Source organism: Bos javanicus, chromosome 6 (genome assembly GCF_032452875.1).
Source record: "Bos javanicus breed banteng chromosome 6, ARS-OSU_banteng_1.0, whole genome shotgun sequence".
Lineage (NCBI taxonomy): Eukaryota > Metazoa > Chordata > Mammalia > Artiodactyla > Bovidae > Bos > Bos javanicus.
In genome coordinates this window covers 86,528,746-86,672,924 of record NC_083873.1, presented here as the reverse complement: position 1 = coordinate 86,672,924, position 144,179 = coordinate 86,528,746, and the positions used below count along the sequence as shown (strand labels likewise).

Below are 144,179 nucleotides of genomic sequence, written 5' to 3'. Positions count from 1 at the left end.
GCCTTGAAAGGACTCTTCCTGTCACTTCTGTAATACCACTGTTTACTAGTTTTTCCCCTTGCTTTCTGGCCTCTCCTGCTCAGTCTTTTTTTGCAGCTCTTCCTCTGTCTGTCACTTGAAGGCCAATGTTCTTCAGGATTCCAAAGTTTTCTTTCTTTTCTCTACACATATTGTCTGGGTTATCTCAGTTACTTCTACATTCTATTGCTTGTCAAACTATTTCCCCTTCACTTTACCCTCCAGCCTACTAGGAGCCACACTGTATCAATAATGTAATCTTAATCTAACCCCAATCCTCTGCTCTTGTAGATCATTCAATTTCTGCTCCCATGATGTATTTCTGGAGACATACTTCCACTTCCAATGAAGTACTTCCTCTTGCCAAAATTTAAATTTCTGTGCCCATCAAAACCCTCTCCCCACCTCCACCATGCCTACCTCATATCCTAGTATACAGGACAGAAGAGAAAGAAATAGAAACCCTCCAGAACCCTCCATTTTATCCTTCCCTCCACTTCACCCTCCAACTGCTCAGCTCTGCCAAAGTCTCTCTCAGCTTTACAACTTCATGCACATTGTTTTTTCTATCTGGCATATTCCCTTACTTGCTAGTAAACTTATACCTTTCCTTCAAGCCTCATCCTGCATATCCCTTCCAGAGAGACCTCTGCCCTCTAGATTACATTAGGTTCCCCTGCTATGTGTGCAGGGGCTCTGTACCTTCTCTTTCTTATTCCTTTCTATGTATTATCCTAACTACTCATCCCATTTCCTTTGTTCCTCACTAGACCATAAACTCCATAAAGGCGAAAGCTACAATCATCTTGTTCACTGTATATACAGCTTTAGCACACTGCTCAGGATTTATCAGCAACTTCAGTAAGTAATTATACAAGGAAAGGAGGGTAGTCAGAGAGAATCACACAGCATCTAAGCAGAACCAGGGCAATCAATAAGCAACAGAGCAAATCAGCAAAAGGCAGTAGACACAAAGATCACAGAATCCAGCCACTATTAAGAAAAAGCTAAGTAGAAACTCCCCGTTGTTTTTTTTTTTTTTTCTAATCCTGTACACATCTTTTCTGCTAAATAGCCAGGACTCCTTACCCTAGTGAAAGAAAGTGAAGTCGCTCAATCGTGTCCGACTCTTTGCAACCCCATGGACTGTAGTCCATCAGGCTCCTCTGTCCATGGGATTTTCCAGGCAAGACTACTGGAGTGGGGTGCTATTTCCTTCTCCAGGGGATCTTCCCAACCCAGGGATCGAACCCTGTCTCCTGCATTGCAGGCAGACACTTTACCGTCTGAGCCACAAGGAAAGCCCCCTTACCCTAGTACTACCTGTATAATAGGCACAGTGCAATCCATTTGTTGACTTGGCTGACCTGGGACCTCTGAAATCTTGGCAGACCTCTGCATGGCCATCTGGCCTTTAGAATCCCCCCTGAAACTCGCTTCTGCTCTTCTGTGATCAAATGCCCTGTCCATTGATCTTTTCCACGATGTAGGGTTTTACTTGCTGTTTGCTGGCTCTTGCATCTCACTGGAGAGTAGTACAGAATGGCTTCACACAGCAGTAAGGAAGAGATTCAAGCTGGATAGTTCACAAAATCTCACTGTGAAGCTTAGAACTGCTTCTTAACATGGTTAGGTTTATAATGCTCTCCCAAAAAGATTATATACAGTGTGCTCATATTATACGATGTGTGAAACTGACACATACGATTTTACTGATCAACAATTTGAAACAAGTCCAACTGTATAGATTAAAAAAAAATTCAATTGCTTACCTTTTAGCCTGTTCATTGAAAACCGATAAAGAGTATAGCTAAAACAAAAGTCAACAGAGGCAATCTAGAAATGTAGAACTTGGCTTTGGGGGGAACTTCACTGAAGACTGTATAGGAGAAGAAAGAAACTTTTCTTATCCTGGGAGAATGACAATTGTCACATGAGCTGGACATAAACACAAGATATCCAGCTTCTTATAACTCCCGAAAAAGGGCTAAATAAATAACAAAAAACACAGAATAAAGAGCTTCATTAACTTCACTGTGTGTGGTTAATATTCCCTATTAACATGCGGAGATTTGTCAGAAGACACTCAGAGCTCCCTCTGACCATATATCCTTATATGTACACTAAGGGCTGAGACTCATACAGCTAATAACTTCACTAACAAATGAGCATCATCTATAAAAGCACTGCAGCCTTAAATGTTTTAAAGTGGTACATACAGTTGAATGTGAATTCTCCTTGAAAGCACTTTTTTCTATATCACAACAACATGAGCCCTATTTTTTAAGGTGATGTCCAAAATAGACACTGCTTAATGTTTGGAAAAAGATCTTATATGTGCTACTCCACAGCAGAGGCTCTTTACAATACATATGAGTACATTGCCAGTCTATTTTTCCTGGGGTCTTTCCCTCTGAGCATCAATATGTAAGCCACAGGAATTTTGATGCCAGCAGGAGGAGACACCACGATAGTTTGACTGCTTCCCAAACAGCAAAGGATAAAGCTCCTTTACAGCAGAGTCCTGCTTTTTACTATTTGCCTCACTCCTGGCTTTTCTTGCAATGCCATATTTTTCTTCCAATTAGAAATTCATAAGGGAAATCTGTATACCAAGAGATATACTGAGGAATACATTTTAGATCTTTTCCCCACAGAGGACAGAGTTACCAGGCCTCTGAGATTTTTTTTTTAAATTCTAGCTGACATTTTGGTGCCAACAACAACTGCTGGTTAAATCATCTAATCAGCCAGGGTGAGGCCTTTTGTTCCCCTGCTTTTGTGACTTCATTTTTTTTTTTTTTGAACATTTAAAGTTGCCAACAATTCCAAATGGTGTCTCATTATTTCTTTCCAATTTGTTTCCATGGGAAGATAAAAACTGTTGTATCTAGAACAAATTATACGAGGATGCATAAATGACCCACCATAAAGTCCTTACAGATATCCTCCTACAATAGTTTGAAAAGGAATTTTTTATACCAAGTCACAAAAGGGAAAAATGCATCTCCACCCTCCTTATTACCTATATTCATTATCAACAACAATAGCAATAATTTATTGAGTACCCACCAGTATCACATGAGGAACTCTGGGAGTTTAATTTAGTAAAGCGAGACCTATGCAGTTTATCAATTCAGAACAAGGTCAGACATTTGCTTACAGAAACAAAAAGGGTTTTCTCTTCCTAACCATTTTTTATTTAAATTTTTTTTTAAAGTAAAGACAAAAAATAGGTTAAAATGCAAAGCTGTTTTTTTTTTTTTTTCATATATAACTTTCTGACTTACAATAGGTCCAGCATCAGTGCTCAGGTTTATAGCCAGGAGAGGTTATGAAACAGGTGCAGGTATCTGTAAAAAGAAAAATAACAATTACTTTATAAATCTTAAATGATATAAATTTTTCTTTGAGAGTATGATACCTCATGACACCTAAATCCATATAAGAATCTCTTCTTCATTTCTTCTATTTTTGCCCCCCTTTCAGGTTCTGTTTTTGGCATTCTATTTTTAGATTTCTACACTCATTGCTGAGGTAATATGATGTGCAAATTTCCATTAACTGGCAAATACTGAAAAAATCAAAGATTTATTCCTAGAAAATATATAGAAAATTTACCACAATAAATCTCTATAAGAACTTCTATAAGGTTATCTATTCCTAATCTCTTACTAAGATTTAAAACACATAAATACAAATATTTATTTTTAAATGCTTGTCAAAATGAAAAAGTCTCTATAAGAAGATGTACAAAAATAGAATCGTATTAAGGTACAGAAGAGTAGAAATCTATTGGAATTAATTAACCATAGGATTTGATTCTCTTAAAAAATTGTTTCATACTTAAAATGAATTTTAACATAGAATTTGTGACCAGATTTTCCTTACTTAGCAGACTGCCAGTTCCTGTTTACATACATGATCTCCTATCTTGTCCCTTAATGGAAATCTTTATATTGCTTCACTGTGTAGTTCTACATAAGGTCTACATATGGTTCTCAAAGATTTAATAGTTATTGTACAAATGCAATAAAATTTTTTCGTGTTATTTTAGATGTTATAATAGGTGTTCTCACACTTGGCAAAGTCTTTGCGTAATGCGTGCAGTTTTGGAAAGCAGGTGCAAAACTAATGTTATGAGCCATAGACATGCAGTATTTCCCAAAGCTCATAGCTCTTTACTTTCTGTCCCTGCAAAAGAAATTAAATTCCCACAGAGTAAAGAAAATATGAACCCAGACTGACTGTGAAAGGACCATGACCCATTGCTGATTACTTGAGATTTGGGGACATAACCAATACATGTACTCTCAGCTCATCCTCAGGGTTAGTGCATCGTTGTTTAAAGTATATCCACAATGAACAGCCTTCCTTGTGTACAAGTGTCTAGCATTATATCCTCCACTGTCTCTGGCTATAATCACTACAGTCACTGTTTTGTCTTAGTAGAGCTTCCTAGGTGGTGCTAGTGATAAAGAACCTGACTGCCAACGCAGGAGACAACAGATGTGGGTTCAGTTCCTGGGTTGGGAGGATCCCCAGGAGAAGGAAATGGCAACCCACTCCAGTATTCTTGCCTGGAGAATCCCATGGACAGAGGAGCCTGGTGGGTATAGTCCATAGCGTCGTGGAGTAGAACATGACCGAAATGACTTAACACACCCAGAGTCACTTGAAATAACCAATCTCTGAGTAACCTCTACAAATCATTTGAGACTTGGGAAAAAAGAACCTCTCTGAAGAGGTTCCCATTCTATCTTTAGCCTTAGTATTTTTCCCAGAAAAGAATAAACCATGTCTTTTTCAATAGCATCTGTGTGTATTTGACTGAATGATACCCCAAGGAGCAGTGATACAACACAGGAGTTACGAGAATGAAGACAGTCACTAAAATCCCTTAAGCCACAAATTAAAGTTGCTCAGTCATGTCCGACTCTTTGTGAGTCCATGGACTATCCAGTCCATGGAATTCTCCAGGCCAGAATACTGGAGTGGGTAGCCTTTCCCTTCTCCAGGGGATCTTCCCAATCCAGGGATCGAACCCAGGTCTCCCATATTGTAGGAGGATTCTTTTACCAGCTGAGCCACCAAGGGAAGCCCAAGAATACTGGAATGAGTAGCCTATCCCTTCTCCAGTGGATCTTCCCAACCCAGGAATTGAACCGGGGTCTCCTACATTGAAGGCAGATGCAACCTGCAAGGTATTCTCCTTAATCTTGATGGCCTGTCCAGATAGCCTGTCCAGATGGCCTGTTAGTGACTGAACAACAACTACAATGATTAGAATTAGAAAGTAATAATGAAATTTTAAGTGGTAGTAAGACAAAGGTCCGTGCAGTCAAAGCAATGGTTTTTCCAGTAGTTATGTATGGATGTGAGAGTTGTACTATAGAGAAAGCTGAGCACCGAAGAACTGATGCTTTTGAACTGCAGTGTTGGAGAAGATTCTTGAGAGTCCCTTGGACCCCAAGGAGATCAAAACAGTCAATCCTAAAGGAAATCAGTCTTGGATATTCATTGGAAGGACTGATGCTGAAGCTGAAACTCCAATACTCTGGCCACCTGATGTGAAGAACCGACTCATTGGAAAAGACCCTGATGCTGGGAAAGATTGAAGGCAGGAGAAGGGGACAATAGAGGATGAGATGTTTGGATGACATCACTGACTTGATGGACATGAGTTTGAGTAAGCTCTGGGAGTTGGTGATGGACAGGGAAGCCTGGCGTGCTGCAGTCCATGGGGTTGCAGAGTTGGACATGACTGAGTGACCGAACTGAAGACAAAATGTGGAAGAGTGGGAAAGAAAGGAGCTTCTTTTTTCAAAGTAGCTCAGTGTCCTATCAACTAAGAAATGGATATATCCAGTTGTGGTATATTCTCAAATGTAATCTTTATAGTAGTTAAAACAATTATATCTAATGTAGCAACATGGGGAAAAACATCTGAAAAATTTAAGCTTGAATGAGGAAATCAAGTTGGAATGTATTATGTACTGAATAATACTATACATTGAATTTTTAAACCCATAATATAACATTATGTATTGATATGGACACATACATGTAAATGAAATGCATAAAACTTTGATGGGAAGCAGAAAAAATTACCTTGGGAATAGTTACTTCTGGGCAACTTAGGGAGTTGTGGGCTAGGGAGTAAGTAGAAGACTTTATACCTGCTTTGCTGCTTTTATTTCAAAATGTCTGAAACAAAGATGGCAAAATGTAAATATTTGTTAAGTGTTAAGAGATAGTTACATGGTACCTGTTATATTCATTTCTATAAATTCCCAAATATTTGAAAGTTTTTTATTTCAATGTAGTTTTCTGAATGTTTGAAATAGTTTATCATTTTAACTGCACCACTGAGGTGGGAAAAGTTGTGAGAAATAGACAATTACACATTGTGAGGTAGGGAAAGTATTGATAGACAATGTATACTCTTTTCTGAGGAAAGAGAAATAAGGCCATGGGAGAGATTGACTGGCCATTGGTAAATGCAAGGAACATGGAGCAGTTTGGTGGCTATTCTGAGCAGACAGTTTGGGGAGGGAGAAGATGTCAAAGTCATGGTTAGATAGAACATGGGAGGAGAGAGGGGGCTGAGAGGATATAGTGTCCTATTGCAGGGGGAACCATATGTAAATGAAATGTTTGAAACCTGAACGATAACTGAATGCAGATGCTGGGCTGGAGCCAAGACTCAGACACATCCCAGTTAGGGAGAATAAGAAGACATCTACCACCCTTATTCCCTCCTTCAGACACAGACTTTATTGGAATAAACTCAATTACCTGAGACTGTGATCCTCCTGGGCAAATAGTTAAATCCTGACCCCAGTTACGTTTCACACATAGACAGCTGTGTCTGTTTAATTGAGGGAAATTCAAGTAAAATCCGGAGAAGGCAATGGAACCCCACTCCAGTACTCTTGCCTGGAAAATCCCATGGACGGAGGAGCCTAGAAAGCTGCAGTCCATGGGGTCGCAAAGAGTCGGACACAACTGAGCAACTTCACTTTCACTTTTCACTTTCATGCATTGGAGAAGGAAATGGCAACCCACTCCAGTGTTCTTGCCTGGAGAATCCCAGGGACGGGGAAGCCTGGTGGGCTGCTGTCTATGGGGTCGCACAGAGTCGGACATGACTGAAGCGACTTGGCAGCAGCAGCAGAAGCAGCAAGTAAAATCAGAAACAACAAGAGACAACAGAATATTTACCAAAGGGAGCTAAGTGCCTGGTGCAGTAAATTCAGCCAAGGACCCGAGTGGAGGGCAGAGAATTTAGCAGCTCACAGCAGAACCTAAGAGCACCCAGGTGTTCTAGCAACATGTTGGAGCCCTGTTCATATGAATTAACATCTGGCTCACAACTGAGAAACTTTAGGGCACAAGCCTCTGCACCATTCCCCAAACTGAAGAAAAAAATCAGTTTTTCACCCTGCAAAACAAAATTGGTGAAGCTATTAGCAAGGATCCCAAACGAGAAGGTATTGGCGGCCACAAAGTCCCAACTTACCAGGCTCAAAGGCAGCTGCAACATCAGAGTTCCAACCAGATTAGTTCCAGGTGGAAGTTCTGGCTGCAGCAGAAGCAATGCCATTCAAGACAGGGGACAGCACTGTTTATCTAACTCACCATGCTTTAAGGCTAACCAAGCCTATTCTAGAACCCTTTGTCTTCACCGTTGCAAATGATGCTCCATTGGCTGCAGCCTCTGAGATGAGAACCATACCAAGGCAGTGATGGCAGCGTTGTGACAGGCTGGCACCAATGAGGCAGCAGCACCAAGCCTTTCGCTGGGATCTGCAGCTCGACTGCAGTAGCAACGGCAGAGTCCCAGTTTTGGCAGCAGTGGTTTTCAGTTTAGGAAGGCTCAGAAGTGAGCCCTAGCTGGGCTCAGCATGGATAAAGGAAAAGCATCTTGTGAGGGAGTTTCCACAAGTGCATGGAGGAGGGGAACTCCACACTAACTGTGATGGGTAGATGAGGTGTAGAGGAATTGAGACATGAATGCTTCTGTGCTCCCAGGGTGGGAAAAGCTGAGATGTTCAAGTCACCATCACTTGCTACTGTGAAAGACAGCACGTTTATGAAAGACTCTGTGCTTCAAAGGACATGTGCATTCGCTCAATTGTATCCAACTCTTGGCGACCCTATGGACTGTAGCCTGTCAGGCTCCTCTGTTCATGGGATTTCCCAGGCCAGAATACTGGAATGGGCTGCCATTCCCTTCTTCAGGGGACTTTCCCGACCCAGGGATCGAACCTTGGTCTCCTGCATTGCAGGCAGATTTTACCATCTGAGCTACAAGGGAAGTTTGTGCTTCAGAGGAAGAAAATCATGATAAAATAAAACACACGTCTGAATTAGATCATTCTTCCCAATGTTTTTGTATACTTCTAAGATAGGGAGTCTTATAAGAGAAATTTTTTTTGGTTAAAAGGGGGAATGGGAAGGGAAGAGGAAAAGAAAGTAGAAACTGCAAATGACCAAATATATCCACTCATGATACATCATGATGGCAATTGCTTCAATTGCAAACAATGAGAAACACGTGAGACTTGAGCCTGTTTTAAATGAAACTTCATGTAATAACTAGAATTTTAGCCTGAAGCCTGATGGTCTAAGGGGAGAGGTGACAGCACCCCTGAAGCAGGGATGACAGTGGATATAAATCCAGGTGAGATGAGGAGAAGCTGAGCCATAACAGTGACGTCAGAGCTGGCCCCAAATCTAAAAAGCCCCCGAAATCGCTCCCAGACACTTAAAAGCCCATAATACAAGCAGTCCTCAATTTACAAAGTATGTGAATATGTGAATAAAGAAAAATAATGAAAGTGGGAAAGGCAGGAACAGCAGAAACAGTGGAGATAATTCTGATGCAGTAATGTCCGGAAATAAGGTGGAAAGGGAAGCTAGTCATCCGCTCACATGTCCTCTGTGGAGAAGCATCTTAGCTGATCGGTTAGTTGAAAGTGCAGGTGCCTTTACTCACCCAGCACTTTGTCCGTATCAGGAATCATGCTGGCTTCAATGAGAGATGCCCCTTTGGCTTCCACAGTCCCATCAGTTGCTGTCTGAGAGGGCGGCGAAGAGAGACTGCATACTGACCCCAGTGGGCCTGGCCCGGCCTCCTGAAGAGGGCAGGTGGCACACATGTGGGCTGTCTCTGCCTTCCTGAGCCCTGCCCAGGTATAAACACACAAGTGTTACAGCAAAGATCACAAGGGGACCAGGAGAGACGCACGCATGCTGCACTCCTGCTGCCAAGGTAACAGCTAGCTTCGATTCCTGGCAACAGGATCCTTCCGGACCTGCTGTCAGAGAAGCTGAGGGATCAGCCAGACTTCTCCCACTAGGAGGTCACTGCCCTCCAGAGAGCAGATCAATATATCAATCCCACCAGAGAAGACTGTCAGCATCACTCAGCTGTGGGGACAGCCATAGCCCTTGAACTTCATGTCTTCCGATAAAGGCAGTATCCACATAGCAGCAGGCTGTCTCCAGGCAGCCTGGAGATGACTTGTGGGCAGCCTGGCTTCTGTGGAAAAATGGTCCCTCATCAAATGTCAGTACTTACTTTTAGTGAAATTCAAATCCTGTCATCATGGGACCGGAGGGTTTGATGATACCTGGACACCATCCTGCCTACAGACTTTTTAAAGGAATCCGTTCAGTTCAGTTCAGTCGCTCAGTCGTGTCTGACTCTGCGATCCCATGATCGCAGCACGCCAGGCCTCCCTGTCCATCACCAACTCCAGGAGTTCACCCAGACTCACATCCATCGAGTCAGTGATGCCATCCAGCCATCTCATCCTCTGTCGTCCCCTTCTCCTCCTGCCCCCAATCCCTCCCAGCATCAGAGTCTTTTCCAATGAGTCAACTGTTCACATGAGGTGGCCAAAGTACTGGAGTTTCAGCTTTAGCATCATTCCTTCCAAAGAAATCCCAGGGCTGAGCTCCTTCAGAATGGACTGGTTGGATCTCCTTGCAGTCCAAGGGACTCTCAAGAGTCTTCTCCAACACCACAGTTCAAAAGCATCAATTCTTCGGCGCTCAGCCTTCTTCACAGTCCAACTCTCACGTACACACATGACCACAGGAAAAACCATAGCCTTGACTAGACGAACCTTTTTGGCAAAGTAATGTCTCTGCTTTTGAATATGCTATCCAGGTTGGTCATAACTTTCCTTCCAAGGAGTAAGCATCTTTTAATTTCATGGCTGCAATCACCATCTGCAGTGATTTTGGAGCCCAAAAAAATAAAGTCTGACACTGTTTCCCCATTTATTTCCCATAAAGTGGTGGGACTGGATGCCATGATCTTCATTTTCTGAATGTTGAGCTTTAAGCCAACTTTTTCACTCTCATCTTTCACTTTCATCCAGAGGCTCTTTAGTTCCTCTTCACTTTCTGCCATAAGGGTGGTGTCATCTGCATATCTGAGGTTATTGATATTTCTCCCGGCAATCTTGATTTCAGCTTGTGTTTCTTCCAGTCCAGCGTTTCTCATGATGTACTCTACATATAAGTTAAATAAGCAGAGTGACAATATACAGCCTTGACGAACTTCTTTTCCTGTTTGGAACCAGTCTGTTGTTCCATGTCCAGTTCTAACTGTTGCTTCCTGACCTGCATATAGGTTTCTCAAGAGGCAGGTCAGGTGGTCTGGTATTCCCATCTCTTTCAGAATTTCCCACAGTTTATTGTGATCCACACAGTCAAAGGCTTTGTCATAGTCAAGAAAGCAGAAATAGATGTTTTTCTGGAACTCTCTTGCTTTTTCCATGATCCAGCGGATGTTGGCAATTTGATCTCTGGTTCCTCTGCCTTTTCTAAAACCAGCTTGAACATCAGGAAGTTCACAGTTCACATATTGCTGAAGCCTGGCTTGGAGAATTTTGAGCATTACTTTACTAGCATGTGAGATGAGTGCAATTGTGTGGTAGTTTGAGCATTCTTTGGCATTGCCTTTCTTTGGGATTGGAATGAAAACTGACCTTTTCCAGTCCTGTGGCCACTGCTGAGTTTCCAAATTTGCTGGCATATTGAGTGCAGCACTTTCACAGCATCATCTTTCAGGATTTGGAATAGCTCAACTGGAATTCCATCGCCTCCACTAGCTTTGTTCGTAGTGATGCTTTCTAAGGCCCACTTGACTTCACATTCCAGGATGTCTGGCTCTAGGTCAGTGATCACACCATCATGATTATCTGGGTCGTGAAGATCTTTTTGTACAGTTCTTCTGTGTATTCTTGCCACCTCTTCTTAATATCTTCTGCTTCTGTTAGGTCCATACCATTTCTGTCCTTTATCAAGCCCATCTTTGCATGAAATGTCCCCTTGGTATCTCTAATTTCTTGAAGAGATCTCTAGTCTTTCCCATTCTGTTGTTTTCCTCTATTTCTTTGCATTGATCGCTGAGGAAGGCTTTCTTATCTCTCCTTGCTATTCTTTGGAACTCTGCATTCAGATGCTTATATCTTTCCTTTTCTCCTTTGCTTTTTGCTTCTCTTCTTTTCACAGCTATTTGTAAGGCCTCCCCAAATAGCCATTTTACTTTTTTGCATTTCTTTTCCATGGGGATGGTCTTGATCCCCGTCTCCTGTATAATGTCACGAACCTCAGTCCATAGTTCATCAGGCACTGTATCTATCAGATCTAGGCCCTTAAATCTATTTCTCACTTCCACTGTATAATCATAAGGGATTTGATTTAGGTCAGCATGCCTGAAATTCAAAGTACAAAAGGACATATCTCTTCTACAGCCCTAGGTGTCCTAACATATTGCATATGTACTTGGGTTTCCCCTGCCTTGACCAATTCATAGGTTTGGAACAGGAATGCCTAGCAATTACAAGACCCCAAAAGCCCCCTTCTCTCCCCAGGAAGTGTCTCTAAATACCAGATTTCTCAACAGTGAACAACTGACACCACCTTCCTGCAGTCCTGGCTCCCTGAGATGACTGCCAAGGCCACTGAGAGCTTCAGCTCTGCCATAGAAACACCTGAAAGCTGATGAAGAACAAAAATTACGTCACAATTCCACCAAAGTAGGGGATGTGCCTATGGGCTAAGTTGCTTCAGTCGTGTCTGACTCTTTGCGATCCTATGGACTGTAGCCTGCCAGGCTTCTCTGTCCATGGGATTTTCCAGGCAAGAATACTACAGTGGGTTGTCATGCCCTCCTCCAAGGGCAGGAGGAGCAGGGAAGAAGGTTGGGAAGTTGCCCTTCCCAACTCAGGGATCAAACCCGCATCTCCTGCAGCTCCTGCACTGCAGGCAGATTCTTTACCGCTGAGCCACCAGGGAAGCCCAGAATAGGGGATAGTTCTCCACAACTTCGTTCATAAATTATTACATAGATCTCAAAACAGCAACACTTTGTTCTTCCAATGTTCCACAGGCCCTCCCTAGCACTCAGACAAGGATGTGTGGGGCCTGGACAGAGTATGAGATGAAGAAAGCATCCTCAATGTGTCCCCAAAGTATCCATCCCCACCAACCCCCAGCCACCTCCAGCCCTTATTTCTTTAGGATGAATTATTGCTGAGCAGGCTGCTTAGACCTTTTTGTAGATAGATTTCTAGAAATCTTGCAAATTTAAGGAAGACACAGGCCTGGGAGACACAGGCCTCCCAGAATGACCAAACCTGGGATAAGTACAGTTAAGGTGACTTGATTTATGACCATGTACATTATTTTCTTAAGGAATATGACTTCTTCACAAAGGAAGACAAAACTCTCATTAAATAAGAGAAAAGGGCTTCAACTAAGCAAGAACAAAGATTCTGCCTAGGTCCATATTTACACACCCAAGAGAGAAGACAAGGATGTGTTTAGGAAAACTGGAGTAAGAAATTTCACAGCTTGAAACATTCCTCCTTTGACTGGCCTTTTTAAGAATCAAGGCTGTTCTACTGCAGGTACATAGAATCAAGGAGATATCTGACATCTGTCTCTCTTAACCATCGCTTCCTCAACTATGAATATCAAGGGATTTTAACTTATGAGACTCTGATAAGAGGTATAGATCTTCTCACCAGAAAAACAAACACAAACACTTCCATACAAAATTCTGCACATAATTTTAGGAGGTAAGTTTCACAAATCTTAAGATTTAGGTTAAGAATCCCTGAACTAGATGATTTCTGAGATTTCTTCCAACTCCAAAATGAGTTTAGGGAAGATCTGGTTAAACATGTCAGACTAAACAATCTTGTTTTGCTCTGCTCCCTCCTAAAAACTTACAAGAAAATGATACCAACCAGAAAAATAATTAAAAATGAGTAAAGGAAGATCTTCTGGAGTAGGAAATGGCAATCCATTCTAGTATTCTTGCCTGGGAAATCCCATGGACAGAGGAGCCTGGCGGCTACAGTCCATAAGGTCACAAAGAGTAGGACATGAATGAGTTTGCATACATATATAAGTTAACAAAATAAACAAAAGTAGAAAGTATATGGACCATTCAACACTGGAACCACTGAAATTGAAGGCACTAGTACCGATGAAGGGATGGAAGTCAATCAAGGTTTACTCTCTTATATAGGCTCTACCAAAGCCAAGTAACTCATTTTGTATTCTTTTTCTTAAAGCGGAACCTCTAAATTACATAAGATTTATGCTCCAAAAATAATGAATCTGTCCTTCAGTGTGGCTGAAATGAAGTCTTCATAAAAACAGTTGGATCCCAAGAGGCTCTTCCTCAGCCAGGGAATCACTGTGTCTGTGGTACACCAGAAACTAACAAAACATTGCAAATCAACTATACTTCAGTAAAAAAAAAAAAAAAAATCTGGAGCACAGTGGACATTCAATAGTGTCTGATAAGTAAATTAAGAATGAATGAATTAATTAATTCATTAATGCCAACTGTACATTTAACAAGGATTTCATGCATTTTGAGGACCCATAATGTGTTGGCTAACTTCCAGAACCCATTCAAGGAAACACAGTACTATTATATTCAAATCATTCTTCATGCTATCTTTTCTGCATAGAATGCATCCTTTTTTTCTTAGAGCTTCTAAAATCTTGCTTTTCCTTATCAAGGTTTTTCTAAGCAATGAGACAAAAAGAGGCCCATTCTATCTAAACAAGCATTTTCCTGAAACTCACGCTTGATTAACATAAATATTTACATTTGCACTGATTTTTCTCAATAATGCATAAGCATTCAGTATACTTGCAAGATAATTATTTTGTTAATGTACAGAAAAAACTTAATTATCTATTTTTATTGGAAATAGGAGAAAAAACAGGGTAAGTGTCATCCGTACAAAATCTTGCTTTCAAATTCTTGGGCATCATTAAGTATAATACATAACAAACCCATTTGCTACAATGCTTATTATTTCATATTTATTTTTTCCCTTTTATAGTCTATAACCAAACCTTGTCAACCAAAATACTGATCTTCTTTAACTGAGGAAAAGTATAGAAACAAATGCAAGCAAAATAGTTACAGTTTGTTCATTAGCATGCATAATGAAGAACTGAGTATCTTATTTCGGTCTATCTTTGTCTACCTAATGTTGAGAGTGATGGGTAGAAAAAGACAGAAACCAAAATTAGAAGTATATACTCTAAGAACTTCAGGATCATTTTTTGCTAACCAACTTCCTGCAGAACCTTCGCAAATATCCTGATATATTTTGTTCACATTTATAAAACATTTCACAAACATAAATGATTGCTAATGCTAAATGACAAATACATTCCCATATGCCACAGAAGAATCAAGTATATTACAGAAAACAAAAACAAATCTGAACATTAAAGTGCCAAGGTTTAAAAATTCTTTTATTCATTCAATCAGTGTTTTTCAAGCATCTGCTTCATTTTCCAGAAACCATTCTAGGCACTGAGAACACAGTGGCAAGCAAAACAAGTCTCTGCTCTGGTGGCGTTTACAGTCTAGTGTAGGAAGACAGACTACAAACAAATACATACTTTGTCATAATTTATACAATAAACACAGAGTGAAGGGAATAGTGGAGCAGAGAGGCAGGTGGTTAGGGTAGTCAGCTAAGGCATGTTTATTTAATAAGGTGACATTTGAGAAGAAACTTGAGGAAGTGCTGGAATGAGCCATGAGAAGATCTAGGGGAAAGAGCTCCAGGTAGGGCAACCATCAGGGTAAGGTCCCTGGAACAAGTGTGCTTGGCATATTGAAGGCACAGCAGAGGCCAGTCTTCTGTGAAATAAGCAAGGAGGAGAGCAGTAAGATGTGAAGATCATGAAATACCTTATAAAGAATATTAGGGATTTCCCTGATGACCCAGTGGTTAAGACTCTGTGCTTCCCCTGCAGGAGGTACAAGTTCAATCCCTTGTTGGGGAACTTAGTTCAATCCCTTGTTGGGGAACTAAGATCCCATATGCTGCATGGTGCAGCAAAAAAGTTAAATAAAATATTTTTTAAAAACAGAAGAATAGGAAGGTCTTTTGTCTTGCCTCTGATTGAAATGAAAGACAAAAGATGGGATTCAGTTTCCTTTACCCTACTGATGAGGTCAGCCCTTCATTTCCATCTGGGATGGAATGGAAGGAAGGAAAGGAATATATTAACAGGAATCACAGTACCAAGGAGGGAAGAGATTAGTCCCAATGAACAAGAGACTGATCTGAAATCCACTTAAGATCATAACATGTGGCTCTTGCCATTTTTATCTGAAACATTCTTAATAGCATACTGACACTCATGATTTCCTTTCGTCTAAATGCAGTAACCTATTTTCCTCAGGTGAGATAGAATGCTAGTCTAAATGTAGCTTAGCTATGGTGTCAATAATAGCACAAAAGTGAAAAGCGCCTCTGAACTGGAGATCCCCAATTTCTACTTCTGAATTAAGCCTCGTTCCACTTCCTCTAGGTCCAGGTTAATCCTCATCCTGTGGTGAGCAAACTCAAAGGAGAGGCGTCGACCGTCCGCCAAAGCTAGACCTCAGAACAAACGGCCAAGCACTAGCCCAGCAAATGTGCCAGCATGCAGTAACCTCGTATTTCTGCTTGCGGTATTTTTAGCAGTCATGCTGAGCAACTCATTTTCCCACATTGAGGCTACTAGAATAATTTTCCAACAGAACTTGCACAGAATATTGCCAGCTAATTTGTTTAAGCCTCACAAGCTTTCTTTCTATCCCTTCCTTCTTCCTCCCTCCCTTTCTTTTTCTTAGTAATCATAGTTACATTCTGGGTGTGACTCGTCTCCTTTAGAGGTAAAGTCTCTCCCTGCTTTAGTAACAGAACTTTTCTGTGTTTAATTTTAATGGTAAATTAGGTTCAAAGAAAAGAACATCTGTTCTGAACAATATTAGGATTGGCCTGTGAAGTTCAAGTCCTCCTGGTGAACACTTTCTAGTGAAATATTTTTGTAATTATTGCTACAAAAAGATGAAAAATAATTTTGTTCTTCAAAACAGATGCCAGTCAGAGAGCTCTATGGGAATTCCTGCCTATTCTTCTCTTTACAGCTACCTTCACCTGGTCCTTTTCTTCCTGCACCCACTGGTATATGAAGACGCTCATTTATTGTTCACTGCTATGGAGAAGAAGATATATAACAGAAATTCAAATCATGAGGATGTCACAAGAAAATGTAAATCTCACCTAGATCTTTGGATAATTCCTATTCTATACTGACATCTAACTGGAGGCAAGCAAAGCTATTTAGCACCTTTCCTGGATTGTCTTAGGAAGTGTCATCCATCAAGTATTTATTAGACATTACTATGTGCCAGGTATTGCTCTAGGTGCTAGAGATCGAGTGCTAAAGATAGGTAAATGAAAGGAAGGTTGAAGGTCCCTTCTACTGTTTCCAGTGGAAGGAAACGTGCAGGAGCTGGGGACTGTGATAACAGGATGAAGGAAGGGAATGAAAAGGACTAGGAGTGGAGTGGGGCAGGTGCAATTTAAAATAGGTGGTCAGGGAAGATATCCCTGAGAAGATTCATTTGAACAAATACATGAAAGATTCAAACATAAAAGGTATCCTTTCAGGAAGCAATTTTACTTCATGTCATTTCCTTTCTAAAAACATACTCTCTGTGGTGGTTTTAAGGAAGCATATTTTATAGCCTTTTTGATCACTTTATACAGATTTAAATATGTTAGCTCAAAGATGACCATCCCTATCATTAGTATCTAATATTATTCTGGAGGAGACAATAGCTAATGAAATTGGCCAACAGAAGAAATTAGGTATCAAAATATAAAGCAGGAGGTAAACATTATAATTTGTAGATCATCTAACAATTATTTCAGCTTAAAGGAGGAACAAAAATTAACTAAAACTAAAAGAGAAATCAGCAATTTGAATGGTTACAAAATTAATATATAAGTATTAATTGCCTCCATAAGTATTAATACAAACAACAATCAGTTTTAAAATATAAAGGAAGATTAAATTCTATTTACAATAATAACAGAATATTGCAAAATACTTAAGAACAAACTTGACAAGAAGTGTGCAAGAACTTTGAAGAAAATTTTGAAACACTACTAAGGAATACAAAAAATAACCTTGAATACATGAAACTGAATATCAAGTTCATAATTAGGAAGACTCAACATCATGAAGACAGCAATTCTTCCTAATTTAAATCTATAATTTAATATGATTCCAATAAAAATACCATCAGAATTTTTGTTGGAAAAATAGTGAGGTGTATTTAAAAAGTGCATATGGAAAAGAAAAAAGCTAAAAGCCTGGGAAACTCTAAGAAATTTAAAAGTAATAATAAGAGGTGAACAAGCCTACCAAAATTATATTTATTTTGAAACTTTACCAATTAAAATAGTGTGGTGCCACTGAGTGAGTGACAGACAGATGAATAAAACAGACTAGAAGGTCTAGAAACAGACGTAAGTATCTGAGGGCGTTTAGTGTGAAGGTGGCGTATAACACCAGCGGGAGATGTATTGTCAAGGAAATGGTTTTAGAACAAGTGGGATAGCTATCTATTAAAAATTAGGTCATATCATTTATACCACTATAAATGTTCATAAAAGTTTTAAACGTTAAAAAACTACAAAGAATAGACTCAGACTAGGGAGGGCCTTACCAATAATAACATACAATCTGGAAATCACTAAAAACTGATAAATTCAAGTATATAAAATTTTTTTAATTTCCACATAGCAAAAATATTATAAGCAAAAAATAATTTTTTATTTCAGCAAGTATAAAAAGGAATATCCACACATTGCTGGTAGGAGTGCATAAATTGGTAGCAGCTCTATTGAGAGAAATTTGGCACCATCAAAATTAAATTCTAAGTATATACATCTTTAATTCAGAAATTTCTTCTAGGAATTTATCTTGAATATTTATTGATACGTCAGAGGAAAGACATATACAAAGATATTTATGCAGCATTATTTAAAATATTAAAATATTGTACCAATTGGAATACATCTATATAATGGAATCATACACAGCTTTCTCAGAGTAAGGTAAATTGTACTTACTAGTATGAAATGATCTCTGGGATCACTATTATCTTCCCTTAGAGCAGGAGCAGAAACAGAGACCCAACACCCCTTGGATTAAGTGTGAGACAGAAGAAGTATGGATGCATGCATCTAGCTTAGCTTTTTCTCTCCCCAAAGAGTTAGCAGTCATGGAGAGGAGACAGAGACAAGTAGAGATGGAGAACAGACCTGGATGCGGTCCAGGACTGGGGAAGCTTTCAAAGGGGGAGTAGGAACTTTGAGGTCTGGATCAGAGAGAAAAAGACTCCAAGATGAGTTATTCTTAATGTGTACCCCACACTGACACTTTGCCTCTGAACGTTAACCATCTAAACAGCCTGAACACTCTTAAGATGTGTGGGACTTGAGGTGGGCAATCTGCACGTCCTATGGATACCGAAGGGAAAGCTCTGCCCCCTGACCAGTGTGGACCTGAGCAGAACCAGTTGGGAATGTCTCTGTCTTTAGGAAACGATGGATGCACCACAACTGTTTCACACGTCATCCCAAGGAATTTGAAAACTCTCAATGCCCAAGCTTTGTCAATCATTCCCATTCATGATGCCTTCTGTGAAAAACACTGAAAAATGGCTCTCCTGTCACAGCTAATTTATGACGAAGTAAATGAGAATAGTGGTCATCCTTTTGAGTCAGTCATGTCAGGACAGGCACATCTAAGAGCCTTCTGGGGTCCTGTAAACATTCTGTATTTTGACAGGAGGTAGTTAAATGCATGTCTACATACTTTTAAATGTTTGCTTAAAAGTTACAAACCACTGTGTATAAATTATACCTCAGTTTTTAAAAACGACCCTGGGATTTCCTTCTATTCAGTCACAACGTACTTGGGCCTGGGTCACCCACATTTCTCTTTCCCCGCCATAAAGGGTCAAACTCACCTGTTCAGCAAAATTCTAGGGCCAAGTAGTACAAATGCTAAGTCAGAAGGAAAACAGAAACACAAACATATTGAGCTGGTGTAGAGATCAAAGAGAAGTAAATAAATGAACTGTGGCTTCATCAAACATTTACACAACAGTACAGGGCAGAACAAAGCAGCCAATAATCAGGATATACGTTGGGATTATATTTGTTTTAGAACAATTTATTTTCAAATTTGTGATTGGCTTTTAAGTCATTTAAGTCTAACATTTTATTAAAAGATTATAATAAAATTTTGGTTAATTGTAGCTTTAATTGTGGCTATAAATTTTAGTGCTTTTACAAATACTTTTTGAAATTAAAAAAATACTCTTTCCTTTTTGAAATATTTTGCATTTGCATTGCCCTGCTGCTAAGTCACTTCAGTCGTGTCCGACTCTGTGCGACCCCATAGACGGCAGCCCACCAGGCTCCTCCGTCCATGGGATTTTCCAGGTAAGAGTACTGGAGTGGGGTGCTATTGCATTGCCCTACAGTCCAGCAATTTACATGTGTCAAAGCAGCTACCAGAATTTTAGCAAGACTAAGAAAAATTTGAAACCGTTTTCACACTGCATTTTCTTTTATCTGCACATATGGGAGACTTCTCTACTTTCAGGAAGGGGTTGTGGAGATTTCCTTTCCTTGGTTCTGAGCCTCTGCTTGTTTCACTAGAAAATAAACACTCCCTAATATCCTATTCCTACCTCCCCCTCTTACTTCTCAACCGAAGCAATTTTTGGCCGAAGGGTAAAGAGCAAAGTTAAGCCATAGGCCGAGGGTGGCCCAAGTCAATGACCTCCAGGGCAAACCCAGCTGAGCTCGCTCCTAACAGAAGCCACGATTTGAGGGCTGTGGGATAAGCAGAGTAACTGTAAAACAAATTGCTACAAGAATAAGGGCTAATGGTAGGAAGAAGCTGCATTAAATTCACCCAACAGCATCATTTTGTCCCAACAGCAATAGTTCCTTCTGTAGAAATCCTATGAATTTTGAGCTCATAACAATATGAGGCCAGGAAACAATCAGATATAAAAGAGAAGAAAGCATTTGATCGTGTTAATAGCAATCATTCCCAACTGTATTCATTTCCCCGCTTCTTGAGAAAAATGACAAAGAAAATATAGAATTTATTCCAGCCCTGCTAAAATACATCTGCTTGGAATTGTTTCTACTATTTATGAATCAAAAACATCTTGACATTTTTCAAACTTTTATTTTCTCACCATTTCTGCGAAGGCCTTACACCTCTGAGTCCCCAGAATGAGACAGGTGTATTATAATGGAAAGAAAATGAACCTGGATCTAGACTATTTGGTTTGAAAGCCATGGCTTTCACTTATTAGGTATAAATGAAAGATAAGATCTAGTTTCACAAGGGCGTCATAAGAAGGGTGTCTGTAGCCTGTAACAACTTACACAAATGTAAGACACAGGAGGGGCAGTATTAAAGTGGAGAGAACACAGGCTTTGGATCAAGAAAGATATTGTTTCAAATCTCAGCAGTATGTCTTTGAAGTTAAGTTCCCTGAACTCAATTGCTCCATCTAGATGCCTGCAAGGATTAAATATTAACTTTTATAAAGTTCTAGTCACTTAACAGACACCAATAAATGACAGCTATTATTTTACAAATTTTTCCCCTTTAGTCGCTTTTCATTTGTTTATTCAACAAAAGTTTACTACTAATAGGCACTGCCCTAGGGTATAATGGTAAGCAAGACAAATACAATTCCTGACTTCGTGGAGTGATTGCCTAGCTGGGAAACAAACAGATAATACAATATAATTTTCCATGTAGGGAAAGTATAGAGTGCGATGGGAACACAGATGAGAGACACTTTGGCCAGACTGCAGAAGCTTCTTCGAGAAAGTGATTTTGAGCTGAAAGTTGAAAGCTAAGTAGGAATTAGCAAATGGAGGAGAGGGAGTAAGGGAAATATTCTAGGCAAAGACATGTGCAAGAGAGATATTTGTCAGAGAAACCTCAAAATATCTACCAGCACATACACTCTGTTCTGGGATTAGAACATAAATACTCTCATATAGATCTTTCTGTCCTTTCCTTGCCCACTGACCTCATGTTTTTCAGCCTTTCATCTGACAAATATCCACGGGCGATAACAGAAGAAAACATAACTTTCATCTTCAGCCAAAATCCTACGATGATCAACCACCATTATCCAGTATAAATTTCTTAAAAAATAAGTATAAATTCCTGGTTATGTGGCCCAATAATTCACAGCATACATTTTTATGACAACTTGGAGAACCACAAGCATAGTATCAAACTAGATGATGATGGATAAGAACCACTTTCTACTCTCCTTAAGCTTAACAGTTCACTCGGGCAAGTAAAATATACAATAAATTAGAGCATCAACAAGTATGTGATTAAATATTACTTGAATGATTGGACAATAAATGAAATAGAAATTTAGACAAGGGTGGATCATGATAAAAATCTTATTAATGCCACTGCAGCTTGGGAGTATTTTCCTCACATCATTCAAATTGGCTTATTATACACACACACATACTTTTGACAGGTTCACTTGGTTACTCAACAAATGTTTAAGGGTCTTCTATTACATGTATATAACAGGTACAGGGACAAAACAAAGGTCCTGTCCATACAGACAGATTTTATATTTTTGTTGGCAAAGGAAGCAACAAACAGAAAACAAATAGATACTTTACATATCTCTCTTACGTCACAGCCAAAATTTTAACTTAGGTTACCTGGATTATAAAGCCCAAGTCCAACATCAGCTACGCCACTTCAGTGCTGAAACTTATTTCCCTAAATGATAGAGGTTGCTGGAGGCCTCTGATACCTGGTCGGTTCTGAAACAGTTTGTCCAGGATTTGCCAAGAGATTCCCATGCTTTTTGCTTCCACTGAGCTAGGTCACAGGCTCTTTCTTGTCCTGCACGTTTCTTTCTTCCATCTGTATTGATGTTCATTGAAATTTTAGTTCTCATCTCAAACATATACTAACACACACTAACAAATAGCAACTAACACACACACTTTTCTCTGCTTTAACATCTTCAATAAATTCTCCATTCATTTTCCTCATTCCCCCAAAACAGTTGCTAATTAGTAGTACTATGTGAAAAGTGCTAGTCGCTCAGTTGTTCATGTCTGACTCATTGTGACCTCATGGACTGTAGCCCACCAGACTCCTCTGTCCATGGAATTTTCCAGGCAAGAATACTGGAGTGGGTAGCCATTTCCTTCTCCAGAGGATCTTCCCAACCCATGGATCAAACCTGGGTCTCTTGCATTACAGGCAGGTTCTTTACTGTCTAAGTCATCAGGGAAGCCCAAGTATGCCAGCTGGGCTATACAGTCCTATATGTTACTGTATTTGGATTTATATATATTAACAATTTGTGAAAGTTGCTTAGTTGTGTCCGACTCTTTGTGACCCCATGGACTGTACAGTACATGGAGTTCTCCAGGCCAGAATACTGGAGTGGGTAGCCTTTTCCTTCTTCAGGGGATCTTCCCAACCCAGGTCTCCCTCACTGCAGGTGGATTCTTTACCAGCTGAGCCACAAGGGAAGCCCGTATATTAACAATAGCTCTATGATTAAGCAGTGAAGTATCTAGATATTCTCTGCATTATCTCATTTTATCTTTTCAATAGCACTGCAAGTTATTTAAAAAATGTTTGTGTTTTACAGACAAGGAATTGAGATTCAGAGAGGCTGAACTACTTGCTCAAGATCTGGATATAGTAAATTTGGGTCTTCCCAGGTGATTTCTACTATACCCTGCTGCCTCCCACCTAAAAATGTAGAAATCACACAAATGTGAAATTTGAAAGGACCCCCTAGGATCCTTTACAAGATCCTTTCCTGTGCAGGTGCCATTTCAAAAGTATCCTTTTCCAGTGATCCAGTCTCTTGTAGAAATATTGGCTTATCACTGTGAATCTCAGTTTTCTCATCTATTAAAGGCAATACTTGTAAGTGTCTCACAAGGTTATTGTGAGGATTAAATGATAAAATATGTAAAAGTCCTTTGCAAACAATAAAGCACTTTATAAATGTTCCCTAAATTTTCCTTACAAGTAAGTTAGACTTATAAAACAAATTTTTTTATCTTTGAATTTAAGTCATTATAAATGAATTCTCCTTAATATATCTCTGACTTCATAATCACAGATTTAAAGAGAGAAACATATCCACAACTTTTCCTAGTAGGCAAATTACTTTATGTTAATGTTACTACTAGACATAAGACTAAGATTACAGTGTAAGTTTTTTTCAAACACTTTTAGAGATGGAGGAAAATATCAACTTTGGAACAGCTATGTGAACGTGAATTTTATCTTGTTAATGTGCAGCTATGTAAAATAATTAATATGGCTGGATTAATATGGAGGGATTTTAAATGAATTTTCTTATATAATTTCATTAGAATTTGTGCACATATTAAAAATATCAATGCAATTAGAATAAACATTTATTGAGCACTTGACACCTGGTAACTCATTTAATAAAATTTCTCAATTATAGGAAAATGATAATTTAACAATGGAAGGAAAGTCAACAGGAAAGTTAGTGTAGCAAGCTAATAAAATAATATTACAGGCAAAGGAAAACTACCTAGAATATATAACCTGACTTTTACCAGAGCCTTTGGTATGTTACTGTATCCAACAATAGAAATGTTTCAGAACACTTCATAGAAACTACAGATAAAATAGGTTAAATTTTATTATCTATAAGATGCCCAAATGCATACTCATTTAAAACTGATCCATGGGTATATTATCTCCCTTTATCCAGGTAAATGGAAAGTTAATTTCTTTAAATACTGTTTCTTTAGCTTTCAAATTCATCAGAGTACATTAATCTTAAAATCTGTCATTTCTCAAATTGTTTCTGTCCTTCTTTGCTTGACTTCATATTGCTTCCCTTTTTTTCCTAAGGATTTTATTCTAAAAGGTCATAAAAATATTTTATTCTAAAAGGCCATATTTGTATGTGTGTGTGCGCGCGTGTGTTTGTATGCACAGTATTTGCATCTTTTTCTAGACTATTATTTCTCTTGTTAATAAATAGAAACCAGATCAGGACCGAAGGTTCATACCTTCCTCGTCTCTTATTAAGGTAGAAAGGTGAAAATATATATTATGTCTTTCACATTGCATAAGCCCACCTTGCTAAATAAAAACACTTACTGTTTTACTTACAGCCAGTGTCCTTCAAATTGCTTGTGGTGATATATTTTTTCATCAATGGTGATGGGAAAATCAAAGAAATTCAGTTTTCTGCCTTCTAAGCTTTCTGCCTTCTTTTATCTCTGAGTGATGCAGGCTCAAGAGTTGCCAAATGAGATGGACAAAGGCAGCCAGATAGGGCTTCCTAGCCAATCTAAAAATAGCAGGTGGTGGTGGACAGATATTATACCATTTCTCTCTTGTTCTTTTATTTTTTTCTAAGAGCCAGGTACCATACACATGACTTGTTCAAAATTAAAATAGTACAGAAAGAATTGTATTCTCTCTTGTCCTAAGATCTAGATGCATGGTCAGTTAGGTAAATTGATGTGAAATTCAATGTAAAGCTACATTCTGCATTTCATACATCATGATTCCCTTACTCAGTTTCCACTTGCACTGAAAGGAAATCTGACCATAAACTTGCGGGAATCAAGAACTGCCTTTGCTTTTTATTTTTCTTTCCTGGAGCTCCTTAAACAATAACTACTAATATTTGTTATATTTTATAGTTTAAGAGGTCCTTTTACAGACTTTTCTGGCTCCTTACAACAAGTCTATTCCTTGGAAAGCTCCTAGCATTACAATTTGAAAAATGAGAAAACTGAGGCTCACAGAGAGGTTGAAGTTTGCCCAAGGTCATCCAGATTAAAAAAGAGAGTATCTTCCAATTTCACATTTGCCTCACACACACACACACACACACGAACATATTCTCTCCCTAAAGGTTCCAACATAAAATGGCATTTAAAGATTAAATTTTTAGTTTTATACATACATGTAAGCACATACAAATATATTCTATAGAGAAAAAGGTTACAATAAATTTGAATTAGAGGTCCTTCACAAATACAAAAGTTCTATAAAATGTGAAAATATAAATTTACTAATCATATCAATTATATAATGATAAATCCAAGAAGTTCATTTTTCAAAATTATTATTCTTTTAGCAAAAGAAATAAAATAGGGAATTGCCATGGATTGTTAAGATTTAGGTTTTGTTTTTCTGAAAGTGGGAACAAAGAAACTCACAGCTTAGCAGGAAATACTAATGTGTAAGTAGTTATCTCTTAGTGGTAAGATTACAAATATTTTTTTCTTCTCATATTTTCTGCACATTTCAAACTTTACAGAGTCAAGAAATTATGGGTTTAACTTTGATGCAAGAAAAAAAAGTTTTACAATATACTTTAAGGGGGAAAAGGCAGGACACAAAGTTAAATATACAGCATGATCTCAACATAGTAAAAAAGAAAAATGTTTCTTTGTAGACATAAAGCTGGAAGGTGATAGTCTGCCAGGATAGTACCTCTGAGTGATAGGATCCAGGGATTGCTTTATTTGACATTTCTGTAAAGTCCAAATTGTTTTCATGGGCATGTTGTACTTTTTTAAAGAAAATAAAAATATTTAGGTTTATTGTCACTGCCAACTGGAAATCAAGTAAAGAAAATCATTTAAAATTATAAATCAATGGAAAACAATATACCCAAATTCTAAATAGTAAAACTTTCAATTTATGCAATGAGCATATCTATCACTAAACATAAGTCAATAAATTTTGCTAATAATCCAATCTTAGTTTAAAAAATTCTGTATGATTACATTTTCTTTTTTTAAACCTGTTTTTTTTTTTTTTTTTAATTTTCTTGCCTTGCACACAGCTTGTAGGATCTTAGTTTCCCAACCAGGGAATGAACCCGTGCCCTTGGCAGTGAAAGTGTGGAGTCCACTGGATTGACAGGGGGCTCCCTGTATTATTACACTTTCATTATGATATTCAAAATTTTGGTTTTTGAAAATGAATGAAAGCCCTCTAAAGATTACAAATATACACAGATGTGGAAACTAGGTCTATGTATGTGCATAGGTGCAACCCATGAGGATGTATAGACATTGAATGGATATGCAAGGATGTGGTAGGATTTCCAGTAGATTATACTTTCTTTATAATTTTCTAGATTTTTAATTTTCTGTATTAAATATTGCTTAAGGACCCATAAATTTAGAATACCTCCCTTTACCTTATTACCTCTCTCCTTTACCTTGTTTGCAATAAAATAGACATTGCAGAACACCAAAGGAATAGAGACCAGTCAAGGATTTCGTTCACTTCCCTGTTGGTCTCTATTGCTATTGTTCAGTTGCTAAGTTGTGTCCAAATTTTTGCGACCACATGGGCTGCATCATGCCAGGCTTCCCTGTCCTTCACCATCTCCTGGTTTTTGCTCAAACTCATGTCCATTGAGTTGGTGATGCCATCCAACCATCTCATCCTCTGTCATCCCCTTCTCCTCCTGCCCGCAATCTTCCCAGCATCAAGGTCTTTTCCAATGAGTCAGCTCTCTGCATCAGGTGGCCAAAGTATTGGAGCTTCAGCATCAGTCCTTCCAATGAATATTCAGGGTTGTTCCTCTGGGATGGACTGGCTTGATCTCCTTGCTGTCCAAGGGACTCTCAAGAGTCTTCTCCAGCACCACAATTCAAAAGCATCAGTTCTTCGGTGCTCAGTCTTCTTTATGGTCGAACTCTCACATCTGTACATGACTACTGGAAAAGCCATAGCTTTGACTGTACAGACATTTGTCAGCAAAGTAATGTCTCTACTTTTTAATATGCTGTCTAGGTTTGTCATAACTTTTCTTCCAAGGAGCAAGCATCTTTTAATTTCATGGCTGCAGTCACTGTCCACATTGATTTGGGAGCCCTAAAATAAAAAATCTGCCATTTTTTCCATTGTTTCCCCATCTATATGCCATGAAGTGATGGAACCAGATACCATGATCCTAGTTTTTTGAATGCTGAGTTTTAAGCCAGCTTTTTCACTCTCCTCTTTCATCTTCATCAAGAGGCTCTTTAGTTCCTCTTTGCTTTCTGCCATTAATTGGTATCATCTGCATATCTGGGGTTGGTGATATTTCTCCTAGCAATCTTGATTCCAGCCCAGCATTTTGCAGGATGTACTCTGCATATAAGTTAAATAAGCAAGGTGACAGCTTGACTGTCATACAGCTTTGACTTACTCCTTTCCCAATTTTGAACCAGTCCATTGTTCTATGTTGAGCTCTAACTGTTGCTTCTTTACAAGCATACAGGTTTCTCAAGAGGCAGGTAAGGTGGTCGTGTATTCCCACCTCTTAAAGAATTTTCCAGTGTGTTGTGATCCATACAAAGGCTTTAGCTTAGTCAGTGAAGCAGAAGTAGATGTTTTTCTGGAATTCCTTTGCTTTCTCTATGATTCATTGGATTTTGGCAATTTGATCTCTGGTTCCTCTGCCTTTTCTAAATCCAGCTTGTACATATGGAAGTTCTCAGTTTACAAACTATTCAAGCCTAGCTTGAAGGATTTTGAGAATTACCTCAATAGCATTTGAAATGAGCGCAACTGTGTATGGACATTCTTTGGCATTGCCCTTCTCTGGAACTAGAATGAAAACTGTCCTTTTACAGTACTGTGGCCATTGCTGAGTTTTCCAAATTTGCTGGCATCTTGAGCGTAGTACTTCAACAGCATCATCCTTTAAGATTTGGAATAGCTCCGCTGTTGATGAAATAGCTTCATCATCTCCACTAACTTTGTTCCTAATGATATCTCCTAAGGCCCACTTGACTTCACACTCCAGGACATCTGGCTCTAGATGAATGATCACACCAACGTGGCTATCTGGGTCGTTAAGACCTTCTTATAATAGTTCTTCTGTGTATCCTTGCCATCTCTTGTTAACCTCTTCTGCTTCTGTTAAGTCCTTGCCATTTCTGTCCTTTATCGTGCCCATCTTTGCAAGAAATGTTCCCTTAGTATCTCCAATTTTCTTCAAGAGATATCTAGTCTTTCTTATTCTATTGTTTTCCTCTATTTTTTGCATCATTCACTTAAGAAGCCTTTCTTATCTCTTCTTGCTAGTCTCTGGAACTCTGCATTGTTAGGTAAATCTTTCATTTTCTCCTTTGCCTTTGGCTTCTCTTTTCTCAGCTATTTAAATTTTATTATAGTTGATTTACAATGTTGTGTTGATTTCTATTGTACAACAAAGTGATTCAGCAATATATATATTACATATATGTACATGATACATATACACACATTCTTTTTCATATTCTTTTCCATTGTGTTTTATTACAGGATATTTCCCTGTGCTATAGAGTAGGACTTTGTTGTTTATCCATTCTATATATAACAGTTTGCCTCTGCTGCTGCTGCTGCTGCTGCTGCTGCTGCTAAGTCACTTGTCGTGTCCAACTCTGTGCGACCCCATAGACGGCAGCCCACCAGGCTCCCCCGTCCCTGGGATTCTCCAGGCAAGAACACTGGAGTGGGTTGCCATTTCCTTCTCCAATGCATGAAAGTGAAAAGTGAAAGTGAAGTCGCTCAGTCGTGTCCGACCCTCAGCAACCCTATGGACTGCAGCCTTCCAGGCTCCTCCATCCATGGGATCTTCCAGGCAAGAGTACTGGAGTGGGGTGCCATTGCCTCTATTAATCCCAAACACCCAATTCCTCCCTCCCCACTTCATCTCCCCCTTGGCAACTACAAGTCTGTTCTGTGAGTTTGTTTCATAGAAAAGTTCGTTTGTGTCATATTTTAGATTCCATATATGTGATATAATATGGTATTTGTCTCTTTCTAATCTACTTCATAAATATAATCTCTAGGTTTATCTATGTTGCTGCAAGTGGCATCATTTCTGCCTTTTTATAGCTGAGTAGCGTGTGTGAGGAGAAGGCAATGGCACCCCACTCCAGTACTCTTGCCTGGAATATCCCATGGACGGAGGACCCTGGTGGGCCGCAGTCCATGGGGTCGCTAAGAGTCGGACACGACTGAGCGACTTCACTTTCACTTTCATGCATTGGAGAAGGAAATGGCAACCCACTCCAGTGTTTTTGCCTGGAGAATCCCAGGGACGGGGGAGCCTGGTGGGCTGCCGTCTATGGGGTCACACAGAGTCGGACACGACTGAAGCGACTTAGCAGCAGCAGCAGCAGCAGCGTGTGAGTGCTAAGTCGCTTCAGTCGTGTCTGACATTGCGACCTGATGGACTGCAGCCCATCAGGCTCTGCTGTCCATGGGATTCTCCAGGCAAGAATACTTCAGTAGGTTGCTGTGCCCTCCTCCAGGGGATCTTCCTGACCCAGGGATCGAACCCACGTCTCTTACTTCTAAACTGCATTGGAAGGTGGATTCTTTACCACTCACTTCCCTGGTAGCTCAGCTGGTAAAAAGTCTGCCTGCAACGAAGGAGACCCAGTTTGATTCCTGGTTCTGAAGATCCCCTGGAGAAAGGATAGGTTACCCACTCCAGTATTCTTGGGCTTCCCTGGTGGCTCACCTGGAAAAGAATCCTCCTGCAATATGGGAGACCTGGGTTCAATCCCTAGGTTGGGAAGATTCCCTGGAGAAAAGAACAGCTACCAACTCCTGTATTTTGGCCTGGAGAATTCCATGGACTATATAGTCCATGGGGTTGCAAAGAGTCAGACAGGACTGAGCGACTTTCACTTCACAGCACCATTTGCAAAGCTGTAGCTGAGTAGTATTCTATGTATATATGTGCACATCTTTATCTGTTCTTCTTTCAGTAGACACTTAAACTGTTTCCATGTCTTGGCTATTATAAACAGCGCTCCAATGAATATTGGAGTGCATGTGTCTTTTTGAATTATAGATTTTTAGGGATATAGTTCCAGTACTGGATCATATAACTTTTAGTTTTTTAAGGAACCTCCCTAGTGTTTCCCGTAGAGGTTGCACAAATTGATATTCCCAACAGTGTAATTTCTCCACACCCTCTGCAGCATTTGTGATTTTCTAGCATTTGTTATTTGTAGACTTTCTAATGATGGCCATTCTGACCAGTGTGAGGTGGTACCTCGTTGTAGTTTTCATTTGCATTTCTCTAATTAGCAATGTTCACCTTTTCTTGTGCCTGTTGGCCATCTGTAGCTCTTTGGAGAAGTGTGTTTAGATCTTCTACCCATTCTTTGATTGGATTGAAAAACCAGAGTCTATTAATCTCATATACTTCCCAAGAGAAGGAAAGTCTCTTGGTGTTATAAGTATCAAGCATCAAATTCTTTGGAGAGTTTTATATAACATCTGAAAATAAAGCTACTTACTTCAATATTAGCAGGATGCTTACATTCAGAAATGAAAAATCATAATTTTTGAAACATTAATGGAGATATCAAAATGTTTTTATTCAGTACCACTCATAAAGTAAAAGAACAGAAAATTTCAAAAAAGGAAAATGCTAAGAACTTGGGTAGAAACCTAACCTGCTATATCGCTCCAAAATTCCTTAAGGGAAAGAGTAATTTCTAACAACTGAGATGTTCTTTTATCAGTCTCTGGCATGCAGTAGGAGATCAATAAGTATTTGCTGAATGAATAAATCTAATATTAAACGAAAACATTCTCCCAAGAATCTCAATAATCACTCCAATCCCATTCACTGGAGGTAACCACAATGAAGTTTGCTGAATCTCTCCACACACCATAACTATTTCCATTCAAAAAATATAGAGATTATCCTACTATAGTTCCATTTTATTCATTTTAATAACTACACGAACTTACCAGTTTTCCAGATGCTTTCAGCAACCAAGATACGGAATGAAAGGAAATAAAAATACTAATAGTAATGACTAACATGCATTGAGCATTGTTCTAAATGCTTTATATTAATATATACCAAACTGAACTGAACACATTAGAACTGCACAACTTTATATGTAGGTAGTATTACTTATGGACCTCTTATAAAGAAATTTTAAAATATTACTTTCCAAAGATTATAATGACTTGCCTAAAGTTAGACAATAAGTGGCAGAGGAAGGATGTAAAGCCAGCAGTCTGTCTTGGGAGCCTGTGTTCTTAGTCATTACTGCCTCTGTGATGTTAAAAATAATAAAGATAAATTCTTACAACAACAGCTGACTGTTAGTATATACCAGATGTAAACATAATAGGAGACAATGTCCGGGTTTGTTTGTTTTTAATTATATCATAACCTTACACCAAGTAGTGCTTTCAAAGGAATCCCAGCAATAGGTTATATGTTCAGAGTCTGTCCTAAGTCAGAAACATTTGAATTAGGAAAAATACACAAATTTCCTTCACATATATTTTATAAACTGAACAAGAAAAGAGATCTAAATGCCTTAATATTACCTTCTTAATGGCCAAAAGCAGCTTTTATATAAGCTTTACTACCCATTTTGTTCATTAGACTTGTCACTAAATGATTTATGGTCATTAAAACAAAAACAAAATACTATATCCAGTCACACACACAAAAAGAACCTGAACCACATTAAAAAAATATACAACTCAGACTAAACTCAGATCCAAGAGTGTTTTGAATAATGGCAGAATCTTTGGAATAAACGTATTGTCTCTCAAGGTAGCTATTCTGAAGAGAACAATATTCAATTATCTGTGTAAGGACAGTCTGCACACTTAACAGGTCTCTTTCATTTACTAATTTAGCAACCAGTTCATGTCAACCATCAGTGACATAACTTATGTCCATATTGTCTACTGTCTCCAAGCTAGTGATTTGATAGCTAGTATCCTAAGTTCTAAGCACTGTACAACATATCAAAATAGTGTTGCTGAGCCAAGTGAAGCATAAATTGTCTTATAACATTAGCCAATTTCCTAATTTACTCTTCTAACAGAGTGATTCCACTGACAGTAACAGCAAGGAAAAAAGGCAGCTTTAGAAGATGCCTTATCTTTGACTGCATCTTATTAGTTTGAACGAGGGATAGCAGTAAAAGCGGTGCATCCACACACATATACATCTATTCAGTATCACCAAAATACCACCAACATTTCGAAGTGATGCCAACTAACATTAAAGGGGCTATGTTTCAGATGATGTGTTAATCGAAGATCAGGTTTCACCTACGCTTGATACTGAATCACTTTCTAGATCATGATTTCCTTAAGTAAAACTTCCTTCTTGAAAAAACAAGCATCTGGCTGAGCTCCATGTGTTTCCACAGAATAATAAAAATAACTGGAAGTTTCTTTGTATACATAATTGCTAAATAAATGGTAAACAGTCTTGCAAGTCAGTCCTTAACAAAAAGTCTAATGAGTGAACATTAAAAAATTAAATTTCTTGGCAACCTGTTAGGCATAATTATCTGAGTATTATCCCATAAATAAAAGAATAGGTATTATTCAATCTACAACCTAGAGAATCCCCTGTGAGTTATGTACCATTCTTACAGTAAAATAATTCTCAAAGCACTACCTTTTGGATTGCCTTTATCTGACAGCTCATTTCCCCTCCTGCATCAGTACACATAAAATCTCACTCAATAAAGTATTTATTAATCAATTAATGCTTTTGCTCTGGCTATGCAAAAGATCTCTCATCAGCTCTTATCTTTCCCCAACCATTCATCACCAAGATTATGATGCTTGGATTAGAGCCAGAGCCAAGGAAAGAACCAAGTATATAATGACCTCATGTGGCAAAGGGCTACAATTACTGAATTAACTATAACATAATCACGGGCTTAAACTACTTTTGTTAGTGGATTTTTATTTTCAAATCGCTACTTTAAATGGGCATTAAATAACTAGACAAGGTTAGAGAAGGAAAGGAAAATGACCTTGGATATAAAGAGCACAGGTAAAAACAGAATCACTACTCACTAAAATAAAATGAACCCCCACACTACAAAGTCAAAATATCTGGGCTGTTTCAGCTTTAATTTTTGCAGAACCTTGAGAACCCCTTAGCCTCTCACATCTATAAAATAGTGATAAATTTTGTCTACCACAAACTCTAAGTTACAATGATTAAGAAATGATTTTAATATCTGATATTTAATGGTTCTTTTATTCTACTTATGGTATTTGCTACTATATATATCTAAAATATTTTTAAGGTCATCATAAAAACATAAACCAAAAACTAAAGTACTATTACCTAATTTGACTTCTAATTGTTATCTTTTATATTCTAGTACATTGATGAACATTGGTTGATACAGAACTTATTTTATTCTAGGCATAGAACTAAAATTAAATGAATTCAAAGGGTACTCATATTACTGATAATCTTCTTTGGGGGTAGTCTTAACACTTAAAAGAAACAATTTGATATTTATCAATTCAAAATCTGCCAAAACAGAACTTAATGTGAAATTTTGAACCAAATCCAAATCTTCATTGATATAAAATACTCTTGAGGACATCAATATTGCATGAAGAACTTATATACATTAAATGTACAATTAGTGCTTCTCAGGTGGCAGCTCAGTGGTAAAAAATCTGCCTGCCAATGCAGGAGACATGCAGGTTCAATTCCTGGGTCAGGGAGATCCCCTGGAGAGGATATGGCAACCCACTCCAGTATTCTTTCCTTGGAGATCCCATGGTCAGAGAAGCCTGGTGAGTGACCTGACTCAGCACAAGCATGAAACATACAATTACAGAGCTGCAGTCACAATAATCTTTAAAAAGATGGGGAAAGGAGCAGGTAAAACTGAATCAAATTCAAATGACATATCTATTTCTCACTTAATGTCTTTTATTCTTTAAATGAAATATTTTCTGTTAATTTTATAATAGGGCAATGGATTATATATCCCAAGATTCCAAAAATGCATTGATTGAGCAATAAGGGGAGAAGGAAATGGCAACCAACTCTGGTTTTCTTGCCTGGGAAATCCCATGGACAGAGGGGCCTGGTGGGCTATGGTCCATGGGGTTCCAAAGAGTTAGACATGACTTAGCGATTAAATCAGAGAAGAAATGGGAACCCACTCCAGTATTCTTGCCTGGAGTATCTGGTGGGCAGAGGAGTCTGGTGGGCTGTTGTCCATGGGGTCGCACAGAGTCAGTCATGACTGAAGCGACTTAGCATGCATGCATGAGCAATAACAAGTTTACAAAAAATATACAATATAGTTTGTGCATAAAATACATTGTAAACAAGGTTTACTGTACTTGCCAAAGAAGAAAATTTGATAGTTGGTGATGGTTGGTGGAGAAGGATAAAGAAATCATTCAGGTGAATTCTGCTTTCTGTACCATTTATCCCCTCCAACTTTCCACCCTTTTTGGGAACCAATGGTTATCTTGTGTTCAAACTCCACTTAAAATTAAGTTACAATACAAAATAACACAGAAAATTCAAAACACATGGAAATGGCATCTATACATAATAGACAAGAGTCCTAGAAGATATAACTATTTCATTCCTCTCATTTCATACTTATGCAAAGTAAATTTACCTGATGTACAATTCAAATGTGTTCTAATAATCGCTACATATATAGTAAATTATTATGCTTTTGTCAGAGATGGAAATATATAGATATTGTTCTTTACTGTATCAGATCAGATCAGTCGCTCAGTCGTGTCTGACTCTTTGTGACCCCATGAATCGCAGCATGCCAGGCCTCCCTGTCCATCACCAACTCCAGGAGTTCACCCAGACTCACATCCATCGAGTCAGTGATGCCATCCAGCCATCTCATCCTCTGTCGTCCCCTTCTCCTCCTGCCCCCAGTCCCTTCCAGCATCAGAGTCTTTTCCAATGAGTCAACTCTTCGCATGAGGTGGCTAAAGTACTGGAGTTTCAGCTTTAGCATCATTCCTTCCAAAGAAATCCCAGGGCTGAGCTCCTTCAGAATGGACTGGTTGGATCTCCTTGCAGTCCAAGGGACTCTCAAGAGTCTTCTCCAACACCACAGTTCAAAAGCATCAGTTCTTCGTCGATCAGCCTTCTTCACAGTCCAACTCTCACATCCATACATGACCACAGGAAAAACCATAGCCTTGACTAGACGAACCTTTTTGGCAAAGTAATGTCTCTGCTTTTGAATATGCTATCTAGGTTGGTCATAATATTCCTTCCAAGGAGTAAGCGTCTTTTAATTTCATGGCTGCAGCCACCATCTGTAGTGATTTTGGAGCCCAGAAAAATAAAGTCTGACACTGTTTCCACTGTTTCCCCATCTATTTCCCATGAAGTGGTGGGACCGGATGCCATGATCTTCGTTTTCTGAATGTTGAGCTTTAAGCCAACTTTTTCACTCTCCACTTTCACTTCAGGTATGACCTAAATGAAATCCCTTACGACTATACAGTGGAAGTGAGACATAGATTTAAGGGCCTAGATCTGATAGATAGAGTGCCTGATGAACTATGGAATGAGGTTCGTGACACTGTACAGGAGACAGGGATCAAAACAATTCTCATAGAAAAGAAATGCAAAAAAGCAAAATGGCTGTCTGGGGAGGCCTTACAAATAGCTATGAAAAGAAGAGAAGCGAAAAGCAAAGGAGAAAAGGAAAGATACAAACATCTGAATGCAGAGTTCCAAAGAATAGCAAGAAGAGATAGGAAAGCCTTCTTCAGCAATCAATGCAAAAAAATAGAGGAAAACAACAGAATGGGAAAGACTAGGGATCTCTTCAAGAAAATCAGAGATACCAAAGGAACATTTCATGCAAAGATGAGCTCGATAAAGGACAGAAATGGTATGGACCTAACAGATGCAGAAGATATTAAGAAGAGATGGCAAGAATACACAGAAGAACTGTACAAAAAAGATCTTCATGACCCAGATAATCACAATGGTGTGATCACTGACCTAGAGCCAGACATCCTGGAATGTGAAGTCAAGTGGGCCTTAGAAAGCATCACTATGAACAAAACTAGTGGAGGTGATGGAATTCCAGTTGAACTATTCCAAATCCTGAAAGATGATGCTGTGAAAGTGCTGCACTCAATATGCCAGCAAGTTTGGAAAACTCAGCAGTGGCCACAGGACTGAAAAGGTCATTTTCAAAGGGATTCATTCCAATCCCAAAGAAAGGCAATGCCAAAGAATGCTTAAACTACCACACAATTGCACTCATCTCACACGCTAGTAAAGTAATGCTCAAAATTCTCCAAGCCAGGCTTCAGCAATATGTGAACCGTGAATTGACTATGCCAAAGCTTTTGACTGTGTGGATCACAACAAACTGTGGAAATTTCTGAAAGAGATGGGACTACCAGACCACCTGATCTGCCTCTTGAGAAATCTGTATGCAGGTCAGGAAGCAACAGTCAGAACTGAACATGGAACAACAGACTGGTTCCAAATAGGAAAAGGAGTTCGTCAAGGCTGTATATTGTCACCCTGTTTATTTAACTTATATGCAGAGTACATCATGAGAAACGCTGGACTGGAAGAAACACAAGCTGGAATCAAGATTGCCGGGAGAAATATCAATAACCTCAGATATGCAGATGACACCACCCTTATGGCAGAAAGTGAAGAGGAACTCAAAAGCCTCTTTACTGCATACTTTAGTATATTTTTAGAGTAGGAAGAATCTTTATACCTAAGGAGAGAAAAAAAGGTGACTATCTGAACAATGATAGATGTTACAGCAGAAAGTTACTACTGAACAGTTCTTATGGGAGAAGCCTGTATTTAAACATTTGGCATTATTAATCTCAGTACTAATACATTTTATAATTAATAGTTAATTAATGACATTTCAAAGCACTACATAGACTAAACGAAAAAATGAAATACATTAAACCTGCCTTCATTTTTCAATATTCAACTATCGAACTGAAGATGAGAAAAGTAATTTTCTTATACAAATAAATTCTTTGAAGAAAAACCTTATTAGGATCACCTCAATAAACACCCCAAAATATTACTAAACCTAGGTAGCTCATGCCTCTAGCAAATGCAAGATTAGCCAACTCCAAGACTTAATTTAAGCTACAGTAATCAAGACAGTGTGGCATGGGTAAAATAAGAAACAAATAAATCAATGGAACAGAAGAGAGAGCCTAGATATATACCCACATAATTAGTCAACTGATTTTCAACAAAGAAGAGAAGGTAATTCAATTAAAGCTAGTCTTTCAACAAACAGTGAACAAGTGGACCTCAACAAGCAAAAAAAAAAAAAAAAAAGAATCTAAACCCAGATCTTACACAAAAATTAAGATCTTCACAAAAATTAAATCAAAATGGATCATAGATCTAAATATAAAATGCAAAATTATAACCCCCTTAGAGGATAACATACAAGAAAACCTAAATGACCTTGGTATGGTGATGTCGTTTTAGGTAACAACACAAAGTATGATCCGTGAAAGAAATAACTGATACGCTGGGCTTCAGTAAAATTAAAAAACTCCTGCTCTGCAAAAGATAATGTCAAGAGAAAATGACAAACCACAGATAGGAGAAATAGTTGCAGAAGACACATCTGATAAAGGACAATTACCTAAAATATATTAAAAAAACACTTAAGACTCAGTAGTAAGAAAACGAACTCAAAAAAATAGACAAAAGATCGTAATGGATACCTCACCAAAGAAGATATACAGATAGAAAGACAATTAACATCATATGTTCTGTGCTGTGCTTAGTCACTCAGTCATGTCTGAGTCTTTGCGACCCCATGGGCTGTAGCCAGCCAGGCTCCTCTGTCCATGGGATTCTCTAGGCAGTAATACTGGAGTGGGTTGCCATGCCCTCCTCCCGGGGATCTTCCCAACCCAGGGATTGAACCCAGGTCTCCAACATTGCAGGCAGATTCTTTACCATCTGAGTCATCAGGGTAGCCCAAGAATACTGGACTGGGTAGCCTATCCCTTCTCCAGGGGATCTTCCCGACCCAGAAATTGAACCGGGGTCTCCTGGCTTGCAAGTGTATTATTTACCAGCTGAGCTACCAGGGAAGCCCTCATATGTACTAGGGAATTGCAAATTAAAATAAAATACAACTACCTTCATGGGCAAAATCCAAATCACTGACAACAACAAATGCTGACAGGGAGGTGGAGTAACAACAACTCTCGTCATTGCTGGCAGAAAGGCAAAATAATACAACCATTCTGGAAGACAGTTTGGCAATTTCTCAGAAACCTAAGCATACTCTTACTAGATGGTCCAGCAACTGCACTCCTTGGTATTAACTCAAATGAACTGAAAAGTTATGTCCACATAAAAACCTGTACACCAACACTTATACTACTTATAATTACCCAACCTGGAAGCAATCAAGATATATCTTAGTAGGTGAGAGTATAAACTGCGGTACATCCAGACCACAGAATATTTTTCAGTGCTAAAAATGAACTATCAAGCCATGAAAGACATGGAATTAAATGCAAGTTACTAAGTGAAAGAAGCCACTGATAAAGCTCTCTACTGATTCATGATTCCAACTCTGTGATATTCTGGAAGAACGCAAAACTATGGAGACAACAAAAAGACAACTGCCAGAGGTTAGGAGGGTGGGAGGGACGAACGGAACACAGAGGATCTTCAGGGCAGCCAAATTATTTTGTATACTACGATGGTGGTTACATGTCATTTTTCATTTGTCAAAACCCACAGAAGATACAACAGTGAGTAAACTCTAATGCAAACTATGAACTTTGAACAATAATGATGTGTCAATGTAGCTTCGTTGATTATAATTAATGGACCACTCTGTTGGGGGATGGTGATATTGGAGGAAGCTGTGCAAGTGTCAGGGCAGAAGGTATATGGAAGCTCTGTACTTTTCAGTCAGTTTTGCTGTGAACCTAAAACATTTCTGAAAAATAAAAATAAAGACTTAAAAATAAGTTCTTTAGTTTAACACCAGTGTACCAGAGTCAATTTCTTGGGCATGATAATATACTGTGGTTAAGTAAAACGTTACCATGGGGGCACACAGGAGCTCTGATCATTTTGTAACTTCTGTGAGTCTAAAATTATTTCCAAAAAACCTTTCTTTTTTTTTTTAAGAAAAGAAGTAAGATTTTCAAATGAGGAAGGCTATTGTCTACCAGGATGTAAATTATTTAGCATTTTTCTGGAGGTAATGAAATATATATCTCTATGTACAAAAATATTTTGGGACTCCTTGTCCTTTAAAATATAACAGACTTAACTACTCGGGGCTTGGTAAACACTGCTCTAAATTTCAGGCACAGAAAATGAGAAAACTCTGAATGAGGGGATAACTCATTGTGTAACTCTTGTACAACTGATTACCTTCTTAGAAGAGTAAACTATAAAAAGTAGTACATATACTTTGAAGAAAGATGATTTGATATGGGAGATAGGATCCAACAGATAATGCGGACAGCTAGGCTCAATACTCTTTTGCCCATCCAGTGGTACAGCTTTTGAGTCATGACAAATAGTAATTTTTTAAGCTTCTTTTCAATTTTACAGATTTAAAAAGTCATTAAGCTAATCATTTTTAAAGGTCATGGAACATCTCTGAAACATGTCTCCATTTAAAATCAATGTTAATTTATATAAACCACTGTCAACCTTTTTATATTCATAATTTTCTTCAAAAGTAGAATAAATTTTAATTCTAAGAAAGATGCAATCATTTCAATGAGTGTAGCTCATTAGAATTCAAGAGATTTATATTTATTTATTAAGCAAATATTTAATTTAATAAATTCATTCATATCAAACAAAAACAAATTCATACAATATCATGAGACAAATATTTATGGCAACTATAGGTCTGAAACAAGTCTCTCATTCAAAGATCAGTGCATCTAAACTATTTAATTCACTAAATTATTATCTTTGAATATCAAGAAACTAAACACAAGATATTTTAAAAAGGAAAATGATAGTTTCAAAGTAACTTTCCTCTCATTTTAAAAACTCCGAGTTTTTCTAAAATGTCAAGTAGAAAGGTTAAATACAAATAAAACACACTGCACATCTTAAACAAAGCTGAAAAAAATCTATACATACAGATCTAAACCTATATATATAGACCTAAAATAAATCCATGCAGATTTTAAAAAATTACAACTATTCTGTACCCTGCCCTCTTTATTAATATGTGTAATTTCTAATCCACAAAACATGATAATGCTTTCAAGATATATAACATAAAGCAAGATCATTTTTATCAGTAATTTCTCTAAAAGGAGAGGAAACAAATACTTAAGATATAATCCGACAGAGCAGCAAAACTATGAAGTGAAGAGTGATGATGTTCTCAAAGTAGAAATGTGTGACTTCTTTTCACTTTTAAATAAAACTTTAAAATAGCAGGTTGCCTATTAATCCAGACAGCAGGGAAAGTAGAACAGTGGCAGGAAATAAGAGCTGTGACTAACTAAGCAGTCTTTACTGCTAAGAAGATAATCTACCTTGTTTTCAGTTTCCTTTTATGCTTCTCACCAAGTATAAAGGTAAAGAAAAACTATTCATTTCCAGTACAGCATCAGTAAAAACTATAATGGAAAAATGTATCCCTCACTGTGTCCCACTAATGTTTTACCTATAAAAATGGTAAGAAATGTAAGGAAAACTGTAATTCCACCTCAAATGATTTAAAGACAATCAGAATTTAAGCCAACTCTTTAACTAGAATAGTAATACTCCATTCTAAAAGAATGGTCTGTGACGGAAAAAAGCAGGCAGTTATTTGAAGTTACAACTAAATTCAATCTTTATACTCAATGTAATAATCTTCAGTTATCATTTTAAGTGTAGCAACATTTCCTCTTTAATACTCTAAAATTCCATGCAAAAGATAAAGCCTCACTCATACCACACATGTAGAAACAAAGGCAGGAAAAAGACTAAATGACTTGTAAGTTATGTCAAACTGGGAACAAAGTCTAACCTACTACTCTACAAATGTGTTATAGACACCTTAATAAATATCAGTGAAGTGATTAAATATTAAACCCAATCTTAACTTCCACATCTATTAAGGTGGAAGGGAAAGCACCTGATCAAAAGTATTTCCAATGAAACCTCATAATCCTTTTTTGATGGATTTCTTAAATTCCACTTTTCAATTTTTAATAGATACACTAATGTACTTACACAGGACATACTACCATTTATGTGACATTAAAGTTTCCAGCTAAGAAACTGGTCATTGAGATGAGAAGCACCAGGAAAAAAAAAAAGTCAAGCAGCTGAGGAGGATAATATAGGAAAGACAAAAGGAGGCTGGATCCTTTATGATGTAGCTTAACTACTGTAACGATTCTGGAACCACCTAATGCCAGAATCCTTGTAAGGGATACTTATATGTCCTTGTTTCTTTAAACCCACAAAAGAGAAAAAAAAAAAAAAAGCTAGTAATAAACTTTTGTACAGGATTCATTAAAAAAATTTTTTTTGGGGGGGGGATAAAAGTAGTTAAAAACTTGGGTTTAGACGAGAGACATATGAAAATGGACCCCTGCAGATACACAAAGCTGAAGAAGGTGGAATCATTTGGTTGCGTGTAGTCATCAGCAAGATCACAAAGTGCTCAAAAAGTCTTTTACCTGAGGGAAGGAAAAAAATATTAATGTAATTCCTTGGCTAATTTCAGATATCTAATATTCATTTTCAATTAGAAGTATAGAACAGTTGAAGACCTCAACTGTATAAGTAAACTCTATCACAAAGCTACAGCATTTACTTTCAAAAGAAATATTAACAAATACTTGAGTAATAAAAGATGAATGATCCAAAAGTCATTACAGAAGTTATTAAATTTACATCTCAGATTGATACAGTTCTATAACTCATAACACTAATTTTCTCTTTATAATACCACAGACCCTGACATGTGCAGCTTTAGCACTGATAACATGAGTAATTGCAATGGTTTAAACAACTCTAAAGGTCTTGATTGTGTATGTAATCTATGTAATAGATTTACAATTTTTCTGAAGCACAAATGTGAACCATACAGACTATAAATATTAAAATGTGATGAAAGGTCATGTAAGTAGTGAATGAACCTAACCAAGTGACCAATGTCACAATACAAGATATTGCTCTCTCTATATTTTAGACTATACAGTAATTCTAATGAATAGACAAAAGATTATTGCCTTGCAAAAATACATGAAAAAAGTTGCCAAACTCTAACACTACTAATTAAAGTAAAAATAAATAATACTATGAGATGATGATCATTAATCAAAACTATGAAGTGCTAGCTAAAATGAAAAAGTGACTTTATAGATTCATATAGCTAAAATAATGGTTGGCTTTTAGTACTGCAATGGTTGACTTAATTTTATTTATTTTAACAGTATCACAAGTGAATTCTATCCTATATTTTTAACATCATTAAATTAGTGAAAGTGAAAGTCGTTCAGTTGTGTCTGACTTTTTGCCACCCCATGGACTATACAGTCCTTGGAATTCTCCAGGCCAGATAACTGGAGTGGGTAGCCATTCCCTTCTTCAGGGGATATTCCCCAGCCAGGGATTAAACCCAGGTCTCATGCACTGTAGGCAGATTCTTTACCAGCTAAGCCACAAGAGAAGTCCTTAAATTAAATTAGTGAAGAGGTCACTTAAATTTTCCAGATATGCTTTTCTTTGAAAATCAAAGTATTAGTCCCTCAGTTGTGCCTGACTCTTTGGGACTGCATAGACTGTAGCCCTCCAGGCTCCTCTGTCCACGTAATTCTCCAGGCAAGAATACTAGAGTGGGTCTCCATACCCTTCTCCAGGGGATCTTCCTGACCCAGGGATTGAACCCAGGTCTCATGCATTGCAGGCAGACTCTTTACCACTGAGTCACCAGGAAACACCACGGGAAAAACAACTATGTGCTATAGTAATATATAATGCTGAGATTTTTCAAAATTCTTGTTATACTTTATAAATGTTAAACACCTATTATACTAAACAGCAGACATTTTATGACAGGAAAAAGAAAAATAAAATTTCTCTCAAAACTAAACAAACAACAAAAAAAGGGGAGCTTTTTCTTTAGATCTTAGATCATTAAGTTAATTAACATGGATAGCTTCCCTGGTGGCTCAGACAGTAAAGTGTCTGCCTACAATGTGAGAAACCCGGGTTTACTCTTGCCTGGAAAATCCCATGGACCGAGGAGCTACAGTCCATGGGGTCGCAAAGAGTCGGACACAACTGAGCGGCGACTTCACTATAGGGATATTTATTATACAAATCCCATTACTAGTCTCTCTCAAGTATTCATCGATATGTTCTCTTCCAGTCCCTTTATCAATATAAGCACCACTTACTTAACAGAATATAGTCAACTCTAAATATATGGAAGATTAACTCTGACTAAGATAATGACTCAATGATTAGGCAATGCTAAGTCACAGACAAGGCACCAAACAAAACTAAAAAGTATAAATCTTTAATAACAAGACTCCAGATAATATAAAAATAGATGAGATCCATATCCTATAATTTTAGAGGGGAGTAAGCAAGAACTTTTGTTAATGTTACTCCTAAAATACAGACAAAGAAACAAAAGGATAAAGAAGGTCTTATTTTATTTAAGGCTACAAATCTAGAAGTTAAAGTTAAGATGAAAATCTAAATAGGCTAAATCCCTCTAAAGCTCTTAACTGTCTCTTAATTAACTCTGTCATCTTTCATTAGAAGACAATTTTCTCAGAAGTTAGAACACTTTAGACAAGACAAAACAACATTCTTTATAATCACTGTATTCAACATAAATCTACCTTTTCAATTAGACTGTCATGTTTGTCTTTAAAGTCTTCATTAACATCCAGTGTTAAGATAGGCACTTCTTGTAGATAATCAAAGTTGGTTCTGTTCAAAAAGAGATGAATAAAATATTTAGAAAAAGCAATAAATAAAAGAGAAACACTAAAAACATATTCTTATATCTTCATTTGAAAATCAAAATGTTATCCATTGTTTTACATTAAAATTATCCTGCAAGTACTTCATCTGACAATGCCTTCTTTCTCACCTAAATTTACTATGCATTATCTAAAAATCTCAGATATAAAATGTATAAAGCGAGGCACTGTGAAATGTCAGTTCAGTTAAGTTGCTCAGTCATGTCCAACTCTTTGCAACCCCATGAACCGCAGCACGCCAGGCCTCCCTGTCCATCACCAACTCCTGGAGTTTACCCAAACTCATGGCCATTGAGTCAGTGATGCTATACGACCAATCTCATCCTCTGTCGTTCTCTTCCCCTCCTGCCCTCAATCTTTCCTATCATCAGGGTCTTTTCAAATGAGTCAGCTCTTCACATCAGGTGGCCAAAGTCTTGGAATTTCAGCTTCAACATCAGTCCTTCAGTAAACACCCAGGACTGATCTCCTTTAGGATGGACTAGTTGGATCTCCTTGCAATCCCAGGGACTCTCAAGAATCTTCTCCAACACCACAGTTCAAAAGGATCAATTCTTTGGCAACTCAGCTTTCTTTATAGTCCAACTCTCACATCCATACCTGACCACTGGAAAACCACAGCCTTGACTAGACAGACCTTTGTTGACAAAGTGATGTCTCTGCTTTTTAATATGCTATCTAGATTGGTCATAACTTTCCTTCCAAGGAGTAAGTGTCTTTTAATTTCATGGTTGCAATCACCATCTGCAGTGATTTTGGAGCCCAGAAAAATAAAGTCAGCCACTGTTTCCCCATCTATTTGCCATGAAGTGATGGGACTGGATGCCATGATCTTAGTTTGTAAAATGTAATTCTCCTCAAAAACCAAAATCACACCAGAAAGTAGGGATGTTTAAAAATGAGAAAACTAAAGATCAGGGAGACCATTCTGGGGCTCAGAGATTGTCTAAAGTTGCAAACCAATAAGTGAGATGGATTTGAACTAAGATTTGACTAATGATAAAGTACAGTGATCTAAGAAACAAATCTGAAATATCTTAGATTCTATCTGAAAGAGAGTATAAGCATAACTCAGAGATACTGCAGGTATGGTTCCAGATAACTACAATTAAATGAATATCACAACAAAGCAAATACCACAACAAAGCAAGTCACACATATTTTTTTGGTTTCCCCATGGTTACAAAAGTTACATTTTCACTATATTGCAGTATAGCAAATGTGCAATATCATTATGTCTAAAAAAATGTAAATAAAAATACTTTATTGTTAAAAATTGCTATCATCTGATGCTTTAGTGAGTCACAATCTTTTTGCTATTGGAGGGTTTGAAATATTTCAAGAATTTACAAAATGTGACATTGAGACACAACATTAGCAAACGCTGTTGGAAAAATGGTGCCAACAGACTTGCTTGACAAAGGGTTGTCAGAAACCTTCCATTTGTAAGAAATGTAATATCTGTGACGCACAATAAAGCGAAGTGCTATAGAACAAGGTATGAGTGTGTGAGTGTGTGTGTTATTTGCTCAGGTGTGTCCAATTCTTTGCAACTCCAGGGACTCTATCCCACCAGGTTCCTCTATCCATGTAAATCACTAGGCAAGAATACTGGAGTGGGTAGCCATTTCCTTCTCCAGGGCATCTTCCCAACCAAGAGACTGAACCCAGGTCACCTGCATTGCAGGCAGATTCTTTACTGTTTGAGCCACCACGGAAGCACACAACAAGGTATGCTTGTACCTAAATAATACATACAGATGTATCTCTTACTTTATTCCTTAATGTGAACTCCATATACTATGCTGTAAATACGACCGGAGGAGATTAGCTATAAAAACTTCAAGAAATTAGGATCTCATTGCAATACAGAGAGTCAAAAGTGAAAGTGAAAGTGAAGTCGCTCAGTCGTGTCCGACTCTTAGCGACCCCCTGGACTGCAGCGCACCAGGCTCCTCTGTCCATGGGATTTTCCAGGCAAGAGTACTGGAGTGGGGTGCCATTGCCTTCTCCACAAAGAGTCAAAATTCACACTTAATTCTAAGAGATCCTACAGTACTAATATAAATGACTGAAAATTAAAAAATTGTACATGTTTTGGATTAAAATTTGATAAATACATTTAAAATCAATAGTAAATAAGGAAATCTTACTTTAGTGTTCTATGCAGGAGCCAGCTTTCATGCTTATAGTGAAGTTTCTCCAAGTATTCAAGAGGAATGCCTTGTTCTTCATTTCTTCCCCGTAAATATATTCTATTCAAGCATTTCTAAAAGCAAAAGCAATAAGAAAGGGGTAGGAGGAGTGGTGGAGGCAAGAAACATTTAAATAAGTTTCTTGTCAGCTGCCATTAAACTTTTCTTCTTTAGTGTCTCTTTATTTATGCTAGCTAAAATCTCTGTTTTTCCTAGAAAACGGAGTAGTTCATCTTTCCCTCCTTGGGTTTTTCACCCATTTGGTGGTTCTAAACCAAGAATTACTCTCAAAATAAATCAAATACTTCTATAAACTTTTGGTATCCATACTTGAAATATAAAGTATAAAATAAGTTTGGTTAAAAAACAAAAATATGCACCTGTGATAAACCATGATGGAAAAAAATATGAAAAAGTGTATATATCTGTATAACTGAGCCACTTTGCTATATGGCAAAAATTAAACACAACACTATAAATCAACTATACTTCAATAAAATTAAAAAAAAATTTTTAACTTTGGCATACAAAATGTGCTTCAAAGTCTATTATAAATCCTCTCTTTTCAAATAAGTAAATGGTCCTCTAACCAAAAGATATCATAAACAATACTGATGAAATAAAGTTTTGTGTTAGACTTGTGTTAGATGTGTACTATGAATGTTTCTAGAAGAACGAAACTATTATGATTCTTTATGTTTTTTCTTCTATATTTGTATTTACTATTTTCATAAATTAAAAACAAAAATTATTCTCAAAAATAAAAGTGAATTTCGAAATTGGTATGGTTAAATTCTGGCTTGCTGCTGCTGCTGCTGCTAAGTCACTTCAGTCGTGTCCGACTCTGTGCGACCCCGTAGACGGAAGCCCACCAGGCTCCCCCATCCCTGGGATTCTCCAGGCAAGAACACTGGAGTGGGTTGCCATCTCCTTCTCCAATGCATGAAAGTGAAAAGTGAAAGTGAAATCGCTCAGTCGTGGCTTACTTGATACTAAAAGAGGAACAAAATCATCCCTTGTTATCAGAAACCTAGTTTAGTTTCTTTGAAAATTCAGCTTCAATAGCAATACAGTATTCTTTCAGACGAGAAGTCATGACATTTACATCCAGAGCCTACTTTGTGACTCAGGGAAAGAAAGAGGAATAAAAAACAGAAAAAGCAGGCATGCAAGCACTAAAACCAGAAGTTTCTTAACCAATGTAAGCTTTTATTTAGGTTGGTTTTATGAAAGGCATCTATCTACTGGGTCTTTCTGAATTCATTACATAATTTCATAAGTAAGTAAGAATAGCTCTTTATAATCTATCACAAAAGGCACGTTTTCGAGTGAGCTCCCTTAACTCAAAAGGGCAAGGGTCCTCTAAGTCTCCTCTCAACTACAGTCACTTCTATCTACCCATTCCAAGCCACAATCATAAAGGATTCTTGACATGGATCTTCATCAACTTTGCCACTTATGCAGTAAATATTTACTAAGCTCCTACTATGTACCCAGACCCAGTTCTAGGCCCTGGAAATTCAACAGTAATTAAAATATCCAAAGTCCCAACTCATGAAACCTATATTCCAGGAGTTGCTTGAGCAAAGTTCTTAATGTAGCTGTAATAGAGAAGAGGCCCTGAAAAAGTCAGGAAGAATAATGATTAGAACTGAGAAAAAAAAGAAAAAAAAAAAAGAGAACTGAGGAAAAAATGTGGTCTTGTAGTTTTCTGGAGGTGGGGCAATTCTAAACTGAATTGCCTTCTCTACACACCTGAGGATTTCTATTAATAAATCTATAATGGATCCAACAAATTTTTATTGTCTCACCTCTGGAGTGGCTCTAAGATAAATGATTCCATCCAGTTCAAGGCTTTGGCCAAACTGGTTATTCATCCAGTCATGCCAGTCTTGATAAATGGTCCACTCTGTTTCATTCATGCAGTCAGATTCATACAAATTAGATGCAAAAATATACCTGCAAGAGAATCTGTATCAACACAAATTCTTTCCAAAAAGCACAGAGAGAAAATTGATCTACTAAATGGACATGAAACATTCTCCTAAATCCTACAGCAAATAATGCCTTGGTTAGCAAGAAAAAAAAAACAAAAAAAAAACACAGAGTATTTTGAACTATAGAACGTATGTTCTTGCCAGTGGTTCCCAAAAGTGTGGTGTGAGAACCCCTGGTAGTCCCCAGGACCCTTCCAGAGGTTCTGTGAGAGGCCAAATTACTTTATATACTGTACTTCAACCAAAAGCTTAAATAGCTTAAAAACAGAAGCACAAATGAGAATCCATCTGACTTCAAGTTAGACACTAAAGAGATTTGCATGCTGCTCTTCTCAATTTTTTTTTGAAAAATCTAATTTCACAAGTATCTTTTTCATGTTCATATGTAATGGATTTACTATTACTAATTTAAAATACATTAATAAATGTTTCTATATTTCTCAATTTTAATTTCTAATAACATAAATATCAATAGGACACTAAGCTTTTTGGGCTCCTTAATAATTATTAAGAACGAGAAGGGGTCCCAAAGTTTGAGAACCTCAGTTCTGAGCTAACTCTAGTAAAAGAATCCTTACATAATAAGCAGGGTAATTCTGATGCTGCTAAGTCGATTCAGTCGTGTCCAACTCCGTGTGACCCCATAGATGGCAGCCCACCAGGCTCCCCCATCCCTGGGATTCTCCAGGCAAGAACACTGGAGTGGCTTGCCATTTCCTTCTCCAATGCATGAAAGTGAAAAGTGAAAGTGAAGTCGCTCAGTCGTGTCTGACTCCTAGCAACCCCATGGACTGCAGCCTACCAGGCTCCTCCGTCCATGGGATTTGCCAGGCAAGAGTACAGGAGTGGGTTAATTCTAAGCCCCCCTCAGAGATATATGACCTCCTAGTTCCAGATGCAAGTCTAGAATAGGGATCCAGATTTAACCAGAGCTGATAAGAATGTTAAGAGGATTGGAAGAAATAAAAACTCTGCAAATGTGAAAGAGACGAGATGGCCACCACACCCCACCAGTTTCCATGGCAGCTAGAAATTATTCTGTTGTTGTTGCTGTTTAGTCAATAAGTCATTTCCAACTCTTTGCAACGCCATGGACCACAGTCTGCCAGATTCCCCTGTCCATGGGATTTCCCAGGCAAGAATACAGGACTGGGTTGTCATTCCCTTCTCCAGGGGATTGTCCTAACCCAAAGATTGAACTCATGTTTCCTGCACTGGCAGGCAGATTCTTTACCACTAAGTTACCAGGGAAGCCCAGAAATTATTCTAGAACTTCCCTAATGCCATTAATATCAAACTGCTGAAGGTATTAAATGTCATTTTCCATCTCAAATCTCTATTACTCTGAGTCTGTTGTTCCTTTATCCCCAGGAAACAGGGGGAAAAGTCCAGTTCTAAGCCAAGATTCCAAATTGACAAATAAGGTCATTTTTATATACCTGTCACTATACACAGATCGTTCAAAAAATAATACTGGTTTCTCTGCATCTTTGAGTTTTCCATTGAGAGCGGCAAGCTGAGCTCGTATTCGACTGAGGCAGGCATATGACTGGAAGGTAAAAGACCATCGTTCAGGTTTCTCATACATCATCTGAAGAACATTCCCGCCACTTTTCTGAGATGTTGTCAGTTCCTATTTTGAATTTGAAAAAAGAGACAAAAAGCAAAGTAATGATCAATAGGGCTATTTTACTATTTTTAAGTTAAAAAAATAGTTGGATAAATAAAAAACAAACAAACAATCCAATAAAAAAATGGGTAGAAGACCTGAATATACATTCTTACAAAGAAGATATACAGATGGGTAATAGTCACATGAAAATATGCTCAAAGTGGCTAATTTGGAAAAATGCAAATCAAAACAATGATATTAACACCTGCCTCTGGAAACAGTGAAATCACTTATTGTTCTTACAAAACATCACAAAAGTTTACTAGTAACATGTTTCACAGATTTGTTCAGATTTCTAGCCTAGCACCTCCTCTGGACAGAGTACTATGTGTTTAAGTAATTAAACAGGCAAGGTCATCTTAGGTCCCTTCCAGTATTCCTTTCACACTGAAAAACTCCTGTGATACCTACCCAGTATCTATTTGCTAATCTCTCTTCAACCACAGCATCCACTTGACTACTCTATATGGCCAATTTCTTGTTATTAGATTTTTATATAGTCTGAATTAAAGTAGTTTCGCTAGGGAAGATCTGATTTAATCCGTTAATTTTTTTTTTTTTAAAAGAGGCTTGCACCCTAGTTCAGTTCAGTTCAGTCACTCAGTCATGTCCAGCTCTTTGCAACCCCATGAACTGCAGCACACCAGGCCTCCCTGTCCATCACCAACTCCCGGAGTCCACCCAAACCCATGCCCATTGAGTTGGTGATGCCATCCAACCATCTCATCCTCTGTCGTCCCCTTCTCCTCTGCCTTCAATCCTTCCCAGCATCAGGGTCTTTTCAAATGAGTCAGCTCTTCACACCAGGTGGCCAGAGTACTGGAGTTTCAGCTTCAACATTAGCCCTTCCAATGAACACCCAGGACTGATCTCCTTTAAGATGGACTGGTTGGATCTCCTTGCAGTCCAAGGGACTCTCAAGAGTCTTCTCCAACACCACAGTTCAAAAGCATCAATTCTTTGGCGCTCAGCTTTCTTCACAGTCCAATTCTCACATCCATACATGACCACGGGAAAAACCATAGCCTTGACTAGACGGACCTTTGTTGACAAAGTGATGTCTCTGCTTTTTAATATGCTGTTTAGGTTGGTCATAACTTTCCTTCCAAGGAGTATGCATCTTTTAATTTCATGGCTGCAGTCACCATCTGCAGTGATTTTGGAGCCCCCTAAAATAAAGTCAGCCACTGTTTGCACTGTTTCCCCATCTATTTGCCATGAAGTGATGGGACCGGATGCCATGATCTTAGTTTTCTGAATGTTGAGCTTTAAGTCAACTTTTTCATTCTCCTCTTTCACTTCCATCAAGAGGCCCTTTAATTCTTCACTTTCTGCCATAACGGTGGTGTCATCTGCATATCTGAGGTTATTTATATTTCTCCCAGCAATCTTGATTTCAGTTTGTACTTCCTCCAGCCCAGCATTTCTCATGATGTACTTGGCATATAAGTTAAATAAGCAGGGTGACAATATACACCCTAAATGGTACACTAAATGAATCTCTAATTTGCAAAAGATATAGAAAGTAATTTTGAGCATCTATCCATTGCCATTTCACTACTACAGGTCAAAGTCAGCAAATGCTAACATTTCAGGCTTACAAATCAAAACAAAGGGGAGTAAACAGAAAGAAGCCACTGAAATTTCTTCCTCAGAGTGATAGCTCTATTAAATAGATTAAATCTATTAAAATAGATTAAAATCGATCAAAATAGGTTGCATGGTAACAATATATTAGAAAACTTTTGATATTAGAGTTGTCAGACTAAAAAAGAAAAAACAAAACTGAGGACCCAGGGTTCATCAGCCTTTTCTATATCAAGCTATATAAAGGTTCTCCCCAAAGCTGTACATCCTTAAACTTGTTTACTAACTTTTAAAGAATAAAATATGACTGCTTAATTCCTATTCTCAATCTTAGTTCAAATAAATGCCCCTGAACACTTTCTGAAAGTTCATGCTCAAAGTAGGTGTTCTTCCTCTGAGGGAGGAAAAAAAAAAAAATTCAGAAATGTAAATACTACAACGGATCTTAAAGTTTCAGTTAAGAACTAAAAACCACACAAACACGTGCTGCTCTGAGGCAGAATTTACATTTCATACCACAAACCACATAATTAAGTGAAACTTCTCAAAATTGGAAGGAAAAGAAAAGCATAAAATGGCAAGAGGCCAACAGTCAACAATAGGTCTATTTAGAAATACTGAGCAGATGATGAACTGAAATAAAGGTGTAACAGCTGCCTTCTCAAACTGCTTAAAGAATAAATGTAATTTTATTAGAGTTTCAAGGACTTTTGTTAATTTAGTTATAAACGGATTGTCTAATTCACCATCCTCCAGGGAGAAAATCTTTCATACAAGTGAATGTTTCCAGCTAAATGAAGTTTATCAACTCAACCAAAACTTTTGTTTAGTTGGTTTTATAAAGAGGACACTAAAAAAATAAAATAAAATAAAATAAAGAGGACACTAGTGTATATTTTATTTTCCTTCCCTGGTAAGCATGGCTCAGTAACAGAGACAACTTTATGAACACTGCTGGTGGATTTATGAGAGAAGTTAGCTAAACACAAGCTGCCATTAACACACATGAAATATCCAGAATAAATAAATAAGTATCAGGCACAAAAACACCAATATGAAAAGATACATGTACCCTATGCTTGTTGCAGCATTATTTACAATAACCAAAACATGGAACAACCTAAGTGTCTGTCGATGGAAGAACGGATCAAGATATAGTGTATGCATATAGTGGACTACAACTTGGCAATGACAGAAAACAAAATCTTGCCATTTGTAACATTAATGGACCTTAAGGGTATTATGCTAAGTGAAACCAGTCAGACAAAAACAAATACCATATGATTTCATTCACAGGAGGAATCAAACAAACAAAAACCCAGACTCACAGATACAGAGGACAGACAGGTGAGAGGGAGGTAGTGGGTAGGGGTTGAATTGGGAAAAAGGATCAAGAGGTGCACATTTCAGTTATAAAATAAATAAGTCATGGGGATGAAAGGAATAGAGAAAGGAGAATAAAGGAAATGACAGGGTGTTAACTTTGTATGGTAACAGATGGTAACTAGACTTACGATGATCATCTCACAATGTATACAAATGTTGAATCACTACATATTGAGCATATGAAACTAACAACATTATGTGAATTACATCTGAAAGATATACTTAAATATTAAATATACAAATGTTAAATTATTAATTTTCAAATAATAAAAAATACAGGTTAAACAGGTTTTTCACTTCGTTAAAGGATTAGATGTATTTGATACTAAAAAAGGGGGCAGAATAGTAGTGGTATTCATGTATTATGAAATTCTCTGCAGTACAAATGTTAATTCAAAACACAAAATTTAACTCTTGATTTAGTCTGCTCTATTCCTGGTTGCATTATCTTGGCTTTCATGGCATATTTTTTAGAAAGAATATGCTTAGAAATGTGAACACAAAGGGCATATCTAAGTTTTCCTAAAAGTTTATTTTTTTATTTTGTTAAATTTGAAAATAGAGACCATCTGTTGAAGAACTAATAAGTTCATTACTCAAAATATCCCTTTATAAGAAAATACACTTCAATTTTAATGATAATTACAATAATACCTATCATTTATTACCTATTTTATACCAGAGACTATATAAAAAGTATACATTATCTCAACTCTATGAAACAGTCATTACTGACACTATTTTATAGGTTTAAGAAACAGGGTTCAAAAAGGTTGAATAACTGATTAATATCAATAAATCTAGTAAGCAGCAAAACTAGGATTCAAGCCTAAGACTTATTCTAAAGCCATATTTTTTCCAAAACATTGCTCTGCTATTACATATTGAAGTTACATCTATAAACAAAGTGTTCGATGCTCAGTCGTGTCCTACTCTTTGCAACCGCATGGGCTGTAGCCTGCCAGGCTCCTCTGTCCATGGAATTTTCTAGGCAAGAATACTGGAGTGTGTTGTCATTACCTTCTCCAGGGGATCTTCCCGACCCAGGGATCAAACCCAGGTCTCCTGCATTGCGGGCAGAATCTTTACCTCTAAGCCACCAGGACAGCCTATATCCTTATCTATAAACAATACTTACATTTGATTTCTTGAAGGGAGATATTCAGATACTATCTGGGTAATTTACCTGGTGCTGGTGTTTCGTATTTTAATAATTTTATCTCAGACATGGATAGCTTTACATAGTTAAACAAGAGAGAATTCACCAAAGGCATAAATAAAAATTCACTAGTGAAAATACATGTGAGTTATTTTTATAAATAAAACTAACCATGACAATTTTTTTGTCTTTATCACTGTCTAGCCTATTTCAAATTATCTTCAGTGCACAAATATCTGTTACCAAAATAACCATTAACTTTATTTTGTTTTGTTTTTCACCACATCACATGGCTTGTGGGATCTTAGCTCCCTGACCGGGATTCCCCTGCAATGGAAGCCTAGTCCTAAAGGCTTCACCACCAGGGAATTTCCTAAAATAACCGTTAACTTTAAAATAAACTTCAACAACTTCCACATAATTTAACTAAACACGGCACATTTGAGTTTAAGTTACAATAACAAATAAATTTAAGGTACTTCTATTTGGAAACTGTGGTGGCAGAAACTACTACATGTTCCATAAAACCAGGCTGTTTTCCTCCTGGACACACAGCTAGGCTTTATTCCCCAGTCTTCCTTGTAATTAACTGTAGGCTTGAGACTCAGTTCCAGTCAGTGCAAACAGGGCAGAAGCAATGTATATCATGTCCAGGCAAGGCCCATAAAAACCTCTCAAAGGTGACGACTGTTTATTCATCAGCTGGAGACAAAAGACTTCCAGAAACTGGGGATGAGGCCCAAATTTTCGCTTTACCAAGTCCTCCAGGTGACTCTAATGAACACTAAAGGTTGAAGTACTGTCTGAGAGGTTAGATGAGCCACACTCATGGGTCTCTGAGTCACAGCACAGTATGCCATTCACTCAATATCATCTTTCTAGTAGTCATGCATGGATGTGGGACTGGACCATAAAGAAGTCTGAGTGCCGAAGAATCGATGCTTTCGAATTGTGATGCTGGAGAAGACTCTGTAAAGTCCCTTGGACAGCAAGGAGATCAAACCAGTCAGTCCTAAAGAAAATCAACCCTGAATACTCACTGCAAAGACTGATGCTGAAGCTGAAGCACCAATACTTTGGCCTGCTGATGCAAAGAGCCAACTCATTGGAAAAGACTCTGACGCTGGGGAAGACTGAAGGCAGGAGGAGAAGCAGGCCACAGAGGATGAGATAGTTGGAAGGCATCACCGACTCAATGGACATGAGTCTGAGCAAACTCTGGGAGACAATGAAGGACAGGAAGCCTGATGCTTCACTCCATGGGGTCACAAAGAGTCGGACACGACTTAGTGACTGAATAACAATAACACAGCAGCAAGTGTTACCTTAAATTTATCTGATATATTTAATAAAATCTATCAGAAGTGAACTTAGAAAAAAAAAAAAAGAAGTGAACTTGGTTCATTTGAAAAACAGGATCAATTTGCTAGGCACTGTGAATAATAGTGAGATAAAATAGGGTATAAATGCAAAATTAAGTAGGTTTGTTACAAAACAGATAGTGAACAGAAGTTTGAAGGCTTTTCTGAAGAGACATGAGGACAATATGCTAGGTGAAATAAGCCAGTCACAAAATGGCAAATACTGTATGATTCACTTATACAAGGTCTCTAAAGTAATCAGATTCATAGAGACAGAAAGTAGAATGGTGGTTACCAGGAGCTGGGGGAAGGGGGCAAAGAAGAGTTGTTTAATGAATATAGAGTTTTAGTTCTGCAAGATGAAAATTTCTAGAGATCTGTTCCATAGCAATGTAAATATCCTTACTACTACTACGGAGCTGTATGTTTAAAAATCGTTAAGATGGTAAAATTTATACATATTTTTTACCACAAAAAAACAAAAATCACACAAAGACTACAGGTCTTCTTTTACTTGGATTTCTAATAAATGTCATCTCTCTTGCCCAAAGCAAGTCCAAAATCTGCTATATGAAAATAATTTAGAGGATCAATCTTGATTCATCACCTAATCAAAAAAATAATAATCAGCTAGTTGTTCTAAAAATACAGATGCTTAAATTAAAACTAAATAAAAAACCCGTAACACAAATTTACAGCTTTGAAGATGATACTTTTTGGCTCTTAGTTTAACATGGTACCGAATTAGAAAATTAACAGTAAGCCAGGATACCATTTTCTAGTTCTTCAGGATAATCAAAGAGCCCATACAAAAATATTTTCTTCTGATCTTATGCATGAAAGTTTTGAAACTGCCGGTTTTCTGAATGCAATTAAGAATAAAATATTAGAAGTTCTATCAAAAAAATACTGTGTATCATCTTTACCAAACTGAGTGTAATTTTAGTGTTTTTTCCCTCCGAAAAGTATTTAGATAAAAAATATGAATGCCTCAGGGTCAAACTACATTAAATAAAAACTAATAGAACATCTCTAGAAAGCAGTTTAGCTACATTCACTTTAAAAATTCTGTATCCACAGGCCAACTTAATTACACTTTTGAAAATTTATCTTAAAGAAATAATCCAAAACACAGATTTAACCACAAAGATGGTTATCACAGTGCTAAGGAAATAGGCTATCATTCTATTTATTAGGCACTTAATTAAGTAAATAATGGTACATGCACACAATAAATTAGGCTGACTTTATAAATTATTTATAGTAAACTTTTAATAACATTTTCAATTTCCTTTGACACAAACATTATAGGAAAGAAAAGCAAAGTAAAAAATTATGTATTGTTGGTTCAAGTAAGATCTAAGAAAGTTTTACTTCCCTCCTTGGTAGTCCATGATATTATCTTAATTTTGAACAATAAGCACATATTACTTCATATTCTCCACTCACCTGTCAAAGTTGGATATAATAAATCATCATCTCAACTATATAAAAGTTACATATGGGGTGGTGGGATTACAGGTAACTTTAATCTGTTTTTGTATTTATATCTATAATTCACTTCATGACAGAACACTTCATGACTTTACAGAAAGCATAGATTATTGCCAAGATGAGTAAAAATGAGAATTATCAAGTAGAGATTCAAAATCATTTATCTTTTACTTCTAGTCTAACCTTTGAGACATTGCAAGTTCAATCAAGTTAAGTTTGGTCAAAAGAATCAGAGTCTATTAGACAAGATAATCATAAAAGGGTTGACAAAAGTTAGGCGATTTCAAAGGGTATGAGTGGTATTTTATTAAGCATTCGTAATTAATTTTCAAGAATGATTTATCAAAAAATATGCTACTGTTTCACAGATAACTATATTTTATCCTTTCTTTCTCAGAGTTACTAATTTTTCAGTGACTTCTCAGTGGTAAGAAGTGTTAGATGAAAGTAAAATAGCATTTCACAATAAACAACAAAGATCTCTCAAAAGAATTCAGCTCACTAAGAAAAACAGCAAAAACATCTTCCTAACAGTCTGTATATCTCAAAAATAAGCTAAAAGAAAGCAACTCAGTCAAAGCTTTTGGGCCTAAACAGTAACATAAATCACCAAATAAACCACACTGCTATTTGAAATAAACCTTTAACACAAAGACTGATAGTCATCTGGGCCATATGATTTAAAGATAATTTACCATGGGAGGGGGAAGGTGGGGAGGTTACATAGTCTTTTTAGGTACTTTTTGACTCTATTTTGCTAAAATTGGTGGCAGCACATCAGCAGTATAGCAACACTTCAGCCACTAGGTGGCAGGTGAAAAAACAAAACCAGCTAAACATGCAGGTGCAAATTAAACTACTGTCTAGGGGAAGAGATCAGAGGTACTGATAACCCAACATTTCCCAGGCTACAGCTACTGCCCAGAAGTGTGATTAAAAGGAGAACATCCAAAGGGGGACTGGCCTTACCAGAGTCATGTCTGAAGACAGTCTACTTCTCACCACTGGCAGCATGCTAAGGAAGCTGCAATTTGGACAGTGGTTCATATCAAAATCCCAAGGAAGAGTCAGGGATGGGTCTCAGAAAGAAGGGCCCCAGGATGAAGGCAGAAACTCCATTTCTTGAGGTGCAGGAAGAAATAAGATACTGGGAACACATCCACCCATTACTACCCTCATATTCCACTATCTTATCCCCAAAATACTACCCTCCAGTCTGAAACTTCATCTAGAAATACACAGGATTAAGTACACACACACAAAAATAACATTATCCTCCAAGAATGTACACCAAAATCCAATGTAGATAATCAAATTGTAACATAGTAGAGACATGACTGGATTACAGGAAACTGATGAAAGTATGTATTTAAAAAGGCCTATGTTAACATTAACTGTGTTGGATCGTCTACATGGTAGTTAAAAAGAAAGTTTGAAATTTTGACTGTGCTCACAGGAAGAAAATGCTCCAGCCCATAAACATGAATATAAGATCCATGAAACCAATGTGAATGGAGACAGATGCATCAATGCATCATAGTCTGATGATATCAGTCACTAAGATAAATATAACTAATTTCCCTGAGCACTGATTCTAAGCTTAAGAGACAACCTTCTTATTATAAATTGTCTCCCCATGTACATTAATGCAAAATTTTCAACCTCTCCTCTCCAACACAACTAAAGGGTTCAATACACTCCTAACACTAACAGTGATTCACTAGGGTTCTCACTATTAACCAGGAGGCATCCCACATATTAAAATTCTCAAAGGATTGTTTGCTGTTTGAAAAAGCACCCCAAGTCTCTGAGATCCAGAGTTCTGTCTACTGGGCCTACATAGAAAATGAACTGACCTACTTCAATGAATCTAATAATTACATTTCTCTCTGCAAATCAAAATTTTCGACATTTTGGTTTTTGTATACGCTCCTGTGTGTTTGGTTAACATAAGGTATACTGGGAATTCACTGGTGCTTAGGACTCTGCACTTCCATTGCTGTGGGCATGGGTTCAATTCTTGGTAATTGGCTGGGGAACTAAGATCCTGCAAGCTGCGAGGCACAGCCGCCCCCCCTCCAAAAAAACAAGTAAGGTACGCTGAAAGGCAGAAACATTTACTATGCCAACAAACCAGTTACATGTATTTAGTATGAGTTAGAAGCTATGATATTAAAATTAGAAGTGGAAGTGTTAGTCACTCAGTTGTGTCCAACTCTTTGTGACCTCATGGACTGTAGCCCGCCAGGCTCCTCCGTCCATGGAAGTCTCCAGGCAAGAATACTGGAGTGGGTTGCCTTTCCCTTCTCCAGGGGATGTTCCCAACCCAGGGATCAAACCTGGGTCCCCGGCACTGCAGGCAGATTCTTTACTGTCTGAGCCATCAGGGAACGGAACTTCAATGAAGGTCACTTAATCCAATCTAGTCTAACATTCTCCCAATGAAAGAATGCTTTCTGTATTTCTCACACTGGTTTAATTTGGCTAGTTTCTACCTAACCCCTGAGAATTACTGCACTGACAGTTGACCCCGGAAATGAGAAGGAGAAAGATTACTTTTAGAACACAGGTCTCTCACTCCTAAATAAAAGCACCCTTGAGTAGGGCACTATCAAAGAGGCAACAAGACATACTTTACGAGGTAAAAATGTAGAGTGAGCGAAGACCAAATATCCAAAAGAAAATGGGCAAAAGGATCTGAAAAGGGACTTCACAAAAGAAATCCAAATAGCAAATACATTAATTAAAGGAGCACAATTTCATTAGCAATCAGGGAAATACAAATTAAAAACATAAAAGATATTAAATGTTCATCAGAATGACAAAATTTAGGAAGCTGGACAACACTAAATATTGGCAAAGGAATGGACTAATGACAGCTTGAGTACACTGTGGGGAATGTAAAGCAGTAAAACCACTTCAGAAAATAGGCATCATACACATACCCCAACACACAGTAATTTAACTTCTTATTTCAAAAGAAACTCTTGCATGTGTACGCCAGGATCCATATTCATAAATGGCTGTTTTCACAGCAACTACACTAGGAACCTGAACTCCAATACTTTGGCCACCTGATGTGAAGAGCTGACTGATTGGAAAAGACTCTGATGCTGGAAGGGATTGGGGGCAGGAGGAGAAGGGGACGACAGAGGATGAGATGGCTGGATGGCATCACCAACTCGATGGACATGAGTTTGGGTGAACTCCAGGAGTTGGTGATGGACAGAGAGGCCTGGCGTGCTGTGATTCATGGGGTTACAAAGAGTCAGACACGACTCAGCAACTGAACTGAACTGAAACTAGGAACCACTCAAAAAACAATCAAAGGTATAGAATGGACAAATAGTAATATATGAATACAACTGAATACCATATGGCAATGCAAATGAACAAGCTATAGCTGCATGCAAAAATATAGACAAATTTCACAAACTTATTAAGCAAAAGAAGAAAAGGAATGCAAATGGATGTCTTTATATAAGATTAAAAAACAGACAAAACTAATTGTATTTCTTAGAGATATGTTCATGTACTTTAAATTCTTTTTAGAAAGAAGAAAAATTATCACAAGAATTATGAGAGTTATTTTATGTGAGTGATTACCCCTAGGAGTTATTATCCTTGGGAAGGAGATAATGTGACCTGAGAAGAACAGGGACTTTTTGAACAAGAAGGTAATGGTCTATTTCTTGACCTGAATGACGATTACAAAGATGTTAGCCTTCAAACTGTTCTTCAAACCGTACATAGGTTTCACATACTTTTCTATTAGTTGTATTGTACGTCCAAAAAAATGCTGAAAGAAGCAAATAAATTTACCCACTTAAAACTCTACTTAAGGCTAATTCTGCCTTTCCTCAAGGACCAGAATGAAATATCATTTCTTAAGAACATGGAGTCCACATCGAAAGGAAGTCCCTTCAGGATTTAGTCCTGGATTATTCAATGAATTGCAATGTAGTGAGCTGCTAACCATGCTTAGTAAACAGGTATGTGAGAAAACACTTTCAGTTATACAAAACCAGTATCCTCAAAGTCTGCACAGTTATCTTGGTTAGTGATTCCTCCCTATATATATGATTTACATTTTAAACATTCAATTATTATTCCTAGAGTTCTCATAACAACAGCTACACTTTTAAACTAAACTTTTTGTTCAATACCTCTGTCCTCCTCAAACTAACAAAGTAAGTTTCTAGCACACATTTCCATTTTTCCATTTCTGCTATGCTGCTTTCAGTTTCAATTCTCATTTCTCCAGAAATGAAAATCTTAATAATCAGATCTCAATGCTTCTTCATATATATATATACACACACACACATATATATGTATACAATAAAAAAAAGTTTTCTGTAAAAAATGGAATGTAACCATTATTTCCTCTTCCTCATTTCCAATGTAGGATGGCTAGTGCTGGGAAACTGAAACTTGTGTCCAGGTAAAAGTCTGACAAGAATGAAAGTATAAAAATAAATGGCTGTCAAAGATAAAAGTCTTAAAATATAAACTAACAAAATTCAGCTATGGAGTAGCTGTTTTTGCTTTTCTTGTTTATAAACAAAAATGTAAAAAGACACTCAAGGAATTTACATTTTTTTAAAACGTTTTAATTTTTTAAAAACTTTAAAAATTCTACTTAGCTGCAATGCAGTGCATAATCTTAAGCACATAGTTCAATGAATGTCTAGATATATATATATCAGTGAAACTCGATGAGTCATGTCTGGCTCTTTGCAATCCCATGGACTATAGTCCATGGAATTCTCCAGGCCAGAATACTGGAGTGGGTAGCCTTTCCCTTCTCCAGGGGATCTTCCCAATCCAGGGATTGAAACCAGGTCTCCTGTACTGCAGGCGGATTCTTTACCAGCTAAGCCACAAGGGAAGCCCGTGTGTGTGTGTGTGTGTGTGTGTGTGTGTGTGTACACACTTCTTTACCAGCTAAGCCACAAGGGAAGCCTGTGTGTGTGTGTGTGTGTGTGTGTGTGTACACACTTCTACACAATGACTGCCCAAATGAAGATACAGACTTAAAGCTATATTGGAAAAGGAAAAAACAAACAAACAAAAAAAAAAATCCCAAGGTTATAACTGTTTGTCTAAACCAAAATTCTCTATTTTATTAAATAAAGTTTATTTTCATACCTCAAATTCATCCTGAGTACTCTGAACATTGCACCACCTGGCAACAGGTTCAGGCACCACTTCCCAGTCCTCACAGACTTGTTTAAGGATATTCACAAATGTTGACTTCCCAGCAGCTGTTGTGAGAGGAAAAGTGAAATTGAGGAAGGAAACAAAAATGCCTAGTCATCAGCTTTTACAAAATTTATAATAGCAAACAATACAAAAAAGAAAAACAAACATTCAATTTTCTAAACTCTCTCAGATTTTTTTTTTTAATGAAAAGGTAGAGTCCCTGACCACCTGTATTAATAAGCACATCTGTTTGTTAATGTTTTAAGTTTACCAAAGCCATGGAACAGAATTTTAAAAATCCAAGACCTAGATTTACTTTCCTTGAAAAAACAATTAGAAATAACTTTGTGGGAAGTAGTTAAGGGTATTCTCCCACTTAATTAAGTTTGCAATTTGGGACCAAGTCACTGAATCTCTAAGAGCCTGTTTCCTCATAATATAATGGAGACTATAATAATAACACCCTCCTCATAGAAACTGTTGTGATAAACTCACTACAGTGACAGTCATTCCAGTCTCCAGCGTTTTCAAAATTTTCCTCTCTATTGGCTCTATTCATTCAACATACAAACAAACTTGGGTCTTTCTGATCTAAAACCAATCTAGAAACAACCAAATAAACCAAAAAATTAATATAAAGATGCATCCAATCCACAGAGTTTCAGGATGGGAAATAATATGATTACTACTGTATGATCCTAATTATCATATGACACTCTGGCTAACAGAAATTATAAAAATATTTTTGCAAAGTACTTCCTACTAGCAATAGCCATGTTTCTGCTGTTTCCCTTTCACAGTCCTGTGCACTCTATCCAACTCCTTAAAAAAAAGAGTTGTATGTACTTTACTTCTCCCTGATCGTTGACTAGTTTCTGAAATATCTAGGAGGAAAAAAAGAAAACAGTTCAGATGTAACCAAAACATATATTCTCTATTTTAAAATTATCTGGAAATTCATTCAATTTAATAGGAAAGAGATTCTTGACCAAGAATTTGACAGAGTGTAGCAATACTCTTAATGACACCACACCCTTCCTATCTGAAGTCACCAAATGTGATTATATTAGTCATCTTTGGTCAGCATGTTTTCCCTCTTTCTATATATATGACAAATGCACACACACATAGATAAATCTATTTAAAAAAGCAACAGCAGCAAAGCTTCCTCTTCCTTATAAATTGGATCCAAAAAAAGGAGAGGGTCAATCAGAAAGTAACACACAGAATAGTTGAGAAGCAAAACATGAAAGTCATATTATCACCATAGAACAGACAGAAAATCTTTTAAGAATAAACCAGATGATCATCAGGTTTAATCATAGGAAAAACAAGGTGGACCACAGATTTCACGTGAAGAGTGTAAACACAGAAACTCAAGGCATTTAGAAGAATGGTGAATGGAAGCATGTAAAACACTCACCATTCATTCATTCATTGAGTTAGATGGAGGAAAGGAAGAAAATTTGAGTGGGTAGCCATTTCCTCCTCCAGGGGATCTTCCCAACCCTCAAACTGAATCAAGTCTCCTGCACTGGCAGGCAGATTCTTTACCACTTACAGCTTACTTGGGTCTAGCAAACATGGCAGAGAGGCACAAGAACCACAGTACAAGAGCATTAATAAATAGGAACTGACAAAGCCACAGTATCAGGAAAAACTGTTAAGTGGTGAGGGACATATGCCATCCAAATAGCAAACAGTTGTTTTACAGAAATGCAGTGTTACCAGATCTTCAGATTTTTCAAGAGAAGCCAAAAATCTAGATGTTAATGGGAAATCTCAACATCTGTAAATGCCAGTAACTAATTAAAAATTTTTTTTCAAATTTGGGCAGGCCAATATTGTGTAAATGCAGGCCATGAGTTTGCAACTTCTTCCAGTGTTAAGGATCAGGGAGGTGAGAGAGTTAAGCAGGGGTTAACACAATCATATTTGTATACAGAAGGAAAACTCTGGAAGAATTTAAAGAAACTGGAGATGGGGTGACAAATTAGGAAATTATTTCAGGTGCTGAGAAGATTAAAAGATGCTAGGAAGGAAGTAAATTTCTAGGTATCACACATTGCTTAGCTGGATTTAGGAAAGGGAAGGAATTGTGGTGTAGACGTAAGAGGTTGTTCATTCAAATTTACTTTTGGAATGGCTTTGTTCAACTACTTCCTCCTGTTTTTATATATGGTATTCTATATCAATAAGTAGCTGTGTAAAATCACACTAGTAAACATTCATCTTCAAAGAAGTATCCTAGCTAAGAAGAAATGAGAGACTGTTACATGGACTTTTCCAACTGTTGTCTCAACACTGGAGCAAAGAAACAAAATGCCCTCCTTGAGGCTGTATTCAGCTTTTTTTATTGCTTGCAATGCTGCTAAAGCACCTGTCTACCTTGCCTTGTTAAAGTACAAGTGCTTTGAACATGGTAAGAATTTTTTAAAATTGTTGTATGCATGAATGGCCAGTACCTAACTTGGAACCAAAAAAAAAAAAAAAGAATCCTATCAAAACAGGAAGCATCAAGCACAGGTTTCCGGAGGTAAGAAAGAGAGAAGAATCGGAAGTTCTCTAGTATCTTGTAAAATGACATCTGGATTAAGAACAGAAATAGTAGTGGTCTTTGAATCATAACCCAATGTTCACTTGCATGTTGGCTGGGGAGTGAGTGATCCATGTTGCCAAGATCATTTAAAGACTCTTTCCTTGTACTTGAATGTTTACAGCAACTTTATTCATAATCTAAACACTGGGAAAAAAATCCAAATGTCCACAAGTGGGAGAGATAAACTGTGGTATACCCATGCAATGGAATACTAGGAACTAACCAAAAAAAAAAAAAAAAAACAAAACCACACACACAAACGCACAGATACAAGCAGCATGAATAAATCTAAAAGCATTCGCTAAATTAGAGAAGACACAAAAGGCTACACACTATGATTTCCTTTACATGACATTCTGAAAAAGGCAAAACTGTCAGGAATAGAAATCACATCAGTGCTTGTCAGGTGATAGAAATGGAGAGAGGGATGACCACAAAGAAGTACCGGGAAACTTCTTGCAGTGATGGAGATGTTCTGAATTGTGATTCTGGTGGAGGTAAATTATTATGTTTGTCAAACCTCATAGAGCTCTAGACCTAAAAAAAGGATCATTTAGCTTATGTAAATTGCACCTCAAGCACTGACATACAGACACATCATTAAAAACAAACAGAACAAAACCATTCTCTTTGCACTATCCCAACGAAGAGGCTGAAAAGGACTCCAAGCGTGTCTCACAAGGCTCGGAGGCCTAGGCCCGCGGCCAGACGCCCAGAGGCTGAGACCACCCTCGGGGCATGGGAGGGAAGCTGGGGAGAGCAGAGAGGGGTGCTTTCGGCGTCAATTTAGGATTCGGGGTCGCGTCCCCAAGCGCAGGACCAGACTGGGAAAAGTATCCCCGGAAGAATAGTAGGGATGCGGCAAAGGGGCGCTTCAGCCCCCCGCAGCCGCGACTACCCCCTTTGGGACCAACATCTCACGAGGCCCCTTACCGATGTTCCCTTCGATGGAAATTTTCTTGATGCGGGTCCCCTCAGAGCTGGCTGCGGGAGACGGGCAGCTCCTCTTGGGTGGGGTGGCCATGCCTTCTCCTGTTGGGAGCCCCGAGCGCTTCAGGCAAGGAGGGCTTGGAGGTGGCCGCAGGTGCGCGCGCCGGGGTTCACGCCACCCCGGAACTCGCCTTGACCTGCAGACTGAACTCTCTCCCGTCCCAGACTCTCCGGCCGGCGGATCGGCGGGTTTGATTTTGGCGCGCGGAGACAGCAGCCGATGGGGGAGGGACCGCGAGGTGGCCGCCCGCCCAGTGGGGAAGCCACGCCCCCGCCCTCCCCTAAATCGGCGATTCCACCAAGGGCCCCTCGGCCTGCACCCGCCATAAGAGGGACTCCTGCGTGCGCACCCGGCACGTCGGGTCAAGGGGAAACAGAGGGCGGGGCCGCGCGCGCGCAGGCGAGGAAGGCGTTCCCTGAATCTTCCGAGAACTCAGGGAGGGCGCCCAAGGTAGAAGGGCGCTGGAGGTTGAAGGGCTGCGTCTCTCTTCGTTACCGAGAGCGGCCGGACTTTGGGGAACTCGCTTGTTCCGTGGGGCTTGTGGTTTCTGAACTTCTGGACTGAACTGGTTGAGCTTGAAGCTTTGAACTCGTCAGGGGAGAGGTGCATAGTACAAAAATTAAACGTATTATCCTTGTTCTCAGCCTTCTAGGGGAAGACGGTTATCAGGCCAGGTGGCGCTGGGCGATCCAGTCCTCAGGGAATGTATTGCAGTCTTATTGCACGCCAGACCTTATTTCGAAGGTTTTTCGTGGATTAACTAGCATCAAGTGCGAGAGGTCTTACTGTTTATCAGCGAGTAAACAGGCACTGAGGGGCTCAGTCAGTTCAGTTCAGTCGCTCAGTCGTGTCCACTCTTTGCAACCCCATGAATCGCAGCATGCCAGGCCTCCCTGTCCATCACCAACTCCAGGAGTTCACTCAGACTCACGTCCATCGAGTCAGTGATGCCATCCAGCCATCTCATCCTCTGTCGTCCCCTTCTCCTCCTGCCCCCAATCCCTCCCGACTTGTTGAAAATCTCAGAGTCAGTGAGTGGAACTGGGACGGGAATTTAGCTATTTAGATGCCACACTAGAAGAAGCCTTTCTTTATCTCTGATATCTTGGTTTGGATGCCCGGTTTACGCTGAACGGGAGCAGATATGCCACCCCCAAGTTGGTTACATTGGCATATTACTTTGAATTAAGGACACTCTGACTGTCCTTTGTTCCTCCTGGAAGCAGGAGCTAAACCTCTGATGTGAACAGTACCCTCCGTGTACCAGGAGGGTAGAAAGCACACTTTTCCCCAGAGATTGGGAATTAAGGGCAGAGAAGGCTGGATAAATAAAACTTATTACTGCTTCATCAACTTATTACACAAGGCCAATACCCCTTCATCTTGAGAATTCTTCACAAATTTATTGTTTGAAGATTCTGAAAGAGATGAGAATACCAGACCAACTGACTTGCCTCTTGAGAATTATATGCACGTCAGGAAACAACAGTTAGAACTGGACATGGAACAACAGACTGGTTCCAAATAGGAAAAGGAGTACATCAAGGCTGCATATTGTCACCCTGCTTATTTAACTTATAAGCAGAGTACATCATGAGAAACGCTGAGCTGGAAGAAACACAAGCTGGAATCAAGATTGCCGGGAAAAATATCAATAACCTCAGATATGCAGATGACACCACCCTTATGGCAGAAAGTGAAGAGGAACTCAAAAGCTTCTTGATGAAAGTGGAAGAGGAGAGTGGAAAAAGTTGGCCTAAAGCTCAACATTCAGAAAAGTAAGATCATGGCATCTGGTCCCATCACTTCATGGGAAATAGATGGGGAAACAGTGGAAACAGTGTCATTTTTTTTTTTTAATTTAATAAATAAACAGTGTTTATTTTTCCGGGCTCCAAAATCACTGCAGATGGTGATTACAGCCATGACATTAAAAGACGCTTACTCCTTGGAAGGAAACTTATGACAAACCTAGATAGCATATTAAAAACCAGAGACATTACTTTGCCAACAAAGGTCCGTCTAGGCAAGGCTATGTTTTTCCAGTGGTCATGTATGGATGTGAGAATTGGACTGTGAAGAAAGCTGAGCGCCAAAGAATTGATGCTTTTGAACTGTGGTGTTGGAGAAGACTCTTGAGAGTCCCTTGGACTGCAAGGAGATCCAACCAGTCCATCCTAAAGATCAGTCCTGGGTGTTCATTAGAAGGTCTGATGCTGAAACTCCAGTACTTGGCCACCTCATGCGAAGAGTTGACTCATTGGAAAAGACCCTGATGCTGGGAGGGATTGGGGGCAGGAGGAGAAGGAGACGACAGAGGATCAGATGGCTGGATGGCATCAGTGACTCGATGGACGTGAGTTTGAGTAAACTCAGGGAGTTGGTGATGTACAAGGAGGCCTGGTGTGCTGAGATTCATGGTCGCAAAGAGTCGCAAAGAGTAGGACAGGATTGAAGGACTGAACTGACTGACTGACTGAGAAGGAAAATTTCTCCACCCTACAGTGGTATAAATTTACCATACCTGTTAGGTTTCTGTTCAGCATAACAATAAGCTTAATTAACCTTGCCTGCCTACACCCTGGGGGTTCTGTAGTAAAGAACCTTCCTGCCAATGCAGGAGATGAGGTTCCATCCCTGGGTCAGGAAGATCACTGGGAGAAGGAAATGGCAATCCACTCCAGTATTCTTGCCTGGAAAATCCTATGCACAGAAGGAGCCTCATAGGCTACAGTCCATGGGGTTGCAAAAGAGTCAATCATGACTTAGTCACTATACAACAAAGCACAAATAACAAACGCATATTGAATTTTTGAATGCCTACATAGGTTCCATGTCCTCTTATAGATGACTCATGTCTGTTGTTTAGTCACTGACTAGCTGGGGACAAATGCAGTGTAGAAACGCCCAGAATTTATTTTTAATCATGATAAAGACCTAATAAACAGGCTACTCCCCAGTCTAGAAGTTCCCAAGTTGAAACTGTTCACAGAAACCATAAATGGAATGGTGAATCCATTCTCAAAACAAAAGGGAGGGGGGAGGTGGGCAGAATCAAAATGTGATTCCATAGTGAACTCTAGGATGGAAACAAAAATCATTTTTTGTAAATTCCCTATGTTATTTCATAATTGTAGTACTTTATGTATATTACTTTTGTTTATCCCCATAGTAATAAATAGCAGGATTCTAGAAATGAGAAAGGCCTGAATATTTGTCACTGGTATAGCAAGGAAGTCAGGGAAGCTTCTAGGTTTTTGTTCTGCTTTTGTTCTGGTTGCATCCTGCTGCTTGCAGGATCTTAGTTCCCTGACCAGAGACGAAGCCCAGGCCCCCAGCAGCGGAAGCCAGGGAATTCCCACTGCTGCTACTGCTAAGTCACTTCAGTCTGGTCCGACTCTGTGCGACCCCATAGACGGCAACCCACCAGGCTCCTCCATCCATGGGATTTTCCAGGCAAGAGTACTGGAGTGGGGTGCCATTGCCTTCTCCGTCCCACTGCTGCTGCTGCTAAGTTGCTTCAGTCGTGTCCGACTCTGTCTGTCCCACTGCTAGGTATTATATATCCTACATCCAAACTTGAGGGGAAAATCATGAAATGGTAAGGGTTTTGGCAGCTACTGGAGAGAATAAAGCAAGGTGATTCTCTGAGACCTTCCAGGAGGAAAGTAGAGCTCAGTCCCATATGGATCGGATAAAGATATTTGGGGTTGAGCAGATGGAGAAGACTCTTCAGAGTCCCTTGGACTGCAAGGAGATCCAACCAGTTCATCCTAAAGGAAATCAGTCCTGAATGTTCATTGGAAGGACTAATGCTGAAGGTGAAACTCCAATACTTTGGCCACCTGACGCAAGAGCTGACTCATTTGAAAAGACCCTGATGCTGGGAAAGATTGAGGGTGGGAGGAGAAGGGGATGACAGAGGATGAGATGTTTGGATGGCATCACCGGCTCAATGGACCTGAGTTTGAGTAAACTCTGGGAGCTGGTGATGGACAGGGAGGCCTGGCATGCTGCAGTCCATGGAGTTGCAGACACGACTGGGTGGCTGAACTGAAGAAATCTTTAAATGTGTTTCTTCCTCCACCAAAACAAGATGAAACTAAAAAAAAAAAATATATATATATATATATATATATAAAACAAAAACCAAAACCACTATAGTGCAGTGACTGAAATATTAAACACGGGAAACTCTGACATTAAGTTCATTATATCCTCCATAACCAATGGCTAACATAAGGAAGAGACTAAAAAAAAACTTTCGAATGTACTCCCTGATTTTTGTCCACAATGTCTTACGTGAAACTCTTGTAGTCAATTCAGTTTCGGAATTTTTCCAGTTTTGGAATTTAGGAAAGAAAAATAGTCACATATTATGTATATTATGTAACCATTCCTCACCCTCCTGCAGAAGTGTTAAATACACTAACATTTTGCAGTGAAACATCAATTTGCACAGTGAAATAAAGACTGTTAACCTCATATCAGGTTCAGTTTGCAGTGAACTGAAGAAAGTACTTTTTCTGAGCTTTTCAGACTTGGGAATTACAGATAAAATACAGGGTATTAGAATACTCAACCAGGAACAAGTATGCTACCATCTTAACTCCTGCCGGAAATTTTTCTACTCCTTCAATGTAGGAATTCCTTTTCTCCTGCAGGAATGCTGGTATAACTAAAGAATGAGACAGGGTCTCCTGATAGCATACAGGTTTATTAAGAAAACTCTTTAACCAACTGAGAAAATGAGAATAATTTAGGCAGAAAGTATTAAGTGGTTACACAACCCATGCATTTGTGTATACCCACCCAACAACTTCTGTAAAAGGATGTTTATCAACACAGTAAACTTGCTTATAAATTTCTCCTATCCACAACCCAAATCTCTCACATTGTAGGCAGATTCTTTACCATCTGAGCCACAAGGGAAGCCCAAGAATACGGGAGTGGATAACCTATCCCTTCTCCAGGGGATCTTCCCGATCCAGGAATTGAACTGGAGTCTCCTGCATTGCAGGGGGATTCTTTACTAGCTGAGCTACCAGGGAAGCCCTTTAATGGTCTACAATGAAGACAAAATATTAAGATAAAATCTTGGCTTAATGGAAAAGTCAACAATTATTTTGCTAACTATTCTCATAGTAATAGTATATTTAAACAAAATAAAAGCACTGGTCTCAAGATCAAGCATATTCAGGTTTTTTAACCCTAGTTCTCATCAGTGACTTTACAGTTTCTAAGCTTTAGCTTTCTAGTATAAAAAATATTGAGATACTAATTTCCAGGGTTGTTGTGAACATTACAAAAAATAAGGCCTAAAACTGTTCAACATATTTCATAGACCTTCAATATTTCTCTGGGAATGTACACAATGTGGGAATACCTATAGCAAAAATGAACACTAATGCAAAGTCAGGATTCATGACCAAACATAACTATTTATTATTTTTTAAATAAACATTTTCTTCCTTAAAACAAACAAAAAAAACTAGAAATTAAATAGTTCCAATCCCATCACATACAAGTCTGTATACTTTATTTACATCTCTCAAAACATATTGTAGACTTTCTGACATTCAGTACCCTCTTATTTTTTTTTGCCACATCATGTGGCTTGCAGGATCTTAGTTCCCCCAACCCAGGGATCGAACCCAGGCCCAGGCAGTGAAAGCGCCAAGGCTTAACCACTTGACTGCCAGAGAATTCCCTCAGTATCCCCTCTTAAAACAAAAATGATGAAACAGTTTAAAGTTTGACCCACAGTAACTACAATTTGAGTAATCTTGGCACAATTTACAATACGCGCCCATATTGCATTTCATGTTTTAGACAGCTCCTTTAATATAGAGAAACTGTCCATCTCCATGAGAGCGGGCTCCCGCCTTACTCATTCTCGACAACACTTGCACAGTGTGTATGCTACCGCTTCCATTTATGGCTCTGGTAGTATTTTTCTGGTTTTGTCCTGTTTGATAGAAATGATTTTATTAAAACTTTAAGTGTTCTTATATTTATTGTATTTCATGATGCTGTTCCTAGGTAATTGTAAGTAATAATGTATAGGAAACATTCAAATAAAACAAAAGTTTTTCCCTACAAGATTAGTGCTCTTACCACCCTAGCAATGCATGTACAAAAATAACAAATACAATTTAGTGGCTGTAAAAAACTATTTCCCCTAAAAATAGTTATCTCTGCAGAACAATTCAGGGAGACAAGTGTTCCTAAAATGAAAATGTGCGAATCTATTTTACACCTTGCACAATTAAGTAAACAAAAATTAAAACGTGCAAACCTGTAAGAAACAACCACACATAAAAGATTTATAACAGACACTAAATATTAATACAATTTTAAATGTATATCACTAATAATATCAGTTTCAGTGACATAGTTTAAAGAAAGTTGTCAACCAAAACAAACCAAAAATGCTCCTTTAAGTTTTATTGTCCAACACTTCAGCCACAACCTATCTAGTGACAGCAATCACTTTAGAATCACCAATAGTGAGGACCTATATAATCAATCTGTTTTGTTTTTTGTCCATGTGAGTGTGTGTTGCAAGATGGGGAGGGAAGAAGATAGGGAAAGTCAACAGCCATAAGGAAAGAATTTACCTCCAAAGAGAAGGAGATGACAAGTAAACACACAGTTTGGAAAGGCCAGTGTTTTCACTATCTTTGAGGATTTAATCCAACTTTTTCTATTGTGTAGTATTATATGCAGAAAATGTGTCACACTTGCAAAACTGAGAGTACTCAGTATTTTAATCTGTATTTTCTCTTTTGTCAAAATTTAAGTATGGCAGACACAGAAACACAGTTTTATAGCTTCAAAATGATTTTTTCTCTATGATTAGCCCATTAGGAGAGCCTCAAAAATTCAGACTGTCTGCAATCAGAATTGTTATTATAGATTAAAATCATTTTCCATTAAATCATGAAATAACTTTACCTCTAAACAGTTTTCTCATACACCATTACACTGATAGCTGAACAACAATAATTCCTATGTGAAACTGAATACTACGACAATATGCTGATATTTAAATCATTTTAGGAGTGTTTCTTAAAGTATAGATCTAAAATAGTGTTTCTAGGAATTGGTATATTTTTTAATGTCCCTGATATGTTTGAAAATAAGCTTTCCTCTTGGTATGCAGTGATATTTTCAAATATACTTCTTGATTGTATCTTTTAAAAAGACAATAAAATGTTAAAGTTATAAACGACATGAAATGATTATACAGTTTGAAATTTTTTACTACGATACACAGACTTAAATTCAGCATAATTAATATATAAAATGTGTTCCAATTTCTCCAGCCTTGAAATTTAAATTGTTCATTTGCATGAAAGTAAGTTTTTTTTAAAAAAGGATAGAGGTAAAGGTTGTTATTTTCTTAAGTTACTTCTATCTTAAATATTGGATCCTTTTTTTTTAAAGTTATTATATTTAAGTGTAAGATAATTAAACTAAATTTTTAAAAATAAAATAAAATGTATACATCCAAATGATATTGCCTACCTCAAAGTAGTGACATGAAGAAATTATGTTTTTTATTAAATGATGTTACAAATCAATACTCAAAACATTCTCTTCTGCAATTCAGATCCTATGGCATATTTTTTTTTTTTTTGCATATTCTTTTGAACTTCCTTAATAGTTTAGTTCTAAGAAAAGAGCCAAAGCAGAGTCATTTTGGTAAATGAGATAGGTCATATTAAGCTTCCAGAAAAGTTTTTGGTGCAACTAAAATGATGAAATGGATTTTCTTGTATAGTCACACAACAACTCTCAAGGCATCTCTGAAAGTGATTATACCTCTACAGTGTAGCTGGAATAAGTAGTGCTCCCAAGAAACCACCCTGAAGATCAACTCTCACTTGGCTGTTTAAGGTGTGGCATATTTATTTTAAAAGGAAGTCCTACAGACTAACAATTATATCTCCCATATCTTACTATTTCAGTGGTTATCAAAACCTCTCTCAGAGAGGGTGAAGACAAAGGTATAAAAGAAATCTGTTACTGTGCTCTTTTCCCCTAAGCAAGGAAAATACTATACATAAAATGGACTATGGTGATTACATGTAAAATATAAATATGCACATTATCTGTAATTCCTGAAGAGATTGTAGTGCTTTCTTTCCTGATAAGCCAGGCAGTAACTCAGTCTGAGACATATTTATTATACTCTAAACATTTCTTCTCCCATCTAGTTTTATGCTGACCATTTAGCATTTACAAATAACAAGCAAAGGTAGGAAGAAACAGCTATCTAAAATCTTTCAATTTAAGGTAAACTGACCTCCAAAGCCTCTACCACCTAACACATACTTACTGTTTTACTAATGCCATGGTTTTTGTGGGAAACAGAATAATCAAGCCAGCAAATAAAAGCCAGTAGCACCACCTACAGCTAATGAAAAGATTTTCACTCTTTCTGTTACTAATTTCTTTCCACCACCATTACTTCATCATTTAAAAGAATTCCTAAAACTTGCTTTATATCAACATTTAACCAAAGCATTGCGACAGTAACACTATGTAAACTTATTACTTTGTATTTCATGCTTTCATCCGCATATGAGAAAACCAACTTCTGCTTTGTATCTCTGTAAAAAAGGTGGGACAGAGTGGGGGGAATCATTATCCTGGTTATTTGTAAATTAAGAGACTTGGAAAGAATCCAATAGACATTTGTAAGCAAACTCTGTTGCAAAACAAGATGTGATCCTTATTTTATAAAGGGCAACTTACTAATGCTCATGGGAACCAACTGAATCAAAGCAACTTTTTAAGAAATCAGTTATTTCGCACACGCTCTGGTGTTTCCCTACATGCAGCCATGTTAACACCATGTACACTGCCAGGCCTCTCCCTGGGAGAATGTCTCTACTTTGTTACCATGTATACACATACATACGTCCTTACTTCCCAATACCTTTTTTTCAAGGAATACTCAGAAGCAGGCACCTGAGATTCTGGCACAGTGACAAGAAACTCCTATCTACCTAGAGTGGAAAAGTCAGTCCTGCTACTAAACATTAATTTATAATAACATTTGTACAGTACTATGTAAGGCTTAAATGAGAAAAATGAATGTTTCACTTTTCTCTCCACACCTGGCTACTGCAACCCCTTTATTATTAGGTTGATACGAAGTCAAATGCAGTATGGAAGACAATTTGAATAATCATGTGCTTCATTTTCCTAAATGGATAGGGCCCAAATCACTGGATGTCAAATTTTACTTCTGAATCAACCCATAGTGGCTGATGTTGTATATTCAGATACTAAAATAATTGTTTTAAGGATGTCAGCAGTTCTCACTGCAGTTTACAAATAGGTGTTACCAATGAATGTCCAATGTATTTGCCTCTGTCAGTTTCTCCTGTTAATTCCATGTTGGTACGTGGAGAATGATTGCTAGAAATGAAATGGGAGAAAAAGTTCCTAGTGATCATATTGCAATGGCATTAAATTGTATCACTATTCGATTTGTTAATGGCAAAACCAAACTGATTTCATTTTACAATCTTTTCTAGTAAGTGTTTTTAGTCTATATAATTTCAGAGCAAGATTTCTAGCCTACAAGGGAAAAGGTATATATTTCGAACTGAAGGAAACAGTTTTACCAGAACTGACAAAATTAAAACTGAAAGTCTAAGAGGATAATTTGCAAGAATAAAACTGAAGTGAAAAATGTTAATATTTACTTCAAAAACTAAGTTTCTGAATTTTTTACTTATGGGAATAGTTCACTAGAAAGTCATGGCAAAAAAAGGTAAAAGTTAGTAAGTACTCATTTAACACTTTCATTATCTGATATCACTGCAAAGAAAGACCTCCTTTCACAGTGGAAAAATCAGAAGTCAGAACGCTTGGGCCTACAACAAGCAAAGAAGGTACTGTATCATTTTAAAATGATAAAACACCAGCTCCATTCACTGAATGGAAATGCTGTAAAGTGATCAATTTCCCCACAGAGTCCTTAAATTCCATGTGCATGCCTACATCTAAAGTTAGTTATTTATTTTTAACTTCACATGGAAGTTGATTCCTAAAAGGAAGTCTCTAAGACTTTGTTTACAAGATATTGATTAAAATCTTCATGCCATTCTAGTCAAGCGTTCTGAGAAAGGACTTTCTTGAACTTGACTTCCCATACTCAATCCCATCTATAACGCCCCATTCAAACTAACCCCACCCTCGTCCCCCACAACCACACACTCCAGTCCTCTTCAAAGCAGAAGGGGATTTTGCAGACTTATGGCTCATTTGGCAATTGCTAAGAAACCTCACAGTTCAGCATCACCTCTGAAGATCGCAAACCTATATATAACCTGAATTTTTACATCTACAGTGCAGTTAAAGTGTAGAAAGAAGCCAAAATGTAACAGCTATTACATTTCAACATCTTCAAGTTTCAATATCACAGATATCAAGAGATGGAAAAGACTTGCTTATAGAACTCTAAGTATCCATTGAACAGAATTACTATCAATATCAAAAATAATTAAGAAATACTAATTTTTTATGCCCTACACGCACACCTTTACAAATTGTTTCTCTAATGTAGTAAAAGTTGGAGATCATCAATTTAGGTAAACTATGGCTTTTATCAATATTTTAAAACATGCATCAGTAAGTGCCCTGGGTAGAAATCCTAATATTGTTTCAAGCCCTGTTCAATTCTATGTCTGTGCTTTGCACCTCAGAAGTGAGCCTGCCAAGGCACTTAAAAATGTCTTTTGGGGACTTCAAAAATTAGCCACAATTTACACAGGGAGAACAGCCATCCATGAGCAGTCTAATCAGTAAGCATTTTCTTTCAACATATAATATTATTAAAAATTCTCCAAGTTAAAAAAAATACTATATTCCACTAAGACAAAATTTACCCCTATCAAATGTATAGACAGTGGTTCTTGGCTTCCTCTAGCAATAGTATATGGTTTCATTTATTCAGATTAAAGAAAAAGGAACCCAAACAAGCCCTCCAAGAGTAGATAAAAACAACCAAGATAAAAATAAAATACAACAAAATTCAAATACACTCCACACAGCTTGATTTGAGGAATAATTTGCATAGGTCCCCATCCTTTTATCTGTCCTTCGAGGTGAGTTTTTCAATCAGTTCCTGGAGTGGTGCAAGTTCTCTTCTATCAATAAGGTTGAATTCCTATGTGCCGAGAAAGGCAGAAGAAACAGCAAGAACATATTATTTACATCTCATTCCAAAATAGATTTCCATTAACATTTGTTGGAAATTAGCTTTTAAAGTAAATGCAAGTCAAATCTTAAAAAAAAAAAAAAAAGTCCCCCCCCCCCCTATTCTCTACCTCTTGCATCTTGAGCAAATCACTTAACCACTTCTGGGATTTTACATTTCTACTAATATTAGGATAAATTATCTCAAGATTCTGGAGAAGAGAATGGTAATGCACTCCAGTATTCTTGCCTGGAGAACTCCATGGACAGAGAAGCCTGGCCGGCTACAGTTCGTGGAGTTGCAAAGAGTTGGACACGACTGAGCGACTAACACACACACACACACACACACACACACACACACAAACACATATCTCATAAGATTACTATGGGGACTAAATGTGATACTGTGTGTGAACCACTTCATGTAATCCCTGGCAGAAAGTAAACAATAAATGAGACTTGCTGCTCCCTGTTAGGATGAATAACTGGGACACCATTTAGATACATCCAATCAAGCAGGGACCAAAAAAATTCTCAGGAAAATTACAGCATTATATGAAGAATAAACGATTTAGTTTATGTTATTAACTAACATATCTGCAAGCTACATAGGATATGGTATGAGAATGACATGAATAATGTGGAGTCCACAAGTGATAAGTAATAAAATCCTATAAAGAACAAATAAGAAAGCCTGGATTCAATTTGTGGTTCTTTAGAAGTTCTAAAACTGTCGTTCTGAAATTCAATTCTTAATAGCTTTCCTCTATAAAAATAGTTTATAAATTATAAGGTTAAAACATAAAGGTTGTCAGTATTTCTGATCTTCTGCCACAGTGGGGCATTCTGAGCTCTCAATTTCACTCGTTTATTAGCACTCACCATGTGCCAAAAGTAAGAACTGAGAAGAAACATTAAGGGGCATTTAACAGCAAGTCTACCACTAAGATTTGTGGGGTGTGAACCAAGAACACAAATGGATATTATATCACATGACTAAGTTATTATATTTTATATTAAGCTAATATATTTTTATATATGTTTGATTCTCCTGCCTTGACAAATACACCTTCATAGTAGCCAGGAAGGCAGATTCAAATTTAGAATTTTTAAAAGACTCCTCAAGAGTCTACACACGAGGAGAGCCAGTCCTTGGCCCTCAGGAAACCTCCCTGATCTACCAAACCCCAGATCTATCCTGTACTTGAAAGGGTCTCACATGCAGGAGTGTGGACACCCTGACTGGCTTATAAAGGCAATGTCCACACACACTCATGAACAGCTGCAATATGGGTGTTCCCTAGGTTTAGAGATATACATATAAGAGACATGACCTTCCCTTAAAACAATGGACCAACAGAAAAGATCCATGCAGATCCTGGAAATACACTTGGGACCACGTGGGCAGGGAATTCTGAATCTCACGTACCCAAGTATATAGCAGAAGGGACCTACGCAGGTATGTTCTTGGCCATGCGGATTTCTCACTCTGTGGGGAGGAGTAAGCTGGAGAAGGGCCAGGGTCAAACTTCTAAACTGTGAGGCCCAGGGCAGGGGCCACTCTCACTCAAAGAGGTGATCCTATATAACCAACGGACCCATCTTTAAAACCATCACAGTATCCTCACATGTAATGAGGCTCAGATGTGGTAAATGCCACATACCAATTTCTTACTATTTGCTAGGAGTTGGGAGATACAGGGTACTTTAACATCATACAGTAAGGTAAAACTAAACTTTCTGGTGAGAGAAATCCTCTCCCAAACTACTGAAACCTCAAGTAATCATGTTCTGCATAAACCAAGGCACAGAGGCAGACATTTAGTATAACATTTTCTTTGTTTCTATTGGTATCTATAGATAGGACACCACAGTAAAATAATTGCTCAGAGCAATGGTTTTGGCAAGTTACTATCTCCTAAATTTCTTTTGTTTATATAGGTGAAATTAAGATACAAAACGTGTGCCCTCAGTGTGAGGAGTGTTAATAGAAGGAAAATAAACAAATTTTTCTTTGTGGAGATGAGTGTGATAAAGGCATTTATAAGTTTATATACAAAAACAGATTAAAAAAACAACAACAGAGCTCTAAGTCATGGACATCTCCTACCTACCACTTTCCTTCTCCAACCTCCACTGAAAAATATCTGCTCAGTTTATGCATTTCTCCCTTTTTCACTCCTACCTGTTGGTTCTCTAATTACTATAGCAGGGCAAGAATAACCTCATTTCTTTTAGTCTAAATCCCTAAAGCCAGATGTCTGAGAACTAAACAGTGAAGGAAGAGGAGGTCAACTTAAGGAGTTGGATCAAAGATTAATGGATGTCCGGAATATCAACGCTCTTTGGGACATTTCTCCCCCACTTTGGAATAATGGACAGTTATCAAATTCAGAACTTATTCAGAATATGGTTTTAAAAGGAGGGAAAAGATATGCTATTTAAAGTTCATTTCCATGCCAGATCTTCAAAAAAAGATCTAGAGTAGACAGGAAAAGGGAGTAGCAGGAGTGCTCAGAGACAAGTTCAACTCCATGTCCACCAGCCAAGTTCCCTATTCAGCTGCTCCATTACAGACAGACAGCTGAAGTAAGATCGCTCAGATTCACTGTAGACTTGCGATGGAATTCAGAAACTGAAGGCAAGTCTTTATCATCATGGCAAGTATTCAAGAGGATAAAGACTAAAGAAATAGAGCAAATTTTATTCTGACAGTATGGATGTAGTATTCACCTCATAACTCTGTAGATAACTGCTTTTACTGAGCAAAAAATATCTCTTACTCTAACTTGAAAGTGAAAGTGGCTCAGTAGTGTCTGACTCTTTGAGACCCGATGGACTAAACAGTTCATGGATTTCTCCATGCCAGAATACTGGAGTGGGTAGCCTTTCCCTTCTCCAGGAGATCTTCCCAACCCACGGGTCGAACCCAGGTCTCCCGCATCACAGGCGGATTCTTTACCAAATTCTGAGAATTTGAGAATTTACCAAATTCTTTACAAAATATTGAGCTATCAGGGAAATCCCTAATCAAACTTACCTGGACAAAAAAAATAAAGTGCTTGAAAGATGTATTGAGATGTGCTTCCTCTTGAAGCTGGATCACAGGGTCGAAATGCTGATGATAAATGTGAGCATAAACCCTAAATAGGCGTTTGAGTATAGTTTTTGCCACAGACATGAAATTCTTCGGAAATGGGACACCTAGTAAAGAGATAAACAACTCCCTCTATTAACAAGAAGAGAACACAGCAGTATGAGTTTGTCAGCAAGTGACAACATAAATTACCAAAACAAGGCTGAAAATAAGAAATATTTTTATTACCACTTAATATACCCATTGTACATGTCAAATGTTCTCAATACATCATGAATGAAAACAAACTTCAATGCTTCTATGGAATAAGAATCTGTCTTCAGTATGGCCCCTTAGGCCTGTAATATAACACCAGTTTACCAAAAATACCACAAATAAATGTCTGAGATGGTAATGGTGCTAAAATGCACACTTAGTCCCTCAGATTTCTTATGCTGAACACAAATAATGTATTACCACGTTTAGTTTTGTCTGAAATGCTGGCAATACATTTTTATATTTTTTTCCTACGGAAGTTATCGCATTACTACACCAGGACTACATTTATCTTGAAATTAGCTGTAGTCTCTGCTCAATTAGAGAGACTGGCTTTCTGAATTAGAGCACTTTTATAGCATTAAACAAATATAAAACTAGAAAAATACAAAAATCCACATCCCTTGTTAAACTGGCTAAATGATCCAGACTGGCAAAACACAAGCCAAATACTTTTATGGTACTACTGGCTTCAATGTGATCATATTGCCTACTGCCCACTCAAAAATATTAAAAGTCACAACAAGGTCCTACTGTATGGCACAGTAGGGAACTCTGCTCAATGTTATCTGGCAGCCTGGATGGGAGGGGAGTTTTGGGGAGAAAGGATACATGTATATGTATGGCTGAGTCCCTTTGCAGCCTACCAGAAACTATCACAACATTGTTAAACGGCTATACTTCAATATAAAATTAAAAGTTTAAAAGAAAAAAGTTATAGGTCACAAGAAAACATAAGACAACATAAGACATTTGGGGGGACATAAGTGTCTCCCAAATGAAGGGACACTATACTAAATAGTATGTTACACTCTTCAAAAATGTCAATGCCATGAAAGACCAAAAAAGACTAAAAAATTGGAATAAGATCTGTAAATTAGACAATAATATACTGGTATTAATTTCCTGATTTTGAAAGTTACTTTGTGATTGTCTAAGAAAATACACATTGAAGCACATGGAGATAAAGGTCATCATATATGCAACTTACTCTCAAATCTTCAGGAAAAAGAAAGAATGTGGGGTCAGGAGGGAAGAAAAAGTAGGGAAGGAGCGAAGCAGGGAGGGAAGGAGGGAGAGAGAGGGAAGGCAAATAAGTTAAAATGCTGGCAACTAAAGAATCTGGAAGGATATATAAGGGTTCTTTGCATGATTCTTACAAATTTTCTACTAACAAAAGTCTGAAATTGGGTTAAAATAAAAAGTTTAAAAATATGGAAGATCAAAGATGAGGGCACTTATCCCATACCATACTATCTATATAAGGAATGCAGTTTTGAAAAATAGACCTTTCATTACAAAGGCTTTGAAGTAGTTAAAGCATTCAATGAATGTGTCATAACAGCAACTATTTACATTGCTGTCTCCTCCACCACATCCTTCTCCCCAAAAGTAAAAAAGCATAAAATACAGTCAAGACGTTGAAAAAGCAAATTCTAATTTTTTTTTAGAAAACACAGCTGTAAGCAGTTTGACACAGTAAAATCATATGAACTGTCTAAATGTAAATAATCTCTGCTTGAAAGTTTAGCCCTTTAAAAGGCCAGCGAATATAAAAAAAAGTAAAAGTCACTTAGGTGCTAACAGGTCAACTCATCAAATCTTCTTGTTTTCTTCTCACCTAGTTGATTTCACAGTCTGCAAGGTTCATGCTATGGGTCATGAATACAAATGCTCTGACAAAAATATAATGTAAGACTGGGTTTATGTCATATGAAAGTTAAAGAAAGTGAAAGTGGCTGTCGTGGCTGTCATGTCCGACTCTTTGCGACCCCATGGACTATACAGTCCATGGAATTCTACAGGCCAGAATCCTGGAGTGCGTAGCTGGTTCCTTCTCCAGGGGATCTTCCCAACCCAGGGACTCCCAATGCAGGAACTCAGGTCTCCTGCATTGCAGGCAGATTCTTTATCAGCTGAGCCATGAAGGAAGTCCCTTATGTCATACAAACTCCCTTTCTAAATATGAAATGGATATGACTATAGCATATGTCTAACTGGCTGTCTACCCAATGTCCAGTCTCTTTTCTTCCCTTAAAACAGGCCAGATTTGTTACAATCCAAGATATACTGATCTTCTTATTGTTTAAAATTATAGGGAGGTTTACCTAATTAATGCATGATAAACTTGGTATGAAAAAAAACAAAGACACTTTTCAAGCATATAAGATTAGAAATATTAGAAATATTTTGAAGTGGCAATTAATCCAGCATGGTTCCTTGAATACACAGGCAATTCTATTGTAAGTCCTAGAGAAGTATGAAGGTAGATAAATCATGAGGGATCCCAGTTAACCAAAACCATTATACCAATTTTTGATGGAAATAATGTCTCATCATCCAACTGGTCCTGAACCCACGTCATCAGGTAATCAATATACTTTGGTGCAGAGCACTTAATAGGCTTCTTTATGTTTGTTCCATCTGCCCAATGATATTCATATCTGTATTGGAAAGATAAAAAGCACACAGAATATCAATATAATCTATAAATAATGTCTGTATTTTTTGTATTACATATATGTTTATTTTGAATATATTCAGGATATATTTTAATCTCTTCCTCCAAATTAATTTTTTTTTGTATTTGGCATTTTAAAATTGCTATTAGACTATTTTGCATTTATCAGGATACAAACTAAGATTCCACCAAACTCATTTTTTGTGAACCTTCCTTCATATATAACTTTTATATTTTAGAATCACATACAGTATAAATTGCCATAGTAGAAACCCTAAGTTTATTTCTTACTTCTATGATGATCATCTTTAATCTTTATAATTGTTGTCTTTTTCCTCAAAAAACATTTCTCCTTACACAGTACGATTCTCTTTAATTTGGGACGTTAAAATTTGGTTTAAGGATAGAGAATGAAACAGAAGTGCCAAAGTAAAATGAATGAAAAAGAGAATGATTCAATATTTGAGTATACTTGGTTCAGGAGCTACACAAGCCTTTGAGGAAGGCTGGGACTCCCAATAAAGATGCCTATAGTATTTGTGTATTAACCAGACACTATCCTTTGGTACAATAAACTTTTAATGTGCACCTACAATATGAGAAATGATGAGTCAAGGAATGCCTCTTGAACAAGGGACACTGAAATGAAAGATGTTTTCTCTATTTTCACAGAGAAAAGACTGGTAGAGAAGACAAACCTGTAAATGAGTATGTAAAAACAGTGCGACAGAATGCTCATGGAGCTAACTATACAAACACACACTCACAACCACAATCTGATTTTTAAGACAATAAGCATGCAGTTGAAACTCCAAAGAACAAAAATGTCTAAACTGAACTAGCATTTAGTTTAGTTTCTGAAAGGTTACCTCTGCCTCTCCCTTTGAACCAGCTGTGTTTTTCTAACCTTGCCCCAGAGTTTGGACTGACAGAACAACAGATGAGTAAGGCTAGAAAAGGAGCTGGAAGAAAATATAATGGAAAAATACTGCAGGGTATTTCAAACAATGAAAACCATCTTGAGACAGGATAAATAAGGATGCTTTCTGTTTAGTCATAGCTACTCACACTTGAACAGTAAATGTTAAATAGGATACACTCAAATAAATACTGACACCATGTCTTATTGCCAACCCTGAGAAACAGGGATGAAATGTCAAGTTAACTTTGAAGGTCTCCAATAGGCAATTTCCCAACACTTCCTGGCATCCTGTTTCACTATTTAATCACTGTCACAGTCAAGAGATTCTTCCTAATATAAAACGAAGTCTCAAGTGTGACTTAAGCTTGTTTGATTCTCTCTGGAGATAGAGAATATGAATGGTAGGACTTTAAACCATCATTACTTAGTCTTCCTGGAGAAGGAAATGGCAACCCACTCCAGTATTCTTGCCTGGGAAAGTCCACGAACAGAGAAGCCTGGTGAGTTACAGTCCATGGGGACAAAAAGAGTCAGACAAGACTGAGTGACTAAACAACAGCAACAGCTTAGTCTTTGCTTAAAAACACAGGAATTTACCCACGTTTTCTCCCTTATGTTATGAACCCTTTATGTTTTTTGCATTTCTCTTATAATCATGTTTTTCATTCTGTTAATGATTTCCAGGTGTTCCATAATCATTTTTTTAAATCTGTATTTTATTTATTTATTTGGCTGCACGGAGTCTTAGTTGCAGTATACAGGATTTAGTTGTGGCATGTGGGATCTAGTGCTCTGACCAGGAATAGAACCTGCACCCCCTACATTGGGAGCTTGGAATCTTAGCCACTGGACCACCAGGGAAGTCCCCTATATTCATTTTTAAATGCGAAAGTCAAAAGTAAACACAGTAAACCAAAAATCATTTTCAACATCCTGAAGCTTTATTAAAAAAAAACTAATTTTCAATGCCCTAAGCATTCTGAAAAACAAAACTGTATATTGCTTATACTTCTAGGGTTTGTAACTATGATCCCCTGAATCTTCTTCTTTTGTCATGTTTATACTTAAGATGGGGATTCCCTGATAGCTCAGTTGGTAAGAATCTGCCTGCAATGCAGGAGACCCCGGTTTAATTCCTGGGTCGGGAAGATCGACTGGAGAAAGGATAGGCTATACACTCCAGTATTCTTGGGCTTCCCTTGTGGCTCAGTTGGTAAAGAATCTGCCTGCAATGTGGGAGACCTGGGTTTGATCCCTGGGTGGGGAAGATCCTCTGGAGAAGGAAAAGGCTACCCGCTCCAGTATTCTGGCCTGGAGAATTCCACGGACTGTATAGTCCATGGGGTCACAAAGAGTCGGACACAACTGAGCAACTTTCACTTTCACTATACTTAAATGACTTCATCTTCTGACTCTATTTTGTCCCCAATGATTTTTTTATTTCACCTTTGACAGATACTTGTATGAAATTTATTTCTGTCATCATGGTATGAACTTTTAAACTGCAAATTCTCAAATATTCATTTCTTGGTTAACAACAATAATAAATAATAACAGAGAAACCACTTCCAAGAAAAAAACTGCAAAAAGTACTAACACAGGTGGAGTCTAAACAACAGAGTACCCAAAAACCAATGGGTCACTGAAGAGATCAAAGAAGAAATAAAAAATACCTAGAGACAAATGAAAACAAAAACACAGTGATCCAAAATATATGGGCTGCAGCAAAAGCAGTTCTAAGAGGGAATTTTATAGTAATACAAGCCTATCTCAGGAAATAAGAAAAATCTCAAATAAACAATCTAAGCTTTAATTACCTGGGAAAATGGAACCAATAAAACCCAAAGTTAGTGGAAAGAAAGAAATCATGAGAAACAGAGCATAATTAAATGAGATAGAAACTAAGAAAAAAAAAATAGAAAAGATCAATGAAACTGAGAGCTGGCTCTCTGAAAAAATAAACAAAATTGATAAACCCAAAGAAATAAAATCAGAAATGAAAGAAGTTAAAAACAATAGCACAGAAGTACAAATGACATTAAGAGATTACTACAAAAAATTACAGCCAATCAAATGGATAACTTAGAGGAAAGTGATAAACTCCTAGAAACATACAATCTCCCAAAACTGAATCTGGAAAAAATAGGAACTATGAACAGATGGATTACCAGTAGTGAAACTGAATCAGTAATTTTAAAACACAAACAAACAAAAAAAAACTCCCAACAAACAAAAGTGAAAGACCAAATAGCTTCATAGGTGAATTCTACCAAAGAACTCATATAACTCAAAATCAAAAAAAAGTAAACAACCCAATTAAAAGATGGACAGAAGACCTGAATAGACATTTTTACAAAGACATACAGATGGCCAACAAACAAATTAAAAGATGCTCAATTTCATCAGTCATGAGGGAAATGCAACCTAAAACCATAATGAGATACTGTTTCACATCTGTTAAAATGGCTATTATCAAAAAGACAACAAATAATAAGTATTGGCAAGCATGTAACAAAAAGGAAATTTTTATGCACTGTTGATGGAACTGTGAATTGGTGCAGCCACTATGGAAAAATGTATAGAGGTGCTTCAGAATATCTTCAGAATATTAAAAATAGAACTGCCATAAGAGCCGGCAGTTTCATTTCTGGGTATTTATGCAAAGAAAACACAAACACTAATTTGAAAAGATATATGCAAACTATTTTTCATTGCAACATTATTTTCAATACCTAAAATATGAAAGTAACTTAAGTGTCTATCAACAGATGAATAAATAAAGAATATGCAGTATGTGTATATATGTATATTTATTTAAAGATACAAACCTCCAGTTATAAGTCAGTTCATAAGGAGTATGGTCAATGACACTAATAACTTTGTATGGGAACAGAAGACTACTAGACTTAACATGACGATCATTTCATAGTGTATGTAAATGTCAAATCATTATGCATTACATCTGAAACATAACACTGTATATCAACAATTATTTTTATTTTTTAAAATGTAATGGAAGCATTTTTAATAATCTAGTTTGGATAGAGAAGCAGAAGCAAACAGAAAAAAGGCAGGATGGAGGACAATACAATAGGGAGGACCATAAAGCTTAGGTTAAGGAACTCTCGACTCAAGATACTAGTCATTGGTGAATCACTGAAGGAGATGGTAAATATAGAAATTGTAAGGTCAGAAATTTCCTTCTTATCTAAGAACTGTATGATATAGTAAAATTGAGAGCTGATCATAAATCATATCTTACTTTGGGCCAGCTGACATCACCGGACAACTTTCTTCTGTACAAAAATCTGTGATTGTTCCATAAAGCATGTTGATCTGATTGAAGAAATCTACAGCTGCAAAGCAAATATCATTTATAGGTAAAATGTTAAATTTTAATTTTACTCAAAGAGAACCTTTTATTTCAGCAAAATATGAGCTCTATCCACATTCTTTCCTCAACAAAGAACAGATAATAAGTATACAAGAAACAATACTTAACTCACTGAGTTTAGGAGCTTCTGGTTAGGTGACTCCCTTAAGGGAATAAAAAAGCAAGCACACCATGTTGATATATGGCAGAAACCAACACAATATTATAATTACCCTTCAATAAAAAATAAATAAATTTTAAACAAGGCAAGCACAGAGTGGGAAAAATTATTTGCAACATATAATCAATAAAAATCCTGTATTCAGAATATATAAAGAACTTCCATAGATCACTAAGAGTGAGAGTTTCTGAGTCTTTTGGCTATCTCTACGGAAAAGAATAAAACTCGACTTTTCACTTAGTTCAGTACAGTTCAGTCACTCAGTTGTGTCTGACTCTTTTTGTGACCCCGTGGACTGCAGCATGCCAGGCTTTCCTGTCCATCACCAACTCCTGGAGCTTGCTCTAACTCATGCCCATTGAGTCAGTGATGCCATCCAACCATCTCATCCTCTGTCGCCCCCATCTCCTCCTGCCTTCAATCTTTTCCAGCATCAGGGTCTTTTCTAATGAGTCAGTTCTTCCCATCAGGTGGCCAAAGTATTGGTGCTTTAGCTTCAGCATCAGTCCTTCTAATGAATATTCAGGACTGATCTCCTTTAGGATAGACAAGTTTGATCTCCTTGCAGTCCAAGGGACTCTCAAGAGTCTTCTCCAACACCACAGTTCAAAAGCATCAGTTCTTCAGTGCTCAGCTTTCTTGATGGTCCAACTCTCACATGCACGACTACTGGAAAAACCATAGCTTTGACTAGACAGACCTCTGTCACAAAGTAATGTCTCTGCTTTTTAATATACTGTCTAGCTTGGTCATAACTTTTCTTCCAAGGAGCAAATGTCTTTTAATTTCATAGCTGCAGTCACCATCTGCAGTGATTCTGGAGCCCAGAAAATAAAATCTCTCACTGTTTCCATTGTTTCCCCATCTATTTTCCATGAAGTGATGGGACCACATGCCATGACCCTAGTTTTCTGAATGTTGAGTTTTAAGCCAGCTTGTCCATTCTCCTCTTTCACTTTCATCAAGAGGGTCTTTAGTTCGAACCTCTTTGTTTTCTGCCATAAGGGTGGTATCATCTGCGTATCTGAGGTTATTGATATTTCTCCTGGCAATCTTGATTCTAGCTTGTGCTTCATCCAGTCTGGCATTTCAAATGATGTACTCTGCATATAAGTTAAATAAGCAGGGTGACAATTCACAGCCTTGATGTACTCCTTTCCCAATTTGGAACCAGTCCACTGTTCCATGTCCAGTTCAAACCATTGCTTCTTGACCTACATACAGATTTCTCAGAAGGCAGGTAAGGTGGTCCAGTATTTCCATCTCTTTAAGAACATTAAAAAAAAAAGAGAGAGAGAGAGAGAATTTTCCACAGTTTGCTGTGATCCACATAGTCAAAGGTTTTAGTGCAGTCAGTGAAGCAGATGTTTTTCTGGAATTCTCTTGCTTCTTCTATGATCCAAGAGACTGAGATTGGATTGAAAACTGACCTTTTCCAGTCCTGTGGCCATTGCTGAGTTTTGCAAATTTGCTGTCATATTGAGTGTAGCACCTTAACAGCATTATCTCTTAGGATTTGAAATCGTTCAGCTGGAATTCCATCACTTCCACTAGCTTTGTTCATTGTGATACTATCTAAAGCCCATTTGACTTCACACTCCAGGATGTCTGGCTCTAGGTGAGTGATCACACCATCATGGTTATCTGGGTCATCAAGATCTTTTTTGCATAGTTCTTCTGTGTATTCTTGCCACCTCTTCTTAATATGCTTCTGTTAGGTCCAGACCGATTCTGTCCTTTATTGTGCCCATCTTCGCATGAAATGTTCCTTTGGTATCTCTAATTTTTTGAAGAGATCTCTAGTCTTTCCCATTCTATTGTTTTCCTCTATTTATTTGCATTGATCACTTAGGAAGGCTTTCTTATCTCTCTTAGGAGTCTTTGGAACTCTGCATTAGGATGGATATATCTTTCTTTTTCTCCTTTGCCTTTCGCTCCTCTTCTTTTCTCAATTATTTGTAAGGCTCCTCAGACAACCATTTTGCCTTTTTGCATTTCTTTTTCTTGGGGATGGTTTTGATTACCACCTCCTGTACAATATCAGGAATCTCCATCCATAGTTCTTCAGGCACTCTATCAGATCTACGCCCTTGAATCTATTTGTCACTTCCACTGTATATTTGTAAGGAATCTGATTTAGGTCATACCTGAATGGTCTAGTGGTTTTCCCTACTTTCTTCAATTTAAGTCTGAATTTGGCAATAAGGAGTTCATGATCTGAGCCACACAGTCAGCTCCTGGTCTTGTTTTTGCTGATTGTATAGAGCTTCTCCATCTTTGGCTACAAAGAATATAATGAATCTGATTTCAGTATTGGCCATCTGGTGATGTCCATGTGTAGAGTAGTCTCTTGTGTTGTTGGAAGAGGGTGTTTGTTATGACCAGTGTGTTTTCTTGGCAAAACTCTCTGTTAGCCTTTGCCCTGCTTTGTTTTGTACTCCAAGGCCAAACTTTCCTGTTACTCCATATATGTCCTGACTTCCTACTTTTGCATTCCAATCCCCTATAATGAAAAGGATATCTTTTTTGGGTGTTAGTTCTAGAAGGTCATGTAGGTCTTCATAGAACTGTTCAACTTCAGCTTCCTCAGCATTATTGGTTGGGGCATAGACTTGGATTACTGTGATATTGAATGGTTTGCCTTGGAAACGAACAGAGATCATTCTGTCGTTTATGAGATTGCACCCAAGTACTTATTGTGGTTTTTATTTGTATTTCTCGGATAATTAGTGATGCTGAGCATCTTTGCATGTGCTTATTAGCCATCTGTATGTTTTCTTTGGGAAAATGTCTATTTAGTTCTTTGGCCCATTTTTAATTGAGTTGTCCTCCATGTGAACAAAGGGTAACCTGTGGCTTGGAATCCCAACTCTATACTTACCAGTTGTTACTTAACCTCCCTGGATCTCAGTTTCCTACCTCTAAAATTTGGTTTATTGCAGAGTGCTAAAAAAAAAAAAAAATACTTGTCTATCATAAAGGAGACATTTAAATCATTGTTAGTTTTCTTCCACAAAGACATGGCCTCAATATTCTATGTAACAAAAATTAATTATAAGCTATCCATCTGCTTTTTCCAAAACTCTGAATTTTCTATCTTCTTTAAGCTATCACTCTTTATAGCAGTAGAATGTTCAAAAACAGCCTCTGGTTTCTGGCTATGAGATTAGTTATTGAATTTGTAAAATGTCCCATCTTCTACCATTTATCTTCATCTGGCAAGTAAAATTGAAGCCAAAAGGCCATTAAGATATCAATCTTATCAACAAATTCCCTTCAGCCTTTTATGTACCCAATATGATTACTTAATCACTGTCAGTGAATGGGAATTATCTGTTTAGTCTCAAATCCTCTTCACTTTATCAAGTGTCATTTGGAAACATTACTATATATACATATAAGAAAAAACTGTAATCCACTATTTCAGTCAATTGCTATATTTTAAAAGCAGAATTCCATGTTCTATGGGGATGTTCTAACACGTCAGTTCAAAGTAATTTTCTTCCAGCTATAACTGCAAAATGTCTGTGAAATTTTAGAAGTTCCTGAAGTTCTAGACATTTCAATAGTACAGACAGTTCTGGTTATGGAGGCAGAATACAGACAGATAACAATGATCTGCTTTTATACTTAAAAGAAACTCATGTAGGACAGAAGCTCTATGTTACACTGCTGTGTTAGTCTCTGCTCTAAAAATGAAGTGATTCCAGCTATATATATACAAATATCCCCTCCCTCTTGGACGTCCATCCCACTCCCCCATCCCAACATCTAGGGTCAATCACAGATCATCAAGCTGAGCTCCCTGTGCTATACCACAAGTTCCCATTAGCAACCTACTTCCTCGGTTTTTCAAATTAGAAAATGAGCTCTCAAATAAATGGTACAAGAAAAGGCACAAAAAAGTATCAAAAAAAAAGTATATGCACATATGTTGGAAATTTATTCTGAATATTGTCCTTAAAGTATCACAGAACTATCTAATAAGTTAGATGAGTCTCAACAATAAAGCAAACAAATTACTTTTATCTCCTCAGTAAATAAACTCTCTGGGGTCAGGAGGATAACTGTAGTATAATAAATACTGCTCTTAAGGAACTGCTGTCACAGTGAGGTTTTAAGACATCTCAGTAAAATCCTTTAGGTTCCTAAAAGTTATCAGTGGGTGGCAGCTCAATTTATAAATCCCATGATATGTTTCAAACCACAATAAAATACCATCAAATATTATAATAAAAATATGGTTCTGCTTTTCCTTAATCAAAGCCTAGACATTTAGTATATATTTTCAATTAAATTTAATTTAATTTTTACTAGAGTCATATAAATTTCCTCCAATTATAAAACTTTATTAATTTCCTCACCGAGGCTGATGAACCTTGAATACTAAAAGTACCACTTTTATTTCCCCACTTTCTCTGCTTAAATCCCAGGAATATATTTACTTTTTACTTATATTTTTTTCTTCCTAGAGGTTAAGAATATATCATAAATATATTTCACTAATTTCATAAGATCACTACTGAATTAAAAAAAAAACATAATTAAGGCAAATAACTGAGTATGCTACTGAAAGAGGTAATTTGGCATAGTGGTCAAAGCAGTCTCTGAAATTTTATAACTATATTTGAGCCCAGCCTCTACCACTACTAGCTATATAACCTAGCCTAATTACGACAATTTTCTGTCTCAGATTTCTTATAATATACTCAGATAATAATAATGCCTACATCATGAGGTTGTAAAGATAAAGTAATACATGTAGAAGAAAATAAAAACAATAATTTGAAAAGATACATGCACACCAATGTCAAAGCAGCATATGGAAGTTAATAGCCAAGATACAGAAGCAACCTAACACATCCATCAACTGATAAATGGATAACGGTGTGTGTGTGTATTTATATATATACATATATATATATCTCCCTTTCATACATACACACATACAATGGTACATTACTGAGCATAAAAAAGAATGAAATTTATCATTTACAACAACATGGATGGACCTGGAAGGTATTTTGCTTAGTGGAGTTAAGTCAAACACAGAAAAACAAATTCTATATGATATCACTTAAATGTAGATCTAAAAAATAAAATGAATGAATATAACAAAACAGAAACAGACTCACAGATATAGAGAACAAACCATTGGTTATCAGTAGGGAGAGAAAAAGGAAGAAGAGCCACATAGAGACAAGGGATTAAGAGGTACAAACCAGCAAGTATCAAATTAGTAAGCTACAAGGGTATATTGTACAGCGCAGGGAAATAAAGCCATTATACTGCAATAACTTTAGATGCAGTATAATCTATAAAAATACTGAATCACTATATTATACATGTGAAAACAATATATTATAAATCAATTAAACTTCAATAAAATAAATTAAAAATAATTCATGTAGAAAGAATAGCAGAGTGCCAGACACAGAATGTGCTATAGACATCAATTGCTGTATTATTATTTTTTTCAAGAAGATGGTAAATCTATGCTTTGTATTATATGATAACAGGAGATAATTTCATGTAATTCCATATTCAGAAATAAAGTGTCATAAAGGTTAAAGTGGATTGAGGTACCATTATATTGTGGTATTAGGTTGCTAACTAAATGCTAGAAAACACAGTACCCAACACTCACCTATACTGAGTCTACTAACCTAATTGAGAGTCCATTGAGAAATAGAAAGGCTACTTACTGTTCACTGCAACCCACTCATTTAGATCTTCCCCCTCAGGAAGCATGACAGCCATCCGGAGGTTGCCACTGCCAAGAGTGGCCTCTGCATGCTTTAAGAGCTCATACTGGTGAGAACCCTCTGGAATGTTCTTCTTTGGTTTAAACGTTTTAGATGAGCGACTCCCACTATGAATAGAAAAGAAAAAAAAAGCGTTTAAGGCTTGACCTTCCACAGAGTCTACCATACTATACTACTGGATAAAGTAACATAGAAGTGATCCTAAAAGTCCACCAATATATAGCTTGAAATTGTACTGGCTACATTAAATCTTGGAAATATCATTGCTGTAACTACTGTTTGTAGGAGTAGTTTGTAACTACTCCCACAAACCTTCTCTATATTCTCTGCTGCTAAGTCACTTCAGTCGTGTCCGACTCTGTGTGACCCCACAGACATCAGCCCTACTAGAACTATGAAGGAGAAAAAAGAATTTTTAGCTATAACCCAGCTAACAAATCCAACAATAAATTAATGATTCAGGATTATAGGTTGTAATACATAAAAATAAAAAGGAGTCTGTGATAATCTTTAGTCATTGTATTCTTTTTTACCCTTATTCTAAGGCTCTCATTCTAAGATAAATAATTTCCTTTGTACAAGAAGCACTGTAGCCCACCAGGCTCCTCTGTCCATGGGGATTCTCCAGGCAAGAATACTGGAATGGGTTGCCATGTCCCGCCTCTAGAGTATCTTCCCAGCCCAGGCTCAACTCTTAACACTGACCCCTCTCCGTGCCAGGGGTGTGGTATGTGTATGTCTGTCTGTCTGTCTCCCTGTCAGGTGTGGGTGTGTGTGTGCACATGTGCACGTGCTAAATCACTTCAGTCTCTACTCAATAGCCAAGAATCTCTTTACAAACACCAATCAGGCGACGTTACTCCTCTGCTTAAAACTACACTCAGTGGCTTCCCAGTGCACTTCAAAGTAAACCCCAAAGTCAAATATTAAACATAGTAAGGCTCTGGACCCACATTAGAGTATGGAAACTCTTCTTCAGTTTAATCAGATAATGTATTAAAAGTCAAATTCTCTCCCACCATCTCTGAAGTACGAAAACATAGAAAAGATTATCATGCCTCTGCATGATATTGAGGCTTATTTCATTTTCCTCCTCCTCCTTCTCCCTTTTCAAAATTCAGTGTGAAAAATAAACTTGACCAATAAATTTTTTGACAAAAGACATTTTTACTAATTTTTGTATGATTAAGTACAAAAATAGCTCTCCTAACACCAGTCTGGTGTATGTATTCAGACCAAGTGTTAAGCACTCTCCCTTTAAATTAGCCCACTGATCAGACTGGTGCCGCAAGTGATGATGTAACAAAGCTGCTCTGAAAAGGGCTGGCAGAGAACATGAGAACAACAAGCACATCAGCTGTGCCTACACCCAGGAGGGTCCCCACAAATATCTATTTACTGAACCACTGTCCCTTCAAATGTTAGGCTTCTAAATGTTTTCTTGATTGATGACCCATTCAGAATTGGTCTGCCACAAAACTAAACACATTCTCCTCAAAGACCTTACACTTGGGTAAAAAGAAAAAAAAAAAAAAAAAATCTGAGTTTGGTTTTATGAAGGTCAGTTCTGACACTAATCAGCTATGTTATTTAAGGCAAATTACCCAACTTCCTTGAGCCTATTTTTTCTTTAATAGTGAAAGCCTAACAATAATAAAACATTACCATTACCTGTATCATGCAAGAGCTGCAAAATGAGAAAATAATAAATGAGAAAAAAAGCTCTTAAAACTGTAAAATGCTGTGCAAATGTTAGTATCCTTCCTCTTCCTGAACCAGAATGACTCACAGTAAAAAATGAAATAGTCCAATGTCCAAAGCTGGACTCAACCCCTACTCCCACTCTAATTTCCTAAGACTGGATGGGGAAATTTTTACTTTGGAAACAAATGCTCTTACACATTAAGTTACAAATAGAATTTTTTTAAAAAAAATTGTTTTGGTTTGGTTTTTTTGGTGCTTTTCCTATATCAGGTTCAAGTGATCTCAGAATAATGGTGGGGATAGACAGGAAATCAAGAAAACAAGGTGCCAGTCCTCATTTTGCTGTTTTCTTCTTATGTTACTTAGGAAACTACAAATTATCGTCTGGGCTTCGATCTCTTTATTTTGCTTTTTTGAAAGTCTGGAAAATAACTTTTTACAGAGGGTATAATTTAGAGATGGGATGATGTTTATAAAATGCTTTCAGTTCCCTGAGTTCTCTCCCTTCTCAGTTCCTCATATCCATGCACAGTCATACTTCCAAAATGCTTTGAAGTCCTCCACTGATTCCCCCTTCTTTCTGACCCTTCTGCTTTATTCAGGCAAAATAATTAATCATCTCAGTATTCTGATTTTTTAAATGTTCTTTTTAAAAATTATATTCAACTTTTTTGACTGCTACCTGAAACTTCAATAAGGATGCACCCTACTCTGGAAGGGGTGATCAGTACTGCTCCTTATTCCCATGTCAAAAGAAGACCAACTGAAGAGCACTTAAGTTCAAAAGCACAAATACCAAAATGTACACAAAATTCCTCATCAGTGAGTGCAAGCTCTTACACTAATCAGTGCAAGCTCTTACACTAATGGGGATAAATATATAAGGTCTATGAAAAAACCCAAACGAACTTTTCAGCTAACCCAGTATCTCACATGGCATCTTAAGATATTTGATGCAAATATTAAAAAACATTTTCAATAACAGAAAGTATGTAGCCCCCCACCCCACCCTTTTCAGAGTCTGTCTATACAAGCAAAAAATGCTTGTGCTTGTTTTATACACCTGCTGCGTACTACAGTATTCTAAACAATGTTTTCCACTTTAATATGTCCAGAAGATTGTTGTACTTTAAAATAGAAGTAGATCTACTTTATTCTTTTTAAAGACTGAATAATATTTCCTCATATAGACCGATATTTTCAACCAGTCACCTACTGATAAACATTGAGGTTGTGTCTAGTCATTTATCACTTTAAACAATGCTGCAGTAAGTCTCCTCATATTATAAAAGATAAATTCTTAGAATTAAAAAAAAAAAAGTAAAATTGCCCTGCTAAAGGGCATATACATTTTTTATGTTTATATAAGGTCTATTTTTTCCCCCAAAATAAGTTGGATTCTTTTAAAACTCATTAACAATGTATGAGAGTAGCTGTATACATTTTTGGTCTTAGAGGACAAGAATTCAGCTAGTTTCTCTTGTATAGCTCCCAACAGGACATCATAACTATATGACAACTTAGAGCTTTCTGATTAGAACGTAAATGTGATTGAAAAGTCACAGCATTACCCTGAGGTCTTTTCTTTTAATATAAATACCCAGCAGTCAGGTTTGTTTATCCCAGTCCTTTTACTCATATTTGAAGGTCAGTCAATTTCTAGAGAAAGACAGAATGGCTTGACAAGTAAATAACAGCCTTAAGGGAAAACTCTGACCACAAACCCCTTATAATTAGTCATTCAAGTTGATCTACTTTTAGTAAATTTCAGAAGCATTGTGTACTTCCTCCTTAAGACCCTAAAGAATAGACTGGTCCCCATTGTGACGTCTACATTTATTCTCATAAACCATTTGTTACCATCTCAACACAGTTACACTCATCATTAGCCTCAATTTTAACTATTTACTGTTCAATCCAACTATCAACAAAATTGATATTTTCTAAATTGGGTTGGAGAATCTTAAGGCTGAAGGAATTGGGGAGGGGGTTTTACAGAGAACTCAAAACAGGGGTACTAGGAAGGACTGAAAAGTAAAAGTGTTAAGTCACTCAGTGGTGTCTGACTCTTCGCGACTCTTTGCAACTCTTTGTAGCCCTCCAGGCTCCTGTGTCCATGGGATTTCCCAGGCAAGAACTGAACTGGTTAGCCATTCCCTTCTCCAGGGTATCTTCCCTACCCAGGGACCATAATCCAGGTCTCCTTCATTGCAGGCAGATTCTTAACCATCGGAGCCACTTGGGAAACCCCACTAGGAAGGGTTAGAAGAATATATATCTGTATACAATTTAGACAGTGAAAAACACGTCAATATATTCAAAATTAGAAACAAATTTACATCAACTTATTTGCATCAATAACTCCATATCTTCAAAGTTATGCAACTTACTCTGATCACCCAGCTAATTAAATGGCAGAAGTGGGATTCAACAAGAAGACAACTAACACACAGACTGGGAGAAAATATTTGCAAATGAAGTGACCAACAACAGATTAGTCTCCAAAACCTGCAAGCAGCTAATGAGGCTTAACATCATCAAAACAAACAACCCAATCAAAAAATGGGCAGAAGACCTAAATAAACATTTCTCAGTAAAGGACATACAAATGGCCAAGAGGCACATGAAAGATGGTCAACACTGCTAATTATTAAAGAAATGCAACTCAAAACTACAATGAGATATCATCTCACACCAGTGAAAACAACTATCATCATAAAATCCATAAACAATAAATGCTGGAGAAGGTATGGAGAGAAGGGAACCCTCCTATACTGTTCGGAACATAAACTGGTACAGCCACTAGGAAGAAGAGTATGGAGGCTCCTTAAAACACTAAAAGTAGAGCTATCATATGACCCTGCAAACCCATCCTTGGGCATACATCCAGAGAAAAACATGGTCCGAAAGGATAAATGCACGGGTGTTCACTTCACTGCGGCACTATGCACAATAGCCAAGACATGCAAGCAACCTAAATGCCCATCAACAGAGAAACAGATAAAGAATATGTGGTGCATATATACAATAAAATATTACTTGGCCACTAAAAAGAATGAAACAAAGCCATCTGCAGCAATAGGAGTGGACCTAGAGATTGTCATACTGAGTAAAGTCAGACAGAGGAGAAACAGCATATGACATCTGTTTAAATGCAGAATCTAAAAAGAAATGATACAAATGAACTTTTTACAAAACAGACTCAAAGACTTAAAGAATGAACTTATGGTTGCCAGGAGGAAGGCTGGGAGTAAGGGATAAAGTTTGGGATTGACATGTATATAAGGCTATATTCAAAACAGATGATCAACAAGGACCTACTGTATAGAACACAGAACTCTTCAATGTTATGTGGCAGACTGGATGGCAGAGGAGTATGGGGGAGAATGGATACATGTATATGAGTTCCTTTGCTGTCCACCTGCAACTACCGCAACTTGTTAATCACCTGTACTCCAATACAAAATAAACAGTTAAAAAACAACAGTCCATTATCTTCAAGTCATTTTACATTACCAAGCTTCAGTTTGTAATAATGATACCTTACTATTGAACCCTGTAGTAAGAACTCCATTAATATTAGCTCTCTTTGATCCACAATTGGTACCAACCTGTCATTCACATCAGTAGCTCCTTCTATAGGTCTAAGTCCAACACTAGAGATCAGGGACTTGATAAACACTTTTCAGTCAACTTCAGACTGGAAACTCCTGGATTACAATAGTAATGATGATGACTGATGCTAAAGCTGAAACGCCAATACTTTGGCTACCTCATGAGAAGAGATGACTCATTGGAAAAGACTCTGATGCTGGGAGGGATTGGGGGCAGGATGAGATGGCTGGATGGCATCACGGACACGATGGACATGAGTTTGAGTGAATTCTGGGAGTTGGTGATGAACAGGGAGGCCTGGAGTGCTGCGATTCATGGGGTTGCAAAGAGTCAGACACAACAGAGCGACTGAACTGAATTGATGATGATTAATATTAACTAACATTTACTGCAGACCTTGTACTCTTTAAGTATTTTACATACAGTATCTCATTTAATCTTCATAACTCTATGATGTCTTATCAGTTCGGTTCAGTTCAGTTGCTCAGTCATGTCCAACTTTTTGCAACCCCATTGAATGAAGCATGCCAGGTCTCCCTGTCCATCACCAACTCCTGGAGCTTGCTCAAACTCATACCCATCAAGTTGGTGATGCCATCCAACCATCTCATCCTCTATTGTCCCTTTCTCCTCCTGCCTTCAATCTTTCCCAGCATCAGGGTCTTTCCTAATGATTCAGTTCTTCACATCAGGTGGCCGAAGTATTAGAGCTTCAGCATTAGACCTTCCAATGAACATTCAGGACTGATTTCCTTTAGGATGGATTGGCTTGATCTCCTTGCAGTCCAAGGGACTCTAAGGTCCTTCTCCAACACCACAGTTGCTGCTGCTAAGTCACTTCAGTCGTGTCTGACTCTGTGCGACCCCATAGACGGCAGCCCACCAGGCTCCCCGTCCCTGGGATTCTCCAGGCAAGAACACTGGAGTGGGTTGCCATTTTCTTCTCCAACGCATGAAAGTGAGAAGTGAAAGTGAAGTCGCTCAGTCATGTCCGACTCTTAGCGACCCCATGGACTGCAGCCCACCAGGCTCCTCTGTCCATGGGATTTTCCAGGCAAGAGTACTGGAGTGGGTTGCCATTGCCTTCTCCACACCACAGTTCAAAAGCATCAATTCTTTGGTGCTCAGCTTTCTTTTTCCAACTCTCATGTCCATACATGACTATTGGAAAAACCACAGCTTTGACTGTACAGACCTTTGTCGGCAAAGTAATGTCTCTGCATTTGAATATGCTGTCTAGGTTAGTCACAGCTTTTCTTCCAAGGAGCAAGAGTCTTGTAATTTCATGGCTGCAGTCACCATCTGCAGAGATTTTGGAACCCAAGAAAATAAAGTTTCCACTGTTTCCCTATCTGTTTGCCATGAAGTGATGAGACTGGATGCCACGATCTTCATTTTTTGAATGTTGAGTTTTAAACCAGCTTTTTTGCTCTGCTCTTTCACTTTCATCAAGAGGCTCTTCAGTTCCTCTTCACTTTCTGCCATAAGGGTGGTGTCATCTGCATATCTGAGGTTACTGATATTTCTCCCGGCAATCTTGATTCCAGCTTGTGCTTCATCCAGCCCAGCATTTCGCATGATGTACTCTGCATGTAAGTTAAATAAGCCAGGTGACAATACACAGCCTTGATGTACTCCTTTCCCAATTTAGAACCAGTCCATTGTTCCATGTATGGTTCTAACTGTTGTTCCTTGACCTTCATACAGATGTCTCAGGGAGTAGGTATGCTATACTTTATTTTATGAGTAACAAAACTGAGGCTTAAAGTACTTAATTTGCTCAAGCTTTTAAAATTGGTAAAGTAAGGAACCAAAATTTAAGCCTAGGATTTAAATATTCAAAGTCCATTCTTTTATCCACTACCCAATACTACATGATACTTATCTTTATCTTCTACAGCTGTGATGGTTGTACAATTTTGTGAATATACTAAATCCACTGAACACTTTAAAAGATGAATTTTATAGGGTGTTAATTATAGCATAATTTTTTTAATGTTTAAAGAAAAATCTTTACTATTAAAAAACTAAGTAGCCTGACAGTAATGTTCCTCACCACCTCCAACATCAGTTTCTTCCATTTATTTCACTCTTGCATTCCTTCATCCAACTAGAATATTCTGACCACCCTCCTACTATATTCTAAGTAGCACAGTTCTAACCCTGGGACACAGCACTGAACAAGAGAATCTCTATTCTCATGGTAGAGAGAGGAGGCAGAAAAAAAATAAATAAAACTAACAATACAGTATTGGTTAGTGCTAAGTGCTATGGTGAAAATAACAGAATGATGTGACAAATAATGTGATACGACAAGGCACTTTATTAGATTAGGTGGTTAGAGCAGGTCTCCATGAGGCCAGAAAGACAAGAAGAAGGAATCAGCCATGTGACAACTAGCAAAGAGGGAAGAGCATTCCAGGCTTACAGGACAAACTAGGTGTTTGCACAAAGATGACTTTTTCAGAAAGAGGGGTAAAAAGGTAACTGTGATAAGGGCATCATGAATGACAGTATATAGTGATATAGTGAAGTCGCTCAGTCGTGTCCGACTCTTTACGACCCCATAGACAGTAGCCAATCAAGCTTCTCTGTCCATGGGATTTTCCAGGCAAGAATACAGTATATGAAATCAGAAAAAGCTTGTAGACCCACACTAGCTAAGATTTTAGAGTCCAAAGTATGGAATTTATATTACTATTTTAAGTATAAATGGGAAGCCATGGCAGAATCTTTTTTTTTTTTTTTAAAGGAAGTATAATATGACTTAATTTAATGATCTAAAAAAGACTATTCTAGTTTCCATGTAGAGCATGGACTGGCAGGAGGGTAAAAGTGAAAACAGAGAAACCAGTTAAGAAACTAGTATAAAGCAGAAAGATGGCCTGGTCTAATGGGAACAGAAAGATGAAGCCAGGTTCCAATATTTGTAGGTAGAACCAATGGGATTCACTTTGGATTTCAGAATTTGTCGAGTGGTAAGGACGAGACAATCAAAGAAGACTGCTAGGTTTTTAGGCTCAAGTAGGTAGATAATAGGTCATTTATTAAGATAGGTTTGGGGAGATGGATTTTGCCCGTATTAACTTAAGATACCTATTAAATACCCAAATGGTAAGTTAATATGCAGTTGAACCTATACATGTCATGCTAAGATGAATGATCAGACTGAAGGTAACTAATATTCTTGACATCTTCACTGGTTAGCACACTGTCAAAAGATGCACTAGTATGTTATTAAAACGAGTATTTTAAAAGCTATCAGAAGTCCTATAGTAAAGAAAATTTATTAAAAAAAATCATTTATGGTTTATTTCAAGGTTTCCCAAAGATCTTTAGTCATGGAAATTTTACTTCCACATTTAAAATCTTGCTCTTTAACATACATTCCCTGGAGGAGGGCACAGCAACCCACTCCATTATTCTGGCCTAGAGAATACCTTGGACAGAGGAGCCTGGCAGGCTACAATCTATAGGGTTGCAAAGAATCAGACATGACTGAAGCGATTTTGCATGCACACACACACACCAAGAAGCATCACTATGAACAAAGCTAGTGGAGGTGATGGAATCCCAGTTGAGCTGTTTCAAATGCTAAAAGATGATGTTGTGAAAGTGCTGCACTCAATAGGCCAGCAAATTTGGAAAACTCAGCAGTGGCCACAGGACTGGAAAAGGTCAGTTTTCATTCCAATCCTTAAAAAAGGCAATGCCAAAGAATGCTCAAACTACCATACAATTGCACTCATCTCACACACTAGTAAAGTAATGCTCAAAATTCTCCAAGCCAGGCTTCAACAGTATGTTAGCCATGAATTTCCAGATGTTAAAGCTGGTTTCAGAAAAGGGAGAGGAACCAGAGATCAAATTGCCAACATCCACTGGATCATCAAAAAAGCAAGAGAGTTCCAGAAAAAACATCTATTTCTGCATTATTGACTAAAGCCTTTGACTGTGTGAATCACAATAAACTGTGGAAAATTCTGAAAGAGATGGGAATATCAGACCACCTGACCTGTCTCTTGAGAAATCAGTATGCAGGTCAGGAAGCAACAGTTAGAACTGGACATGGAACAACAGACTGGTTCCAAATAGGAAAAGGAGTACGTCAAGGCTGCATATTGTCACCCTGCTTATTTAACTTATATGCAGAGTACATCATGAGAAACGCTGGGCTGGATGAAGCACAAGCTGGAATTAAGATTGACGGGAGAAATATCAATAACCTCAGATGTGCAGATGACACTACCCTTATGGCAGAAAGCGAAGAACTAAAGAGCCTCTTGATGAAAGTGAAAGAGGAGAGTGAAAAAGTTGGCTTAAAGCTCAATTTTCAGAAAACTAAGTTCATGGCATCCAGTCCCATCACTTCATGGCAAATAGATGGGGAAACAGTGGCAGACTTTATTTTTGGGGCTCCAAAATCACTGTAAATGGTGACTGCAGCTATGAAATTAAAAGACGTTTACTCCTTGGCAGGAAACTTATGACTAACCTAGACAGCATATTAAAAAGCAGAGACATTACTTTGCCAACAAAGGTCCATCTAGTCAAGGCTATGGTTTTTTCAGTATCATGTATGGATGTGAGAGTTGCACTATAAAGAAAGCTGAGCACCGAAGAATGATGCTTCTGAACTGAAGTGTTGGAGAAGACAGAGTCCCTTGGACTGCAAGGAGATCCAACCAGTCCATCCTAAAGGAGATCAGTCCTGAGTATTCATTGGAAGGACTGATGTTGAAGCTGAAACTCCAATACTTTGGCCACCTGATGCGAAGAGCTGACTCATCTGAAAAGACCCTGATGCTGGGAAAGACTGAAGGCAGGAGGAGAAGGAGATGACAAAAGGATGAGATCGTTGGATATATCACCAACTCAATGGACATGAGTTTGGGTAAACTCCGGGAGTTGGTGATGGACAGGGAGGCCTGGCATGCTGCAGTCCATGGGGTTGCAAAGAGTCGGACACGATTGTGCAACTGAACTGAACTGACACACTATTATATTAAACTGCTAACTGGATTACCTCTCAGTTTTCAACATATCCGTAATACTTCAATTTTATGAAGTATAACTCCATGATTTCATACAAGAACAGGTAGAGGGTTGGTCAAGTCACTATTTATATCCCATAAACTTTTATAATCTAATCCTTAGAAAATAAAAAGCACTTCACAACAAAGGCCAATTAGTTTCTACAACTGTGAAGTTACTGAGGTGTAATTTCCGCTATAGATGAAGACACTAAAGTTTAATCACTCATCTCTGATCACCCTCTGAGCTGTGAGTTTTATAAAGACTGCAGTTTTCTTTGCCTAGCACTAAATTCATTGCAATCAGTAAACAGGTACTAAAATCACAAGAGATTTTAGGAAATGACTATTGTCAAATGTCTAGGTGATTTCCATGCAACAGCAGTAACAGAATCCCCTACAATGTGTTGGACCGCAAGAAGGAAGAAAACAAAACCTGCAGATGCAGAATTCAGAATGAGCATCAAATTGCAACAGAGCAGGCAGTAATTCCAAATATACTGACATTTCATCCAAGAAACACCTAGGGAGCCTGAACATCACTTCTTTTATAAAAAACCTTTCCTAACCTTGCATGAAAATCTCTCCATCCTCTTGGTGTCTCACTGCAGCTTAAAGCACCTGTAACATATTTATGTGTTTGTTCTCCTTCAAATAGCTCTTAAAAAGAGAGGTTGTGTCCTCTTCATTTTTGTAATGTGATATCTGGCATACAGAAGATCAAAGGGCAAAGGATTTGAAGTAAACACCCAGTTTCAGATCCTGTCTTTGTAACTTAGATAACTTTGTGATCTCAGATAAATCATATAACTTCTCTAAGCTTACAACTAAAACACGAAATGATTTTACCAATTTTGTAGAACCATTATGACAATTAAATGAATGTATTTAAAACAGCTTAGTTTTGAGGTAGCTGTCACACAGCAAATGGGCAATATGGGAAATGATAGCTTAAAAATACTCAGGGAGTGACAATATGTACATGCATATACACATATGTACATACACACATATAGATAGATAGTCATCACCTTATTCAGTCTGCTATAACAAAATACCACAGACCGGGTGGCTTATGAACAACAAAAATTTATTCTCCAAGTTTTGGTGGTGAAAAGTACCAAGATCAAGGTACCAGCATTGTCGGGCCCTGTTCCAGGTTTCTGATTGCCCACTTCTCTCTGCATCTTCATATGGTGGAAGGGGTTAGGGAGCTCTGTGGGATGTTTTTCATAAGAGCACTAACCCCAATAACGAGGGTGGAGACCTGATGACCTAATCACCTCTCAAAGGTTCAAAGGCCTCACCTCCTAAGGCCATCAGACTGGGCATTAAGATTCCAACTCACGAATCTGGGCAGATGTATTCAGACCACACCGATCTCTCCGTCACACTTCTACCAATCCAGTTTTAAAACATGACCTCTGCATACTTATTTGTTTACATTTTTCTTTCTCTTTCTCACTAGACTACGAGTTACTATATGGATCATGTCTTGGTCATCCGTGAATGCCTAGAATCTAACACACGAACTGGGACATAATAGGTTTACTAATAGAAGTTTATTAACTTAAATAATGATATCGAAAATAGAGAAAAATCTTATTATTATCGCAAGGAACAGCTGCTCCCAGTTTTAGAGAAAGGGACTGACTCATCATCTTTACTTGGTGCAACAAATCTAAAAGATTTTAACCGCAGCAAGAGAAGTAACAGATGTACTGGTGAGGTTTGCTCATCCTGACACCAAAATTTCATTTTCAATCTTAGGCCCTTTAGAGTCCTTCCCTACTTAAACCTTGGCTAAAAAAAATGGGTCAATCAATCAAAGCAAGAAATCTCAGTCTAACAAGTCTACTCCTTACACTGGGGGAGGGGAAAGGGAAGGAGGTAGCTCTTATTATTTTACTTATTATTTATACTCATTTTATTTAGTTATTTTAAACAACTAAATAGATTGCAGCTACTTCCCATAGTATAGTAATTTAGCTATATTCTAAAAACTAGTATGCAATTTCTTGTTGTAAGAGCATTTTTTTCCAACAAAGTAGAAAAGCACAATTTCCCCTGGCATCCAATTCAAAACCACAGTTCGTTATAAAGGGTGCCACTAAAGATCAAGTCTGCAGTTTTGGCAGTAATGGAACAATCTTTACATCAGATACACCTCTCAAGTTAATACCAGAGCAAAGATTCACCCACAATTCCTACAATTCATTATCTGTGTGCAAATAAGAAGCAGTAACACAACAGGAATACATTTAATCAGTGACACAGAAGTTTTAATGGTTTACTACTGCTCAAATGCTCAGTTGTGTCCTACTCTTTGCGACCCTGTGGACTCTAACCCACCAGGCTCCTCTATCCATGAGATTCTCTAAGCAAGAATACTGGAGTGGGTTGCCATTCCCTTCTCCAGGGAATCTTCCTGATTCAAGGATGGAACCCACTCTCTTATCTCCTGCACTGACAAGCAGATTCTTCTCCACCAGTGCCACCTGGGAATGCTTTGAAATTTAAATTCTTACAATAAAGACAGCCTGACAAGGAAAAAAAAACTTACAAAGTTAAAATCAGCTGGTGTCTACTCCTCATCTCATATACTTGTAAATGAACTTTCTTTTTCCATAGGATGTCTAGTCATCCCTAGGAAATGAATTCAGGGGTTTATTTTTCCTCAGGAAGCGTCACTGATGTCCTAAACCACATTAAAGATGACTCCTCTCTGTTTACACAGAACACTAAAATGTCTCTATTTTACAATGCACCATGAGCTTCTCAAAGGCAAGGAGTGCTTCAAGTCATCTGCTTCTCTAGAGCCTAGGAGAGGGCATAGGTCAGAACAGCTCCTCAATAGCAGTCTGTTGAGTTAAACTGATAAAGGACATCAGGTCAGGAATGGTAACATAAAAGTAAACATTCTGACAGCATTTGCTAAATTTATATTCCCCGCTTATACAAATAGGCCCAGTCATAACAGCTATATAAACACAGTATGTATATGGAAATATCTCCTGTAATATTCTTAAAATTTTATACAATTTTTTCTTTACCTACCTTTCACCACTGGTTCTTAACCTGTTTTAAGCCTCTGGTAATCTGAAAGACACTATGAACCTTCTCTCTAGAGATATATTTTGCATAAAGGAATTCAGGGACATGTAAAACCTGTTCATAAACCTGGAAAAAGAACTCCTGCCCTAGTCTGTCTCCTTTCTCTCAGGCTATCTATTATGAGAACATTCATTTTCTCCTAAAATCTAAGAGCACCACATTTATTTTCTAATCCTTTAGAGATATGCTTTTGGATAAAGCCACACAGACGTTCAGGATAAGTATAGGTCTTTTATTGGATGAAAAATAATCTACAGTTTATAGTCTATGGTTTATTCTTTGTCTATAAAATAGTAACTCTAACACAAAGCTTTCACCATATTTGTATACTGAAGTTCAAAACTATGACATTTATAAGAAAGTCAATGCATTAAACTAATATTCTTAAGAAAATAAAAAGCCCACATTTTGGGGGGCTCCAAGATCACTGCAGATGGTGATTGAAGCCAGGAAATTAAAAGACGCTTACTCCTTGGAAGGAAAGTTATGACCAACCTAGACAGCATATTAAAATGCAGAGACATTACTTTGTCAACAAAGGTCCGTCTAGTCAAGGCTATGGTTTTTCCAGTGGTCATGTATGGATGTGAGAGTTGGACTGTAAAGAAAGCTGAGCACTGAAGAATTGATGTTTTTGAATGGTGGTGTTGAAGAAGACTCTTGAGAGTCCCTTGGACTGCAAGGAGATCCAACCAGTCCATCCTAAAGGAAATCAGTCCTGGATGTTCTTTGGAAGGACTGATGTTGAAGCTGAAACTCCAATATTTTGGCCACCTGATGAGAAGAGCCGACTCATTTGAAAAGACCCTGATGCTGGGAAAGATTGAAGGCAGGAGGAGAAGGGGACGACAGAGGATGAGATGGTTTGATGGCATCACCGACTCAATGGACATGAGTTTGGGTAAACTCCGGGAGTTGGTGATGGACAGGGAGGCCTGGCGTGCTGCGGTTCATAGAGTTGCAAAGAATCGGACACGACTAAGCAACTGAACTGAACTGAACTGATGCCTGTAAAACTGATCAAGTGTAATGGGAAATGGGAAAAACGTTTATTTCTTTTATTATTCGAAGGAAGATATTGGTAACATGAACACAAAAGATATCATTTTTCTCCTATAAATCTAATTTCAAGTGTAGCTGACTTTTTTTTATCTTAATGTAAAACAGATAATCCCTAGTTTGGAGATAAATTTTAACCAATGAATAATTAACGTCAAAGACATTAAAGTTTAAATGAGATTTGTCAAAGCATACTTTAAAGCATAACCTGAATAATCTAGAATATAAGTGAGGAATAATAATAAAGAAATAAAGTAGTTCCTTGCACTCAAATTTAGATTAATCTGTATTGTTATAAAAATTAGTTATTGAACTGTGTCAGGTAGAAAAAGGACTCTTAGACTCACTACTTACTAATACATTGCCGTAACAAAGAACTCAAAAAATATTAAGTAGTTTAACTCAGTGATATATCTCTTTCAATTTCCTTTTACTTAGTGACACCACAAAACTATGGTTGCTTAACAGAACACAGCAATACAATAAGTCAGTACCTATAAGAAGACTGTTTTGAAGAGTGACAGTCAAAGATTGAGGGCTAAAAACAGACATTACCTTCCACTCCTTACTCAAAGCAATAATGTGAATTAAAAAAAAAAAATCAATCCCATAAGGAAAAGGAGAATAAAAGATGAGGAAACAATAATTTTAGGAATTAGCAAGTAGATGAATAAATAACTGAATTAATATACCTAAGGAAACCTAACCCTGAACTTACAAGCTACCCAATTTACACTACAGATTCCATACAATGTTCAGGAATTACTATCAGTAGGATACTCTAGAAATAGGGGTAGAGATGGAACAAGACTTCCCCAGTCTGTTTAAGAAGAGGTACACACCCAGATCCCCTCTGCAATCTACACAGTAGGCTTTTGTATCACACCCTCATCCTGAGAAAAGACTAGAAACTAAAGGTGTATTCTATAAAAAGAGGGCAAAACAGAGAGGGTGTCTGGCTTAAGAGATACGATTACAGGCACAGTTGTAGGCAGATGCACCATATGTAACACTAGATGATTAGATGAGTTTGAAAAAAATCAATGTTGAGACCCCTTGCCTTTTCCCACAGCAAGATCTCTAAAACCTTACAGTCCAGATAATAATCTCCAACCAAAAACCAACTGTGCTTTTTTTTGGGTAAATCTAACCACACCATATAAAGATATAGAAAGAAATTTACATCAGGGATTCTTCAAGGTAACAGCCTAGCCATATCACCCTTCAGCAAATCCCATAACTGACATGCCCCCTACACACAGAGATTCCAATTTGCTTTTCAGTTGTCCTACTTGTAAATAAAAGGCTTTCCAGGTGGCTCAGTGGTAGAGAATCCGCCTGCAATGCAAGAGACACAGGTTTGATCCCTGGGTCAGAAAAGGCAACCCACTCCAGTATTCTTGTCTAGGAAATCCTAGGGACAGAGGAGTCTGGCAGGCTACAGCCCATCGGGTCACAAAAGAGTCGGACACAACTTACCAACTAAACAACAACTTATAAATAAAAACAGAAAGAAAAAGAGTTATCAGGACTTGAGGGAAGCCTCTAATATGCAAGAAGACATCAAAATACCAAAAAAAAAAACCCCCCAAAAAACAAACAGGCAATTAAAGGATAAACAGGGGAGAATAAAAACGAGCCCCCCCAAAACTATTAATATCCTCAGTGATAGAAAAACAGTTACCGCTTCATGAAATAAGAAAGGAATACTATATTAAAAAAAAGAAACCAAAAAGGACTGTTAAATTTTTAAAAAATGGTAGCAGAAATTAAAACCACAATAAAAAGAATAGAAAATAAAACCAAAGTAATCTCTTAGAACACAAAGCCTGAAAAAACAAAGAAAGATATGGAAAAGGAGAAAAATATCAAGGATCTGTTCAGGAGGCCCAAATTCTAAGTAACAAGAATTCCAGAAACACATAACAGAAAAAGAAGGGAATATTTTGTCAAGAAATACTTTATTAAGGAAATAAACTAATAAATTTTCCCAGAATTGAAAATGCCTTTTTAGACTGAGAGAACACCAACTTGGTGGATAAACCCACAACAGAAGAAGAAACTAAGAAATTTCAGAACAAAGAGGAGACCTTACAACAGTCCAGAGGGAAAAAAACAAGATACACAGCATCAGAAGTCAGAAAGGCATTTGGACCTCTCAGTAACAAGTGGAGCACCTCATCCATAAAAATTAAAATTCTGTGAGAAAATCTACAACCTAGAACTTGATACTCTGACACGATATCAATCAAGTATGAAGGTATATTTCTAGATATATAAAGTCTCAAAATATTAACAGTCCACTTACTGTTTTTAGTGAGCTTTTAGACAATCTGCCGCACAAAAACTGAAGTGAAGTGAAAGTCGCTCAGTCATGTTCGACTCTTTGCGATCCCATGGACTATACAGTCCATGGAATTCTCCCAGCCAGAACACTGGAGTGGGTAGCCTTTCCCTTCTCCAGCTGCACCAAAAAGAAGGGAGTAAATCAAGAGAGAGGACATGAGATCCAGAAAGAGGAAATCCAACCCAAAAGCCATGCAAGGGGAATCCCCCGAATGAAGGCAAAGGGAGATCCCAAATAACAGCTATACAGCAAGACTTATGTAACATCAGCCAACGGACTAGAGCAGATAAGAAAGCTCCAACAGACAGTATTCAAGAACATAAAGTGACAGAATCTGAAATGTATTTCAAGGTTAACCAGGAAGTGTTTGGTGGTTAAAAAAAGGTATTGAGTACATAGAAAATAACAAAAAATTTCCAGATACAGTAAGAAGCTGTTCAGGAAAGAAAACAAAATTACAGTATATACATGGCTCAACTATCAACAGTGTTTATTTATATAAGGTTAACTATATTGAGAAGCTGGTAGGATGGAACGATGTAAATATAAGATGGGATGTATACAGATATAAATATAGATATACATGGGGATACCATGGGAGTGATACCCTCTTCTTCCATAATAAGAATAATGCCTAAAGTGAAAAAAAAAAATTCAGTATGTAACAATATAAACTAGTTTGAGATAAGAAATTAAAAATTAAGACAATCAGGTAAAAGAGTTCAAATGGGTATATCCAAAAACAGGAAAAGAGGGATGGTTTTTCTGACAAGTCTTATAGAATTTTGATTCTACTGAATTAAATTGTCATGTACATGCATAATACTGACAAAAATCAAAACTAAATTTTAAGAAGTTTAAAAGCCTAATAAAAAAATAGTTCTAATGCTGCTAAAACATGGCAATAAAATGAGTCACGTATAGAAATGTTAATAAAGCATCTTTAAAATCTACACGTCATGTGCAATATATCTCTGACTCCAGCGCTATTTACAGTACACTATAGACAAGGAAGCCCAAAGAACACCAGACCACCTTACTTGTCTCCTGAGAAGCCTGTTTGAGGGTCAAGAAGCAAAAGTTAGAACCAGACATGGAACAACAGACTGGTTCCAAACAGGGAAAGGAGTATGACAAGGCTGTATATTGTCACCCTGCTTATTTAACTTATATGCAGAGTATATCATGTGAAATGCCAGGCTGGAAGAATCACAAGCGGGAACAAGACTGCCAGGAGAAATATCAACAACCTCAGATATGCAGATGATGCAACTCTAATGACAAAAAGTGAAAAGGTACTGGGGTCACAAAGAGTCAGACACGACTGAACGACTGAACTGAACTGAAGAGGAACCAAAAAGCCTCTTGGTGGTGAAAAAAGAGGGTAAAAAAGCTGGCTTAAAATTCAACATTCAAAACACTAAGATCATGGCATCTGGTCCTATCACATCGTGGCAATTAGAAGGAGAAAAAATGGAAACAATGGCAGATTTTAATTTCTTGGGCTCCAAAATCATTGCAGACAGTGACCACAGCCATGAAATTAAAAGATGCTTGCTCCTTGGAAGGAAAGCTATCACAAACTTATTAGACAGCGTATTAAAAAGCAGACATCACTTGGCTGACAAAGGTCCAGACAGTCAAAGCTATGGTTTTTCTGGTAGCCATGTACGGATGTGAGAGTAGGGATGTGAGAGTAGAACCATAAAGACTGAGCACCAAAAGAACTGATGCTTTCAAATTTATGGTGCTGGATGACTCTTAGGAGTCCCTTGAACTGCAAGGAGATCAAATCAGTCAATCCTAAAGGAAATCAATCCTGAATATTTATTGGAAGGACTGATGCTGAAGCTGAAGCTCCAATACTTTGGCCACCTGATACAAAGAGGCCACTCAATGGAAAAGACCTTAATGCTAAGGAAGACTGAGGGGAGGAAGAGTAGGGGATGACAGAGGATGAGATGGTTGGATGGCATCACTGACTCAACGGACATGAATTTGAGCAAATTCCAGGATATAGTAGAAGACAGAGGAGCCTGGTGTGCTGCAGTCCATGTGGTCACAAAGAGTTGGAAACGACTTTGCAACTGACAACAAATAGACAAGGAAACCAAAATCACCTATATATACATGCAGACTTTTACCCCTAATGCTTTATTACCTGGTGGCTGCTACTGCTACCATCCTTAGCTCTATTATCAAAATTGTTTCAAAAACATTCACCTTAGAAACTGTCAGACTCAATCAGTTTGATATGCCAATGGCCCCTGAGGAAACCCAAAGTCATTAGTTAAATATATATCAAGATGTGATTTGTAAAAGCAGCATGAAGAGCAGGGTAGTATAAAAATACTGCCAGCTGACTGACCTATGGCCCTGGAATCAGAGTACCTGTACTACTTAGTGAGAGACCTTGACTTACTTATTACTGAGCCTCTCAGGAGCCTTCTCTGCCTCATCTGAAAATGAATGAAGCATTATGTTGCAGAGTTGTTTTGAGGATTAGAAATCAGTAAGCAAATACTAACGCAATGCCTGGCACAAGCATCAATAAAAGCCATCAAGGGACTTCCCTGGTGGTCCAGTGGTTAAAAGTTCTCCTTTCAATGCAGGGGTGCAGCTTGATCCCAGCTTGCTCCTTGGTTGGGGAGCTAGGATCCCACATTCCTCACAGCCAAAAAACCAAAACACAGAACAGATTCAATGTTGTAATAAATTCAAAGACATCAAAAAATATATATTTAAAAATATTTTTTAAGGCCATCTACCTTTAATATTTACCTTGAGCATTATCTACTTCATATGGCATAGGAGAAACCTTGATTTTACTGCTGGGTACTCTGGGCTGTAATCCCTAATTTGCCTTGTATTGGTTAGGTGACTTTGAGAAAGTTACTTAATCATTCTGACTGCAAAAAAGAAGAAATCATATCACCTACCATGAAGGATGGTATCTGAAAACCAAACTATATGCACAGAAATACAGAACATAGGAGAGTCAAGAGGAAGGGGACATATGTATACCTATGGCTGATTCATATTGATATACACCAGAAACCAGCATAATATTTAAAGCAATTATCCTTCAATTATAAATAGATTAATTAAAAAAAAAAAAGAAATACAGAGCACAAGCTGGTGTATAGTCAGTGCTCAACAATTGATGGCAGTTAAATATATGTGTACCATCCCTTTAACTTTTGCAGTGAAGGTCCATCATAGACATAAGCTGAGTTATGGCTACATATTATCCTTTTACAATAAGCAACAGCAAAAAATGGGAAATTAGTAACATCAAAAAATACCAGTAAAACAGTAAGACACTTGGAATTCTTGGTATCATTGAGAATTTGTTTATATAATTGACTAAGTGTAGACTTGGAAATCACAAGATATTAGTCTCAACTGATTTTTCTAAAAATAAGATGTAGGAACAAAATCCTTCCCATTTCTAAAAATCACTAAATGTAAATTACTTCTCCAGAGATTTGATCTCATTCTTACGAATTTTACAAGTCACCATAAATCTTTTCAAACACCATTAAGAAGAAACACTGAATGCTGTCAAATATAAAACTGTTCTTTTAGAACTAAGGACATAGGCACAAAAGTAGTTATTTTGCCCAACTTACATACTCCAGATCACAAGCATAACTGAATTCTTCCATAAAGGAACTTGGATAAAATATTTCTTTCATTCAAGACTGTTTCATTCTCCCCTTCTGCTCAAAAGCAAGGATTTCCATCTTTCAGATCACCAATGGTTTAAGCATAAGCTTATGGTACCCAAACATAGAACAATCACAATTCCTCTAAATGAAGACTAAAAACAAAAGAAGAAGGCTGGGTGCCGAAGAATTGATGTTTTTGAACTGCAGTGTTGGAGAAGACTCTTGAGAGTCCCTTAGACTGCAAGGAGAGCAAACCAGTCAATCCTAAAGGAAATCAACCCTGAATATTCATCAGAAGGACTGAAGCTGAAGCTTCAAAACTTTGATGCAAAAGAGCTGATTCATTAGATAAGGCCATCTGATGCAAAGAGCTGACTCATTAGATAGGACCCTGATGCTTGGAAAGATTGAAGGCAGGAGGAGAAGGGGACGACAGAGGATGAGATGGTTGGATGGCATCACCGACTCAATGGACATGAGTTTGAGCAAGCTCCAGGAGATGCAGGACAGGGAAGTCTGGCATGCTGCAGTCCATGGGGTTGCAAAAAGTCAGACATGACTGAGAGACTGAACAACAACAAAAAACAAGAAAGGACTCATGGATAGATAGTAGTATGTCAGGAAAGTCCCTATGGAAAATAATACATAGATGCAGGCAAACCTGGGAACCAAAGGCAGAACAAGAACTGTATTGTACAAGAAAGGTACAATTAAAAAAAAAAAAAAAGCCCCTTTAATCCTAATATTGTCAACTACAAAAGTTACATTTCATACTATCTGAGATTCAGCTATACTCCCCAGTACCTGGAAAGGGCTTCAACTATGGCCATTTAAAGCTAAGAGCATGCATGCATGCTAAGTCGTTTCAGTTGTGTATGACTCTTTGCAACCCTATGGATGGCAGCCTGCCAGACTCCTCTGTCCATGGGATTCTGCAGGGAAGAATACTGGAAGGGGTTGCCATGCCCTCCTCCAGGCAATCTTTCCAACCCAGGGATTGAACCTGTGTTTCCTGAACTTCAGTCAGATTCTTCACCACTGAGCCACCAGGGAAGCCCAAAACTGAGAAAGAGTAACACAAATGAGTGAAAACCATCAAAGAAGAGAAAAAACACATAAAACTAAATGCAAGATTCTCTTCCTTTCTTCCCAGTTTCTTATGAACTAAGTGAAATGTGAATATCAGAACTGCCATGAAAAAAAAAGAACAAATTAATCAAAACTAGCATGGTTTCTCACACATAAAATTATGCAAAGTATTTATTGATAAAATGAAGGTGTTCTGAATTTTCATAACATATAACTTACTTTTGCTTACCACAGTTTGACTAGTAAGTACTCAAAAACAATAAGCATATCAGAAAGGCATATTCTTCAGTCACTAGCAATTAGACACAACTACTTCTTCATAGTTTGGGGAAAAGACTCTCCACTTTGAAATAATCCAGAGAGAAAAACCCTGGCAGAGCTCTCTATCAGATTTCATAAGAAAGGCAATAAACGCATTGAGAGTAATAAGTGAAAAGCAGTTTTACATCTACCTCCAGAATCTATAGGTCATTTTTACAGTATGTTACCTGTTTCCCGAACATGTTGATTACTTGCATTAAATTATCAGTTGCCTATCTGCATTAAAATATCATAAAGATAACTAAGAAACAGGTAATTCAATTGGAGTTAAATATCTCATTCTGTAATTAAATCCACCTCTATGGATAATTCGTGCTTATCTTGAAGAAAAGTAGTATTTTCCTGTATGCAACATGCTCAGGCATGAACGACTCCTTACCACCCCAGGACTGTAACCCTCCAGGATCCTTGGTCTATGGGATTCTCCTGGCAAGCACACTAGAATGGGTTGCCATTTCCTCCTCCAGAGGATCTTCTTGACCCAGGGATTGAACCTGCATCTCCTGTGTTGGCAGGCGGGTTCTTTACCACTAAGCCATATGGGAATAATTACATTCTACTGTTACTTTTCACATGACTATTAATTTTTAAATTTCACTTGTTAAAAAACTGCATTCTAAATTTCAACATAAAAGATGTTAATTTCACCTTTTAAGATGAAGAGTAAAAAGGTTGATGACAATAAAAGCAAGCAGCCTAAGTATGCCATTAGAAATAAAGAAGACAAGCAAATCAATAACAAAAAAAATAACCCAGTCAAAAATGGGCAAAGACCTAAAGACAGTTACCCAAAGAATACATACAGATGGCTGATTAAGCACATGAAAAGATGCTCAACATCACTAATTATTCAGTTGAGTTCAGTTGCTCAGTCGTGTCCAACACTTTGTGACCCCATGGACTGCAGCATGCCAGACTTCCCTGTCCATCACCAACTCCCAGAGCTTGCTCAAACTCATGTCCATTGAGTCAGTAGTGCCATCCAACCATCTCATCCTCTTTTGTCATCTTCTCCTCCTGCCTTCAACCTTTCCCAGCATCAGGGTCTTTTCCAATGAGTCGGTTCTTCACATCAGATGGCCAAAGTATTGGAGCTTCAGCTTCAGCATCAGTCCTTCCAATGAATGTTCAGGGTTCATTTCCTTTAGGATTGACTGGTTTGATTCCCTTGCTGTCCCAAGGACTCTCAAGAGTCCTCCCTAGCACCACAATTCAAAAGCATCAATTCTGCGCTCAGCCTTCATGGCCCAACTCACATATGTACGTGACTACTGGATATATACATATATGAAGGCCAAGAAGTTCTTATGATTAGGATTCTCAGTGGTGTGATGGTGGTAGGGGATGCAGGGATGTGAGCACTTGCACTCACTGCTGTTGGAACACAGTTTACAGTGGCAGGCAGAGAATGTGCCTGGCATACGTTAAGTCTTTGAAAGGATAAGACAACCACGTCTCTATACAAAATTATAAAATAAAGATTCAATAAATGAGTGTTTCAGATTTTTCTGTATATGATAGTCACCTATTTCCATTTCTCCAAAAGTCTCTGTTCAGTTCAGTCGCTCAGTCATGTCCGACTCTTTGCAACCCCATGAACCGCAGCACGCCAGGCCTCCCTGTCCATCATCAATTCCTGGAGTCCACCCAAACCCACATCCATCGAGTCAGTGATGCCATCCAACCATCTCATCCTCTGTCGCCCCCTTCTCCTCCTGCCCTCAATCTTTCCCAGCAGCAGGGTCTTTTCCAATGAGTAAAAGTCTCTGGGAGGGGAAAATTAGAGCAGAATAAAGGAGAAATCACTCATACTTCCACCTACCACTATGACAATACTTGAAAAATTTTTTTACTTCTAATTTATCTTTCCCTCCACCTCCCCCATCCCATCCCCTTAGGTAACCATAAGTTTGTTTTCTAAGTCTGTGAGTCTGTTTTGTACATAAGTTTACTTGTATCATTTTTTAGATTCCACATGTTACATTGATAACAAATGTAAAAAATCGTGACCAAGTATCAAATATGTAGTACTATGCTAAATGATAAGAGATTTAAAAATGACTTTTGAAACTGCTGCATCCTCAAAGAGGTCACATACTCTGATGAGGAAGAAAGGCCTGAAAACTGACAAGTATAACATCTTTTTGATAGGAGCTATAATAAGGACTGTGGAGGAGGACACTGACATGATATCTAACAGATTGGGAAGGAAGCATAAGTCAGAGAAAAGGAGTTGGCTCCAGAAAGAATCAGCCTGCCAATGCAGCAGACAGGAGACACAGCTCAATCCCTGGGTGGGTAAGATCCCCTGGAGGTGGAAATGGTAGGCCACTCTAGTATTTTTGCCTAGTAAGTACAGTCCATGGAGTCGCAAAGAGTTGGACATGCATGAGCATGCACGAATGCCTGAACTAAAGAAATGGGGATGGGATGGAGAAGGGCAGTCTAGCCAGAACAACAGGAACGACATTTTACAAAGGTAGGCTGGCTTGGGAGAAATGTCCGTTGAAAGAAGTGGGAATAAAGGGGTAAACGGGTTGGGGGGTAGGGACATGGGGAGGGAATGGAGTGGGAAGCGGGTGGAGGGGTAGACAAGGAAGGAAGGAGCAGAGGAGGCTGAACTGGTAAGCAAACATCATTATCACGAGGGCCCTCTACATCTTGGGATTTGCCAACCCCTTCCAGCCCATTCCAATCTCTACTTGGGATACCCAAGTGAACTGCAGAAAAAACTGGGTCAAAGGATTCCAGCCACCTCATTTCAGTATTAAAAAAACACAACGTGGGACTTCCCTGGTAGTCCAGTGGTTAAGATAACGTGCTTCAAAGGCAACGAGGTGTGGGTTCAATCCCTGGTGGGGAACTAAGATCCCACACGTTGCAAAGCCAAAAAACCAGAAAAGAACACACAGACACACACACACCCATCCTCCCCACCATGCCACGGAATTCCCTGGAGGTCCAGTGGTTAGGCTCGCTTTCCTTGCCGTGGCCTGGGCTCAATCCTTGCAGTACAGCCAAAGCAAAAACAAAAAATGTGATGCTAGAATGGAGCAATAGAAGCAGCAGTGCCTAAACTAAGCAAAATGGTCCCTCAAACCCATCCTCATAGAAACAGCCTCTGCTTAAAAATAGAGAAGCAAGTATCTGCAAAACTTCTGCAGCACATACATACCAGACCCATCGAAAAAAAAAATTTTTTTTCTTAGCCACCATGCAGCATGCAGGATCTTAGTTCCCCAAACAGGGACAGAACCCTCACTCCCTTCACTGGAAGTGCTGAGTCTTAACCACTGGACGGCCAGGAAGTCCCATCTTACAACTTTTATAAATGCTTCTCTAGTTCATACAAAGATGTTTGTACACTCAATGGGACATTAATAATAATCTCAATAATCTTTAACCTTCATTAACCACTGGACTTGAAACCAATGAATTAAAAAAAATTACTGAAGAGCACATCCATATTAACATTCCAGTCTCCAATTTTAAGATTCCTGAAAACACAGACCACATTTTATTTCTGAACTGCTACCTTTCTTCTCCTGCCACTAGCAGCTAATAACACTCTGCTTATTATACACAGGCGATGTCAATAAATACGTATTGTAATATTCAGCAATACCATGCCAAGATAGCTAAAAAAAATCTGAATTCAGAAAGAGTTTACATACTGGCTTGGGAATTTCATGTACAGGATTCTCTGGTTGTTGAAAACCTCCATATACATTCTCTCATTTAATTCTCACATTTACCCAATGGCACAGGCATTTCTTTAGCCCCAGTAAACAGAGAAAACAGAAAAAATTAACTGATGTGTCCAAAGTCACATGGCCAGTGACAGACCAAAGACTCTTAAAACCCAGGTCTCCTCACTCACAAGCCACTGTTCTATGACAACCTTCAGTTAATCAAAAATATCTATCTACTGAGGACATACTTGCCAAGCAAGTACATGCCAAACATGTACTAACATGCTGGGAAATAAAACAGTGAACAAACCTCATGAAACTTACAGTCTAGGAAAGAGGATAAGACCTTAAATAATAATTATGAATAATTATATGTGTGTAAAGACAACCAGAGAATTTAACCTTGAGGACTGTTAAAGAAAAAATAATACTCACTGACATTTGTTAAAAATGGTTAAGGCAGACTTTATTCAGGAACAATCAGGCAGCTATAGGGGCTACTGCAGTGGGATTTTACAGTAGGATAGACAGATTGAGTTCCACTCCAAATACAGCATTGGTAAGGCAAGTGGGAACTTATAACCAAGGAGCAAGGTGCAGGGGTGAATGAAAAATTACCAAGACAATATATCAGGGGAACGGGGCTGGGTCGGGGGGCAGTCCTGGTTAAACTGACTTAACAGGATTCTTAATAGTCCATGGGGTCGCAAAGAGTCGGACATGACTAAGCGACTGAACTGAACTGAACAGGATTCTTGTTGAACACAGGCCGAGGTGATCAGACATCACCTGAGGGATGGTGGTGGATGAGGAAGCAGATCAGATCCTGAGGGTGGCAGGGGATTCTAGTTAAACCGACCAGCAGGGTTCTTACTAAAGCTAGACTTTTTATAAGGAAGTGCGCAGATAGGCCTAGGAGAAGGTTCAAGACCTGACCAAAGTGTGGTCAAGTAAAGAATCTTTGTCAGGGCCTCGCAGAGTCTCTCAAGGACAGAGGTAGTGTTATGCTGAACACCAAAGAATTTTCTTCTTTATTTTGAATCATTTAACTCAATATACAGACAAACTCCACTTACTATTGTCTAAAACTTCTCAAACTTGAAGGTGCTTTTTAAAATCACTCCTCAGTCATTTCAGTTCAGTTCAATCACTTAGTCGTGTCTGACTCTTTGCCACCCCATGAATCGCAGCACGCCAGGCCTCCCTGTCCATCACCAACTCCCGAAGTTCACTCAGACTCACATCCATCGAGTCAGTGATGCCATCCAGCCATCTCATCCTCTGTTGTCCCCTTCTCTCCTGCCCCCAATCCCTCCCAGCATCAGAGTCTTTTCCAATGAGTCAACTCTTCGCATGAGGTGGCCAAAGTACTGGAGTTTCAGCTTTAACATCATTCCTTCCAAAGAAATCCCAGGGCTGATCTCCTTCAGAATGGACTGGTTGGATCTCTTTGCAGTCCAAGGGACTCTCAAGAGGCTTCTCTAACACCACAGTTCAAAAGCATCAATTCTTTGGCACTCAGCTTTCTTCACAGTCCAACTCTCACATCCATACATGACCACTGGAAAAACCATGGCCTTGACTAGACGGACCTTTGTTGGCAAAGTAACGTCTCCACTTTTTAATATGCTATCTAGGTTGGTCATAACTTTTCCTCCAAGGAGTAAGAGTCTTTTAATTTCATGGCTGCAGCCACCATCTGCAGTGATTCTGGAGCCCCCAAAAATAAAGTCTGACACTGTTTCCCCATCTATTTCCCATGAAGTGATAGGACCAGATGCCATGATCTTCATTTTCTGAATGTGGAGCTTTAAGCCAACTTTTTCACTCTCCACTTTCACTTTCATCAAGAGGCTTTTTAGCTCCTCTTCACTTTCTGCCATAAGGGTGGTGTCATCTGCATATCTGAGGTTATTGATATTTCTCCTGGCAATCTTGATTCCAGCTTGTGCTTCTTCCAGCCCAGCATTTCTCATTATGTACTCTGCATAGAAGTTAAATAAGCACAGTGACAATATATAGCCTTGACGTACTCTTTTTCCTATTTAGAACCAGTCTGTTGTTCCATGTCCAGTTCTAACTGTTGCTTCCTGACCTGCATATAGGTTTCTCAAGAGGCAGGTCAGGTGGTCTTGTATTCCCATCTCCTAAGTGATGCCAAAGCTCCAGCTTTGTCTAAAGTAGACTTCTCAAGAGTTATATATAGATATTGATCTCCTCAGCCCAGGAGATGACCTTCTGTCACCAGAGGGTCAAGAGTAACCTTTCGTCCCAATGGTGCTAAATGAAATGACAGTGATACCTTCTTTTAAATATTCAATGACAAAAAAGGGTCAAGGTATCTCTAGAACCTAGTCGTCATCTGACAATACAGTCCCAACACCTTACAAAGATGCTCCCACTTCAGCAAAAGCTAAAATTAGTACAGTTCAACTGAGGAACACCTTCCCAATGTCTAGCCACTTAGAATTGTATTTTTTGGTAGTTTGGCTCTCACTATAATCTGAAAAAAAAAAAAAAATTTTTTTTTTAAATTGCAGTTCTTGATAAATTGCCATTTCTTAAATTAAAAGCTTGAAAAGTTTAAGAAAGGATTGATTTAAAGGTTGAACAGTCTGACAGATAAAGACTCCTTTGGGAGTCCTTAACAAATAGGGTGGAGACACAAGCATCAGTACTCCAAACAATGCCGTGCTCCAGTTGAGAGACTTCAGTTTTGACAAAATGGTTTGTTGTTCACTGGCTCAAAAGTGCAATTTCTAAGAGTTGAAACTAAGAGAACCAGCTGAACATTTGGTAGGGTTTGAGGAAGGGCTAGGGAGAATGGAGCCAGGCATATGTGAGTAAAACCTATAACCAATGGGGAGTTTTTAAACAAAGAGCTACTTTAGTAGTTAAATCTAATGATACAGGCCACCAGCAAACAGATTCTCTAAAGAGGGGATCATGCTGCTGCCCACCTGGGCATCAAGACTCCAGAAAAGTTGTCATAAAAGACTGTGACTCCTACTGCTTCCACTTTATTCTATGTTTATACTGAATAATAAAAAGTATTTAAGTTAAACCATTAACTATCCCCACAAAGAAACTCACAAAAATCAATACCCAATACTACAACTACTAAACTGTTCTCATCAAATTTCAGTTTGAGAACAGGAGAACTTAGGCAAAAAGATAAAAACAATAGTAGCAATAAAATAAGACCCAGTCTTTCCACTGCAAATAATAAGAATAAGGCCACCTGGCTATGAGGTTCTTAGACTATTACCCAAATATGTTTATTTACCTTCAAACTCCTGCTTTTAAGTTCTAATTTCAGAAAATCAAAGTAGCACTAATACATATGATAATAAACCTATAGAAATTGGCTCTGATTTGGTCATCAGAAATGATGACTATGTTTATAAAAAACAAGAACAGCTACAAGCAACCATCACACTGTTGAGATGTTGACAACAAACTAGATATCACTGCTACATGGAACTACAATTTATTGAGCTAGAACTTTTACATTCAGGATAAACTATCCTCCCAACATGTCTGAGGTATCAGTCTTAAACACAGGATCCATGGGGAAATAAATTAGATTACTATCACACTCATACCACACACAATGGAGTATCAGACTGCTTTCATCCTTATTACAGCCGAAGTGGGGGTCCACACGTGCTCAGGAGAGGAGTAATGGTGGCTGGATGACAGCTGGAGGCCAAGCCACAAGAGAGGTGGTCAGGCAGAGTTAGGAGAATTGCTTCAGACAGAGAGGTCTGAACAACTAAGTATACTGAGTATAAGAGCCAGGTTTCTCACTGACAAAGAAGGAAGTGAAAAATATGTAAAGAGATGAGACTCTGAGGAACCTTGTGCTCAGAACTACAAGTGTTAGTGTGAATTCATTCAATACAGATGAACAGACATAGAAAAAGTATTTGGATTTAAATTCGTGTGGGTATGGATTTTTCTAGCATTGGCCAATGAGATGGCCGGGAGCAGCAAAACATCTGCAGTAATGAGGACACCTATCACCTAAATTCTGGTTCCCAAATACTATCCACTGCTGGCTAGAACCAAGGCCCTCAGGGAAGTGGTCCGCCCCAGGGTTGAGGCATGGAAAGTATACGATAAACCGGGAATGTCTGATGGTGCTGAAAGGAATGGAGTGCTCAGAGAAAGACAGGAACGAATCAAAGGGACCCAGAAGACAGCCTCAAGAGGACTTCCACTAGCCAAAACTGAGACAATCTGAGCACCAAAATAAGCTATGATGGTCAAAATTAACTCATTAAATAAAACAGAAACCCATGAGCCCATGCTGATATTAAAAAATTAATTAATGGAATGGATAAAGGCTCCCTTACAGTAAAAATGTCACATAATAAATATAAAAGCAGTGATAGGATGAGAACATTGTCAAGCATCATAATAATAATACAGAAAAGAAATTTCAACAGACATCAGAACTCATAGGTGAAAATGGAATGAGGAAGGGGATAGGTATATAGTCCCAAAACAGCTCCTAAAAAATAAATATTAATTATAACCCTTTGGATTATAGCCTGTCAGGCTCCTCTGTCCATGGGATTTTTCAGGCAAGAATTCTGCAAGGGTTTGCCATTTCCTTCTCCAGGGGATCTTCCCAACCCGGGGATTAAACCAGAGTCTCTTGTGGCTCCTGAATTGCAGGCAGATTCTTTACACATAGAGCCATCAGGAAAGCCCCACTTCAATATCTCCTAATCAAATATACAACTAAAGAGAAGTATTACATGTGTTTTCATATATCCAAAACTCTAAAGGTACAAGAACTCTTTATATCAAGAAAAAAAATCATTAATGGTAAAAGTAATCAAACAGTGATTATTTTGCACTCAGTAATGTAAAACAAATGCAACTCTGTATCAGATGGTAAAAGTAAACCAAGGCCAGCCAAGTAGTCACAATTCCCAAAACTACAGTTCTGAAAACATGACCAAACTGACTTCAATTCCCTCTGCAAAACAAACATACCATATTAATTGGGTTAACAAACAACAAAACTGTTAAGATAATACTTGGTCAATAGACACTCAAAGTGATGCTGCAGTAGTATACTGACATAAAAAATTCACAGGTGAAAAACTTGATCTATGCACAGTAGAGATCCATTTGTATATTTTTAAATATATACAAACAAAACATGATGGAAAAGATTAGGAAGTAACATCACAAAATACAATAGCTATCTCTGAAGGTGCAATTATGAGAGATTTTTACTTTCTTCCTTTTCTTATCAGTATTTTGTGATTTCACCAAAATGTGTATTATTCATCCACTAAAAGTTAAAAATAATGTTAAAGTATTATTTAAATTTAAAGGTTTCTACAGATGGTGACTGCAGCCATGAAATTAAAAGACTCTTACTCCTTGGAAGAAAACTTATGACCAACCTAGATAGCATATTAAAAAGTGGAGACGTTACTTTGCCAACAAAGGTCTGTCTAGTCAAGGCCATGGTTTTTCCATGGTCATGTATGGATGTGAGAGTTGGACTGTGAAGAAAGCTGAGTGCCAAAGAATTGATGCTTTTGAACTGTGGTGTTAGAGAAGCCTCTTGAGAGTCCCTTGGACTGCAAAGAGATCCAACCAGTCCATTCTGAAGGAGATCAGCCCTGGGATTTCTTTGGAAGGAATGATGCTAAAGCTGAAACTCCAGTACTTTGGCCACCTCATGCAAAGAGTTGACTCATTGGAAAAGACTCTGATGCTGGGAGGGATTGGGGGCAGGAGGAGAAGGGGACAACAGAGGATGAGATGGCTGGATGGCATCACTGACTCGATGGATGTGAGTTTGAGTGAACTCCGGGAGTTGGTGATGGACAGGGAGGCCTGGCGTGCTGCGATTCATGGGGTCGCAAAGAGTCAGACACAGCTGAGCGACTGATCTGATCTGATTTTCTCTTCCACCATTACATTCTTGATGAACCTTAGAAAACAGTCCTAACAGTACGAGATATTAATACCTGGTAATGGAAGACTTCTCTGAAAAACAAGGCCCGTTTGAACACTATCTTTTTATATAATTTTATCAATTATAGATAAAGGTAATATGAGGCAGGTTCTCTGGATTGAGACTGCCAGGATTTAAAATCCAGCTACCCCACGGACTGGCCACAGAATTTCGAGCGAATTATTTAACTCCTCTTTGTCAGTTTCTTCATCTGTAAAAATGGAGTTCCTATTTGTTATTAAACTACTTATTTAAAGCATTTAGTGCCTGGTACATAGCACTTAGGTTATTTTACTATGAGTTTCTTTTATAGGTGACGATGTTCAGGTACTAAAATCAGTTAAATCGTCTGAATGAAAACAAAGATGCTGGGATGGGTGGGATGGAGGGGTCTTTGAAAGAAAGGAGAAGGGAGAAGCAGAAGAGACAGACAGAGGGACAGATATTAACACAGCTGAAAACCCGGGTCCCCTTTCCTAAACTGCTATTTTTTTGAAAACACAAATGGCAGTGGTCCACCATAATGCTTAATAAATATTTCTTTTCTTTCTTCCTTCCTTGCCCAACCTCTTTGTTTCTTCCTATACAGAAACAGGTTTGGCTTATATTCATTCACATTCCTAAACCACCTTTCCTATGAATTTCCATTTTAAAGTTAACTATATTTAAACTCTGTTCCAACTGAGTAGTCTTACATTAGGAAATTACACCTTGGGGGGCTTTCCTGGTGGCTCAATCTGTAAAGAAACTGCCTGCTATGCAGGAGACCCGAGTTCAATCCCTGGGTCTGAAAGATCCCCTAGAGAAGGAAATGGCAACCCACTCCAGTATTCTTGCCTGAAGAACTCCATGGACAGAGGAGTCTGGTGGGTTACAGTCCAAGGGGTCACAAAGAGTCAGATACAACTGAGTGACTTTCACTTCATTTTTCCTAGTCAAATGTTTCTGTGGAATTATATGTCGAAAGAGATCTGCAATCTAAAAATGCTAGAAACAAAGAGAACACACTATATATTAATATTTGTTGAATGATACTGTTAAGAACTCACTCTGATCCTACATCTCCCTGAATTTTATACTCATTAAACATCAGGATAGGAAAAGCCCTAAATCAAGAAAACTGTGTTCCGATTCTACCCAGGCTAATAATTAGGTGAGTAACCTGAAGTTGGGATTTTGCCACTTGAGCAAGATGTGGGGAGTAGGCTGTGTTACTGAAAGATCCTATCCAAGTCCCCAATTCTACAGCCTCTTGAACAAACCTGAACAAAATGGAGAATTCACGGGCAACTTCATGCCTCCCGATGCTTCCTCTGACTGAAAGCTCCCATTTCCCCTTTTAGATAACTCCTGTTATACCTTCCATTCATCATTTCTTCCATGAAAGGACAGGACAAAATGCTCTGTATTCTCTGGATCCCTGGGCTTGCATAGCATCTCTTACAGATGACTATTTATACACTGTCTACCATTTCTGGAGTCTCACATCTTGCACAATGCCTAGCACACAGCAGGTGCTAAGGATGTGTTTAAAGATTTGAGTCTACAAAGTTAAATTAGGTTCCTGTAAAGATTTTGTATGCACCATCTGGGAGTTTAGCTAAATTTGAAGACACACACAGGCCAATATGGAGCACAACCAAAGCTTTGTCCCAGTCAGATTCATATATGAAGTGCAAATTTACTCTGAGCCATTTGTATAAAAGCTACACGAAGGTATCACTGCTGCAGATTATCTAAACACCTCCCCCGAGGATTACCTAAAATTACTTCACTTCCTATCTAAAACATCTTTATCAGGGACTTTGGTCCACTGACAACCTCCTACCATACTATAAAAGGTACTGATGTTCAGTGTTTATGGTCATGTACCAGAAAATAAGCTCCACTAAAGCGGGAATTTTCATCTGTTTTGTTCAGAAATGATTCCCAGTGCCTACACCAGTGCCTGCATATGAATGATTTTTCAAAATCAATAATTCTTTCCTTCTATCTTACAGCCTGCAAAAGTTATGAGTCATTACCTTTATATGCGTATCTCACATTGCCCTATTCCCTCACCTTCATCCACTTACGGCAGCCTTACAAGCAAGCTTCCAAGAACTGGGGAAAATATTTGTATTTAACTCCTGAAGTGCAGCTTTTACTTTACTTTCTCTGCTTATATGTTGGAACAGAAATAATATCCAGGAAACTATACCAAATAATGAATAGATAATAACCAAAACTTTGTTCTTATACTTCTGATAATTATCAATATTTCTCTACTCCATATTTTAAAACTACTAGTGGACGAAAATCAAAACCAAAAATATTAGATTAACTTTTTTGGACAGTCAAGCACGTGGACAAAATACTTTGAGAATTAATTAACGGCTACATGTGACTTGACTGAAAAACTGTGTTCCAAATTATTGTTGTTTAGAAGCTAAGTTGTGTCAGACTCTTTGTGACCACATGGACTGTAGCCCGTCAGTCTCTTATGTCCATGGGATTTCCCAGGCAATAATACTGGAGTGGGTGGCCATTTCCTTCTCCAGGGAACCTTCTCGACCCAGGGATCAAACCCATGTTTCCTGCTTGGCAGGTGGATTCTTCACCACTGTGCTCCTTGAAAAGCCCATGTACTATATACATTAACTATGACAAGATTCTTTTTTATGATTTATGTAGCTAATATGTTTCAGGAAAATGAATTTATCCACAGCATTTCTGTAATTATCAAATACTGAGCCACAGAAGAGTAGAATAATATTGTATTTATACTCAGAAAACACCACCAAAACTTTCTCTATCTCCTGGTTTCAGCCAAATATGGTTCTTCCCTGCTTCAGCCAATGTTAGCTATGAGTTCTCAGAGACAAAGGCCCATCAGAAGCAGTCAAGGACACCATCTACACTGCTATCTCAAAGATGGCTTTTAAATTCTTGAAGAAATCAAACATCAGCAACGTAAAAAAAATACTCAAGATGAAAAGTTTCAAGCTGAGATGTTTTATTTGTTGACTGAAACTAAAATAAGAAATGAAGATTTTTATGAAGTCACTCAGTCCTCTCATCTAGTACTACCTAGCTGACAAACTCAGAATCAACTTCCAGGATGAGCCTAAGAAAGACGTTTCACAAGCTCAAACGTGTTAAGGCAGGTTGACAAGCCAGGCCTCTCACTACCCTGTGCATATCAGAAATACTAGCAAGTCTAACCTGCCTGTTAGCCTCTGTGATATCTCAGTTTTGCTTAAACATCCTAAAAAGGATTAACATTCTAGATATAAGCTTGTGGAAATAAGGGTGAATTAAATTCTCAGGATTCAGGTGCCAGTGTGATGATGAAAAATCATGGGAGGCAGGAAAAGAAAGTTGGGACAAAAAAATACATCTTTGAATGCTAATTTTCTCCACAATAGTAAAAGAGCATATGGGGTGGGTTTCAATCTCCTAATTTTTACTAGCTTTCTAACCACAGATTAAACAGAGGTGAATAACAACCAAGCCTTCAAAAAAGCAGTCCCCCAAAGCATTAAGGTCTGTTTTCAGAGGACCTGAGGCTTGTTTGCTGCCACCATACTCCCTTCCAGCCACCCCATCTTTCTGCCCATCCCCCTCAATTCGTCTGCAATTGAAGATAAGTAAGGGAAATAATGACCAGCACTAAAAGTGACGCGGAGTTGGCATTTACAAATCATTAACTCCCCAGCGGACCTAATCAACCCAGGGCACACGACCAGACCCTATATGGTGATTGTCTAGAAAGATAAAAGCCCGTGCTCTTCAGGGGAGCACGCAGGGAGGAGGGGCACCTCGGGAAAGCCAGGAGCTCCATGCCCAAGACCCCTGGCTGTCACCAAGGGATCCCGATCAGCCAGCAGCCGCGTTAAGTGTGTTACAGCCACGAGACTTGTCGCCCCAACTACCCACTCCTAAAACCTACGAGGGGAGTGTAAAGGATGCTAGGGGGACAGGTTAAAGCTCTATTTTCTGTGGTTGGGATCCAGGAAAAAGCAATGGCCAGGGGAGAGGGAAACAGGCGACCCTGCACGCCTCGGGTACTGGTCACGCGGAAGAGTGGGAGGTATCCCTGTAGAGCGTGCAAACAAACGCAGAAGAGAGAGAGGAGGGTATGGGGTGGTGGAGAAACGCGGCCGCAGGCATCCATCGAGGTTGTCGGGACTCGGGGTCCGGGGATAAAGAGCTTCCTTGGGGGCTGGAGATTCCCCGCGTGCTCGAAGCCGGCCCGGGAGGCGGCAGCGGTGAGGCAGCGCGAGCTCTTGGGACAGGTTCCCGGAGACCTGCCCGGCGCAGGGCCAGGCGGGCGGGCGGGGGCCGCGGCCCAGGTTGCCTGAACAAAGCCGGCGCGCGCGGGGCCTGGCTACTCACAACAAGAAGCTCATGTTGGCCGCGGCTTGGGCTGCGGGCTCGGCGGTCGCGGGGCCTCGGGACGGCAGTGGCCAGGCCTGGAGAGCAAGGAGGAGGAGAAGAGGAGGAGGCGGGGAGCGCCAGCTGCTCGGCGGCCGCAACTTGTTTGGCTTCGCTAGTTCCAATGGCTCGCAGAGGGGGCGGAAGTGGGAAGCGCACGGCTTGAATCACTCAATGGGAGGGGAAGGAAAAGAAGGCGGGGAAAGGGCCGTTCGCCTGCTCCCCGGAGAAGGGCCGCCGCGCGCTCCCGCACCTCCCGGTCCCCAGCCCCTCGCAGCCCCCACCTCGTGAGCTCTCGCGAGAGCGGAGGGCGCCCACACCGCCCCTCCCGCTGCGATCCCCTGGTCCCCAACGTTCTGGACACCTAGGCAGCCGCGGACCACGCCCTGCCAGTGCCGGGTGGCTGCCCGGCCTGTCGAGCCCAGTCCACCCTGTTGGAGGTTGTGGGCGGTGGCAGAGCGCTCCAAGCTGCTTAGCTGGGTGTCAGCGATCTGGAAGGAAGTTGGCTTCAACTCTGGGATGTCAGGGTCCTGCACTGAGGGATGGAATTGCCAGCAGAGTTCTGCCCACTGTGAGTGCCCAGATGAAAGGCTGTGGAGTCTCTCTGCTAAGTATGTAAAAAGAGGAGTGAATTTCATCTGGTAGGAATGGTTTGGGTGTGGTTCCGCCCGAAGAGAGGAAAGGATCTAAGTGGGTTGTTTTATGGGCTTATTTAAAAGCCAGAACTAGGAGATAGCCAGGGTCCAACACTGCCTCTGCAGGAGACTGGGGCTGTCATCAGCAGCCGGGAAAACTGCTGTGGTGACATACTCAAGGTATGTTGAGCAGATATTGTAGGTTATAAAGCTTTGACCTGGGTCCCTTAACTATGTGAAATGCAAGTTCCTCTGTAAGGGGCACTGAATTCCTTCTAGCTTCTAGAATGTTTTGTGCATCAGAGTGCCTAATGGCAATAATACGCTTGAGCCGAATAAATGCTTAATGGACGTTGCGGACTGATAACCAGCCTTCCACAGCATTATGAATTTGGGTATCCATTTATTTTACTGAAAGATGTCCATCTTCTTTCCTTATGAGATCCATCAAATCTACAAGTAACTTTTCAAAGAATTTGAACAAAACTTAATTTTATATAGCTTGTAACCCACCTTGGGCTCTTAGGAAGACTTGAAGGAGATGCCAGTATGAAACGTGTTCTGTTGAAATGTGTTCTGTTGACTTTATGTACTATAAGTTTGGCATGTTGATAAAGCAAACCATTTTTAAAAAAAAACAAGAAAATATTAGTCTCAGTACTATCTGAGGAACAGCAGAGGTCACTGGAATAATTTGAAAAGATTAAAGGAAAAATGCTGGAAAACAGGGAAAAGGAGTCATTATCTTACTATAACAAAAATAATGGATTTATGACATAAAAGCCCTGTGTTCTAGATTTTAATATGATACAGATTTACTATTCAATTCCTTAAGTGTCTTCTGAAAATAAGACTTGCATTACCAGATTAGGATATTATCTTTTACTTTGGGAAGAGTAAGTTTGTAAATCTATTAGAACAATCTCACCCCCTTTAAAATGAGGTTTTGGATTATTACATAATCTCTAAGGTATCTTCCAGTTCTAAAATTCTGTCATGCCAGGGACATCCTTTAGATGACTGGCAGACAGTTTCTGTCTGCTCATTGGTTTGGTAGACTGGCTTATGTAGCCTGTTTTTGGTGTAACTAAATATAAATGAATCCTATGACTCTGAATAAGTACAATGATTGGCAAAGGACAGAATCTGCAAAAATACCTGCTGAGTTTTTCTTTATCATCCCACTAGGAGAATTGCCTGAACTGAAGAGTTGATAAAACTTACATGATGTATTGGTGGTAAAAATGAGAGAGGTGTCATGTTAGTGATAAAAAATATAATTTCAGAGGTTGGGCATTTAAATTAAACAGTGACTGTGACTTAAAATTATTCAGCACTTGAAAATATTTGGCAATTTAGAACCAAAGAGAGGGTATATTCAGAGATTTCTAATTCTGCTTTCTCCTTCACCAATCCATATTGGTGATATTGCATACTACTATCTTCCTAAAATTTCAATTTCAAGAAGTAACTCTCCTGATCAGAATCTTACTTTGCTTATAAATCCGTGTTTATGAAGATGATTAAAATTTGTATTCTATCCACCAGTTTCTCACAGAATTGGAGTTTTAATATGAGTAGAATAGAATGTGGGTATATGCCTTAAAATATCTTTTTTAAAAGGTATTTATTTGCTTAGCTGCACCAAGTCTTAGTTGCAGCACTTGGGATCCTCGATCTTTGTTGTGGCATGCGGGATCCTTAGTTGCAGCGTTCGAACTCTTAGTTGTGGCATGTGGGATCTAGTTCCCTGATTAGGAATTGAACCCCAGCCCCCTGTGTTGGGCCTACAGAGTCTTAGCCACTGGACCACCAAGGAAGTCCTGTACCTTCAGATATCTTTAACTATTCATTTAAGTTAATTTCTTATTGTAATAAACAAGTGTGTGTCCAATGTGTATGTTAGTGGCTTAGTTCAGTTCAGTGTTCAGTTGTGTCCAACTCTTTGCGACCCCATGAATTGCAGGCCTCCTTATCCATTACCAACTCCTGGAGTTCACCCAAACTCTGGTCCTTCGAGTCGGTGATGCCATCCAGCCATCTCATCCTCTGTCGTCCCCTTCTCCTCCTGCCCCCAATCCCTCCCAGCATCAGAGTCTTTTCCAATGAGTCAACCCTTCGCATGAGGTGGCCAAAGTATTGGATTTTCAGTTTTAGCATCAGTCCTTCCAAAGAACACCCAGGGCTGATCTCCTTTATAATGGACTGGTTGGATCTCCTTACAGTCCAAGGGACTCTCAAGAGTCTTCTCCAACACCACAGTTCAAAAGCATCAATTCTTTGGCACTCCGCTTTCTTCACAATCCAACTCTCACATCCATACATGACTTCTGGAAAAACTTGACTAGATGGACTTTTGTTGGCAAAGTAATGTCTCCACTTTTTAATATGCTATCTAGGTTGGTCATAACTTTTCTTCCAAGGAGTAAGCGTCTTTTAATTTCATGGCTGCAATCACCATCTTCAGTGACTTTGGAGCCCAAAAAAATAAAGTCTGACACTGTTTCCCCATCTATTTCCCATGAAGTGATGGGACCAGATGCCATGATCTTCGTTTTCTGAATGTTGAGCTTTAAGCCAACTTTTTCACTCTCCTCTTTCATTTTCATCAAGAGGCTTTTTAGTTCCTCTTCACTTTCTGCCATAAGGGTGGTGTCATCTGCATAAGGCTCGGTCATGTCTAACTCTTAGCAACCCCATAACTGAAGCCTGCCAGACTCCTCTGTCCTTGGAATTCTCCAGGCAAGAATACTGGAGTGGGTAGCCTTTCACCTTATATTTATATATAAACAAACAAGGTACTTATAAACTGTGGTAAGGTATAAAATAAACAGAATAATGTGATAGAGATTAATGGTAAAGGAGGATGATCTAATTTAGATTGGGTAGTTTTGTTGAAACTTGAAGGAAGAGAAGGAGCCAACCTTGCAAAGAGCTAGGGAATGATCATTTTCTAGTAGAGGGAATAATAAGTACACATGCTCTAAGATAAGAAAGAGCTTAAAGGTTTCTCAGAACTGACTGGTTATGGCTGGGTCACCCTGAGCAGGAAGAGTGGCATCAGATAAAGCTGGACATGTAAACACAGCTCACAGGCATGGCTCACAGGACATGTAAACATGGGGCTCACAGGCTTAGGTAAGACATTTCAGTTTTATTCCAAGAACATAAAAGAGACATCCAAGAAGTACAATAATAATAAGGTAAATAAACTGAATAACATTTTGTTTTATTTTATTTTTTAAATTTATTATTTTTGGCTGTAAAGCACATCTTACGGGATTTTAGTTCCCTGACCTGGCCCTCAGCAGTGAGAGCGCAGAGTCCTAATCACTGGACTGCCAGAGAATTCCCATCATTTTATTTTTTTTAATTTGGAAAAGTTCAAACATATAAACAGGGCAAGAAATTGGTGTAATGAATCCATCACACAGCTTCAACAGTTATCAGCTCATGATCCTTGATTGACATTTTTAGGGTCACTCTCTCTTCTTGTGGAGAATGTTCTAGAGGAGGCCAGCATGTCAGCATGGATGCCAGAAGACTATTGTAATAGTCCAGTTATTTCTCAGCAGTTGTGACATGGTTTAGGGTAGCGACATTGATAAAAGTAAGAAGTTAATAATCTGAAAATGAACAGCACTTGGTGATTGATTGATTGACTCTAGGGATTAGAGGAAAGAAGGAGTCAGAGACTACTCCTATTTTTTTGTCTTTAGTAACTGGCAGGTGGTGCTGCCATTTATTGAATAGGGAAGATCTGAATCACAATTTTGAGATGAAACTAAAAGTTTCACGTTAGATATGTTAGCTCTGAAATGTCTTTTAGACATCAAAGTAGCTATGTCAGGTAGAGCTTTGAGTGCTGTGCAAAACCTGGGGAGAGATCTGAACAGGAGGTAAGAATATAGGACTCCTCAGTAAGCAAATAGTATTCAAAACCTTACAGTAAGCTTCCAAATAGGAATTTATATGCTGGATAAGAATAGACTTAGCAAAGCGCTACCTGTAAGCACTAAAATTTCTCCTTTCATCTCTTCCCAAATATCTGTTTTTTGTTTTTTTTTTTTAATCTCAGGTTTTTTATCAACATTTACTTCCTCTCTCTCAGTTGTAGTTATATTCTCCTTTTTTCTCAAGGTGAGGGTTTCTACAGTCTTAAAGAAAATGATTCATTATACCTTTTTATAGGATAAGTTGGTCACTGCCAGCATGTCAGTATGTTACCTTTCCCAAAGAAAATAACACCAAGTTATTTTAAAGCCAAGTTCCCAAACAGTAGATCCGGGGAAATTTCTCCTTATAGAAGTATTTCAGTTTTAAAAAATGAAATAAGAATGGTTGACTTATTATTAGAATGTCACCATTTTGCAACCCCAAATGGATCTAGAAATTGATCACCAATGGCTCGCTGGTATTACAAGAAAGAAAACCATACTTTATGCGTGTCCTAACAGAAGAATATATCATCACCTGTTAAGAAGTCTTGCCAACAAACTAGAAGCTGAACCTAGTCAAGCCTCTACGATGAGATATACTGAACTGTAGGAAATACAGGGAAGAGAAGAATATGGTAAAGAACATGTTAAATTACACAACATAGAGGGAAGCAGCAAGTCCAGACTGTGGGGAAAATATGCAGGACCTAATTTCTTCAACAAATGAATCGCAAGGAAAAAATAGAGCTGAAGAAACTTAGAGGTTGAAAGAAACATAAAAGGCATATCAACTAGTGGTAATGTATACGTTCATTTGCATCTCGATTCAAACATGCAATCTCAAAAAGAACGATAGCAAATGTCTGCGTCATTTATAGAGAATCAAAAAATTTAAACATTGGATATTTGATGTTACTAATAACTATTAATTGCAGTGATGATGTTGTGTCTATATTTTTAAGAGCCTTTAGTTTTTTAGAAATGCGTACTGAAATAATTGCAGATGAAATAATATGCCTGGAACGTGCTTCAGAATAGTATGGGAGGAGGAATGAAAGTAGAAATACAGATGAATTGTTAAAGCCAGGTGACAAGTACATGAGAAGGATTATGCTGTGGTGTCTTTTTATTTAGTTTTGGAATTTCCCATAATTAAAAGAAAATGAACAAGTAGCAGGTCTCATTTAGAAAAAGCATTACTATTAACGGGGATTTAAAATTGTAATTGTTGATATAGAAGATGAATTTTTGGATTAGAGAGTTCTTTCCTTGCCCTCACATTAGCCAGCTTCTTCTACTCATATATATATATATATATATATATATATAAAGGTATTTTTACCTGTAAAACTAAAAGCAAATGTTCCTAATGCCAGAGAGAAGAAACACAAAATCCAAACCCTATGGCTGACTCTGAGCCTCAATATTTCTTGAGTACCTTTGTCTTCTGATTCAGAAATGTGATCTGCTTCTGAAAGAATAGATACCTGACAAACAAACCTGAGCTAAAGTATACCAGGGCAACAAATTCTTAGTAACCTGATAAAATGCATTCATTTGTGCAGGAGTGTTTTGGTTACATAATATCTAGGTTGAAATAGTAATTATTCCATCTAATTAGTTTATTACATATTATTTTTGCTTTTATATTAACGTGTGCTAAGTCGCTCAGTCATGTCCGACTCTTTGCGACCCTATGGACTGTAGCCCTCCAGGCCCCCTCTGTCCTTGGGGATTCCCCAGGCAAGAACACTAGAGTGGGTTGCCATGCCATTTATTGAGTATTTCTGAAAGTGAAAGTTGCTCAGTTGTGTCCTACTCTTTCCAGGCCAGAATACTGGAGTGGGTAACCTTTCCCTTCTCCAGGGGATCTTCCCAACCCAGGGATAGAACCCAGGTCTCCCGCATTGCAGGTGGATTCTTTATCAGCTGAGCCACAGGGGAAGCCTGAGTATTTCTGATAGGCCAATTCTGCTAAGCTTTTCATACATTTTATCTCTATGTTTCTTGTTTTCCCCATCAGGTTGATATTAGGTGTTATATTCCCTCTTTTATAAATAAGGAAACTAATTTTGAGAGGTTATGTATGTAATTTTCTCAAAATCACATAGCTTGTAAGTACAATCTGAATTCAGTAAAGTTCATTTCTTTTCCCCCTTCCCACAATGACCTCAGTTTAAAATGAATGAATAAATTCTAAGTGAATTTTGGCATGCTACATGATCTCATTTAACATAACTAACAATTCAACCTGATCCTTATCAATGGCCTTTAGATTTTAATTCTATATCTTCATTAAAGACAGACTTGAGAATGGTTATAAATGCTTCTCAAGGACATATTATTTGAATGGAAGTATTAAAGATTGATTGGTGAAGCTTGGTGTCTCTCAGTGCATTCACTTATCATGCAAAACTGTAAAGCATCAAAACACATAAGGTATTACAATAGAAGAAAGGTCTTCCATTGATCCCAAACCTCATACAGTACCTTCCTTTTCAAGCTGTTCATTCCTTTGAAGGTGAATTTTGTGCAATAAAATGTCAGGTTTAGGGAAATGATGAGGTACAAATCATTCATCTATCAACATGACAAGTATTTCTTGTCTATAATGGGCCTCTATGAGCAAAAAAACAAGGATATAGTCACTACCTTCATCATGAATTTTATAGACCATTGGTAAATACAGGCAGTCAAATAAAAATTAGAAGTCGGTATAAGTGTCAGGAAGGAAAGGTTCATTTTGTATGTGAGTCTGTTACAGGGACCTCACCTATTTTGGTGGTCAGAGAATTGGATCCTGTGCATTCAGAAGTAAATAATATATGTTTACTCCTTGCATTGAGAGTCTCTTGGACTACAAGGAGATCTAACCAGTCAATCCTAAAGGAAATCTGTCCTGAATATTCATTGGGAGGACTGAAGCTGAAACTCCAATACTTTGGCCATCTGATGCGAAGAACTGACTCACTGGAAAAGACCCTTTTGCTGGGAAAGATTGAAGGCAGAAGAAGAAAGGGATGACAGAGGATGAGATGATTGGATGGCATCACCAACTCGATGGACATGAGTTTGGGTAGGCTCCAGGAGCTGGTGATGGACAGGGAGGCCTGGCGTGCTGCAGTCCTTGGGGTTACAAAGAGTCAGACACGACTGAGCAACTGAACTGAACTGACTCCTTGCATTTAAATTCTTGATATATTTTATATAAACAGCATAATTTAATAAAACTTTTACCTCTGCACTCATCATTGCCAAACCATTTTGATGTCTTAAAGCACCATGATATAGAAATTTATCTTTGTTTTTGAGTAGCCAATCTTTAAGGAAGTCGCTCAGTTGTGCCCGACTCTTTACAACCCATGGACTATACAGTCCATGGAATTCTCCAGGCCAGAATACTGGAGTGGGTATCCTTCCCCTTCTCCAGGGGATCTTCCCTATGCAGGGATTGAACCCAGGTCTTCCACATTGCAGGTGGATTCTTTACCATCTGAGCCACTAGGGACGCCTAAGAATACTGAAGTGGGTAGCCTATCCCTTTTTCAGTGGATCTTTCCAACTCAGGAATCGAACCAGGGTCTCCTGCATTGCAGGTGAATTCTTTATCAACTAAGCTACCAAGGAAGCCCAAAACTTGTCTGAAAGTGCTACTTTGTTATATTGAGGATCTTAGTCATAGGACAGACATCTTAAAAGATTTCTTGCCTGGGCCTTGGACTTGCTTAATAAATACTGAATTTCTTAATCTGTCCAATTTACCATGGTTTATAATTAATTGTTTTTCCTATTAAACTTAAACCACACAGCCTCTTTTCTAGTTAGCTGCCTGGGGAGAAGGCAGAGGAAGGTTCCTTTTGAACCTATTCAGAGCTGCTTTTCCCTAGTTGATAGAACATTGCCAAGGTCGGTAAGCCTAAAATTAACTCCACCAGCTGTGTTTTGGTTTGCTTCATATAGCACACGGGCTCAGGGGGCTCAATCTGCTGGGCTTGCTTGCTGCTTCAATCTGCTGTGCTCTTAAAGTTTGTTTGCCTGGCGTGCATGTTGTGCACAAGAGGTGGTAACTGAACAGCTTGAAAATATATGGAGACTGACAAATAAGTCTCTCCTTTAATTAAAAAAAAAAACAACCTAGGGACAACGATGGAGGGTGGGGTGGGGGATGGAGGAGTCCCTGCTGAGTATGTCAGATGAGAGGCTTAACTTTTAACCTCACTGAAGTTTCCCAGAGAGCAGGCTGCTGACATGCTGTCAAAGAACGAGATGATGCTGTAGTTTCAAGGAGTCTGTGTTTTTAGCCCACTCATCTCCATGAGGTCCTGTAGCATGAAGGACCATATATAGACATAAAGAGTATCCCAACTAGCTGCAACTTAAAATATCCTAAGGATCAGCAGCTGTTATTTCACCCACACAAATTCACAGTTGGCGTAATTAAATTGTGCCTGTTCTCAAGTTCTGCAGCCCTTTGGGTTTTGTCCTAAGGACTCATGTTGCCTCTCCATTCCCTTCCTCAGGGTAACTTCAAGCAGAATGGATGAATGAAAGGGATCGACCATGAGCAGTTCGGGATTTGCATCAATACAAATAAATAATGAAATGTGGAATCAGATCTTGAATTCCTACATAGACAACCACTGGACTCCAGGGACCCTGGGCAGTCCCTAGTCTTGGCTGTTTGTTCTCTCCTGCCCTTGGTTGCTACCACACTATCTTCTTGGCATCTCTCTCATATTTTCCATAGTTGCCATAGTTACAACCACAGCAACCTGAGCAGGCCACAATCCTCTTATAGCTGGAGACATGAGCTACTACTTTAAAACAAGATATAATTCTCCTGTCCTGCACCAACAATAATCGTGTCCCAGATAATCAAAGTGTTGTTTTTTCCTTGGCAGAAGTATCCCAACCCTCCCAGAATATTACTGTCCTTAAGGTCTGTATGGCATCAGGGCAACCAGGAAGCATCTATAGAGAAGACAACCAAGATAATCAGTCCTACCTTGAAATTTGAACAAGTATATCCAAATCCCTTATTTATAGGCTGTCTCTGTGTTTCCATACCAATCATTCTATTTGAGTACAGGACAAAGAGATTTAGTAAAATAAAGCCATAGTGGGCAGGAAGATTTCCTCTCCAAAATAGAGCTTTTAAAGGAAGTAATCTGATAGTACACTCCTTAAAAGGGATCTGAGATCTTCCTGGAGTCCTGAAGGATAAAGGACCACTTACAAGATTCAGTCAGTCAATAAAATTTTTTGAAGATCGGTTACCCATGTTAAGGGTAAACCAGTTACCACTGTTAAGGGTGAGGATACAAAAGAAACGTACCACATTACAACTGTCAAGGGGCTCATTTCTAGTGGCAGAGACTAACTTGTAAACAAGTAATTACAGCACAAAGCCATCCCTCATAACAGGATTATATACCAAGGACTACAGGAGCCCAGCTAGTGAAAGAGTGTTAATGTGAGGAAGAAGATGGGGTCAAAGAGAGTTTTACCCAAAAAGCAAGTCTTAAAGGGTTGGTAGACTTTCTCCCAGTAAGGAAGAGGGGCAGGTGATAGAGGAGTAAAAGGCAGACAAAAGCACCGCAGAAAGGTGACGCAGCACATGTAAAGCCAAGAGGCATGAAAAAATACATGGACAGCAAAAGAAATGTTGACTGCTATAACCATTTACACCTTAGCATGAGCTCTTGTTCGTTTGACAATATTTATTAAGCACTAACTATATGCTAGTTACTTATGTAGGGTTTGGGGATTTAGTAGGGTACAGAACTTAAGTCCCTACCCCCAAGAAGTTTACATTCTAGTGGGCAAGAGATATTCTGAATTTGTCAGTGTTTTTACTCTCTAGGTGTATTTGAATTTTAATTACCCATGATTATGGCATGAAATCTCAAGACTTATTAAAGGAATATTTTAAGAGAAGAAAGATATCCATAATCAAGTAAGGAAGAGATTCTAGAATCAAAATTCTAAAGACAAAAGCAAACAATATTACCTAGTGTATAGCTCATGGAACTCTGCTCAATGTTATGTGGCAGCCTGGCTAGGAAGGGAGGTTGGGGGAGAATGGATACATGTATATGTATGGCTGAGTCCCTTTTCTGTTCATCTGAAACTATCACAACATTGTTAATTGGCTACACCCCAATACAAAATAAAAAGTTTTTAAAAAGCCAACAGTATTTCCAATGCTTATTTGAACTTGGCTTCAGCTGATACCACAGAACCACTAATACAATCCTCTAGGAGGTGCTGTGAATATTTAAAGTACAAATTTTTGCCATAAACTCAATGATTGTGTGGTCATATGGCAGACCTAAAATTGGATTCAGTGTGTGTGTGTTTAGAAATTAAGATGGACCCACTACTCTGTTCCTAAGATGAAAACCTCCCCTTTCTCTCCTTCCTCTTTCCTCCCTCTGGTAACCTCCAGGGACCTGTGTCATCTAGCAGAGTTACTGTCTCAGGGTCATGCTTGCAAATCCCGTAAGTTGTCCCTGGACGATCAACAACCCTCACAGGATGTATTGAGGAGAAGGGAGGTGGTACACAGCACGGCTCAAAAGGCCACTTCCTCCCAGGAGGGCGCAGTGGTTACCCTGGATAGAGCAGCTCTTTGTTCCCTGTGGCACTCTGGAGCCAACTGTGGCTGCCTGTCCTTCCTTGGCTCTTAGAGAGCTTATATATGGAAGATCCCCTGGAGGAGGAAATGGCAACCCACTCCATTATTCTTGCCAGGAAAATCCCATGGACAGAGGAGCCCACAGTCTGTGGGGCTGCAAAAGAGTTGGACACAACTGAGCAACTGAATAACAAATCACAGAAGTATATAAGAATCTAAGTTGGTGCCGGAAAGAGACCACAGGAGCTTCAGGAAATGAAATTTACACAAATTCTGTTGTGTAATTCTCTGCCAGTTTCTTGCAAGATTTTTTATAACTCATTTAATTAAATGGCAACCCACTCCATTATTCTTGCCTGAAGAATCCCGTGGACAAAGGAGCCTGGGAAGCTACAGTCCATAGGATTGCACAGAGTCAGACACACAGTGTTGTGTAATATTGAATTATGTAATAGGAAAATTGTCCCCTTTAAATTCATTTTCATTTCTTCTGATTATGTCAAGAAGGAAATCTTGGTTTGATGCTTGTTGTTTGTTGTTCAGTCACTGAGTCACGTCTGACTCTGCAACCCCATGGACTGCAGCACACTGGGCCCCTCTGTCCTCCACTATCTCCTGGAGTTTGCTTGAATTCATGTCCATTGAGTCCATGATGCTATCTAACCATCTCATCCTCTGCCATCCCCTTCTCCTTTTGCCTTCAGTCTTTCCCAGGATCATGGTCTTTTCCAATGAGTTGGCTCTTTGCATCAGGTGGCCAAAGTATTGGAGCAGTCAGCTGAATTTGATGCTAGCATGGTTTGATGCTGCTGCTGCTAAGTCACTTCAGTCGTGTCCAACTCTGTGTGACCCCATAGACGGCAGCCTACCAGGCTTCCTCGTCCCTGGGATTTTTCAGGCAAGAACACTGGAGTGGGTTGCCATTTCCTTCTCCAATGCAGGAAAGTGAAAAGTGAAAGTGAAGTCGCTCAGTCGTGTCCGACTCTTCATGACCCCATGGACTGCAGCCTACCAAGCCCCTCCATCCATGGGATTTTCCAGGGAAGAGCAGTGGAGTGGGTGCCTCCAACTTCTCCGATGGTTTGATTCTAGCATGTCTTTAACACTTCTCTAACACTGAAGTCTCCCTTTCCATGAGAAGACCCCACTCTTTAGACCCAGAGGCTTCAGCAGGCAACAATATCTAGCTAGAGCTTAATAATATTTTGCTCTAATTAGATTTATTTATATGTTTTTCTAGTACATGACATGTGATACTCATTTTCATTTATAGTAGTGATATAAAATAGGGCATATTGGTTAAGCTGAGGATCCCTAGCATCATGCCATCCAGATTCAGCTACTTTCTGGCTGTTTGACTTTGGACAAATTAATTAGCCCTCAGTTTCCTTACTTGTAAAATAAATTTAATGGTGTCATCTACCACATAAGATTGTGAATTCAAAGAAGTATTGCATGTCATTCACTTGAACAGTATTTAAAATATCCTACTGTATAGCACAGGGAATAATACTCAGTATTTCATAAAAACCTATAAGGGAAAAGAGCCTGAAAAAATAGATATATTTATGTATAACTGAATCGCTTTGCTGTACACCTGCAACGAGCACAGAGAAGGCGATGACACCCTACTCCAGTCCTCTTGCCTGGAAAATCCCATAGACGGAGGAGCCTGGTGCGCTGCAGTCCATGGGGTCGCTAAGAGTCGGACACGACTGAGCGACTTCACTTTCACTTTTTCACTTTCATGCATTGGAGAAGGAAATGGCAACCCATTCCAGTGTTCTTGCCTAGAGAATCCCAGGGACGGGGGAGCCTGGTGGGCTGCCGTCTATGGGGTCACACAGAGTCGGACACGACTGAAGTGACTTATCAGCTTAGCAGCAGCAGCAGCAACTTGCACAACATTGTAAATCAACTATACTTCAATAAAAAATCTATCCTGTTGCTCAATAAATGTTAGTTATGATGGAGTTTAAACAAACATGAGCTGATTTAAATCAGGATTTCTCATCTTTGGTCCTGCTGACCTGGTGAGAGGCTGTGCTGTGTTTTGTGAAGTGTTTAGTAGTACCCCTGCCCTCTAGCCACTAGGTGCCAGTAGCACCCAGTTAGGACTAACAAAGATGTCTCCAGACATTGCCAAGTGTTCCCCGGGGGGCAAAATCACCCCTGGTTGAGAATCACTGATTTAAGATAAAATATTAGGTGAAAACCAGACTTAGATATAACAAATATCTAAGTATGGAGTGGGAAAAAATGAATTGAAAAACAATGATCTAAGACAGTGCTATTTGAATTTAATTCTAAAAATCAGAAATTACTATTTCTATTTGCAAGTTTTATGACTATGATCTAAGTTTTCTATCAAAGCTAAAAGTATTCAAACAACTTAGAAGGGGCTGAACTAGTGAGTACATGAAATTCATCTTTATTTTTCTTTGATCTCCTTTTCTTCTACTTTCTTTTACAGAGTATCACCGAAAACCTCCCTCTACAGACATACCCAGGAACTACCTGGACAACATCCTTCATCCAGAATTCTTGTACCCCTCCCTCCCAATCAGGGGTACCCTTGCCTTCCCCCACGGCCCTATTCCCTGCTTTTTTAAAAAATATTTTTTCAATGTGGAGTTTTTTAAGTTTTTATTGACTTTTTTTTTTTTTTTTACAATATTGCTTCTGTTTTATGTTTTGGTTTTTTGGCAGAGAAGCATGTGCGATCATAGCTCCGCAACCAGGGATCGAACTTGTGCCCCCAGCAGTGGAAACACAGTCTTAACCACCCGACTGCCACCAAAGTCCCAGCAAACATATTTTAACTGTTTTCATTACCCTCCTACTTATATCTCTTTTAAGAATAAAATTATATAGTGCAATACTAGAGTAACTTATCTTCTGGGAAGAAAATGAAGAACATAATAATCTTGTTTGTTAGAATGTGGTATAGTGTAAAGAGAATTAGCTTTGGGGTGAGAAATCCACCCCAGACCCTTGGACTTAAGATCTTGCTCTACGCTACTAGCTATGGGACTGGGTCATGTCACTTAATTTCACTATATCTTAGTTTCCCAGTTTAATAAATGAGATTACTATGTATCTTGTAGATTGTGAGGATAAATGCACAGTAGAAATGTAACTGTCATTATAAAAACATAGAAGTGCTTGTTTTTTTTTCTCCTTTATGGCTGAGGTTCCCAGTGTAGTGCTTTAAAGAAAAATGATCTCCATTTTTTTTTTCCATTTTCCTTCTGGTCTTGATGTGTTCACATCTAAAAAGTTGCCTGTATCAACATTAGGAAGAAAAAGTCCATCTGTAAAAGCGTTATCTGTTCGGCAGTAAAATAAGGGTTAGGGAGAGCCTGTGGAAGACAGATGAATTTGGGAGGATAACTGTGAATTATGATGAACTGAATCAGATCATGATTCCTATTACAGCTGCTGTATGCGTGTGGTTCTGTTGCTGGAGCCAAATCGAAACTGAGCCATTTTTAGAGAGCCATTCCCTGAGCAGGGCTTGTCAGCTACCATGTGCAGGTTTCTTTTGTTGGATCACTTCCATCATGGGAAGAGCAGCACTTTGTTCTCAATGGGATAGGCCCTCTATATAGTATGTAGATCGTCCTTCTCTGTACATCAAGTTTATGCCCAAACAACCATCTATGGATTCATGGAGGGGCTTATCCTCTTTCACGGTATTCCATACACCGTCACTTCTGATG

The 144,179-nt window shown here is 38.3% G+C and overlaps 2 protein-coding genes and 1 long non-coding RNA gene across 4 annotated transcripts; 1 reads left to right on the top strand and 2 right to left on the bottom strand.

Moving 5' to 3' along the window:
• Positions 1 to 40,056: 40,056 nt before the first annotated feature.
• On the bottom strand, positions 40,057 to 66,270 carry DCK (deoxycytidine kinase). The gene is made up of 7 exons (XM_061420418.1): positions 65,869 to 66,270; positions 62,283 to 62,398; positions 49,912 to 50,105; positions 48,287 to 48,434; positions 46,434 to 46,549; positions 44,137 to 44,227; positions 40,057 to 41,958 (listed from the first exon to the last, which is right to left on the bottom strand). The coding sequence occupies exons 1-7, from the start codon at positions 65,957 to 65,959 to the stop codon at positions 41,932 to 41,934; spliced, it is 783 nt and encodes a 260-aa protein (XP_061276402.1). The 5' UTR covers positions 65,960 to 66,270; the 3' UTR covers positions 40,057 to 41,931.
• Positions 66,271 to 71,347: 5,077 nt separating this feature from the next.
• MOB1B (MOB kinase activator 1B) lies at positions 71,348 to 129,419 on the bottom strand. Of its 2 annotated transcripts, none has more exons than XM_061420419.1 (6): positions 129,209 to 129,419; positions 93,141 to 93,307; positions 87,144 to 87,237; positions 82,809 to 82,942; positions 80,187 to 80,350; positions 71,348 to 77,114 (listed from the first exon to the last, which is right to left on the bottom strand). In XM_061420419.1, the coding sequence occupies exons 1-6, from the start codon at positions 129,220 to 129,222 to the stop codon at positions 77,037 to 77,039; spliced, it is 651 nt and encodes a 216-aa protein (XP_061276403.1). In that variant the 5' UTR covers positions 129,223 to 129,419; the 3' UTR covers positions 71,348 to 77,036. The 2 variants fall into 2 exon arrangements, with proteins under 2 accessions (XP_061276403.1, XP_061276404.1); XM_061420420.1 differs by lacking the exon at positions 129,209 to 129,419 and adding an exon at positions 110,034 to 110,911.
• Positions 129,420 to 130,080: 661 nt separating this feature from the next.
• LOC133249673 (uncharacterized) lies at positions 130,081 to 138,430 on the top strand. The gene is made up of 2 exons (XR_009737052.1): positions 130,081 to 136,896; positions 138,341 to 138,430. It is a non-coding gene; the product is annotated as an uncharacterized LOC133249673 (long non-coding RNA).
• The last annotated feature ends 5,749 nt before the right edge of the window (positions 138,431 to 144,179 follow it).

Coding starts and splice junctions, on each gene's coding strand:
- MOB1B (XM_061420419.1), bottom strand. Junction 82,943..87,143: donor GTGATGTCAGCTGGCCCAAA/GTAAGATATGAT, acceptor TTTCCAATACAG/ATATGAATATCATTGGGCAG. Junction 80,351..82,808: donor ATTATTTCCATCAAAAATTG/GTATAATGGTTT, acceptor TCTCTTTACTAG/GTGTCCCATTTCCGAAGAAT.
- DCK (XM_061420418.1), bottom strand. CDS start 65,959: ATGGCCACCCCACCCAAGAGGAGCTGCCCGTCTCCCGCAGCCAGCTCT. Junction 46,550..48,286: donor ATCTTAGAGCCACTCCAGAG/GTGAGACAATAA, acceptor TTTTGCTTTTAG/AAATGCTTGAATAGAATATA. Junction 44,228..46,433: donor CTCCTGCATAGAACACTAAA/GTAAGATTTCCT, acceptor CTTTTTGAACAG/AACCAACTTTGATTATCTAC.